Below are 144179 nucleotides of genomic sequence, written 5' to 3'. Positions count from 1 at the left end.
TCAAATTCAAAATATCTTTATTCATGTAGGTCTATTACAGACTCTTATGATATGTCAAATCTACCGTCTATATGTCAAATTTATTAACCTATAGCCAATCTAATTTTGTGCAAATAATACTAAACAATTAATTAAATCAAGCCATGCTAAATATACTCGTAATTCACTAACTGAGCCGCGCAAGTTCCTGCGCATCACACTCACTTGAAGTTTATCATTATATGTTTTTTTTTTATCTCAGGACAATTCACACAGCGCCATCTAGACCCACGTTAAGCTACCTAAAGCTTGTGTTATGGGTACTAGATAACTGATACAAGTACATAGATATTTTTTTTTTCGTTAATACATACATAATATACATAGAAAACACCCAGACCGATACAAACAATCATACTCATGAATACAAATGTGCCGTGCGAGGAATCGAACCCGCGACCATCGGACGTAAAGCGGTGTGCTAGACCGCTATACCACCGAGGTCGTCAAATGATCGAATTAACCAAATATCTATTTAAATATATATAGGTATATATAAATATTGTTGCAAACTCTTTGCACATTTTTATGTGTTTATTTTCTATCGATTTTAAATGTATTTTCTTTTAGAATTGTCATATTTTTTTATTGTCACTTTTTGCCTTACAACAATTTGCACATGTCTCATTATTATCTAGACACGCGGGAGCGTGTCAAAGCCGAGTTCAAGTAATAAAACTGGCAAGCAGCACCGTGTGTATATTTACACGAACCATTTGGAGCCACTTTTGACCCCCTCATAACTCAAAAACTCTTTCACACAAACCTGTCAAATTTGGTTCATATATTGAGACTTGCGAGATAAATATGTGTTCCAAATTTCATAAACATATCTCAAACGGTTATTTAAATATTAACGTCCAAATATCGTCATTTTTATCACTGATCAACTATAGATCAAAATTATAACCCACTTCCAGATGACCTAGGAAGTTCAAATTTGGCATGCAGATAGGTAATTAGGTGAATATAAAGGAAAAAATCTGAAACTGGTAAATTGTTATCATTTTTTTTATTGGGGGTTTGGGCAATTACCTGGTGCAGTGACCTGTATAGATCTATTGTGTGTGTAACAATAAGTATAAATATAAATAGTTACCAACCACGCAACAATTTATAATATGGTCCGTTTGGAATTCAATATTATTTTTATTAAAATATATTTAATTTCTATGTTAACAGTAGACCAAGTTATTCAATATAACATTAGGTATTAGCGCGGGAAAGTACCATCAAAGTCGGTCCAGCCGTTTCAGAGATTAGTAATAACGAACAGACAGATATTTTTTTAAGGAATTGTTTATATGTACGTACAGTATATACTTTCATGTGCATTTAGTTAAAAGATGTAAATTTGAAATTACAAATAGACACTTCAATTTTATATATTTGTAGAGATAGTCATGAAGGGTTGATAAACAAGGGATGTGTTGACATGGGGCGGGTACACCGGCTAGGACAGATGTCTCATTAATTACGTCCAAGGTTTTAGGTTTTATTCAATATCCACCTGGTGCACTAATGATTTTTTTGACAATAAAAACTATTCCCGGAAGTTAAATACCATATTGTTTGATTTAGTATATATTTATGTTTATTATATATTTATTATAAATGTAATTTTATTGTTTAGGTATTCAAAATTCAAAAATTCAAAAATCATTTATTCATGTAGGACATTTTAGCCGCTTATGAACGTCAAATTTTTACATTATAATTTTATTTTTTCCCTACCGTCCAGTTCGGTATATAGATCCAATTGAGAAGAACTGGCAAGAAACTCAATTGAATTACTTTTTTATTCAAGTACATATATATATATATATATATTTATCTTTATGTATATTGTATCAGTATCTGTATTTTGGATATTGTATTTTTATGTTTAGTTTTAATTATTTATGACATTTTTATAAAAATTATTATTTGCACTTTTTGACTCACACAACATTTCCTATGCCACGCTTTATTGTGTTGACTGGAAGAGTTCTCTTTTAGAGATAAGTCCTCCTTTGTTAACATTAGTTGTAATTAATATACTTACAAATGTATTTAAGTGCGATAAAGAATATTTAATAATAATCTCAGGACAATTCACACAGCGTCATCTAGAACCAAGTTAAGCTAGCTAAAGCTTCTGTTATGGGTACTAGATAACTGATACAAATAAGTAGATATTTTTTTTTTGTAAATACATACATATTATACATAGAAACACCCAAACTATATATTTTTTTGTCATGAATACAAATGTTTGTGCCGTGCGAGGAATCGAGCCCGCGACCATCAGTCGTAAAGCGGTGTGCTAGACCGCTAGACCACCGAGGTCGTCAATTACTTATACACTTACTATGGTATACAGGAGTACTTTAAAACTTGGTATTATACATTTTATATATGACTAGCATACCCGGCCCCGCGTTGCTGTGGCTAAGGTTCTTGAATAAAACAATATTGCGACTATAAATTGAGATGTAAGCTATCCTATCTTTCAAGTTGGATCAAATTGCACACAATGTGCAAATCAAATTTGCAATCGGTATAGTAGTTTAGGAGTCCATCGCGGACAAACAACGTGACACGTAATTTTTATATATAATTTTGTTTTATTTTATTTTTATTTTATAAGTTTTTAATAGATAATTTCATTTTCAAAAAATTTCTTATTACTAATGTTTATTCTATTCTTATTTGCTACTAGCTGTACCCGCGACTTCGTCCGCGTGGAATTTAACAAAAAGTATATTAGAGAATTTTTCTAAAAGAAGCCTTAGTCTGTCATTCTGAGACTAACTGTCTGTCTGTCTGTTTATTCCGGCTAATCTCTGAAATGGCTGGACCGATTTTGACGGGACTTTTATTGGCAGGTAGCTAATAGCAGCTACCTGCCAATAAAATTTATGTCAGAACGCAGACTCATCACAAGAAGAACGAAAAAGAAACTTGTGTGTTGCTGTTTTAAATAAATGTTATACTAAGTAAATACAATAATAAAAAGTGAATAAATAGAATAGTAATAAAACGAAGTTTATACTTCCCAAACTCGGCGTTCGTTAACCAAGTTCACGGGATATTTATCAAGTTAATATTCCGTAATAAAACACCACGGTTTATGTGTTTCCGATAATCAAATCTTATTAAAATGGTATTGTTAACAAAGCTTTTTTCAAGATACGGCCTTTAGATAATACCTGGATTTCGTTTTTTTAACGACACATAGGTAGAATATATACATTAGAGGAAGTATGAAAGTGGCACCGGTGTCAGAGAGGTTGAAGAGTAATCGTCTATCATGGTATGGACATGTAATGCGTAGCAACGAGGATAATATTTTAAGAAAGATGTTACAAATGAATGTGGATGGTTATAAGGGCAGAGGAAGGCCGAAAAAGAGATGGATGGACTGTGTGAAAGATGATATGGTAAGAAAGGAAGTAAATAACGAGATGACTGCGAACAGGGATGAATGGAAGCGAAAAACATATTACGACGACCACAAATAAATGGGAAAGTGTGTATATTTTGATATTATTTACTATTTTTGTTACTTGTTTTTTGTCTCAATTTTGTATTCTATCTATTAATATTCAGATACATTTTTTATACACCTAATAATTAAATAATAAATAAATAATTTACCGTGGACAATTAATACAGCGCCATCTAGTCCCATGGTAAACAGAGCTTGTGTTATGGATACTAGACAACTGACACAAATACACCTTTTTTTAGCTAATAAATATATAATATACATAAAAAACCCATCCTATCTTTTCTTATCTGAACATACTCTTCTTTTATTCATACCCAAAATGGGCGATAAAAGAAAATAATAATAGAAATGTACCTATTAAAAGATAGTAATAGCGAACTATCCTTTTTCTGCTGTTGAATGCTAAGTACATAATATTGACTTTATTTAATATTTTGTACTATTTTACATATAAATGTCATTTTATTTCGATACAAACAATCATGCTCATAAATAAAAATTGTTTGGAACCGAGGAATCGAACCCGCGACCATCGGAAGTAAACCGTGTGCTAAACCGCTAAACCACCGAGGCCGACAGCCTATTCGGAACCTACAGTTTGCAAAAGTAAAATAGTTCTGCAAACGGATTTTTATTAGTCTATCAGTTTTTTTTATTACAACTTCATGGAATTTATAGAGTTTAGAAGACAAAGCGGATCAAATATCTGTCGTTCAGATGAGAAACTATGGACGATTACAACAAAGCGTCATCAAAGGGATCCGTTGGAAAAGCTTATGCAACAAAGAATTCCTTTGTTTCAAAGCCTCTCCAATAGTCAGCAGACGACGAAACCTTTGGGGACATTCTATAGATTTATTAGTTCGTTTTTATGTTCAATAAAAACTTATTTGTAATGCTCATTGGCAATTAGATTTGAATTTAAGTTTAATGAATTATCAATGTTATAAATAATAACAACAAAATGAAATTAAATTAAATGAAACTTAATTAAATGAAAATAATGAAATTAAATGATATTAATTGACATTAATTGAAATTAATTGACCTTAATTGAAATTAATTTCAATTAATTGAAATTAATTGAAATTAATTTCAATTAAATTAAATTAACAAAATTAAATGAAACTAATTAAATTAAATAAACTTCAATGAATATTTATTGGTTAAAATGTGGTACATACGTGGTTATTAAGGTTTTTACAATTAGTTTTACACATATTTGTCATTTCTGACATGAAATTTTCTGTCAATTTTGGTTATTCTTAGTTAGTCAATATTAAGTACGTACATTATTTATAATATGAGTATATCAATTTCTTATTAATGAATAATGAATGAATAAAATATTTAGAAAGACGAAGGTTTAAGGTCCGGAAGACGCAGCGTGGGAAGGCCTCCAGCAAGGTAGACCGACGATCTGGTCATGATCGCTAGAAGGCATTGGATGTGAGCAGCGCACGACCGATCGTCGTGGAGATCTTTGGGGGAGGCCTTTGTTCAATAGTGGCCGTCTTCCGGACTGAGATGATGATGATGATGATGATATGTTAATGTTTTTAATTAAGTAAGTGCTCCTGAAGTAAGGTTGACTTCTAAGGCACAACAGCCACAACAATTACAATATAATAACAATACGAACTATTTACACAGCGCCATCTAGTCCCAAGGTAAGCAGAGTTTGTGATACTGAACAATACATCTTCTTCGTAAATACATACATATCTATACATCTATACATATAAATAAAATTGGAGTATCTGTTTGTAATGTTGAAATAACATTTTTTCAAATTTTGTCTGTCTGTCTGTTTGTTCCTGCTAATCTCTGAAATGGTTTGACCGATTTTTACGAGACTTTGTTTGGCAGGTAGCTGCAGTAATTAGAAGTAACTTAGGCTACTTTTATTTTAGAAAAATAAAGTTAAATTCCACGCGGACGAAGTCGCGGGGACAGCTAGTTATAGCTGTACATAAAAAACACCCAGACCAATACAAACAATCTTATAAAATTGTATCGTGCGAGATATCGAAATCGTGACCGCCAGAAGTAGGTGGTGTAACAAACCACTATACCACAGAACTTAGTCATCATTTCTAGTTTTAATGCCCAGATTGTAATCATTAGCTAAGAGAGAAATAAATGACAAATAGTACCCTATACCAAGCCCTCTGGCCATCGTATCGCCATCCTTAATCGATTAATACGAATGATCGATTAAACAAATTTCGATTTGTTTAATCGATCAATCGTATATCTCATAATCGATAATCATATGTCATACCATTTGTAGCCAGTTTAACAATCATTATTGCATTAGTGATCCGCAGCTTTTTAAGCTGAAGACATGAAAATAAATTAGCTTTTGTTAGCGAAACTACGGTAACTTACAAATACTTGTATAAAGTTTGCTGTTTCAAAACTTATACAGTTCTTCTTACCCATCGTTCACCGTCAAGTTTTATCGTAATAAACATTTTTAATAATGAAACCGAATGAACAGAGATGTATTCAGGGGCAGTTTATACATTTATATAAAGATATTTATTTCAGTAACTTATATTTAACATACTATATGTATACATGAGGCCTATGCTGGATAGCATAGCATAGTAATAAACATTTTTAATAATAAAACTGAATGAACAGAGATGTAATCAGGGACAGTTTGTACATTTATATAAAGATATTTATTTCAGTAACTTATATTTAACATACTATATGTATACATGAGGCCTATGCTGGATAGCATAGCATAGTAATAAACATTTTTAATAATGAAACGGAATGAACAGAGGTGTATTCAGGGGCAGTTTATACATTTATATAAAGATATTTATTTTAGTAACTTATATTTAACACACTATATGTATACATCGATGCCTGGATAGCAAAACAACTTTCACGTACAGGTGTCAAATAATTAAATAAGATTGTCATATATCTTTATATATATGTAAAATCACGTATCACGTTGTTTGTCCGCGATGGACTCCTAAACTACTGAACCGATTGGAAATTTGATGTGCACATTGTGTGCAATTTGATCCAACTTGAAAGATAGCATAGTGTATATCTCAATTTTAGCTGCAATATTATTTTATTGCAATTTATTTTTATATATAAAGAGACTGTTAGCCACAGCAACGCGTGGTTGGATCTAGTATTATATAAGAAACGATTGAGCGGTAGATTAAAAAAAAATGTTATGTTCAAAAGTGCTTAAATTAAGTTTATTTGAATAAATGTTTTTCTATTCTATTGTTTATTGAGGGCTATTATTTTTATTATTCTCTTTTTAGCGAAGCTGGTGATTAGTACAGAAGGCAGGACATTATTTCTTTTGACTTTCCATTGATATTTTAATTCTTTTTCTATATCTGTGTGCTTTGTTAGTTTTTTATTGATGATTATTATTATTATCACACAAAGTTGTATAGACATGGTCATATGGATGTCATATTAAGGTAGGCAGAAACAATGGAATTCGATTTATACATACCATACCTCTTTTGCTTCTACTACAATCAACAACCTATTTATAGAAGTTTGGAAGTTGTGAATGCTGATATATATATATATCAGCATTCACAACTTCCAAACTCATTTCATTATAATTTTATAGAAATTTTAAAATTAATGTTTAATCGAAAAAATGTGTAAGATTTTTGCTTATTTTGACTCTGTTTACTTTTTTTTTATACTACAATTGTGGCAAATAATGAATACAACCCATTTGAAAGGAAACTATGACCATATACATTAGCTATATATACGAGAAACATCAAGACTGTCATGTATGAATGATACTCTAGATGTTTCTCATATTGGTGAACAAATTTTTTTTAATTTATTTATTTAATTAACACATTACATATCCTGATTGTTCTGTTAGATATATATGTTACAAAATTAAGGTTTATTTCGATCCCTAATACAACCCTGTACAGTCAGCGAAGTTTCAACTAGATTAAAAAATTCCGCGGTCTATTGAAAACGAGTGCTCATGAATATTCATAGCATAATACTATTTAATAGAGCAGTTTCTTATTATATTTTTTCATTTGCATGCTACTATTCGAAAGGAAAATATATACATATTAAATATTTACATAGTATGTATGTGATAATGATATGAATTTCAATTCAAAAATCATTTATTCATGTTGGACATTTTAGCCGCTTATGAACGTCAAATTTTTACATTCTAATTTTATTTTTTATCCCTACCGTCCAGGACAGTATATAGATCCAATTGAGAAGAACTGATAAGAAACTCAATTGAATGACTTTTTTTTAAAAGCCAGTTTATTTACAATGTATACTTATATAGGTCTATGTCTAACATTAAATGAAAATCCCGTGCATGAACAACTGTTTATAATTGGCTCTGACGCCAAATGTTTTAAATAATAAAATAATCTTTTAATAATTATATATAATTAATCTTTATATATATACTAGCTACTCGCCCCGGTTTCGCCCGAGTGTACATGTATCATACCTATAATCCTTCCTCTTGAATTACTCTAAAAAAAACCGCTTCAAAATCCGTTGCGTAGTTTTAAAGATTTAAGCATACATACGGACGGACAGACAGCGACAGCGATTAATAAATAAAGATCAATCTATCTATAGATAATGTTCTTCTAAATTTAATTACATAACTTATGTGATGCTGTTATTCGCAGATGATGATCTATCCTACGACTTCAGAGCTTTGAACTATTCTACGAGTTCACTGCGGGTTTGCATTGGTTGAGATTAGTGGTCCACTACATTGCAAGTTTCCGGGTCCACCCAATAAGCTACGGTTTATATTGGCTTACAACTTGTTATCCACTGTCGACAACGTGAATAATAGCTTTATTTCACCGCAGTCTAGTGTTGTGTAGTAATTTTCTTTATGCACTCACAATCAATAATAAAGTTTGGGAGAGAGATTTTTTTTTAATAATAATCTCAGGACTCACTCACTCAGGACACAGTGACATCTAGACCCAAGTTAAGCTAGCTAAAGCTTGTGTTATGGGTACATAGATTTTTTTTGTAAATACATACATATTATACATAGAAAACACCCAGACTGATACAAACAATCATACTCATGAATTCAAATGTTTGTGCCGTGCGAGGAATCGAACCCGCGACCATTGGTCGTAAAGCGGTATGCATCCTAGAGACGGAAAGAGAAAGAGGGAAGGCAGATGATGAAATGGGAAGATGAGTGGTGATGGTAGTTTCAGATCAGGTTGACTTCCACGCGGTTCCATGTTGCCACTAAATTCTTGTGATGAGTCTGCGATGAGTAGAAATATGTATATTCAAAAGTGGTTGTATTAAGATTAATTCTATTAATTAATTAGTTTAAATAACTATATAAATGTACAATTTAAAAGTTAACAAATTTACAACAGACAATTGTTGTCAACAATTTTAAAGTAACAGATAATCTAGAATGTTAATATACACAGATCTGTATAGCCGTCCTGTTGCCGTACAAATTGTCAAAAATTAATCCGATTCAAATCTAAACTCTATTACTTTATGTCGAATTTAAACTGAATAAAGGGACTGGTTGCGATGAGATATGAAAATTTATTGAAGGCCTCCAAACTTTGTTATAGAAATTGTTTTAGTTATCTAAAGATTTACAGATGCACAAGTAAACACAATAGCTGTCTGTTCAAGACAATATGGACTTAAAATTATTATGTATATTTTTGACGTTAAATTTTTCAATCAATATTATTGCGTTCAAACTAACTTGTGAGCCTTTCGTGTTTTGTTAACCGTTGAACTTGATGGAGATATTCAGTTGATTACGCATATATGTACAGCAGTAAATATAATTTATTCTCGTTCCGATCAGTTGCACGTTACATATAAACTGTTACTTAGCAACATGATTACTTATTTTAAATGTGATGGATTAGAGTTTTTTTTCTAAAATCAATGGGTCTAATAGAAATGTAAAAAAGTGTACTCCTGTAAGATTAGTAAAATATATACAGATCAATATATTTTTAAGGTTTGAATAACTTTTCCATATAGATCCGGACTATTGGCTTTGCCTTGCGCCAAAATATAATGATTTTACGGTTCACTATATATTTTATTCATCTTTTTAAAACATCTAAGGTGTTTTATTTTTAGTGGTGAAATGCAAAATGAGGCTTTGAAGACGTTTAAACGTTTTAATGGCGTTCAATTCGAACTAAACGCGATCAGTTTCACCTAGTAACACCTTAGGGCCTAGTAAAGTCCCTATTAGGGCCTTTAGGTTTTACTAGGTGAAACTGATCGCGTTTAGTTTTAGGTACTAGGCCTAGTAAAGTCCCTATTAGGGCCTTTAGGTTTTACTAGGTGAAACTGATCGCGTTTAGTTTTAGGTACTAGGCCTAGTAAAGTCCCTATTAGGGACTTTAGGTTTTACTAGGTGAAACTGATCGCGTTTAGTTTTAGGTACTAGGCCTAGTAAAGTCCCTATTAGGGCCTTTAGGTTTTACTAGGTGAAACTGATCGCGTTTAGTTTTAGGTACTAGGCCTAGTAAAGGCCCTGATAGGGACTTTAGGTGTTTTATTTTTAGTGGTGTGCCCAAGGTTTTCAATTTTCAGATTCGTGTAAATTTTTATATGATCACTATTTTTCGGTTTATTTTGATTGGACTATAAACATATATTCATATATATAAAATTCTAGTGTAAAAATGTTAGTTACCATAATCCTCCGAAATTGCTTGATCGATGTTTATGTAATCTTATATGCGCATTCAGTAGGTCTGAGAATCGGCTACTGTCTATATTTCGTATCCCTAAGTGATAAGGGTTGTCCACCCCTAAATACTTTTAAAATTTTTGACATAATACTTTATTTTTACTTTCTTATGATTTTGCATTGAAAAAGTACATACAATCCTCATTCACCCTTCTAGCATCAACCCTAATTTTTTAATAGCGATTTTAATTTATATGACTAAACAACTGACCCCAGCTAGTTCTTTATATAAATTTGTTCTTTATATAAAGCGATTTAAAATTCAATCTTATTTGAAGTTCTCTTAAGAAAGACTGATGTAAAGATCCTACAGGAGCAGTTGGTGAAGTTTAGTCAGGATTGATGAACGCCATTCTTTATAACAATCTCGCTACTTGCCCTTTATTAATTTATCTCTCGGTACAAATTGAATGAAAACGTGGTATTTTTTTGGAACAAGATCTTATATTCTTACTTTGAGAGTAATTTGTTGTAAGCATTCAAAATTGAAACCATTCTTTAAATTTATATTATACATTATTTATATATATATATATATATATATATATATATATATATATATATATATATATATTGGTATTATATATCTTATATATCTTTACTTACCAAAAAAAAATTTATATATTAAAATATTCTTAAAGCTCGTTTAACTATATTAATAACTAACTGTACCCGCGACTTCGTCCGCGTGGATTTTAACTTTATTTATCTAAAATGAAAGATTTTTTTCTTAGATAAGAGTAGCCTATGTTACTTATTTTATCAGCTACCTGCCAAAAAAATCCCATCAAAATCGGTCCATTAGCCGGAATAAGTAGACAGACAAAAATTGTAAAAAAAAAATATTTTGGTGTATGTACCGTATTTATATTCATATGCATGTAGTAAAAAAATGTTATTTCAATATTACATTAAATATAAGTTACTGATATAAATATCTTCATATAAATGTATAAACTGTCCCTGAATACATACATATATATGTATTCAATTTCAAATTAAAATTCAAAGCCTTTATTAATTGACACAAAATTATATAATCTAACAAAAATATTTAATTAAAAGTATAAAAGATAAAAGAAATATTAGTTATATATAGGACATATATGTATATATTACTTTTAATTCTGCACATCAGTCTCCGAGTCAACGTGTCCTTTAGACACAAAGGCCTCCTCCAGCGTGTTACGTATAAAAGAGATATATATATATATACAAGTCATTTGAAACATTTATTATTTGTTTAAAAAAAAACTCATTTATTAGATACCATCTGTTTTAAGAGACTAAAGCTATGTCTATATATCCTATTCTATACTGTCATATTTTATCTATGAAATTGTAATATATTATTATTACATCAAATCAAATTGCAATTTATTTGTAGGTCTATTACAGTTGCTTATTATGTTAAATCCATTTAGTATTTTTGTTGGGTATTTTCGGGTTAAGAAGAACTAACAAGAAACTCAGCTGTTATTCGTTTTAAATGAGTTAGTACAGATTACAAAAATACAGATTTGACATTAAATTAGACAAAATAAATCAAATTGACCTTTATTTGTAGGTCTATTACAGTTACTTATGGTATGTTAAATCCATTTAGTATTTTAGGGTTAAGAAGAACTAACAAGAAACTCAGCTGTTATTCGTTTTAAATGAGTTAGTACAGATTACAAAAATACAGATTTGACATTAAATTAGACAAAATGTAGGAACTACCAACCTATGCTATTGTTTCATCATCATCTGCTTCTTCCTTATCCCATTTATTTGGGGTCGGCGTAATATGTCATTGTATTGCTTATAGTATGTCAAATCTATTTAGTATTTTTGCAGAATATTTTCGAGCTAAGAAGAACTAACAAGAAACTCAGCTCTTATTCTTTTAAATTCTGTTAAGAAGAATATAGAGACCATCAACATATGCTATTGCATTCTTATCAATCAAAAGACATTATCTAATCAGTGCCCGTTAATCAAAACAGATAGATAAATTGTTTATTTGTTTATTACAAATCATTACCGATTACATTTATATAAATAATATAAAATACTATGTATAAGATATATCTTTTAATTTATATTACACATTATTTATATTACTAACCGGGTCTTAACACGAATAATTTTATGGCAAATAAAGGTATTTACCTCTTTCGTGCTAAGGCCCGTTTAATATAAATAACTAGCAACTCGCCCCGGCTTCCCACAGGTGTACATGTATTTTATATATACATATAAATCTTCCTCTAGAATCACTCTGTCTATAAAAAAAATGTGCTTCAAAATCCGTTGCGTAGTTTTAAAGATTTAAGCATACATAGGGACGGACAGGCAGGTTATTAGTTTATTTAGAAACAGTCATGCTCGTTATAAAATTCAAACTTGTGGCGGCGTGGTGGGTCGGGTCGATGTGCTCCCTCTAATATGCTTGAGTGCAATGATGGCTGGCTCATACGTCATACTCGTGATCGGGTGCTGCTTGTGGGGACTGGTCTGTTCAGGTTGCGAACACAGATTAGATTTTTAGATTTTTTTTTATATAGCATCTGCTGGTGGTCACTCTATTCTCCCAAATTTGAATTTAAATGAAATAGTATTATTGTAAATATGTACAACATTTAAAAAAAAATACGAGCTGAGTTTCTTGTCAGTTCTTCTCATCTCGAAATCATTCCGAACTGACGGTAGATTTGACATATCATAAGAGTCTGTAATATATATATATATATATATATATATATATTTATAAATGCGTACATAATATACATAGAAATACCCATACCGGTACAAACAATCATACTAATGAATACATTTGTATTCATGAGTATGATTGTTTGTTGATTGAATCTACGACCATCGGAAGTAAAGCTGTATGTTAAACCGCTTGTCCACCGACCCCGCCGTACATCGCTTCATAAACTGATAATGTTTATATACAATTATTTATTTATCAATACATACATAATATATACAAACAAGCAATCTCTCAGGAATCACAAATATTTGGACCGTGTGAGGAATCGAACCCGTGACCATCGAAAGTAAAGCGGTATAAACTACTACACCACTGAGGCCGTCAGACGATAAATGAGGTAATGCACTCAAAATGTATAATAACATTACTGTATACGATAATGTTGTTAGAACTTTGTTATTTACAACAGGAAAAAAAAATACAACACTCGTTGTTACTAAAATATTTATTATTGGAAAATTGACATTTATTATTACTCAATAAAGGAAAATAACTTCTGCCAAAGCTGGTAAAGAAAGTTGCTCTCACTTCGAGAGCTTCGAGAACTTTCGGTAAGCTTGTCCAATATGTAATAAGTTCTTATGGTAAACTATTGGATAAGGCTTAGAGAATTATGAGATACTTAACAATATTTCCTATTATATAAGTCAGTAATTATTGTATTGTGTTCAAATAAATTCTATTCTATTCTATTAAAGTACATGAGTTCAAATCCAGATTAAACTCGCCTAACAAACTTAGCTCGGATTTCACCAAAGATTCATTTTGCATTTTACCACTACAAATTTCGCTAAACGCGTTTATAAATTTTTTAACGCTCGATTTCCTACGGTATATCTTTAAACGTATTTAAAGCTGTCAGTTTTCAAACAGTCATCAATCATTTTTTGACAATATAATATCGAGAATAAAAAAATTGTCAGTAGTGTAAAAAAATTCCTCAATAAAACAATGTTTTACCTTGTTTATAGGTAACTAGCGAATACGCCCCGGCTTTGCCCGGGTGTCGCTGTCGCCGTCTGTCCGTCCGTATGTTGCTTAAATCTTTAAAACTACGCAACGGATTTTGAAGCAGTTTTTTTAATAGATAGAGTGATTCTATAGGAAGGTTTATGTATATAATACATGTACATCCGTGCGAAGCCGGGGCGAGTAACTAGGTGTATATATAAAAGAACAATTAACCACCTCACTACTATATGAATAAACAAATTATTGGCTTTACAAAATGAAAAAAATAAAGTCGCTGTGGCTGTCTGTCCGTCCCTATATATGCTTAAATCTTTAAAACTACGCGACGGATTTTGAAGCGGTTATTTTAATAGATAGAGTGATTCTATAGGAAGGTTTATATATATAATACATGAACAATTAACCACGTCACACACGCCACGTCCTATAGTATGAATAAACAAATTATTGGTCTTACAAAATGAAAACACATTAAACTATTCAAAATATCATGTGAATACAAGTGGAAGGTAATAAATTGAAATATGCAGGACCACGGTCCATTTCACATTTACCATTCAATCCCATATTCACGGGGTGATTGCAGCCAGCTGCCGAAATGATTGAAAATATTTATAAGTACATTAGCTGTACCTGCGACGTAGTCCGCGTGATATTTAACAAAAAAAAAATAGAGAATTTTTCTAAAATAAAAGTATTTTTGTTCCGGCTAATCTTCGAAATGGCTGGACCGATTTTGACTGGACTTTTATTGGCAGATAGCTGATGTAATGAGGAGTAACTTAGGCTACTTCAGATCAGTTCCAAAGATATATAAATGATTGTTGCTTCTTACATCACAAGGTCGTCAGTTTGATTTGATATCCTAGTTATATAAAAAGATAGCTCATTAAAAAAGCTACACGAGGCAGGAGACCTTGTATAAACATCGACAAATATTAGAAGCCGCGTAGGTCTTAGCTCATTTAAATTTCTGTAATTTCCCCCGCGTCCCATCAACGTCGGAGGTCAGTTTCCCGATGTATTTTGAATATTACAAATACTATCCTAAATTAGGTTTGGGTAAAATCCAATTTTTGTAACAGATAGAAGTAATAAGTTTTGATGTCCGAAAATATGGACCTTAGTAGATGTATATTGATATTGCTTCTGTATTATCTAAATATATATAACTCAAAGGTGACTAGCGTAGTGATCTATCAACGCACAGCCCAAATCACTGCACGGATCGGGCTGAAATTTGGCATGCAGGTAGATATTATGACGTAGGCATCCGCTAAGAACGGATTCTGATAAATTCCACCTCTAAGGGGATAAATTAGGGGATTGTTAATAATGTAGACTAATAACCATTGCATGTCACATTTTAGTCATGTGGATCATTCCCTTGCTAGTATCGTACCATGTCAGGTTGCCTCCACGTGGATCCGCCTGGATATATACATAAAATAGGCCACTTATTTGTTTATAACCTATTTTATAAGCTTTATATTTCGAATACAAAAATTCTATTCTAAATTGTCACTACTATCTATTGTTCCTTTTTCCCTTCCTGGCCCTAGTTATAATAGTAATGTTTCTTTATAATATACTCTTATAATATGCAATATATATATATATATATATATCCTACACTTCCCTGGTTTCCTTTATCGTACACACATATCTGCTTATACAAGGTTTATTTAAATAAAAATTTCAATAAATATATATTTCTTTTCCATATTATAAGATTGCAACTTATGAACTTTCAGATCTATACCGTATAGTAAACCACTAAGCTACAAGTTTAAGACCTTGTGTAAATATTAGACATTATTAAACAACACAATACCAAGACAAATCAGAGTGAAGGTACAGAATAAATCAGTCGTAGTGACCAGAGAAGACCCTTCTCTACAAGGAGGATTAACGCGAGGGTGTATATAACATCTAACGAGCACAGTGTTTAGTTTAAGATGTCAACAAGTAAATAACAATAAGCAGATCATCTCTATATAGTACAAAACAAAGTTGCTGTCGCTGTCTGTCCGTCCCTCTTAAATCTTTACAACTGCGCAACGACATAATCTGTTTTACTTTAAATAGATAGAGTGATTCAAGAGGAAGGTTTATATGTATAATACATGTACCGGATGAAGCCGGGGCGAGTAACTAGTACTAGATAAATCACATAGCGCCATCTAGTCTCAAACTAAGCAATGTTGATACAAATAAATAATAAAATTTACCCAGAGCTATACACAAAATCATATCCCCTCCGATCGATCAATAATCCAATACAAACGGAGATGAAAATTACGATGGCCTGAGCCGACGGTCGAACCTTAACGGTGCCTTCAAACTAAAGTCATATCCGTCAGGCGGGAGTTGGCCTTCAGCCGCTCCATAAGTCCTTCCGCGGGTTTGGAGTGCCATCTGCACTCGCCCTCTATCGTCCGGTGAAGCTGTAAAGGCCAGCTGCGGCCAACGGCATTAGAATAGCCCGAAGAAACTAAACCATATTACATAATACAAACATTAGTACCAGAATCGTGTGTACAATTGTGAGTAGCTATGACGTGGTCTGGTGTTTTGAGTAGTCATGCTCACTAAAATGTCCAGACTTGTGGCGGCGTGGTGGGCCGGGTCATTGGGCTCCCTAAAATATGGTCGAGCGCAGTGGTGGCTGGCTCATCCGTCATACTCGTGAACGGGTGCTGCTTGTGTGGACTGGTCTGCTCTAATCACTATGACTTATTTTCTCTTATTAATTGTTTAAGCAGTTGTTGTATATTGAATGTTTTTTTTTCTATTTTATTATTTTATTGAATTAGTGCTAATCGGTGGTTTGTATTCACACACTTAAACTTAAATTGTAAGTAAGAATAAATTATTTAAAAGAGCAACACACAAGTTTCTTGCTGGTTCTTCTTGTGATGAGACAGCATTCCGAATGAGCGGTAGATTAAAAAAAAAATGTTATGACTATTCAAAAGTGCTTCAATGTAAGTTTATTTGAATAAATGATTTTCTATTCTATTCTATTCTATTCTAATCGAGAACCATAAAAGTTGACAGACAAACACTTCAGCTTTCTACATGCCAATTTAACTATGCAAAGCGACGAGTTTTAACTGCTACATATAAAATATGGAATACGCTAATTAATATAACAAGAGCCGGTTGGAAAAAAAAATTGTCTCTTATTTGAAATTCAAAACAGCGGCAGGTTACTCCGTAATATAATTAATGAATTTTAACGGTACCACAAACTTTTTATAACCACAAACGTAATAATACAAATGCGGCATAACCAACCGCAGTTAGGCTGAAACTGTATGTTTATGGCTTACTTTTTTATAGCACATTTTGTTTTTTTATTTTCGGCACGCTAAAATAAAAATCCTAATTAATCATTCCTGATACATTAAAGTCTTTTTTTAAACGCGCTAGCAAGGTCATTGCTTCCTCTAGAAAGTTACCTCGGTCAAAAGCCTTTTTAGAATCATTATCATTGCATAGTTAAAATAAAGTCGCTGTCGCTGTCCGTCCCTGTGTATGCTTAAATCTTTAAAACTACGCAACGGATTTTGAAACGTTTTTTTTTAATAGATAGAATGGTTCTAGAGGAAGGTTTCCATATATATAATACATGTACACCCGTGCGAAGCCTGGGAGAGTCGCTAGTAGAGAATATATCTACGTGGGTGCTTCAGTCTCATATATTTTAATAAGCAAGCAAGAAAAGAGCTTTTTCCTTCTTAAAAGGCCAGCGCACTTGTAATTCCCCTGGGCGGGTGCCCATGGGCGGCGGTAATCACTTACCATCAGGTGAGTCGCAAGCTCGTTTGTCCCCTATGCTAAAAATATCTTGCTTTGTAATCTATGTTTTAGTTAAAGGATGCATTGCAATTCAAGTAGCGCCAGGGGCTACTGGTGTTCATGGGCGGCGGTAATCACTTACCATCAGGTGAGTCGCCAACTCGTTTCTCCCTTATACTGTGCCCGCGATTTCATCCGCGTGGAATTTAACAAAAAAAAAGTTAATCAGAGAATTTTCCTGAAATAAAAGTAACCTAAGTTACTCCTTATTACATCAGCTACCTGCCAATAAAAGTTCCGTCAAAATTGTTACAGCCATTTCAGAGATTAGCGGGAACAAATAGGCAGAAAAAAATTTGTAAAAAATGTTCCTTTGGTAAATGTAGTAAAAAACAGTTATTTCAATATTACAAACACACTCCAATTTTATTTATATGTATAGGTAAAAAAACAGCTGGCTTTGTAATCTATGTTTTGATTATAGGATACAGATTATACAGTGAATTACTGGGTATGAGGCATGACATTTTAGTCCTCTGTAAGCAACTCATGAGTGGCACATGATAACGTGAAATCTGTGAGCAAGCAGCTTGCTTTGAAGGCTGGGTGATAACAATAACACTCACTTTCGATGTCGGTACAAGATGGGAGAAGAGAGTGAAGGGAGATATAGTAGTATAGAGGATACGAAGGTACGATGCCTTAGTCACTTGATGATATCATGTAATGTATATGATGTAAGTAGCTATGACGTGGTCTGGTTTTTTGAGTAGTCATGCTCACTAAAATGTCCAGACTTGTGGCGGCGTGGTGGGCCGGGTCATTGGGCTCCCTAAAATATGGTCGAGCGCAGTGATGGCTGGCTCATCCGTCATACTCGTGAACGGGTGCTGCTTGTAGGGACTGGTCTGCTCTAATCACTATGACTGATTTCTCTTATTAATTGTTTAACCAGTTGGTTATATATTCAATATTTTTTCTATTTGAGTATTTAATTGAATAGCTCTTTTATGACATCCTAAACTACTCGACATAGTGCCAATTGGTGGATTGTATTCACACGCTTAAACTTAAAAATGTGAAGTAATAATAAAATTATTTAAAAGAGCAACACGCAAGTTTCTTGCTCGTTCTTCTTGTAATCAGACAGCTTTACGAAAGAGCGGTGGATTAAAAAAAAATATGTATGACTATTCAAAAGTGCTTCATACATTGAAGTTTATTTGAATAAATAATTTTCTATTCTATTCTATTCTATTCTATTCATGGTTGTAACGTGATGAAGTGATGACCGTAATGCTGTTCATGCACATAGTTGACAGTTACCAAATACCATCAAGCGATCAGTTAGGTTGAAAAATATGGCTGGAAAATTGAGATAAGAAGTGCGAACTAGTCCAAAACTAAGTAGATATCGTGTTTGAAACACTAGAAAACCGATAGATATATTTTTTTAATACATACATAATATACATAGAAAACACCCAGACCCATATCAACAAATAATCACACTCATAAATACATACTTCATAAGATCATCGTATCCTGCTATTTTAAATGTATTTACTGTACAATAAACTATTACAAACAAACAAATATATATTTATCTTTTACGTGGAATGGAACCTACGACCCTCGGAAGTAAAGCTGTGTGCTAAACTGCTAGACCACCGAGACCGTCTCTATAACTATACTAGAAATCATCCAGATCGATACAAACAATCAGACTCAAGAATACAAGTTTTTATAACGTGCGAGGAACAGAACCTGTGACTATTAGACTTTTTGCTTTTGCAATAGCATGTGGTGGTCACTCTATTCTCTCAAATTAGAATTTAAATATATCTGTATTATTGTATTGCATGTACAACATTTATTTCAAAAGAATACGAGCTGAGTTTCTTGTCAGTTCTTCTCATCTCGAAATCATTCCGAACTGACGGTAGATTTGATATATCATAAGAGTCTGTAATAGTCCTACATGAATAAAGATATTTTGAATTTTGAATTAAGCGTTGTGCTAAACTGCTAGGCTACCGAGACCGTACTAGAAAACACCCAGATCGATAAAACAATCAGACTTATGAATACAATTTTTTGAATAGAACCGGTTCATATGGCGGTGGTCACTTTATCCTCCCAAATATTAATTTAAATGAATCTGTATTACTGTAAACATGTATAACTGTTGCAAACTCTTTGCACATATTTATATGTTTATTTTTCTACCAATTTTAAATGTATTTACTTTAGAGAATTGTCATATATTTTATTGTCACTCTTTTTGCCTACAACCGTTTATATACGTACCAATCTTAATTATAAGTATTTACCATTTTCTATCCACTGTTTGATTTACATCACACGTTTTTGGTCCATTTCTCTAAAAAAAACAACATTTTCATGTTACATAACATTTATTTGACAAGCTGACGAGCGAAGAGAGAAAATTTGACGAGCTGAGTTTCTTGTCAGTTCTCATCTCGAAATCATTCCGAACTGACGGTAGATTTAACACATCATAAGAGTCTGTAATAGACTTACATGAATAAAGATATTTTGAATTTTGAATTAAGCGTTACGCTAAACCGCTTGGCTACCGAGTCCGTTTATAGAAATATAAGTATACTGTAAAATGACACTTCAGTAAACGTCTCACGAACTGAAACTCGCTGTAAGTATAGTTTCATTTTTATAGCTCTTTTATGACATCCTAAACTTACTCGACTCGATATGAATAATGTGAAATTGAAGAGTATCTCTACTATAAGCGGCACGTGATTGAAATTAGAGTTTTTTTTCATATTGTTACACGTCAGAGATAAAGTGTCTTTTTGTAAATAAGGTAGCTTATGTAATTGTCATAAGTAGGTAGTTGTTTTTTTCATAACACAGGGGACAAACGATTGTTTATTGTTTGTTACCTAAGAACTTAGTTATTTATGAACCTATTTGAAACATTCTGAAATTGAGTAATTATAAGGATAATGATTGTTTTATTTTACTATGGTCTATGTCCTTTCTCAGTGTCTAGACTATTTGTGTACCAAATATCGTTTAATAGAATTAATCAAAATCCTTTCTTAGCGGATGCCTACGTCATAACATCTACCTGCATGCCAAATTTCAGCCCGATCCGTCTAGTGGTTTGTGCTGTGCGTTGGTAGATCACTATGTCAGTCAGTCACCTTTAAGTTATATATATTTAGATTTATTGCACTTAAATACATTTTCTGTATCTAGCTATTTAGTACATTTTAATAACTATACGACTGACTATATCTTAATGAATTTAAAGGATTATAAATTGTACTTTTTTTATTATCTATTATCTAAAAAAAAAACAGACGTATCTAATATACCTAAATTCGTACAAAGAGATATACTCATTAATACAAATGTTTGTATTGTAACAAACCCGCGACCATCTGAAAGTAAGACAGTATGCTAAATCACTAGACCATCGAATAGAATAGAATAGAATAAAAAATCATTTATTCAAATAAACTTAATTTAAGCACTTTTGAATAGTCAACATTTTTTTAAATCTAGCGCTTATTCGGAAAGCTGTCTCATCACACGAAGAATAAGCAAGAAACTTGTGCGTTGCTCTTTTAAACAATCCTTGTAAGTTCACATTTTACAAGTCGAAACGTGTGAATACAAACTACCAACCAGCACTAATTTATTTAGGCTCAAATATAAAAACACAATAATATTAAATCAGTCGTAGTGATAAGAGCAGACTAGGACTAGACTTGTAGGGAACAAGCAGCACTCGTTCACGAGTATGACGGATGAGCCAGCCATCACTGCGCTCGACCATATTTTAGGGAGCCCAATGACCCGGCCCACCACGCCGCCACATGTCTGGACATTTTAGTGAGCATGACTACTCATTCCACTCGACCACGTCACAGCTACAAAAATTACTATATGGTAGTTATAGTATTCGCACTTTGACTGTACTGTTGATTTACCAAATATATGTACTAGATTTTATTTAATGTTGTAACTAATCCTGAATAATGTTTAGATTATATATATTTAAGTTTGTTATTGTCAATTTTTATGTTTACTTTGTTAGTTGTAGTTTAAAACTTAATATGCTATCGTCGTCATCGATCTCACATTGTATTTTACTGATAAAGGCTATAACAGAATAGCAGAGAGGGTGGACTCACTGCCCCCACTGAGTTATAGACCGTTTTGTCTCAGTCATTCGTTATTAAAGTATATTAGTCGATGGGCAATGGTTGTATGGTGGAAAAAGTTTCTGTTCGAGACAAATAAAGATTATTATTATTATTATTATTCTTTTTTCCCTTTTTTCCTTTTTTTTCTCTTCTTTTATCGATTTAATAGAAGGTAATACTCACCTACACGGGCCTTAGCCAAGTGTGGGAGAGGTTATGCTGGGTGAAGATATTATTATTATTATTATTATTATTAATTAAACTGTGTAATTCGGTCATGTATTAAACATAATAAAATCTGTGGAAAATTACAATCTTCGACACACATTCAATAACAAATTATAATCTTTGATAACACAACAGTGGTCTCAATAAACAAAATTGTTATGTCCGACCTCAGTTCTAGTTTAATTTTTTATTATACAAATCAAATCAAAACATATTTGACGGCCTCAGTGTTCTAGCACACCGCTTTACGTTCCATAGTCGCGGGTTCGATTCCTCGCAAGGTACAAACATTCGTATTCATGGGTATGATTGTTTGTATCGGTCTGGGTATTTTCTATGTATGTATTGACGAAAAAAAAATATCTATGTATTTGTATCAGTTGTCTAGTACCCATAACACAAGCTTTAACTAGCTTAACTTGGGTCTAGATGGCGCTGTGTGAGTTGTCCTGAGATTATTATTATTAATGAAATAAACTAATCGGTGGCCGTAACACATTCTTTATTGCACTTTTAGATATAGTAGCAGATTTTCCCCCTCCGATCGATCCCCCGTCCAATTCAAACGGGAATTGAAATTACGACGGCCTGAGCCGAGGTTCGAACCCCTAGTGGTGCCCTCAGACTAAAGTCGTATCCGTCAGGCAGCCCCTCCATAAGTCCTTCCGCGGGTTTGGAGTGCCATCTGCACTCGCCCCCTAACGTCCGGTGAAGCTGTAAAGGCCAGCTGCGGCCAACAGCATTGTCCGAAAAAAAAAGCAGTGATGAATAGAGACTATGTGAGTAAAGGTTGACTTATAAAAGAGATCTCTGTCAGTCAACCTAACATAGCGTGGCATATCTAATAGATAGTGCACACTGCTGCAACTAGCAGTTGGCAGATATATCCAAATTGAACAATAATACAATAATAATGTTAAAATAATAAAGTTAAGACTCTTATGTACAACTTAATTATGTAACACAACCTTTAACTGCAATAAATATTATTATTATTATTATAATATAAACAAGGACCAGTTCTGCTTAGCTTAGGATTAGATGACGCTATGTCATCTAATCCTAAGCTAAGCAGAACTTGTGTTGTGTAAATACATACATAATATACATAGATACATCCAGATCAATAATAGTAAGTTGCAAAAGACAAGTGTTCATAATATTTAGTATTTAAATAAATTATTTATTTAAGTTTTTATATCAGTTGTCTAGTAACACAAGCTGTTGTGGTAGGGTTCTTTTTTGTTGAGATGATATGTTTATTATTAGTTTTTATTATTATTATAATGTTTATTACTCTAATATATACTCTAATAAATAATATATATTTACACTGATCATCTCAACAAATAAGAACCCCACCACAACACAAGCTTTGTTTACTTAGGTACTAGATCTTGTATTGTCTTGAGATATTAACTAATATTATGAGAATTATCAAAATTAGGAATTGAAATTGTCGGCTCAGAGACAAAGTTTATAAAAGTATAAATAGTTATTATTTGGAGTCTACAGTCTACACAAACAGACACTCCGATTTTATAAATGTATAGACATTTATATAAAATTGGAGTGTCTGTTTGTAATATTAAAATAATCGTTTTTCACTACATGCATTGGAATTTAAATACGGTACATACACCAAAATAACATATTTACAATTTCTGTCTGTCTGTCTTTTTGTTCCGGCTAATCTCTGAAATGGCCGTATCGATTTTGACGGGACTTTTATTGGCAGATAGCTGATGTAATATGGAGTAACTTAGGCTACTTTTATTTTATAAAATAAAGTTAAATTCCACGCGGACGAAATCTCGGGGCAGCTAGTTCTATATAAGCGAGAATGGTCTTTTCATTTCGCAACTTTCAAATTTCAAATAAACATCAATCATTGAAATTGAGTTGTGTCATTCCTGTTAATTTAAAACAAAGCACACCGATTTTGATTTAGCAATATTTTGACTTCATTAATCTGCTGTCTTTATAGAATAGAATACAAAATCATTTAATCTAATAAACCTAAATTGAAGCACTATTAAATACATGACATGGGCCAATTATTAATATGTACTCAATGAGAAAGTTTTATAATCTGTATAACTTCTGATCTTCATGTTCCAAAAGACTTCAGTATCCCAGTGAATGAGCTGTTGTTACAAACGTTTATGGATCGCAGATACGAATCCACATTATACTATTTGATTATGACTCATAAAAACCGATTCCATTGACGACCTCTAGCGGTCTAGCGCACCGCTTTACATCCGATGGTCGCTGTTTCGATTCCTCGGACAGTACAAACATTTGTATTCAAATACAAATAAAACAACTAAGTACTATTCAATATATTATTGTTGACAACCCCGGTGGTCTAGTGGTTTAGCACCGCTTTACTTGTAATGGTTGCGGGTTCGATTCCTCGCACAATACAAACATTTATTCATAAGTATGATTTTGGATCTTTTCTATGTATATTATGTATGTATTTATAAACAAAACTTATCTAAATATTTATACCAGTTATCTATCTTCGCCCATAACACAAGCTCTCACAATATAGGTATGTAATAAATATTATGTTATCTGTGACATAGGTGTCTATGTCTGGACATTAAATGAAAATACCGTACATGAACAACTATTGCCATGCACGCTCGTCATTCAAGTAATCGTTTAGTGAGTAATAGACTTTATTCAGTACATATGATTTTGAATTTATTTAAGTGTAATTCCAGTATATCCTTTGGTGTGTTATTGTAATTTGTTAGACCTACAATGAGAGTCACTGGCAGTTTTAATATATTCCTTTATCCATATTCAAAACATGATGTTATTTTCGACGACCTCGGTGGTCTAGCGGTCTAGCACGCTTTACGTCCGTTGGTCGCGGGTTCGATTCCTCGCACGGCACAAACATTTGTATTCATGAGTATGATTGTTTGTATCGGTCTGGGTGTTTTCTATGTACATTATGTATGTATTTACGAAAAAAAAATGATCTATGTATTTGTATCAGTTATCTAGTACCTGTAACACAAGCATTAGATAGCTTAACTCGGGTCCAGATGGCGCTGTGTGAATAGTCAAAAAAACAAAAATTATATATACTTTGTTTTATATTACTTCTGTCATTATGCTCTGCTATAATAAACGTCTATACAAGCATCTCTCTAATTTCATTCATTTTTACTTAATTCTTTATGGGTATATAAACATAAAAATAAAATACCTATTGAATTTTTACGTAAAAGTAATAATCAACGTCTATGTGACAGACTCGACCTCGGCTTTGCGGCGAGATATTGCATCTCTGTGCATTTTCTACCGCATATATCACGGGGAGTGTTCTGAGGAATTGTTCGGATTAATACCAGCTGCTGAGTTTCACCACCGTACCACCCGCCAGAAACTGAAATACTATCCTGATCATCTGGATGAATGGCTGTCTGCCACAGTACGGTTTTCTAGAAACTTTTTGCCTCGCACAACCACATTGTGGAATCACCTTCCAGCAATGGTATTGAACCGAATACGATATTGAAACCTTCAGGAAAGGGCTTATTCATTTTTAAAAGGCCGACAACGTACTTGCAATTCCCCTGGTGTTGCGGGTGCTCATGGGCGGCGGTAATCACTTACCATCAGGTGAGCCGCATGCACGTTTGTCCCCTGTATTATAAAAAAAAAATTTTATTATTAATTATGTTAATCGTAATTTAACTCGATAACACACAATAATATTTGCGTTGTACATAGATAATGTCTGCAAATACGAATAGATAATTTTGAAGTTAATTCACAATGAATCACTACATATCTTTTAAAATAGTAAATCCTCTTGAATCACTCTATGTATTAAAATAGTAAAGACTACTGGATGTACAATATATGATATGTAGATTTATTTTATGTGTATAAGAACAAACAATGGAAGCGACTTCATTTTATGTTATACTAGCTACTCGCCCCGGCTTCGCACGGATGGACATGTATTATATATATAAAATTTCCTCTTGAATCACTGTCTATTAAATAAACCGCTTCAAAATCCGTTGCATAGTTTTAAAGATTTAAGCATACATACAAGAAAAAGTTGGAGTCGTGTCGTATCAACAGCTAAAGGGACTGATAGAAGATCGTGGAAGGTGGCGGGAGCTCCAGACGACAAAGAAACACAGCTCTTAAATTATGAATGAATGAATTATAGTAATTTGACGACCTCGGTGGTCTAGCGGTCAAGCACACCGCTTTACGACCGATGGTCGCGGGTTCGATTCCTCGCACAGCACAAACATTTGTATTCATGAGTATGATTGTTTGTATCGGTCTGGGTGTTTTCTATGTATGTACTCGTATTTACAAAAAAAAATATCTATGTATATGTATCAGTTATCTAGTACCCATAACACAAGCTTTAGCTAGCTTAACTTGGGTCTAGATGGCGCTGTGTGAATTGTCCTGAGTTTATTATTATTATTATAATGAAGCATACATACGGACAGACGGTGACAGCGACTTTTTTTTACATTATGTAATGATGTTTAGTGATGATACTATTTGCTGTTACAGGTTGGTAATAATAAGAAATGGTGTCCTATAATGAATGAGATGCCGCGTCCTCCGGCTTTTGTTGTGTTAATTAAATGTGGAGGTACGCGTCAAGAAAAGCTGCAATATTTACCAGACTCTTGCTTTGATGTGGGGATCAAAGTCGTAATATTTATTTCTTAGTTTCTATTCATTTATATTATTCTTCTGTTCATTTATAATACTTTATTGTACAGAAAATATTATACAATCATAATGATATTCCTGAAAAATTCACACAACACCATCCAGTTTCTAATTTAAATTCAAAATATCTTTATCCATGTAGGTATATTACAGACTTTTATGATATGTCAAATATGAATACAAATGTATTCATTAGTATGATTGTTTGTACCGGTATGGGTATTTCTATGTATATTATGTATGCATTTATAAATATATATATATATATATATATAAATAGAAATACAAATATTCAAATTCAAATTCAAGTTCAAAATATCTTTATTCATATGGGTCTGTTACAGACTCTTATGATATGTCAAATCTACCGTCAGTTCGGAATGATTTACATGAGAAGAACTGACAAGAAACTCAGCTCGTATTCTTATCAAGCTTAGCAGAGCCTGTATTATGGGTACTAAAAACTATTTTGTATACATACATAATGTGCATAGGACACATCCAGATCAGTACAAACAATGTTTTTATTAGCACAAAAATCAAGTGTATAACAAAAACCTTACACGTTTGTCATCTAAATAATTTGTATGACATCACACTAAAATATCATGAATGAAATACAATAACAATATGAGGATAATTGAAACAAATGACAGTAATCAATATAAATAACATCCAGATAAAAATTAACAATTCATTTTAGTAATTTCAGCATTACTCCTTATCATGCAGATAATATTGATTGATAAACATTTGTTTTCCTTTTCAATGGAATGACACGGTTACATTAATACCTTTACGATGATTAATATTAGTAATAATAAGAAGAATAATCCTGGCCTACGAAATAGAAAAGAAATATTCTTTATTCAAATAAACTCATTACAAGCAAAATAAGAATAATGCTGGACTAATTCCTCATTACCAGACTTCAACCCCAATGTAGTGAAAACAAGAATAATGATAGATAGATAGATAAATAATGCTGGCCTAATTCCTCATTACCAGATTTCGACCCCAATGTAGTCAAATACAAGAATAATCCTGGCCTAAGAAATAGAAAAGAAATATTCTTTATTCAAATAAACTCATTACAAGCAAAATAAGAATAATGCTGGACTAATTCCTCATTACCAGACTTCAACCCCAATGTAGTGAAAACAAGAATAATGATAGATAGATAGATAAATAATGCTGGCCTAATTCCTCATTACCAGATTTCGACCCCAATGTAGTCAAATACAAGAATAATCCTGGCCTAAGAAATAGAAAATAAATATTCTTTATTCAAATAAACTCATTGCAAACACTTTTGAATAGTCATATTTTGATTCTACCACTCATTCGGAATGCAGATTCATCACAAGAAGAATGAGCAAGAAAATTGTGTGTTGCTCTTTTTAATAGATATTTTTTTATATAAATAATTAAAGCATAACAAGTAAGAGGCATGCGATAATCAACATAGAAATCGCTACGCACTCATTATTAGTGTAATCAGATAATATTGTCAGTGCTATAGATTTTAAATTTTTCTATAGAAAAATTATTGTCGTTAACGAATTCTTCAATATTATAATAATATATTTATAGTAAGCTTTTTTGCAAAGGAAATGTTTTAAATGACATTTAAATCTTTTTTCAGGCAGATTTATAACAGACTCTGGTGTTTTGTTGTAAAACCTTACGTAATTGCCATAAAACGAATTACTAATTCCTCATTACCAGACTTCGACCCCAATGTAGTCAAAATAAGAATAATGCTGGCCTAATTGCTCATTACCAGACTTGGACCCCAATGTTAATAAAATGCATGTGTGTAATTGTAGATAAAAAACAAATTGTTATGACTATTCAAAAGTGCTTAACTTAAGTTTATTTAAATAAATTATTTTCTATTCTATTCTATTGTAATGTAGTCAAAATAAGAATAATGCTGGCCTAATTGCTGATTACCAGACTTGGACCCCAATGTTAATAAAATGCATGTGTGTAATGGTAGATAAAAAACAAATCGTTATGACTATTCAAAAGTGCTTAACTTAAGTTTATTTGAATAAATGATTTTCTATTCTATTCTATTCTAATGTAGTCAAAATAAGAATAATGATGGTCTAATTGCTCATTACCAGACTTCAACCCCAATGTAGTCAAATAAGTATAATGCTCGTCTAATTGCTCATTACCAGACTTCGAACCCAATGTAGTCAAAACAAGAATAATCCTGGCCTAATTGCTCATTACCAGACTTGGACCACAATGTTAATAAAATGCATGTGTGTAATGGTAGATAAAAAACAAATTGTTATGACTATTCAAAAGTGCTTAACTTAAGTTTATTTGAATAAATTATTTTCTATTCTATTCTATTGTAATGTAGTCAAAATAAGAATAATACTGGTCTAATTGCTCATTACCAGACTTCAACCCCAATGTAGTCACAGTGTAGTATATATGGAAAAGATTAAATTTAAGCTATAAAATTTAGAAATATATATTTAGGTATACATTTCGATTCCAGAGTGACCTTCAGTTTTTTCATAAGTCTAGATTTGAAGTAATTTAAGACACAGAACTAAACTAATAACTAAATAAAATAGTATTACTAATTGTCCCCTCCACTTTCATCCCCTGAATTAGTAGTGGCAATGTAAAACTCTATTAGTAACATGGTTGTATTTCGCCATAAAACCTATTCACGTGTGTAAAGGTTCAAAGGTAAAACGGAACGTCAATTGACTCGAGTAGGAGCTTTCAAAGCAGGGATGCCAACCATACAAGGAAACAAATAAAAGATTTTTGTTGTTTCTGTGACATTTCGGTGCAGGTTCGAATCCTCGGTACAAACATTTTATGAATATGATTGTATTGGTCTGGTTGTTTTCTATGTATATTATGTATGTATTTAGAAGCAAATGTACATCTTAATCATTACATAGTATAAAACAAAGTCGTTGTCGCTGTCTGTGCTTCCCTATGTATGCTTAAATCTTGATCTTATGAAACTACGCAACGGATTTTGAAGCGGTTTTTCTAATAGATAGTGTGATTCAAGAGGAAGGTTTATATGTATAATACATGTACACCCGGGCGAAGCCGGGGCAAGTAGCTAGTAATATTATAAACGCGAAAGTTTGCTACGCTTCCCTTTCACGCAAAAACTACTGAACGGATTTTGATGCAACTTTACAGTAATGTAGCTTATATATCAGAATAACACATAGGCTATAAATATTATGCAAATTGGACGAAATATAATGATAAATGTCAAGTAAATGTAATGCAGACGAAGTTGCGGGAGTTAGCTAGTATGTATATATAATATATAAAGGTAGTATTTAAAAAATGTATATAATAAACAATTTTAGATATAATATTTAAAGATTTTTTTACTTTCTCCATTAGGAAAATAACAATAAAGACTTTTTGTAATTCACACAGCGCCATCTACTTCCAAGCTGAGCAGATCTTGTTATGTATTAAATAATTGACACAAACACATACATTTTTTCTGTCAATACATACATAACCATACCATGCTAGGAATCTAACCCGATACCATTGAAAATAAAGCTTGCTTCGCCACTAGAGCACCAAGATCGTTAGTAAATATATTAGACGACCTCGGTTGTCTAGCGGTTTAGCACACCACTTTACATCCGATGGTCGCGGATTCTAATCCTCGCTCGGCACAAACATTTGTATACATGTGTATGATTGTTTATATCGGCTGTTTTCTATGTATAATATGTATTTATATACAATACTAGCTGTCTCGGGAAACGTTATTTTGCCTTAAAATAAAAATAAAAAATTTAGGGGTGGACTACCCCTAACATTTAGGAGGATGAAAAATAGATGTTGGCCGATTCTCAGACCTACTCAATCTCAGACCTGCTCACAACATTTCATGAGAATCGTCAAGCCGTTTCGGAGGAGTATGGGAACGAAAACTGTGACACGAGAATTTTATATATATGATATATGTATATAATAGTATATATATATCGTTGTGCTGGTCTGGGAATTTGTAATTGTTTTGTTTTCTGTATATAATATGTATATATTTACGAAAACAAATCTATCTATATATTTATCATTTATCTAACACCCATAAAGCTATAGCTATAGCTTTATGGGTGTTAGCTTAAACTAGCTAGTTTAACTTGGGTCTGGATGGCGCTGTGTGAATTGTCCTGAGATTATTATTACATTGAAGTTGGTAGCCCTACTTTATAGACCTTACACGACTGCCCCCAAAGTCAAGTGGGGATCGTAAAAAATGTTGCAGGTTCATGCTCGTTTATCGTAAACTTTAACAGATGCGACATGTCCCTTTTTACAGGTGACTCTAAACATACGCTTGTAAATAAACTTGGAATTGCATAAAAAAATCCACTCGCAACAAGTTAGTCGTGAAATTATGTTATTATTTACATTGAGATGATTATAGCTGCAAATAAACATAGTCTTTTGACTAGGTACCAGTCCCGCCTTCGCACGGATTCAAATTCAAATTCAAAATATATTTATTCATGTAGGTCTATTATGTTTATGATCTATATTAGATGTTCTATATATGTATAATATGTAAAATGTCTAGTACTTATAACATAAGCTTTAACTAGCTTAACTTGGGTCTAGATGGCGCTGTGTGAATTGTCCTGAGATTTTTGCACTGAACATCTGTTGTCTAACAAATACTAACGTTTGCTGGAGGAATATTGCAGTGGTTGATTTGTTTTAAATTGAAATAAAAATAATATTTTGAATGTATTGTTACTTTGATTTTAATAATGACGCCACGGAATGTTCGAGAAGGAGTGCAAAATTGTATATAAAATAAGATCGATGTTCTGTGCCTGACGTTCCAAATTTGAATTTTTATAATTTTATTTTTAAATATATTAAATGGCTATTTGCGATCGCATACAACTAATGTTATGGGAATAAAATAAAAAAATATTTATTTATTTATTTATTCATAACAATAATTATTTTGTATGAATTTCAAAGTACAAAGTTAAATCTAAATCTAATAATAATAATAATCTCAGGACAATTCACACAGAGCCATCTAGACCCAAGTTAAGCTAGCTAGAGCTTGTGTTATGGGTACTAGATAACTGATACATATACATAGATATTTTTTTTTTGTAAATACATACATATTATACAGCCGGCTCCACTGAGATACAAAACCAAAGATGGAAACAAACCACCGATTGCAAACAATCAAAAGTGGCAATACCTAGAACAAATCAACGAATGACAAAACGCTTAATAAATCTGGACAGGCATAACATAAAAATAATGATAGGGACAATGACGGGCCACTGTCCCTTAAACAGACATTTGTACACAATAGGTGCTACAGACTGTCCCCTATGCCGGGGCTGCTTTGTAGCCGAGGAAACGGCTGCTCACGTAATCCTGGAGTGCGAAGCGGTGACCACACAACGAAATCAAATCCTCGGAACGGTGAGGTCGCTCCGAGAAGCCTGCGAAGACACCAGGAGATATATTTTTTTCTACACGCATAACGGCCCGAATGAGAGGCCAATTGCGGAAAATGGAGTCCAACCTACACTACACTACACTACACTACATATTATACATAGAAAACACCCAGACCGATATAAACAATCATACTCATGTATACAAATGTTTGTGCCGTGCGAGGAATCGAACCCGCGACCGTCGGTCGTAAAGCGGTGTGCTTGACCGCTAAACCACCGAGGTCGTCAATCTAAAATAACAATGTCAAAATAATAATACCAATAACAATAAAATCAGTACTAATTATTATTAATTAGCCAGCTGCCAGTAACATCCCACCCTCCTGTGACATAGTCACATCTTACTAAAAGTCTACTGGCAACTTGACCAGCATTTTCAGTGACTGACGGAGTATACGTTCACCTTACGGCCAGAGGTGGTTACCTCCTACGGTCACTGTTTGGTCCTGGTTGTGGTCAGGGGACTTCCTCAGAATTAGTGTGGGTAAAAACCCCTTAACAAAGCGAGACCAAAACACGTCGACTAAACAATGAGTCTTCCGCTAATCACTTCTTCTGGTTTATACCAATAATAATTGCCAAATTGAGCCACAGTAACGGTCATTCATCAAAAGATTCGTCTACAGAGCATTATTTTAATAAATATTTTTTAAGTTTAATTTTGAAATTGTTTTTATATATTGCATCTTTTAAATCACTAGGCAAACTATTAAATAGTTTTACAGACTTATAACGTGCACGTGTTTAACAACCTCTAATCTAGGTAGTATCTTGTTCATAATATCATTTCTTCTTGTGCATTCTCTCTGCTTTTTCTCTTCTGCGCTTTCAAATTCAGTTATGTGCTTCGCCAAGTATGTCAATAATGTTAGTATATATAAACAGGGTACAGTCAATATTCCCAACTCAGTATAATGTGCCTTGCAGGACTCCTGTTGTTTTAAACGTAGCATAATTCGTATGGCCCGTTTTTGCAGTACAAGTTAATCCTCGATATGTTTTCGTAAATGCGATTCTACTAATGTTAACTCCTAATTCGACCACGTATTCCGACCCGACAACACTATAGCCTTCTTCGACGAAGATAAGGCTGAGTGTCTAGCGTCCAACTTAGAAGCCCAATGCTCCCCCAGCACGCTCCCAGTCGAGGCAGGTCATCTCGAGAAGATAGACACCGAAGTCGAACGCATCGCGTCCACCCCGCCCACCGAATCTCTCTCACCAGTCACGCTTGATGAGGTCAAAACGCTAGTTAAACAACTACCTATCAAAAAATCACCCGGCTCAGACGGCATATCGAATAGGTTAGTCAAAAGTCTGCCATCCCAACTTTTAGTATTACTCGTCGCTATTTTTAATGCGGCGCTGTCCAATGCCATATTTCCAGACAGCTGGAAAGAAGCCGTGGTCATTGGCATCCCCAAGCCCGGCAAAAATAAATCCGATCCGTTCAGTTATCGTCCTATCAGCCTCCTCAAGGCTATAGGCAAGCTGTACGAGCGACTCCTTCTCGCCCGCCTAAAAGAGTTTATATACTCCAAAGGCCTGCTCATCAATGAGCAGTTTGGCTTCCGAGTCAAACACTCATGCGTCCATCAAGTGCACCGCATCACGGAGCACATTCACAAAAACACTCTGTACTTCGCCACCAAGTCCCCCAAAGGCGGTACAGGCGTCCTATTTTTCGATCTGTACATTGTAATTATAGCTTCTACCCCAAAATATAATGCTATAACGAAGTTTAGATTCGACAAGTGCATGATACACTTTTTTAAGATGTTTAATGCAACTTCATCTCGTAAACTTCGTAGAACATAACACGTAGAGCTTATTTTGCGTTCTAACTCTTTCATTTCATGTCTCCAGTTTATATAAGTCAATATACATTCCTAGAAATTTTACAACGCCAGTAGAAAGCATTCTTTGACCGTTTATATTACAATCGAGACTATAATTATTTTTTGCATTAGACCTAAATAACTTAACATTTGTTTTAGAGATATTGATGTATAAATTGTTAGCAGTGAACCAATTGTACAATAATTGTAGCACTTGATTAGCACTACTTTCAATAGTTAATAAATAGGCTGTTAATTTGCGAATTACTTAGTAAGGCGTGTTGTACAACTAATCCACCGTGCCTACCTCGATTTGAATGTTTATATCCCATAATTAAAGCACAGGTTATCTAACTCGTTCCCCATAAAACGTACAATAATTGTTAATCTCCCACAATAATGTGCCATTTGTTTTTCAGCACCATTTACCAACATTCAAGTGTTATTCTGCATTATATTACCAAGGCTGGAAATGCTGTCTTTACTTCCAAACACCTTCATTTATTTCGTGTATTCATTTCATTGTTATTATTACTGCAAATGGAAATATAAATAAATAACCCTGGACAATTAACAAATACAGCGCAATTTAGTCTCTAAAATACATAAATAAAAAATAAATTACCCTGCATAATGACACAGCGCCATCTAGTCCCACGGTAAGCAGAACTTGTACTTTTGGGTATTTAATTTTCTGTATTAACTTCATTGTTTTTATTACTACAAATTGCAATATAAACAAAATATAAATAAATAACTACGGGCAATTAACACAGAGCCATCTAGTCCCACGGTAAGTAGAGCTTGTGTTATGGGTACTAGACAACTGATATTAATACTTAATTTCTTTTTGGAAATACATACATAATATAACATAGAAAACACCCAGACCGTTACAAGCAATCAGACTCATGAATACAAATGTTTGTACCGTGCGAAGAATCGAACCCGCGACCATCGATAGTAAAGCGGTGCGGTGTGCTAGACCGCTAGATCGTGGTCATATAAAAAAAGAAAATATATGAATTATTACAGAATTAAATAAATTTAAGTGAAACGAGACACTTCGTTGCATGCGGGGAACTACTGCAATCTCTCGGAATAATTCGATTTGTTATCGGTGTTATTCATCAACATGTGCTTAATCATCGGGATAGTTGATGTGAAATTTTCTCTTTTTATTTTATTTTCTCTGTTTATTTTATTTAATTTTTATATAGTCAACAATTGTGTTTTTATGAAATCAATCTACTCATCTACTGAACTCACTAATCAGTAATAGTAAATAATTATTTGGTAATTCTTATGTGGACTCCCGCGATACGATTCGCCTAGTGCGGGGTCCAATGTATAATAAATTTTGTAATATTTGTACGTTTTAAAAAAAAATTAATAAAACGAAATCATAAATACTATAAAAGTTTTAAGTATCACGACACAAAAAAAACTGTAAAAAAGTAAAAAGAAGCTGATGATCATAATTCGCATGGATAGATCTTCGTAAATTGTCGCTATGAACTATTCGATTAGATTTAGGAACGATAAAGCTGCATCAAAATCGGTTCCTTCATTTAACAGCTACTATAGGTACAGAGAGATACTCAAACACATCAAATTTGTAACAAACTTCTTTTTGGTATCGGAGATTAAATATTACTACATTATCTTTTGTATCGCCCAAAAATTTTTTTTCTGCTAATGAGGAAAAAATGTTTTCTGTCAAAAATATCACTTGAAGATACATATAAATAAAATTGGAGTGTCTGTTTGTAATATTGAAATAACCGTTTTTTACTACATGCGTATGAATATAAATACGGTACATACACTAGAATAACATTATTTACAATTTTTGTCTGTCTGTTCCGGCTAATCTCTGAAATGCCGATTTTGACGGGACTTTTTTAAGCACGTGACACCCCTAGTGTTTCAGGCGTCCATAGGCTACGGTAGTCGTTTACCATCAGATGTGCCATATGCTTGCCACCTGAGTGGTATAAAAAAAAAAAGAGGCTCATCATTATCATAATTTCAGACCTGCGCTGCTCGCAACCAACACTTTCCAGCGATCTTGATCAGATCGTCGGTTCACCTTTTCGGAGGCCGGCCCACGCTGCGTTTTCCGGCCCGTGGTCACCACTCCAGGACGACAGCAACTGGTTTGTCGCTTATTAAAAAAAAAAACTCGCATAGAAGATTCAAACTTGTTTAAATATAGAAACGTCGACGGGAAGTAAATTTGAAACGGTTATTAACTTTAGTTACAATATAACCGTTTTTTATAAAAACACCTTCAAACTCCTTGAAGTGTACTAAACGGTTTATGTTGTTGTTAAAAAACGAGGTGCTATAAAAACTTAATGAGCCCTTTTAGAAGCAAATGGATGCTTATTTTAATAAAAAAAAGTCATGTCCCATAAAAGATGAAAGTCCAATCTTGATTATGAAAATATCAAATGCAACGTGGCGGATTGAATTTGTTATTATATAACAGGAATCAAGTCAAATCAAATCAAAATATTTATTCATATATGTGTACATGTATTAAACACATAAATTTAATTACACACTGAAATACCATCCTGATCATCTGGATGAATGGCGGTCTTCCACAGTACGGTTTTCTGGAAACTTTTTGCCTCCACATTGTGGAATCACCTTCCAGCAATGCTATTTCCGAACCGATACGATATTGAAACCTTCAAGAAAAGAGCTTATTCCTTTTTAAAAGGCCGACAACGTACTTGCAATTCCCCTGGTGTTGCGGGTGCTCATGGGCGGCGGTAATCACTTACCATCAGGTGAGCCGCATGCTCGTTTGTCCCCTGTGTTATAAAAAAAAAACATTTATATATAAAATTCTCGTGTCACAATGTTAGTTAACATACTCCTGCGAAACGGCTAGACCGATTTTTATGAAATTTTATCCAGTAGGTCTGAGATTCGGCTACTATCTATTTCTCATACCCTTAAGGAACACGAGCCATCCACTCCTAACATTTATTTATTGGTCATTTTTTTTATTATGTTGCATCATAATAATTATAACGCAACAAAATAAACAAAATTAATAAAAAAAAATCCTCAATTTTCACCCTTCTATCACCAACCCCTATTTTTAATAACAATTTTACTTTAATGACAAAACAACATTTATGGGGTCTGCCTAGTATATACATAATATAAGAAACACTCTAGAAGCACTCATTATATAGTTAAAGTTATATAGTTAGTAGTACATGTAAAACTTCCCCATGCATCGTTCTATCTGTTGCTAAAAACTGCAAAAGCATAAATTTAGCTGTTGCTTAATTTAAAAGATTTAAGCGAATTTACCGCGTCTTTATTTTATACTATATAAAGATTACAGACTCTTATAATATGTGAAATCTACCATCAGTGAGTGCTTTCAAGCTAAGATTATCAAAATCTGTTAAGCCGTTTCGTTAAGTATGTCAACTAACACTGTGACAAGAGAATTTTACATTAATATAGATAATAACGAGTTGAAATTATTAACGACGGGCGCGATGGCCTAGCGGTTAGCGGCGCCTTCCTTCCGATGGTCGTAGGTTCGATTCCTCACTTAGCACAAAAATTTGTATTCATAAGTATAATTGTTTGTATGTATAGCAGTTGTTCAATATCGTCTTTTTACTAGTAAAAGTACTGTATTATCTGAATTCATGCAAATAGAAATTAAAACCAATTCACTTGATTTCGGATTTGATGTAAATTTTTACGCGTTGCTCGAACTGATTCAAAGGGGTTTTTTTTATTCCCTAATGTTCGAATAATAGCTTCTCTTTTCACAATTATCATATATTCTTGACGGCCTCGGTAGTCTAGTGGTTTAGAACACCGCTTTTATTCAACGGTCGCGGGTTTTTTTACTTAATTGTCAAAAAAACTCACGACACACAGCGCTATCTAGTTTCACGAGAAGCAGAGCTTATGTTATGGATACTGGACAACTGTTTTTTTTAATACATACATCATTACATAGTATAAAACAAAGTCGCTGTCGCTGTATGTCCGTCCCTATGTATGCTTAAATCTTTAAAACTAATACAATATATAACCCTGGATTCTTCTACTTTCTCCGAAGTCTATGGTGAATAGATATCTTCTGGGTAAGCGCGCTAGGTACATCCTAGGTCTTGCCATCATTTACCATCAGATGAGGTAAGACCAAGCGCAAGCGATTTTGAAGCGATTTTTTAACAGATAGAGTAATTTAAGAGGAAGGTTTATAAATATATGACGAATCATATTAAAAAACACATCACTGCATAGTATAAAATAAAGTCGCTGTCACTGTCTGTCTCTATGTGTGCTTAAATCTTTAAAACTACGCAACGGATTTTGAAGCGGTTTTTTTAACAGATAGAGTAATTTAAGAGGAAGGTTTATAAATATATGACGAATCATATTAAAAAACACATCACTGCATAGTATAAAATAAAGTCGCTGTCACTGTCTGTCTCTATGTGTGCTTAAATCTTTAAAACTACGCACGGATTTTGAAGCGATTTTTTAACAGATAGAGTAATTTAAGAGGAAGGTTTATAAATATATGACGAATCATATTAAAAAACACATCACTGCATAGTATAAAATAAAGTCGCTGTCACTGTCTGTCTCTATGTGTGCTTAAATCTTTAAAACTACGCGATTTTTTAACAGATAGAGTAATTTAAGAAAGGTTTATAAATATATGACGAATCATATTAAAAAACACATCATTGTTTTATAAAATAAAGACGCTGTCACTGTCTGTCTCTATGTGTGCTTAAATCTTTAAAACTACGCAACGGATTTTGAAGCGGTTTTTTTAACAGATAGAGTAATTTAAGAGGAAGGTTTATAAATATACGACGAATCATATTAAAAAACACATCATTACATACGAGTAGTATAAAAGAAAGTCGCTGTCACTGTCTGTCTCTATGTGTGCTTAAATCTTTAAAACTACGCAACGGATTTTGAAGCGATTTTTATTAACAGATAGAGTGATTCAAGAGGAAGGTTTATATATACAATACATGTACACCCGTGCGAACCCGGGGCGAGTAGTTAGTTATTAGTATATTATTTTAGTGAGTTAGTTTCATTGTTTCCAACGATAAGTTTAGTAGTTACGAAATTTCGCATGTAATGCTGATGTCATGATCAGACAGATTTTATCTGTTAGTATTAAAATTATGCGTATCAGATTATACATATACATATATATTATGTATTGTATGTATGTATTGACGACCTCGATGTTCTAGCGGTCTAGCACACCGCTTTACTATCCGATGGTCGTGGGTTTGATTCCTAGCACTGCACAAACATTTGTATTTGTAAGTATGATTGTTTGTATCGGTCTGGGTATTTTCTAAATATAATATGTATGTATTTACGAAAAAATTATCTATATGTATTTGTATCAGTTGTCTAGTACCCATAACACAAGCTTTAGCTAGCTTAACTTGGGTCTAGATGGCGCTGTGTGAATTGTCCTGAGATTATTATTATTATTATTAAGTTGTGTGTATGTAATATATATGTATATTCTATTCTTGTTTAGTTTTAGTTTAGGCTAATATTTGTATATATGTTATTTATATAATTAATGTTAAGCCACCATCAAGTATTTCTGCACTTCCTGAAGGTTGACTGGTAGAGAATGCCTGTAGCATTAAGTCCTTCTTTTGTACCATAATTTATTGGTCAATAAAGAAATAATATACTATGTAATAAGTATATACGATGATATATTCTATCTCAATACATAGATATATATATATATTTTATAAATTCATAAATATTAAAAATATAAACACCCAGACCGATGTAGACAATTATACTCATGAATATAAATGTTTGTACCGTGCGAGGAATCGAACCCGCGACCATCGGAAGTAAAGCGGTGTGCTAAACCGCTAGACCAGCGAGGTCGTCATCTATACATATAAATAAAATTGGAGTGTCTGTTTGTAATATTGAAAAACCGTTTTTTACTACATGCATATGAATATAAATACAGTAAAATATCATTTTTTACTGTCTGTCTGTTTGTTCAGGCTAATCTCTGAAATGGCTAGACCGATTTTGACGGGACTTTTATTGGCAGGTAGCTAATGCAATAGAGAGTAACTTAGGCTACATTTATTTTAGAAAATTAAAGTTAAATTCCATGCGGACGAAGTGCGGGTACAGGTAGTACCAAATATAATAAAATGAGGTTCAATAATACATGTATGTCGTAAAATATAGTTAAAGTTGCCCTCAATTGCCACGCTTCATTTGTTTTACTGCGAACCAGAAGCGTATCGTGTATTGGCGGGGCCCCGTATAAAAATTTGTTTGGGGGCCCTTACGAAGGTATACATTTCTCACAAAAGAAAAAAAAAATGCATAATATTAAAAGAAATACTATATTTATTCATCATAATTATCCGTCACTTTTAGCAAATTTGTTACAAAAAATTCAAATGAAATATACACTCTGGGGCTGTTCAAGTATTACGTAAGCAGATTTATTATAATTATTTACCCCCATCCCCCTTGTCAGCAAAAGTAAGCAAAGTTCTTACCCCCTCCCCCCATGCTTACGTAAACATTTTTCAATTAATGTATTCTTTTTTTAGCAAAGACAATGTGAGGGTAGCCATTCGTGTAAAAAAGTAAATAACAATGACGTAATCATCATTTTTTTCTGATGATAGTGGAATGTTGCACCCGCCTGCGCTAACGGTTTACGCTGGCGGTGCACCAGTGGAGGATGATAAGATGAATATGAGGTCAGGTCAGTTAGCCCATCGTGGTAAATTCACCAGGAATTTATCACGATGGTTTCCAGGGGGAACCGCGTGGAGGTCAACCTGACATGGTACATTCAAATTCAAATTCAAATTAAAAAATCATTTATTCATGTAGGACATTTTAGCTGCTTATGAACGTCAAGTTTTTACATATAATTTTTTTTTTCCCTACCGTCCAGTTCGGTATATAGATCCAATTGAGAAGAACTGGCAAGAAACTCAATTGAATTACTTTTTTTTTTAAAATCCAGTTTATTTACAATGTATTTATATAGGTGTCTATGTCTAACATTAAATGAAAATCCCGAACATGGAAACTATTGCCATGCACGCTCGTCATTCAAGTAATCGTTTAGTGAGTAATAGGCCTTGCTCAGTAAAAATGACTTAACAGATGTTTTGAATTTATCTAAGGGTAATTCCAATATATCCTTTGGTATCTTATTGTAAATTTTTATACCTATTCCCATAAAAGATCTATTGACTTTTTCTAAACGATACTTGGGGACTGCAAGTTTTTCTTTAAATATAGTATTAATATTATGAATATTGCTGTTTTTTGCTAGTGATGGTAGTGGGGTCATGAATCCACATTACTAACAATCCCCTACGGGGGGGACCGTAATCATCATTTAAACTCCCCAACCCCCCATGTCGTCCAAAATAAGCAAAGCAAAGAACCCCCGCCCCATATAGTGTTTTCATAATACTTGAACGGCCCCTGCCCTTGCCTTTTTTGCCAGATTTATTAAATCATTCATAACTGGTGCGGGAAAATATCTTATTTTAACTTTTATCATTTGTGAAATAAAAAAAATGGGAAGTTTTTGCTTACGCACGTTGGGGCCCGGGGCCCCGTATTCTACGACGGTAGCTGCGCCCCTGCTGCGAACTATTAAGGAAACTCACATTAGTCAAAACAATAGTTAGCACACGCCAGTTGCATTCCCCTAACGAGATAGCTGGCGCAATTACTGCACAGGGACCAAAGTTCGGATCCCACAGGTGACAACTGTAATACTTTGTTGCGATTGGCTTTCCTTGGATTTGCTCAAACCTAAAGTGAGTAACTTTAGATTCTGGTGATTGTAATTATTAAAATATTTTTCCGTTCCTATAAATTAGCGTAGGTAGGAACGGTAGACTATTGGCTAAAAAAAAATTAAAATTAAGAATTAAAGATAATTTACTTCTCTTGCCATAAAGACTAAATATAAATAAATAAATGCTAATAATACCGGAATTAGACAAAATAATACAAATTCATTTTAGAAATATAAATAGAAATAATCTTTATTCAAATAAACTTAATATAAGCACTTTTGAATTGTCAAAGTTTTGTGATTCTACCGATTATTAGCATTAAGTAATTTAATGATGATTCAAATAGATGTACATGCACACTTTATTACTAGTATTTACATAACCTAATTGTACAACTAAGAACCTAAAATTAAAAAGCTTAAAAAAAATAATAATATGATGACTAAAATATATTATTAAAAGGGGTCCCTAAACGTTCCGAAGATACTGGTAGCGTTCTCTTTGAATAGCTAGATTTCTTTGTCCAAGGTAAGTTTCGGTCTTCCGTGATGTCGACTAACCTTTTCGTTATTTCTTTGAAAAGTCTTATAGCGCTAGGACCCCACGGACCAAAGGTCTGGACACCGAAAGGGACAAATTCATATTCGGAGCCTAGATCCCTGTATTTACATATTTTGGCTTTTTCAGCCGCTTCACATGCACACTTTTGCATTCATAATATTAGTATCGGTGTTGTCTTAAGCCTGTATTAATAAAGTGACTTAGAACACCATAAGTCTATGGTGTTAGCAAAGAGGCTATACCATGAATGGAGGTTGGTTGCGCACGATGCGATTTGCGCAATGCCCTTGATTATAGCTACGGTATCTCATTGGATTTTAAATGAATTTATTACTTGCCAGCTGTTTCTCCATGAAATTTATAGTCTACTAGCTGTTCCCGCGACTTCGTCCGCGTGGAATTTAACTTCCATTTCCTAAAATAAAAGTAGCCTAAGTTACTCCTTATGACATCAGCTACCTGCCAATAAAAATCCTATCAAAATAAGTCCAGCCATTTCAGAGATTAGCTGGAACAAACGAACAGACAGATAGACAGTCAAAATTACTAGCTGTGCCCACGGTTTCAGTTGCATGAAATTTATAACCATTTATATTCAAAAATTCAAAATTCAAAATATATTAGTATTTTTGAATTTTGTAATGTTAAAATTTTACATCTACATGTTATTGTGATAGCTATATTACTGTAAAGTTTCATCAAAATCCGTTGAGTAGTTTTTGCGTGAAAGAGTAACAAACATCCATCCATACTCACAAACTAACGCGTTTATAATATTACTAAGATTGCACTTAGTCGTCGTTTAAATGTAAATTGTGTAACATCGTAATATTTTATTTCCAAATCCTGAATACAGCGAAAATAAAGATAGCGAAGTGCAGTATTAAAGCTGCACGAGAGCATGCAGCAGTCCCCGAAGTGCCTAAAGAGTCTTTGGTGCGGAAATGTTGGAACCGAGAGCTGTTAACTTTAAAGTAATTTTAGAATTTCTAAACTGCGTACTGTTTTCAAGAACATACGTACTTTAAATGCACATTCAAAATCATAAAGATAAAACATTCGATGTATATTTTTTAATACAATGAAGTGAAGTAAAACAATGTTGTTTTATTTGGTTCCTTTTATCTTTGGAATGAAATATTTATCCATAGCATTTCTACTACGGCCTTCTCAGTCTATAGAATTAAATAGACATATAGGTATATCTGTTTAGTTTTGACAATTGTTATGAGATATGATTGATTTATAACTAACTTTTTTTTTTACACAGCGCCATCTAGTCCCTAGTTAAGCAGAGCTCGTATTATGGGTACTGGATAACTGATATAAATACATGGATGCATTTTTTTTGTTACTAAATACATATTATACATAGAAAACACTCAGACCGATACAAACAATCATACTCATGAATACAAATGTTTGTACCGTGCGAGGAATCGAACCCGCGACCATCGGATAGTAAAGCGGTATGCTAAACCACTAGACCACCGAGGCTGTCAAAAATACGTATATGAATGAATATTTTTTTATTAGATGATAATGGAATGGTACACCCACCTGCGCTAACAGTTTACGCTAAAGGGGGAAGGGAACTGTTAGTAATGGGAACTAGTAACTCCCATTGCTAGCAATATACCATGTCAGGTCGACCTCCACGCGGTTCCCCCTGGAAACCATCGTGATAAATTCCAGGTGAATTTATCACGATGGGCGAACTGACCTGACCTCATGCTCATATTATCATCCGCCACTGGTGCCCCGCCAGCGTAATCCGTTAGCGCAGGCGGGTGCACCTTGCCATTATCATACGTAAAAAAAAAAAACAGTTTACGCTAGTGGAGCGGCAGTGGAGGATGATAAAATGAGCAAAAAGTCAAGTCAATTACCTCATCTTAACAATTCTTTAAGAATTTGTCATGATTATTTCCACCCGGTTCCACGTGGAGTTTAACCTGACATGGAACATTGCTAGCAATGGAATTAACAGTCCAAATTACTAAAAATTCTCGTTCCCCCTAATAGATGATGTTATAGTGGTGAACTGTCTACGCTTACATCTAACGGCTTAAGCTGGCGAAGAAGCAGCCTAGGATGATAAGATGAATTTTGTTCATCTTGGAGTGGTGAACTGTCTACGCTTACATCTAACGGTTTAAGCTGGCGAAGAAGCATCCTAGGATGATAAGATGAATTTTGTTCATCTTGGAGTGGTGAACTGTCTACGCTTACATCTAACGGTTTAAGCTGGCGGAGAAGCAGCCTAGGATGATAAGATGAATTTTGTTCATCTTGGAGTGGTGAACTGTCTACGCTTACATCTAAAGTAGCAGCCTAGGATGATAAGATGAATTTTGTTCATCTTGGAGTGGTGAACTGTCTACGCTTACATATGTCTAACGGTTTAAGCTGGCGGAGTAGCAGCCTAGGATGATAAGATGAATTTTGTTCATCTTGGAATGGTGAACTGTCTACGCTTACGTCTAACGGTTTAAGCTGGCGGAGAAGCAGCCTAGGATGATAAGATGAATTTTGTTCATCTTGGAATGGTGAACTGTCTACGCTTACATCTAACGGTTTAAGCTGGCGGAGAAGCAGCCTAGGATGATAAGATGAATTTTGTTCATCTTGGAATGGTGAACTGTCTACGCTTACATCTAACGGCTTAAGCTGGCGGAGAAGCAGCCTAGGATGATAAGATGAATTTTGTTTATCTTGGAGTGGTGAACTGTCTACGCTTACATCTAACGGTTTAAGCTGGCGGAGTAGCAGCCTAGGATGATAAGATGAATTTTGTTCATCTTGGAGTGGTGAACTGTCTACGCTTACATCTAACGGTTTAAGCTGGCGGAGAAACAGCCTAGGAAGATAAGATGAATTTTGTTCATCTTGGAGTGGTGAACTGTCTACGCTTACGTCTAACGGTTTAAGCTGGCGGAGAAGCAGCCTAGGATGATAAGATGAAATTTGTTCATCTTGAAGTGGTGAACTGTCTACGCTTACATCTAACGGTTTAAGCTGGCGGAGAACTGTCTACGCTTACATCTAACGGTTTAAGCTGGCGGAGAAGCAGCCTAGGATGATAAGATGAATTTGGTTCATCTTGGAGTGGTGAACTGTCTACGCTTACGTCTAACGGTTTAAGCTGGCAGAGTAGCAGCCTAGGATGATCAGATGAAATTTGTTCATCTTGGAGTGGTGAACTGTCTACGCTTACATCTAACGGTTTAAGCTGGCGGATCAGATGAAATTTGTTCATCTTGGAGTGGTGAACTGTCTACGCTTACATCTAACGGTTTAAGCTGGCGGTGAAGCAGCCTAGGATGATAAGATGAATTTTGTTCATCTTGGAGTGGTGAACTGTCTACGCTTACATCTAACGGCTTAAGCTGGCGGAGAAGCAGCCTAGGGTGATAAGATGAATTTTGTTCATCTTGGAGTGGTGAACTGTCTACGCTTACATCTAACGGTTTAAGCTGGCGGAGAAGCAGCCTAGGATGATAAGATGAATTTTGTTCATCTTGGAGTGGTGAACTCTCTACGCTTACATCTAACGGTTTAAGCTGGCGGAGAAGCAGCCTAGGATGATAAGATGAATTTTGTTCATCTTGGAGTGGTGAACTGTCTACGCTTACATCTAACGGTTTAAGGTGGCGGAGTAGCAGCCTAGGATGATAAGATGAATTTTGTTCATCTTGGAGTGGTGAACTGTCTACGCTTACATCTAACGGTTTAAGCTGGCGGAGAAGCAGCCTAGGATGATAAGATGAAATTTGTTCATCTTGGAGTGGTGAACTGTCTACGCTTACATCTAACGGTTTAAGCTGAGAAGTAGCCTAATGATAAGATGAATTTTGTTCATCTTGGAGTGGTGAACTGTCTACGCTTACATCTAACGGTTTAAGATGGCGGAGTAGCAGCCTAGGATGATAAGATGAATTTTGTTCATCTTGGAGTGGTGAACTGTCTACGCTTACGTCTAACGGTTTAAGCTGGCGGAGAAGCAGCCTAGGATGATAAGATGAACAAAAGGCCAGGTCAGTATTCCCCACATGGCAAATTCACTAGTAATTTATCACGATGGTTTCCAGAAAAACTGCGTGTCAAATTCAAATTCAAAAATCATTTATTCATGTAGGACAATTTAGCCGCTTATAAACGTCAAATTTTTACATTATAATTTTATTTTTTTTCCCTACCGTCCAGTTCGGTATACAGATCCAATTGAGAAGAACTGGCAAGAAACTCAATGGAATTACTTTTTTTTAAAGCCAGTTTATTTACAATGTATATTTATATAGGTGTCTATGTCTAACATTAAATGAAAATTCAGTGCATGAACAACTATTGCCATGCACACTCGTCATTCAAGTAATCGTTTAGTGAGTAATAGGCTTTGCTCAGTAAATGTTTTGAATTTATTTAAGGGTAATTCCAACATATCCTTTAGTATCTTATTGTAAATTTTTATACCTATTCCCATAAAAGACCTATTAACTTTTTCAACATGACAAGGTACTAGTTACTACTAGCACAGATAACATAATATTACATATATATTGCTACCAATGGGGCTATTAGTCCACATTATTAATGATCCCCTTTCCTGAATGAATGTTAACTGTTTTTTACATCGATATAACGAAATAGTTATCAAGTTGTCAGCTTGCCTCCACCGTCTTCGAACTTTGAAACGAATTGAGATTGAAAAACATAAAATCGAACGCCTCCTCGCACGTAATTTGCCAACGGAAAAATTGTCGAGGAAAATTGGAGCGAGGAACACTTGAACCTCCATTGCGGGGGCGACCCTTGAATATTAATAGCCGGTTTTTGGGAAAAAAACTCGGATTTTATCAACAAAATATACTATTACATGATTTGCTTTTGTGAATATTTTACGAGAACCAAAAAGACGGATACGTCTTGTCTTTGGAATAAGTTGATAACGTTCTTACGGCCTCGATGGTTCAGAGGTTTGGCACATTGCCGTGCTCTTGAGAGTCGCGGCTTAAATTCCGAACAACGCAAACATTTGTATTCATTAGTAGATACAATTGTTTGTATCGGTCTGTATTTTATGTATATGAATGAAGGAATGTTTTTTTTACTGCATGATATTTTTTTATTCAATTGATAATAATGTAATAGTGCACTCACCTGTGCTAACGGTATACGCTGGAGGGGCACCAGATACTCAGCACAGAGATTACTCATCTTATACATAAAAACATCCAGACCGATACAAATAAATGTACACAGGTCAGAAGATCAGGTAGTCCATTGTGGCAAATTATCCATGAGTTTAACAAGATTATTTCCAGGCGGGACCATGTGACTTGGTACATCACTAGTTAATACAGACAACCAACAATCATCTTCCCCTCAGGGAAGACGATAGGCGGGATTTGGTCTTCAGCCGCTCCATAAGTCCTTCCGCAGGTTTGGAGTGCCATCTGCACTCGCCCCCTATCGTCCGGTGAAGCTGTAAAGGCCAGCTGCGGCCAACAGCATTAGAGTAGTCCGAAAAAATTGAAGACGATCGCAATGGCCGAATTTTTGAAATAAAATCCATAATTATAATTATTAAATACAATTTAATTTCTATTAAACAATCTATGTACATAATTTAAAAATTAATTACAAAATAAATAAGGCACTTTCGATTTATTATTACAAATATCACACATCTTTGGTTTGGTCGACTGTGTGTAGACACCAAACTATTTGTTTCTATCCTACTTTCATACAAAAAACAATCATATGTGTTATGTAATAGTGTACAATTTCGTTTGTAAAGTTAAAACAGAGTATCTTTGCGGATTAAACGGTCTACACACGGTACTAAAGTAAGGGACAATATCGGAGCACTCGTGAACGCTCTAGACCGACTCGTGTGTAGTGAAATTGGAACTCATTTTACATAATTGAATGTACTTTTGGTGGTCTAGCGGTCTAGCACATCGCTTTACGACTGATGGTCGCGGGTTCGATTCCTCGCACGACACAAACATTTGTATTCATGAGTACGATTGTATCGGTCTGGGTGTTTTCTATGTATAATATGTATGTATTTACAGAAAAAATATTTATGTATATGTATCAGTTATCTAGTACCCATAACACAAGCTTTATCTAGCTTAACTTGGGTCTAGATGGCGCTGTGTGAATTGTCCTGAGATGATTATTATTATTACTTTAAAGAATGCAACTACCAACTACACTTCCAGCTTGCGCTAAACTACAATATCCTTTATTCTAGAACAAAAACGCGGTACATCTTAGGTCTTCGCATCATTTTCCATCACAAGACCAAACGCTAAACTCATTTATAATAAAAAACTTGGATTTACTTTACATTAAGTTAACTCAACGATGTAGTTAGTCGATTTGCAGACCTACACATATTTACATGTAATTTGATGTGGTATAGCATTAATTTTTCAAAAAAGCTTACTATAAAATTGAAGAATTGGTTATCAATAATAATGTTTTTATAGAAAAACTTAAAATCCATAGCACTAACAATATTATCTGATTACACTAATAATGAGTGCGTAGCGATTTCTATGTTGATTATCGCATGCCTCTTACTTGTGATACTGTAATTATTATATAAAAAAACATCTATTCAAAAAAGCAACACACAAGTTTCTTGTGATGATTCTGCATTCCGAATAAGTGGTAGAATCAAATGACTATTCTAAAGTGCTTGTAATGAGTTTATTTGAATAAAGATTATTTCTATTTCAATCAATAATTTAGATAGTATGTAAGTTTAACTTTGTTTTTTTTTTAATTAATGTCTATACATATGTATGTAATACGTCAATGGGCATATTGGAAAACTGTAAAGCATTGTATAGAACGGTATGTTATTGTGTATACATGTATTTAATATAAAAGTGGCCATATTGGAAAACTGTAAATCTCGCATTGTATTGGATGTTGGGATCTGTTATCAGCACTTAACCTCTTATTTTGCCGATCATGTTGAGCCCAGACTATAGTAGCCAGTTCCTCCCAGAACTGTAGAGGCCTCCTGTTGCCTTCACAGGCTTCACGGAGCGACCTCGCCGTTCCGAGGATTTGTGTGCGTTGTGTGGCCACTGCCAGAACTCCAGGACCACGTGAGCGGCCATTTCTTCGGTTTCAAAGCAGTCTCGACAAAGGAGACTGTCTGTAGCACTTATTGCGGTGGCCACTGCAAGCACTACAGGATTACGCGAGCGGCTGTTTCATCGACTTCAAAACAGTTCCGACCAAGGGGACTGTCTGTAGCTCCTATTGTGGTGGCCACTTCAAGCACTCCAGGATTACGTGAGCGGCCGTTTCTTCAGTTTCAAAGCAGTTCCGATAAAGGAGAGTATCTGCAGCACCTATTGTGGTGGCCACTTCAAGCACTCCAAGATTACGTGAGCGGCCGTTTCTTCAGTTTCAAAGCAGTTCCGACAAAGGAGACTATCTGCAGCACCTATTGTGGCGGCCACTGCAAACACTCCAAGATTGTGAGCGGCCGTTTCTTCGGCTTCAAAGTAGCCCCGGCAAAGATGACTATCTGTACCACCTACTGTGTATAAGGTTTTGTTTGAAAGACAGTGGCCCGTGTGTAAATCTCACGTAATATGATGTAAATAAATAAACAAATAATGCACCCTTCGTGCCAATTTTACCACCAACCCCTGTTACGATATTGTCCCCGATTTTGTTGTCGTGTGTAAACTAAGATATCATACCGAACTGGTAGATTACACTTATCATAAATGTCTGCTATAGATATGAATGAAGATGTTTTGATTTGATTTGATATTGATTTGACTAATATTAATCTAACAATATTAGATTGATTCTTACTCAATCATGCTTAAATGTTGACAGACAGATATGAGTCAAGTTTAGTACAGACATATCTAGATTAACATATACGTATTTTATCTTAATTAAAGTAATCAAAGCTGCGGAATATAGCTAGTTTTTAAGTAAATTTTGTAATTTTTAACAGGTACTAGTAATTTAGGAATCTTTACTGAAGAAGTTGTTCAAAGTCGTCAGCGTGGGTACGAGTATCTCTATCTCCTTTATTCATAGAGGTGTTATTTTATCACTGTTATCCTTAATTTTTCAGCTTTTGCTGTACCATTACGCTTTTTGGCGTGTTTTTTTATATACTAGCTACCCACCCCGTTGCGTAGTTTTAAAGATTTAAGCGTATATAGGGACAGACAGCGATAGTGACTTTGTTTTATACTACGTAATGATACAAATAAATAAAATGAACTTTTTGCTTGTTAATTTCAAATTATCATCTTTTCACTGACATACATATAAAAGTAACGTATATATGTATATATATGATACAAAAATCTGTCTGTCTGTTTGTTCTTGCTAATCTATGAAACAGCTGGACTGATTTTGTCAGGACTTTCACTCGCAGATAACTAATATTATAGGGAGAAATTTATATATATTGGACAATGGACAAATGTACTGGTAATTGCTAATGATATATATGTAGGCTAATGTACATATATATAGACAATAGTTACTGTAATGATGTACAATACAAATTGAAAAACAATTTTTAAAAATATTCTTGTAGTTTTCAATTAAATACCTACCTAATATGTCTTTTTTAATTTATCACAAATTGCAATTACAAGTTGAAAATATTTGTAAGGTTTTCTATTTACTTTCGTCAAAAGTAAAGATAATTTAATTTATCTTGACGGATGCTATTTCAGAATTTGGAAACTTTTTCTTCCTCGTTCTTCTTTGCAATCTCTGTGAACAAAACAACTGTATAAGTAATGCGTAGTAAACTATTAAGAAAGCGGGTAGACAACGAAAATCAGTTGTCTGCTTGTATCGTGTCCAATTCAAACGGGAAATTACGACGGCCTGAGCCGAGGTTCGAACCCAAGTGGTGTCTCAGACTAAAGTCTACTTAGGCTACTTTTATTTTAGAAAAATAAAGTTATATTTCACACGGGCGAAGTCGCTGGTGCAGCTAGTAGTGTATTATATAAAATTCTCGTGTCACAGATTTCGTGTCTATACTTCTCCAAAAAGTAGGTTTGAGAATAGGTTTATAACTAATTTTTATAAACTACCCTTGACTAAGTGTTAAGGGTAGCTCACCCCATAAATTTTGTTTTTAATTTTTCTACCATTTTTTTTTTTATTATTTCACATTGAAAAATATATACAACCCTAAATTTTCACTCTTCTATCACTAACCAGTTATTTTTAATACCAATTTCAATTTATAAAACATACAACCTGCCGGTTCAGCTAGGATATCTATAGGTTAACCATTCAGATCTGGGGGGAAAGGGGATCGTTAGTAATGTGAACTGATGATCTCATTGCATTGTCAGGTTGACCTCCACGCGGTTCCCCCTGTAAACCATCGTGATAAATTCCTGGTGAATTTCTCACGATGGGCTAACTGACCTGACCTCATATTCATCTTATCATCCTCCAAAGGTGCCCCGCCAGCATAAACCGTTAGCGCAGGCGGGTGCACCATTCCATTATCAACCGTGAAAAAAAACCGTTCAGATCTTTCATAGAATACTAAGTACTTAGGTTTGTAGCGGTTTTTGTTTACTTTAATTTGAAAATTAAACTCAATTCGTAACAAGTATCGTTACGTCGAAGGCTCTGTAACAAAGTATTGATATAAACCTTGATTGTATTGCAAATATTACCACTGATTAGAGACTTGTTTTGAAAACAACAGATATTTAGATTGGGGATTTGTAAAGTCTATGTTTTATTCCATAATCACTTCTTCATTATCATTATTATATTTATTATTCTTTACTTTTTTTTTTTATTGGGTTGTTTGGGCTATTGTCAGATGTGTAGCACCTGTAGCACTGCGACCTGCATAGATCTATTGTGCTCGCCCTTTTCAGAGTTCGCTACCTAGACCCTTTACCTTTCTAGACCTTCTTTACTTCATTATATTTATTCATCAATTTTATTATTTATTAATAATATCTCATTATAGTCGACTAGCTACTCGCCCTGGCTTCGCATAGGTGTACATGTATAATATATATACCCTTTAAATATTATTATATAAACCTTCCACTTGAATCACTCTATCTATTATTCTTTGATTCATTAACGTTATGCATCAGTTTTCTTATTTATTAATAATATCTCATTATAGATAACTAGCTATTCGCCCAGGCTTTGCATGGGTGTACATATATATTATATATAAACCTTCCTCTTGAATCACTCTATCTATTAAAAAAAACCGCTTCAGAATCCGTTGCGTAGTTTTAAAGATTTAAGCATACATAGAGACGGACAGACAGCGACAGCGACTTTGTATTTATACTATGTAATGATAAGAGAGAATTATAATAAATATGTATAATTTTGAGAATAAAAACAACGGATATTTAAACTGGGGATTTGTAAAGACTAGGTTTTATTTCATATTCACTACTACGTTATCATTTTTTTTTTTTACATTATTCCACCGTTATATTCGCCCGTGCCTTTTTTAATTTACTTTAATATTATAATATTTATTTAATTTCCACTTTTGTACAACTCCAGCCGAGATGTTACAATTTGCCTAACAGTGACACCGAGGCAGACCTTATCCGTCTGGCCCAGAACCACCGCTGGCCGGCCGGGTGAGTTGACAACATGCAGTGTCACCCATCTTTATTTGGAGGATTAGATTTACCAATATGCATATACAATTATATAAATCTTACACTACTACTAATTTCACAGTTTTCATTACATTGTGCAATGTAAGAATTCATAATGTAACAATACACATTATGAATTCTTACACTGCATATACAATTATATGAAATCTTATTTTAACACTATTTTTCTTTGTTATCATTATCATTGTTACTGGAGCGAGAACACAACTACTATTTTAATAAAAACCAAATACTAGTAAAAATGTGTATTCTTCCCAAAAGGGCTCACAGCGAAGGAAAGTAACTAAACAATTAAGTAGTCAAAAGTGACATATAAAAAATAGATATCCAAAATATACGATATATTTTGGATATCTATTTTTTTATAAATATAGAGAAGACGGCCTCGGTGGTCTATCGGTCTAGCATACCGCTTTACGTCCGATGGTCGCGGGTTCGATTCCTCGCACGGCACAAACATTTGTATTCATGAGTATGATTGTTTGTATCGGTCTGGGTATTTTCTATGTATAATATGTATGTATTTACGTCAAAAAAAATATATCTATGTATTTGTATCAGTTGTCTAGTACCCATAACACAAGCTTTAGTTAGCTTAACTTGGGTCTAGATGGCGCTGTGTGAATTGTCCTGAGATTATAAAAAAAAAAAAGTTTATTAAAAGGAATGGTAGACGAACTGCTAGTAACAATCATTGTTATATTTATTATTCTTTGCTTCATTACCGTTGTGCTTCAGTTTTCTTATTTATTAATAATATCGTATTATAGATGACTAGAAAGTGGTCTATATAGTATTACCATAGACTTAAAAATAAAGGGGGTCTATGACAAACTCCAACTTGTTGTTTTTACTTTATATTTTTAACCCTAAACTTTACTACACTTAGAAATTTACAAAAAATCAATACAAGGTAAGAATGGGGGGTCTATCCAAACCCGAAAAATATGGCAAGGCGTCTATGACACAAAAAAGTTTGGGAACTTTCTTTTTGGTCTAGAGGTATTAATTAATACCATAAAATTATTCATGCCAAAGCCTATTTAAATGTAATATTAACGTGTACAAAACGCGAAAGTTTAAATATAACTATTGATCACAATACGGAGAAACAAAAAAAAAATAAACGCAACTACGCTATAATTCCTTCCCTTTTGAAATAGGTTGACAGTTCATTTATTCAGTTACTGATTACGTTACCGTAAATACCACGATTAGCTACCAAAACATTACTCTTGGAGCAAATAAGATGTTTGTATCCTTGGGGACGGACTCGAACTCAGCATCCCCTATCATTAAGGCCATCATTAGTGGTCAGTGGCGGTTACAAATGAGATTCATTAATTGGATAAAATGTCGTTCGCTCTTTGTGGAAAATTCGTTCAGGCAAGTACACAGTTGTGTGAAATATTGATGAGTAACTACTCGCCCCGTCTTCGCACGGGTGTACATGTATTATATATGAAAAAGGGCGAGCACAATAGATCTATGCAGGTCGCAGTGCTACAGGTGCTACAAACATCTGACAGTAGCCCAAACAAACCAATAAAAATATGTATGAAACCCGACGCAAAAAAGAGTATATGTGTGTGTTAAAATTTACAGATTTCGACATTTTTGTTAAATACCTGTGAGAAGCCTCGGCAAGCTGCTATAAAGTAAAAAAGAATTTCGCTTTCCGTTGTATATCCGACATACGCAACAACGTCGCCCGAGGCACGTTCTCATTGACCCCGACGACCCTATAACGGCAGGTAACCTCCCCACGGGCCCACCCGTTCCACCCCGACCACACTTTTACATACACACACGACACCGTCCTCGCCGGCGAAGACGACGACCTCAAACACAATATCGCGCATTCAACAGGGCGCCTGCGCGCGCTCGGACTCCCCACACCGCGCGCCCCTCCGATCGATCCCCCGTCCAATTCAAACGGGGATCGAAATTACGACGGCCTGAGCCGAGGCTCGAACCCCTAGTGGTGCACTCAGACTAAAGTCGTATCCGTCAGGTGGGCGCTGGGCTGCAGCCTCTCCATATGTCCATCTGCCGGTTTAGAGTGCCATCTGCACTCGCCCCCTAACGTCCGGTTAAGCTGTAAAGGCCAGCTGCGGCCAACAGCATTAGAGTAGTCCGAAAAAAAAAACAAAGCTTTCCGTTGTCTGTCTGTACCTATGTATGTTTTGATCTTAAAAAACTACGCGGATTTTAATACGTTTTTTTAAATAGAGAGAATAGACACAGTGTCTCAAGAAGCAGATTTAATATGTATAACATCTTACTACTGAGCACGTATCTTTAATCGCGCGATAACCTATAGTCCACGCAGGTGAAGCCGCGAGCGGAAAGCTAGTGTATTATATATATAAACCTTCCTCTTGAATCACTCTATCTATTAAATAAAGCGATTCAAAATCCGTTGCGTAGCATTAAAGATTTAAGCATACATAGGGACGGACAGACAGCGACAGCGACTTTGTTTTATACTATGTAATCATAATGATGCATGTGCAATTATAAATAAATAATTAAAAAATATATTGGTTCATTTACACATTGTAAACAGTTCCGTGTAATCAAGTCTGTACAAAGGATTGATTCAAAAATATCGGCCACGGTGGTGTAGTAGTTAAGCACAGCGCTTTACTTCCGATGGTCGTGGGTTCCATTGCTTGCACGGTACAAATATTTATGAAACTTATGAATACAAATGTTTGTACAGTGCGAGGAATCGAACCCACGACCATCGGATGTAAAGCGGTGAGCTAAACCGCTATACCACCGAGGTCGTTCAGATTATTTGTTAAGTTGTAACTCCATGTAGGTAGTGAGCTCACCTTCATCATTGTCCTGCACTGGCTCATTCCATTCCTGCGTCTCACCAGCAATGAACAGTATGTAGAATAGGTTACCGAGGAAGTACATCGCTATTGAAATGAAGAAGACCTTCCGCCATTCCGAGGCTTCTGTCTGTGAATAAACAACAACATGAAACGCGTTAAAAATCTAAATACACATAACTCATAATTCAAAAACTGACTGACATAGTGATCTAACAACGCACAGCCCAAACCACTGGACGGATCGGGCTGAAATTTGGTATGCAGGTAGATGTTATGACGTAGGCATCCCCTATTAAAGGATTTTGATTAATTCTATACCCAAAGGAATAAAATAGGGGATGAAAGTTTGTATGAAACTTTGACAATTTTAAACTGATCGGAATGAGACTTTGCATGTATAAAGCTACTATGACGTAGGCATCCCCTAAGAAAGGATTTTGGTAAATTCCACCCCTAAGGAGATAATTTAAAGCGAGTGAAGCCGCGGGCAAAAGCTAATATACGAATACATATATCGACGTGCTAACAACAAAATATTTTTGTTATGTTTAACAAAATTACAGGATATCATGATATTCCGGGAACTGCTCGGAGTTTCCTTTTCTGCCATCCATGGAATGCTAAGAAGTTTGTTTTTTTAATTATTATTATTACCTGAATTGTTTTCGGGATTTTTGTTACCTAAATTTTTTTGAAAATTCTTTTTTATCTATACATATAAATAAAGTTGTTTGTAATATTGAAATAACCGTTCTTTACTACATGCATATGAATATAAATACAGTATATACACCAAAATAACATTTTCTACAATTTTTGTATATCTGTCTGTCTTTCTGTTTATTCCGGCTAATCTTTGAAATGGCTGAACAGATTTTGACGGAACTTTTATGACAGGTAGCTGACGTAATAAGGAGTAACTTAGGCTACTTTTATTTTAGGAAAATCACTAATTATGTTTTTCAAATGCCACGCGTACAAAGTCACGTGTACAGCTAGTTAATAATAATTTGATGAAATAAAATTATTATTATTATTATTTTGAAAACTAGTAAGAATTTACAAAAATTTAAGAAGATTTTTAGATGTAGGTAGTTGAAACAACTGTCACGAAAGACGAAAAATAGTAAGTTCATTAAATTCCTGTTCATATTCCCTTGTACCTATGAATGATTGTTTTTTTTATACCACATAGGTGGCAAACATGCATACGGCCCATCTGATGGTAAACGGTTACCGTAGCCTATGGACGCCTGAAACACCAGGGGCTGAAACATCACGTGCTCATTGCCCACCCTTAAGAAACCTTAATATACCCTTCTTGAAAAACCCCATGCTATAGTCTCTCGAGAAAACCTTGGCAGGTAATTCCTTCCACAATTTAAGTGTACGCAGGAGGAAGCTCCTCTGAAACAGTACTGTCTGAGGCTACTTAGGTTCCAGCCTGTGGGGATGAATTTGATGGCGAGCGGTGCGATGGTAAAAGGTAAGTTTTTTATTATAACATTTTCATACCTGATCTTGTACTACGACTGATACGCTCAGAGGAGCCATGATTGAGAATATACCAGCCACAGCATTCGTTATACCCATCAGGGTACTGGCGAAGTTAGGTGATAAATCCAAATGGGATAGCTGAAACGAAAACAAATATATTAAACACTCATGTCGTAAGAAACTTTTGAATTGAACTAAGTTCAGTTCGAATTCATCAAATAAAATATTATATATGACGACCTCGGTGGTCTAGAATGGTCATCAAAAAAAAAATAAAATATTATATATGACTAGCTTAACTCTAGATGACGCTGTGTGAATTGTCTGAGATTATTATTATTATTATATAACTTGTATTTTTGTAAAATAAGTTGATATTTTATCAAAATATTACATTTCTATTATCCTTACTCTTATAATACTGAAAACAGCGGTCTAGCAGACCGCTTTACGTCCGATGGTAGCGGGTTCGATTCCTCGCACGGCATAATCTATTATTATATATTCATGAGTAGGATTGTATGTATCGGTCTGGGTGTTTTCTATATATACTGTGTATGTATTTACGAAAAATAAAATGTATTAGTATCAGTTGTCTAGTACCCATAACACAAGCTTTAGCTAGCTTAACCTGGGGCTGGATGGCGCTGTGTGAATTGTCCTGAGATTATTATTGTAAATGCGAAAGTTACTCTGTCTGTCTGTCTGTTTCGCTTTCACGCTAAAACTACTGAACTGATTTAACTGAAATTTGGTACACAGATAGCCTAAACCTCGAGAAAGGATATATGCTACTTTTTAATGCAAATAAGGGGTTGAAATGGATGATGAAAGGATGTATGGAATTATCTTATTTTTTAAAGCTAGGAACCTGTATTTCAGTATAAACATAAATTAATATGTCATCCAAAGTTTGTAAAAATGTTACTTAATTATAAAACCTACTAATGAATCAATATTGTAGAAAAAATCCGATATTTTAAAATATATTAAAAGATGGTAGTTTGTGTTTAGTACTAATGAGGTACCCAATGTAAGGATTATTACAAATATTGTAAATAGCGCCATCTAGTATTTATAGACCGATCAACTACACTGATTTCGGTCTATAAATACGGAGGTCGGTAGTTGAATAATCTTCTTTCGTTGGGTGAGCCGCGGCATTCTGTCGACGAGCGCAGAGCGTGCCGGTTGTGTTTTGGATACTAAAGTGAATTGTATTGGGAATGGATTTATCCCGGTCTTAGTTGGGCCTGGGGGGAAGCTGCAAGTAGTGAAGGTGAGTGTTAATGCATTCTAAAAGGGTAATTCACGGGCGCTGCTTACCCTCAAAAACCTAAGTTCAAATTCAAAATATCTTTATTCATGTAGGTCTATTACAGACTCTTATGATATGTCAAATCTACCGTCAATTCGGAATGATATCGAGATGAGAAGAACTGACAAGAAACTCAGCTCGTATTTTTTTCAAATAATAGTGGAACATGTTTATAATAATATACAGTCATTAAAATTCAAATTTGGGAGAATAGAGTGACCACCAGCATATGCTATCGTAAAGAACAAAAAATTTTATCAGTGTTCACAACCTGAACAGACCAGTCCCCACAAGCAGCACCCGTTCACGATTGATATTTAATCATTGTACTCAATTATTTGAGAGAGCTTCAACTTTGAATATAAATAAAATGACTGTTAACATACGTCAATTATATTATTTACATAGGCTACGTAGTTATATATCAATATTAAATTTACATTATTTAATTTACAATATTCATTATTATATAACCTTTATCTTATTACTATCTATCCATGTCGTATATTATATGCGTCTATATAATTTAATTAAGTCCATACATTGTAGTCATACATAGTGTTTATTATAATCCAGTTCTGTACCGAACTACTTAAATTTGCCTTCCTTAATTATATTATTATATTATAAAAACTGTATACAATGTTTTGAAAGATATTTTTTGAATGATAAATAAATAAATTTATTTTTATTGTATTAAAATGGATATTTTTTAGAAATAAATTTAAGTTTTTCATACATATATTGAGGGGAACAGTAAGTTTTTTCTTTAGATTATTAACTATTATTTCTTTATTTGGATCAATAAAAAAGGAGAAAAAATTTGTAAGTTTTTGGGTTAGATTATTAACTATTATTTCTTTATTGGGAAGTCGCGAGCACAGCTAATTATAAATACTTAACATATTTATAGAACGGACATCCGTAATCTTTTTACTTGCATTCAGATTGTACAACTTTTTAGATTTATCAATTAGTTCACGGGATTGTTTCCGTAAACAATAATAGCTGATTAGGAAGTTTGACAAGTTTAATAAATAGATCTGTTCGTATCTATTTTCGTATAAATATTTCTAATTTAATTTACCGCCATGTGACTTCGTTTATTACTCAATCTATACATATAAATAATTGGAGTGTCTGTTTGTAATATTGAAATAACCGTTTTACTACATGCACATGAATATAAATAGGGTACATGCACCAACATAACATTTTTTCAAATTTTATCTGTGTGTCTGTCTGTTTGTTCTGGCTAAATCTGAGATCTCTGAAATGTCTGGGCCGATTTTGACGGGACATTTTTTGACAGGTAGCTGATGTAATATGGAGTAACTTAGGGTACTTTTATTTTAGAAAAATAAAGTTAAATTCCTTAAAGTTAAATAAGTACTGTGTATTTCACACCATATTTGATTCAAGAATAAACATATTTTCTTTTTATAACTACATGGCAATGGAATAACCATATACAGCCTAAACAAGTTATATATAAGATTTTTTATATGATTGTGAATGATTTTTTTAATAAATTATAACATCGCAGGATAGTTCCCATAGTGCCATCTAACCAAAGCTTGTATTATGGGTAAGAAACAATTTTATTGAGTTCCCGATATTTCGGCAGTGTTTCAACCGCCATCATCACGGGTAAACTAAAGAGCAGCGGGTAGATGGTAAATAGTCTTTCACGGGCAGTATTCTACTAAGTTTAATAAATAGATCTGTTTGCATCTATTTTCGTATGAATATTTCCAATTTAATTCACCTCCCTATGTTTTTAAATACAATTCGTTTATTACTCAATAGAATGGAATAGAAGAGAATAAAAAATCATTTATTCTAATAAACTTAATTTAAGCACTTTTGAATAGTCATAACAATTTGTTTTTTATCTACCACTCGTTCGGTAAGCTGTCTCATCACAAGAAGAACGAGCAAAAACTTGTGTGTTGCTCTTTTAAATAATTTTATTCTTACTTTACATTTTTTATTTCGGCAGTGTTTCAACCACCATCATCACGGGTAAACTAAAGAGCAGAGGGCAGTATTCTACCTTCACACGTCTTCGTTTGTTGCTCCTATTGAAATATCCCGTGACTTTTGTTAATTGTACATGTAAATAATAATAATAATCTCAGGACAATTCCCACAGCGCCATCTAGTCCCAAGTTAAGCTATCTAAAGCTTGTGTTATGGGTACTAGACAACTGATACATATATATATTTTTTTAATAATATTTTTTTCGTAAATAAATACATGTTATACATAGAAAACACCCAGACAGATACAAACAATCATACTCATGAATACAAATTTCGTGCCGTGCGAGGAATCGAATCCGCGACCATTGGACGTAAAGCGGTGTGCTGAACCACTAGACCACTGCGTCAAATTTTTGTTGTAGAAAATTTTCATAGTGACACGTTTTGTACAGAGAGGGGCGAGAATGCGTAGCCTGAAATATATATTTTTTCGGACTACTCTAATGCTGTTGGCCGCAGCTGGCCTTTACAGCTTCACCGGACGATAGGGGACGAGTGCAGATGGCACTCCAAACCCGCGGAAGGACATATGGAGCGGCTGAAGGCCAACTCTCGCCTGACGGATACGATTTTAGTCTGAGGTCAATATATATATATATATATATATATATATTCTTGGACACAGCGCCATCTAGTCTCAAGTTAAGTAAAGTTTCGGTTATGGGCACAAAAACAGCCATACCACTACAAACAATCATACTCATGAATACAAATGTTTATACTGTGTGAGGAATCGAACCCGCGACCATCAGATGTAAAGCGGTGTGCTAAACCACTAGACCACCGAGTCCGTCTATTATTATAATGGTTAGTTTAAAAATAGAATTATATTTTATAAGTACCGAGTACAGTAATTAATTTATTATTATTATAATGGTTAGTTTAAAAATGATTTTACAAGTAATTATAATTTATAAGTGCCGATACATATGTACAGTAATTAATTTAGTAATTGAGGACATTGTATTTAACTGATGTTTGCACATGCAAGTCATAAATATTTATGTATGCATATAAATATTTATGTCTTGTTTGTCCATACATTCTAAATTTCATCATAATTAACTGAATGACTATAGCGGGAAAAGGTAACAAACAAACAAATTATTGTTCATATTTAATATACGAGTTCTAGTTGACACGGTACGTTGTTTTGTCATATAAATTGCTTCTAGTTTAGAAAATTTCAAACACTATATATACATGTATACATATAAATATAGAGGTAAACTTTTGTTTGTTTATCTATCAGAAACATCAGCTAATTTTGGCAACAGTTTTTCACTAACCTGTAGTACGATTGATATGAAATTTAAAGTTCGCTTAATTTCAAACAGTTTACTAACAAAAAAGTTACTATAGGAGTCATATGGATTCGATGCTTAGCTAAGTAATTAACATAATTTGTGGTTACTGTGTAAACATACGTTTATTCCATTAAAAATTAATATTCAAGTAATATCAGTTGAAGGGTTATCGCCAAAATAGAAAAAAAAAACAGAACGCATTTCTATTTAGCATTATCGTATCGCACTATAACAATTAATCTGGATTCACACATTAGGTTCAATCGGATGACTGTATTCTGTTCCGATTGGTGTATTTCCAGAGAGGGCGTGCCGTTCGACTAAATGCACCAATCGTATGCCAGTCGCATATGACAATCGTTCGACTGAAGCTGAATAATATGAGGCATCGTTTATATGTCAACGTCCCTCCAATGGATCCATTCAAACGGAGATCGAAATTAGGACGGTCTGAGCCGAGGTTCGAAGATCTAGTGGTGCCCTCGGACTAAAGTCATATCGTCAGGTGGGAGTTGGTCCTTAGCCACTCCATAAGTCCTTCCGCGGGTTTGGAGTGCCATCTGCACTCGCCCCCTATCGTCTGGAGACGTACCAGCAGTAGAGTAGTCCGAAAAACAAATGTCTACTCACCATGAATCCAACATAATGTGCTCCATTCAGACCCACGGTGAATGTTAGAATGACCACAGCCAGCGCCAGATGTCCAGGTGGTAGGTACGATAGTATTAATAACGCTACCGCTGGACCCCAGAACGCTGGAAAAGTTAGTTAATTTTGTACTAAAATAGGACAAGAGCTGTAGAACATATGTATGAAAAAAAATAACTCTAGGACAACTTATACAGAGGTCACCTAAATTAGGGAGGTCTAATAAATATAAAGAATATGTAATTAGAAGAAGATCCAAACCCATATCAATATATAAATTCAAATATTTCTACGCAACGATTGAGAGAAACTCGCAACCGTCAGTATGTTAAAACTCTAGATAGTGTTTCCTAACCTTTTTTGAGGTTACCCTCTTAGCCTTCCTAAAATTATTATGCCCCTCTGTATAACATATAAATATTATATGATTAAAAAATTTAATTATTCACTTAAGACACTGATTGATGTTAGGAAGAAATCACTAGGAAATTGTTAACGAAACACAGAAAGTAAATTTTCAAAAAGTTATTAAAAATAAAATTAAAATACGAAATAATTTTAATAAAGATTTTTTCTATAATAATAGATTGTTTTTATTTAATGATAAAGTACATATTTCAGTATTTGGTTTTTTCGTTAAATTTAGCACCGCAATTTAAATGTTCCGGAGCGAATGAATGATCATGTCGAGTTAATTTTCTTATTACCGTTCTTAACAATCAAATTTCATATATTTAACATTCACGCCTTTTGGGACATGGGGCTCACGTTGGAAAACATCATCATCTGCTTCTTCCTTATCCCATTTATTTGGGGTCGGCGTAATATGTTTTTCTCTTCCATTCATCTCTGTTCGCAGTCATTCCGTTATTTACTCCCTTTCTCACCATATTATCTTTCACACAGTCCATCCATCTCTTTTTCGGTCTTCCTCTACCCTTATAACCATCCACATTCATATGTAACACCGTCCTTAGGATATGATCTTCATTCCTACGCATTACATGCCCATACCACGATAGACGATTACTCTTTAACCTCTCTGACATCGGTGCCACTTTCATACTTCCTCTGATGTATTCATTCTTTATCTTGTCTATCCTCGTCACACCACACATCCATCTCAACATTCGCATTTCAGTTGCATGCAGCCGTCTCTCATCCGTCGCCTTTATGGACCAGCACTCTGATCCATACAAAATAGCAGGCCGGATCATGGTCTTGTAAATTTTGCCCTTAAGTTTAAGGGGAACTCGTGAGTCGCACGTCGTCGCCGTAACCTGCCGCCACTTCATCCAACCTGAGCTAATCCTGAGCTTTATGGTTCGGTCTAATTCGCCACGTTGGAAAACATTGGTCTAAAATAATTTACAATATAAAATAACAATTCTTACCAATTGTGTTGAATATCTTCCTTGAAGTAACTTTTCTTATAAGATTTCTGTTGACAAGAAAATCAGCGAGCCAACTGAATACAAAACTTAGAAGGTACATGGCTAAATATGGCAGCGCTGACAATAGTCCATTCTGTAACAATACATACAAACAACAATCATTACGTGAAACTAAATTACCCGCTCGTACAAAGATATAGCGACAATTTAACGACCTCGCTGGTCTAGCACACCGCTTTATGACCAATGGTCGCGAGTTCGATTCCTCGCACGGCACAAACATTTTTATTCATGAGTATGATTGTTTGTATCGGTCTGTATTTTCTATGTATAATATGTATGTATTTACAATAAAAAATGTCTATGTATTTGTATCAGTTATCTAGTACCCAGAACACAAGCTTTAGCTAGCTTAACTTGGGTCTAGATGGCGCTGTGTGAATTGTCCTGAGATTATTGTTATTATTTCTTTATATATATATATATATATATATATATTATATCTCCCTTTGATGGGGTAATAGACTTATTATTGCGGGTAAAAATCATCAAACAATGACAGTATAAATGATGAATAATGAGGACGGTGAATTATTATTATTATTATTATTATTATTATTCTACATGTTAATCTGGGTTCATATTATCGGGTACAGTCCTGACGGATCGTGCTGATTACGTATCTGAAGTCACTGAGTCATTTGCAAAAAGGATGGGTGTATTGTATTGCATGTTAGACTCTATTTTCTGCATTTAACCTCTCATTTGGGCCGTTATGTATGTAGATATGTAGAGCCTAGACTACTGAAGCCATCCAAGCGCTCCACCCAGAAGTTCAGAACCGTTCTGAGGATATGTTTACGTTGAGTGGCTATTTCAAACACTCCTGGATTTCATTTATTTCATTTATTTACATTTATTGTATCATTGTAACTTTTATCGTATCATTTCTAGCTGAGTAGGACAGAATCGTTGGTCGTATAATCGTCTGCACGGGCCGTCCGACTTTTATCGGAACTATATCTTAAGGCATTATATGCGTTTGATACAGTTTTCGTTTTGTATTAATTCTAACGAAATGAAAATTAAAACGAGTTATGTTTCATGTAATTGCAATAATAAATACGTAGATAGTGACACTTTCAATCATGTGAACCAACAGAATGGTTTATAATCAAATATAGAAAGATCCCAAAATCCAAAGAGTCGTAGCATATTGTTAAGTGAGTTATCATTACATAGTATAAAATAAAGTCGCTGTCGCTGTCTGTCCGTCCTTATGTATGCTTAAATCTTTAAATCTACGCAACGGATTTTGAAGCAGATTTTTTTAATAGACAGAGTAATTCAAGAGGAAAGTTTATATGTACAATACATGTACACCCGTGCGAAGCCGGGGCGTATAGCTAGTATACTTACTAATACTATAAAGCTGACGAGTTTGTTTGAACGCGCTAATCTTAGGAACTACTGGTTCGAATTGAAAAATTTTTTTTGTGTTGGATAGTCCATTTGTCGAGGAAGGCTTCAAGCTATATAACATTACGCTACGACCAATAGGAGCGGAGCTGCAATGAAAAATATTGCAAAAGGCGGGGAAATGAAAATGTTACGCGGGTCAGTATAGTATATACGTATATTTACTATACATTAGAATAGAATAGAAAATCATTTATTCAAATAACCTTACATTGAAGCACTTTTGAATAGTGACTTGTCTCATCACAAGAAGAACGAGCAAGAACTTTGTGTGTAGCTCTTTTAAATAATTTTATTATTAAGCATTGAGATAAATAAATTATAACATTGTATGCTAATAAACTAATTATTTACTTGACATGTTGACATCTATGAATTCGTCTATCCTGTAATAGGCTTTCTTACACAAAAATTGTTTAATATAAGATTTGAATTGCCTCTCTGAGAGATTTAGTGCACATTCTGGCAGTTAATTATAAAATCTTACGCAATTACCATAGAATGAATTACTGACTTTTTTTTTCTTGTTTCGTGCCAACGACCGGTATAATATCGTAAAGTAACTGTTATAAAATACTCAGGATATGATAGAATAGAATAGAATAGAAAATCATTTATTCAAATAAACTTACACTGAAGCACTTTTGAATAGTCATCACATTTTTTTTAATCTATCGCTCATTTGGAAAGCTGTCTCATCACAAGAAGAACGAGCAAGAAACTTGCGTGTTGCTCTTTTAAATAATTTTATTATTACTTTACATTTTTAAGTTTAAGTGTGTGAATACAAACCACCAATTAGCACTAATTCAATTAAATAATCACATAAAAAAAATATTGAATACACAACAACTGGTTAAACAATTAATAAGAGGAAATCAGTCATAGTGATTAGATCAGACCAGTCCCTACAAGCAGCACCCGTTCACGAGTATGACGGATGATCCAGCCATCACTGCGCTCGACCATATTTTAGGAAGCCCAATGACCCGGCCGACCACGCCGCCACAAGTCTGGACATTTTAGTAAGCATGACTACTCAAAACACTAGACCACGTCAAAGCTACTTACAATTGCCATCTGATAGTTATAGTATTCACATTTTACATAAGAATGCATGCGGCAATCAATACAAAAACCGCTACGTTTTCATATTTCTAAAATAATTAAATCAAGAAAGCAATGAAATAAATAAATTATAACGTTGTATGCTAATAAACTAATTATTTACTTGATATGTTGTCATCTATGAATGCGTCTATCCTGTAATAGGCTTTCTTACATAAAAATTGTTTAATATAAGATTTGAATTGCCTCTCTCGCAGTTTATTATAAAATCTTACGCAATTACCATAGAATTAATTAATGACTTTTTTTTCTTGTTTCGTGCCAACGACCGGTATAATATCTTAAGTAACTATTATAAAATACTCATATAGGATACTTACATCTTTGATATTAACTTTTAGGACGTTACTCATATACGACGGCAGTTCTGTGAGGAGAGTCCAAAAGCCTAAACTCTGGCCGCAGTGAGCGATCAGAATGGCCCAGAACGGTAAAGATGACAAGATTCTCGTCCATGGAGTAGATAATTTCTGGAAATACATGGAAAAAAACATATCACAGTTTCCTTCCGTAAAATAGTTATGAGTTAGTTGTGTTTATATTGGTCTTCGTTAAATAAACAGTACTTGCATATATATATGTAGATATATATAAGTAACCTCGATGACCTAGTTGTTAAGCACACTACTTTACTTACAACGTCGCGAGTTCGATTCCTCGCACGGTACAAACATTTGTATTCCTGAGTATAATTGTTTGTTTAGATCTGTGTCTGTGCTGTTTTTGTATGTATGTATTTATGAAAAAAAACCCGAGTTTTTTTATGTATATTTATAACACAAGCAGGGGATTATATCTTGGGACTAGATGGCGTTGTGTGAATTTTATAACGATACTAGCTGTCCCGGCAAACTAAAATTCTCGTGCCACAATGTTAGCTACCATACTCTCTGAAACGGCTTGACCGATTCTTATGAAATTTTATATGCATATTCAGTAAGTCTGAGAATCGACTACTATCTATTTTTCATTCCCCTAAGTGATCATTTTTATTTATATTTTTTTATTATGTGTCATTAAAAATACATACAACCCTAAATTTTCACTCTTCTATCACCAACCCCTATTTTTTTATCGCATTATTAATTTATATGGCAAAACAACGGTTGCCTGAACAGCTAGTTATATATACGACTAGCTTTTGCCCGCTCGCGTTAATTTATCCCCTTAAGGGTGGAATTTATCAAAATCCTTTCTTAGGGGATGTCAAAGTTGTAGAACCTTTATGCATGCATAAGTCTAAGCCTGATCGGTTTAAAATTGACAAAGTTTCGTACAAACTTTCATCCCCCATTTTATCCCTTTGGAGGTAGAATTAATCAAAATCCATTCTTGGCGGATGCCTACGTCATAACAACTACCTGCATGACAAATTTCAGCCCGATCCGTCCAGTGGTTTGGGCTGTGCGTTGATAGATCACTACGTCAGTCACCTTTGAGTTATATATATTTAGATAGATAGATTGTATCCGTAAGTATTTTTTATACAATATTTTGAACTCAAGACCTACTTAGTTATACACTAGTATATACACCGCATATGACTAATATATTTATGAAAAACTATATAAAGTGTTGTTTTAATAAATTTGTGATGTTCAATTTAGTATCACCTCACCTATATATCATAAAAAAATTACTGCTGTACAATCGAACGAGATTACATGTTTGTTTTAGTTCCCAAGTGTGCCACTAGATGGCGTTGTTTAGTTTTTATACTTTTTTCTACATCACGCTATTTAGATTTTTTTTGGAACATATATAGTCTTTTAATAATTATTAATTATATAATATAACAACCACTGTGGAAAGGTTTCCGTAGTTTAATTTATTTAACTACCCTAATCAAAGTACACCCTTGGGGATCCGTGGATAAGATTATTCATTGTGGTCCTTCGAGTGCCGGATTCGGCAGGCATCCTAGTGGTGGTGCATTTTTTGGCACATGAGAACTACGGACAGTGGATTGCTGTTGCAAACGTAGTTACGAAGCAGAAGCGAAGCAGCAGGGCGGAGCTTCAGACAGCGTGTAGGTGCTGTCAGGACAACAGGACTGGAGAGGAGTAAAGCAGAGCTGAAGGCGAGAAGTGAGGCAACACTGTGTCTCATTGTGTAAAGCGAGCAGTGGCGGCAAGTACATCAATTTGTGTTGTGTTGAAATAGTGGGAAAACAACTGTGAGTACATTTTATAGTTATTTCGTTTTGCCAAGTGATTTTGAGTCTTAAATACTAGAAGATTTTAACTTAGAATTTCAATAAAATTTAGAAGATATTAAACTATTCATAGAAGAGTGAAAATTACAAGCAATATTGAACTTTATATATAGGAAAATAATAACTTAGAAATTTTAAAATTAATTGTATGTAGTTAATAGTAATTTTAGGACTTAGAATAGTTTTACAAATATTGAAGAGACGGGGAATCCATGCCCGATTTTTATTTGAGGTGCAATCTTTTCTAAACACTTAGAATAATTTTAAAAATTTTTATACATAGCAGTTTTAGTCACTACAATAAATATTAATTTACTTTTAAATTATAAGGAAATAAATTTTGTGTGTTTACTAAAGATAGAACTTTGTTTAAAATATTCTATTAAAAATTTGTTTATAATATTATTACTGTGTAAACATGGAATCTTTAGTTATGTTTCAAGAGGATCTTAATTCGCGTATTAAAAAGGCACAAGTTAATTTTAAAAAATGTCCGAAAGAAAGACTAACAAAGGAGTATGTAGACGGAAGGTTGGAAAGTTTAGATCAGTATTGGTTTGATTTTTTAAATGGTCATAAGGATATAATGCGCACTGTAGAGCCAAAATTATTGAGATCTTCTAGTTATGTAGCGAATGATTATTATGATGAAACTGAACAAATGTATCTGAATTTTAAAGGTGATTTAAAAAGAATTTTGTCAACTTTTAATAGCACTCAGTCAAATATTAATACGGAACAGTCGCGTGGTTCTACTAGTGGTTCTACGCATGTAAAATTGCCGAAAATAAATATAAAAGGCTTTTCAGGCCAATATTCGGAGTGGAGTGCCTTCCACGATTTATTTAAATCCTTAATTCACCAAAATCAAACTTTGGATGATGTCGAAAAACTACATTATCTGAAGGGCTATTTAACAGGCGAAGCCGAACAAATTTTAAAGCATATACCTATTATGGGCAGTAATTATGAAAGGTGTTGGTCTTTATTAGAGGAACGATATAATAATAAAAAATACATCTGTCATCATATATTGAAAAGGTTTTTAAGTCAGAGAAATTTAACATGTGAATCCGCTACGGGTATCAAGGAATTGATAGATACAACTAATGATTGTTTGGCGACTTTATGTAATATTGGTGTTGATGTCAAGGGATGGGATATTTTAGTTATACATATTTTAACTTTAAAATTAGATTATGAAACTAGGCGACAATGGGAATTTAATTTTACAAATAATAGTAAGTCGTCTGATGAGTTACCGTCTTACGAACAATTTAAAGAGTTTTTGACTAGTCGCTATCGTGCTATTGAATTTTTAGATAATAAACCTAATGTAATAAATAAGTCTCAGAATAGTAACAAAGGGTTTCAAATTAGTAAGCCTAAATCATTTCATGTCACCAATGCTAAATGTCAGTTTTGTATGGAAGGTCACAAACTCTGTTATTGTAAAAAGTTTGCTAAAGAAAATGTTAATAATCGCCGTCAATTTGTACAAACAAATAATCTTTGTTTTAATTGCTTGGGTAGCAACCACTCTGCCAAAGCATGCTTTATTCCAATAAAATGTCGTGTGTGCAAAAGAAAACACCACTCTCTTTTACACCCCACGGGTAAAAGTGATGTTGTTAATAGTGATGAAAGGTCATCGTCCAATGAGTGTGTTGTCCCGTCTACTAGCTCAGGTGTGGAAATAGATAAACCAACTCAGTCTATAAGTTGTTTCTCGACAGGTCGAATTAGTAATCAGGTTTTACTAGCTACGGCGCTAGTCGAAGCCAAGTCGAGAAATGGTCTGGGTTACACTATACGAGCTTTGATAGATCAAGGATCACAATCTTCATTTGTCACGGAGTCTATAGTTCAATATTTGGGTTTAAAAAAGATCCCGATCAGAGGGCAAATATCTGGATTGGGTGGAGATAAGGATATCATCTCCAAAGCTATGGTGAACATAGAACTGAAGTCTCTAGTTGACACTAATTTTACTATTATTATAAAGGCATATGTTTTGAAATGTATTACCAGTATTCTACCAACAAAAAGAGTGGAATCATTAGAATGGGAGGATCTCAAGAATGTTACTCTTGCGGACCCAAGTTATAATACTCCCAATCGCATAGATTTATTATTGGGAGCGGAGGTATATTGTCGTATATTACAAGATGGAATAAAAAGGAGTCCATCGGAGACATTGGTAGCACAATCTACTAGATTAGGCTGGATATTATCTGGAGTACTTCAAGTGTCTGCCAACCCGCATCCTGAAATAAAGGTTATGCACTGTAGAATAGAAGAAAATGAAATATTAAAGAAATTCTGGGAATTGGAATCAGATACAGAATTGACAAGGGAAAAATTACTTACCGATGAAGAAAAAACGTATGAAAAATATTACACTGATACTACTTATCGAGATATTGATGGTAAATATGTTGTTCGTCTTCCATTCAAGGAGAGTCCGTTGGTGAGTAGATCCCTGCAGATATCTGAAAAAAGATTAAAATTATTAATGATAAGATTAAATAAAAATGAAGATTTAAAAAAAAGTTATGAAGAAGTAATAAATGAATACTTATCTCTTGGTCACATGGAGGAGGTACCTGTAAATGAAATTGAGAGTGTTGATGCTATTTACTTACCTCACCATGCTGTAGTAAAAAATGATAAAGATACAACGAAAGTACGGGTGGTCTTCGACGCCTCCTGTAAGGGAACAAATGGACGTTCACTGAACGATTATATGTTAGTTGGACCTGCTTTACAGTCTGAATTAAGACATATTATGATACGGTGGAGAACTTGGCCTATTTGTTTAGCTGCTGATGTAGTCAAAATGTACCGTCAAATTCGTGTTAATAAACAAGATATTAATTTTCAGCGTATATTATGGCAAATTGAAGATCAAATTAAACATTATAGATTACTTCGTGTTACTTTTGGGACAGCATCTGCACCCTATCTGGCAATAAAAACGCTGCAACAAATAGCTGAGGATAAAGAAAATAGATACCCAGTAGCTGCTGGAAGGGTAAGGACTGACTTTTACATGGACGATCTATTAACGGGCTGTCAAGATAAAGCTGAAGGTATAAAAATATATAAAGAAATGAATGATTTACTAATAAAAGGAGGATTTGAGTTACAAAAATGGACTACGAATGATAATGAGTTGTTAATAGAAATGAAGGAATCTAGAAAGACAGATGATCTGAAAGAAGAATTAAAAATAAAGACAGATGATATTATTAAAATTGTAGGACTTACCTGGAACCGTAGACGCGATGCCTTCCACTATACTGTAAAGCTGCCAGACCTGAAAGAACCAATTACTAAAAGAAAAATTATTTCTGATATATCACGTTTTTATGATCCTCTGGGATGGGTAGCGCCATGCACAATTCTTTTCAAAATTATTATACAGAAACTATGGTTAACAGGAATTGATTGGGATGAAATAGTACCTGAAAAAATACTTCAAGAATGGATTAAATATCGAAATGAACTAACTATTTTAACTGAAATTGAAATACCGAGATGGATAGGTACCAAGGCAAGTGATGTTAAAGTTGAGTTGCATGGGTTTTGTGACGCATCACAATCGGCTTATGGGGCGGTTGTGTATGCTCGCGTAGTTGATTTGGAGGGAAATGTTCGAGTCACATTGATCTCTGCAAAAACAAAAGTGGCGCCGGTCAAACAAGTGTCGGTTCCCAGATTGGAATTGTGTGGAGCAGTATTACTGACTAAACTTTTAATTGAAACTGCAAAGGTATTGAACATCCAAAAGACTTACCTGCATGCGTGGACTGACTCTACAGTAGTGCTCGCATGGATTAATAGTCATCCAAATCGTTGGAAGGTATTTGTTGCAAATCGTGTGTCTGAAATTCTGACCAATTTAGATAGTCATTATTGGTCGCATGTTGGTACTAAATGCAATCCCGCTGACCATGCGTCCAGAGGGTTGTATCCATCAGAACTGAAAAATAATGTAATGTGGTTTGAAGGTCCACGATTCTTGCATGATAAGGAAATACTGTACGTAAAACCAAAAGATATCGAAACAGAACTAGAAACAGCCAAAGTTCATATTACAGTTACAACTTGTTTTATATGGGATAAATATTCTTCGCTTAACAGATTGGTAAGGATAATTGCATACTGCAGACGTTTTCTGAATATCAGAAAAGGACGGAATGATACGTCTCGTAGTAAGTACCTCTCTGCGAAAGAATTGAGTGATGCTCTGGAAACGTGCGTAAGGCAGTGTCAGAGAGAACATTTTCTAGAGGTTTTTAGTAACACTAATAGTACAATGAAGACAAATAGACTGAAGGGTCCACTGAAACCATTGAACCCGTTCATAGACCAAAAGGGCTTGTTGAGAGTAGGTGGAAGATTAGAACATTCCCAATTATCCTATAATCAGAAACACCCTCTATTGATCCCTAAACAGTCTTCGTTAACCACACTTTTGATAGCGGATGCACACATGCAAACTTTACATGGTGGACTGCAATTGACTCTAAGCTATCTTCAGTCAAAATTTTGGATATTGGGCGGGAAACAGCTAGTAAAATCATACTGCCGTAAATGTGTAACATGCATAAAAAACGCAGGTACAACTCAAAGTCAATTGATGGGACAGTTGCCATCAAGTAGAGTTACTCCTACACGTCCATTCAAGCACAGTGGAGTAGATTATGCTGGTCCCATTCAGATCAGAACAACTAAAGGCAGAGGTTTCAGATCCTATAAGGGATATATATGCCTATTCGTTTGTATGGTCACTCGTGCGGTGCATATAGAGGTTGTGAGCGACCTTACATCGGAAGGATTTCTAAGTGCTTATAAACGATTTGTGGCTAGGCGTGGTTCCTGCACAGAACTCTGGAGTGACAATGGCACGAATTTCGTTGGTGCAGCCGTTGAACTTAAAAAACTGTTCCATGCAGAAAATAAAGCTGTAATGGACGAAGTAGCAGAATCACTGGCAATACTTGGTTGCACATGGCGTTTCATTCCTCCGCACGCCCCTAATTTTGGAGGACTTTGGGAAAGAGGTATCCGATCAGTGAAATACCACCTGAAACGAATAATAGGCAATTCAACGTTAACGTACGAAGAAATGGCTACAGTACTCATTCAAATCGAGGCTTGTTTAAACTCAAGGCCTCAATCAGTACTCAACGATGATCCTGATAGCTTAAATGTATTGACGCCAGGACATTTCTTGATAGGAGAACCGTTGAGAACAGCCCCTGATTATGATTTTACGTCATCCAATGTGAGCTCTTTAAGGCGGTGGCAATATACACAGAGGATAGTGCAAGATTTTTGGCATCAGTGGTCTAAAGAATACCTAATTAAATTTTTCCATCGTTATAGATGGGCATCACAAACTCCGCAACCAAATTTAGGGGATGTAGTAGTTATAAAGGAAGAGGGTTTACCTCCATCTCGTTGGCTTTATGGCAGGATAGTTGCTATTCATCCAGGACAAGATAATATAATTAGAGTAGTAACATTAAAAACTAAAAATGGATGTCTTAAAAGGCCCACTTCAAAATTGTGTATTTTACCAATAGCCAAATAATGGCAGGTTTTTGTTTAGTTTATATTATTTTCTTTGAATAAGGTACTCCTTTCAATGTAATATTTTATTTTTGTTAATAATAAGTAGATACAGTATATTTATTTGATTAAAATACATCACGGTGGGCAGGTTGATAATTGTAAAGGACAAGATGCAATTTGTCCTTGGTGGGCAGAATGTACAATCGAACGAGATTACATGTTTGTTTTAGTTCCCAAGTGTGCCACTAGATGGCGTTGTTTAGTTTTTATACTTTTTTCTACATCACGCTATTTAGATTTTTTTTGGAACATATATAGTCTTTTAATAATTATTAATTATATAATATAACAACCACTGTGGAAAGGTTTCCGTAGTTTAATTTATTTAACTACCCTAATCAAAGTACACCCTTGGGGATCCGTGGATAAGATTATTCACTGCAAATAGCCAACACTATAACATTGCTGTAAAATTACAGCTAGGCGTAGTCTTAAGTACCTTTCACGTACATCTATATATATAAATAAAATTGGAGTGTCTGCTTGTAATATTGAAATAACCGTTTTTTACTACATTCATATGAATATAAATACGGTGCATATATAAAATAACATATTTTTACAATTTTTGTCTGTCTGTCTGTTTATTGCGGCTAATCTCTGAAATGGCTATACCGATTTTGATGGGACTTTTTTGACAGGTAGCTGATGTAATAACGAGTAACTTTGGCTACTTTTATTTTAGAAAAATAAAGTTAAATTCCACGCGGACGTAGTCGCGTGTACAGGTAGTCAATAATATAATACATACAAATAATATTTTCTTTTTATACTACTTCGGTGGCATACGGCTCATCTGATGGTAAATGGTTACCGTAGTAGTACTATAGTGATCTATCAACGCACAGCCCAAACCACTAGACGGATCGGGCTGAAATTTGGCATGCAGGTAGATGTTATGACGTAGGCATCCGCTAAGAATAGATTTTGATTAATTCTACCCCCAAGGGGATAAAACAGGGGATGAAAGTTTATAATGAAACTTCGTCAATTTTAAACCGATCGGACTGAGACTTTGCTTGCATAAAGCTATTATGACATAACCATCCCCTAAGAAAGGATTTTAATAAATTCCACCCCTAAAGGGATAAATTAACGTGAGCGAAGCCGCCAGCAAAACCTAGTTTAATAATAAACTTTTACAATAATTTTAATAAATCAAAACACAAACCTTATTCGATTCAATATCACTCGAAGCAGCATTCGTCTCAATATACTTTCTCTCTTCCTTCGATATCCACCTGCTGGTACCAGGTGTGGACGCTCCCAGCACTAGCCACGCTGCTGACCAGATTATACAGCAGATGCCAGCGACGTAGAACACCGAGGGCCAGCCCCACCGACTGGCCGAGAGAAGACTTGAAGTCATCATTTCAATTATTGTTCCTAATTGTGCGCCTGAAATAAAATTGATTTTTTATAATTGGAATGACAGACAAGTTGAATGGCTAGCTTACGGCTAACCTGATGGTAACGGATGGTAAGTGATAACCGTCGCATATATACCAGTAAGTACATGAATATAAATGTAAAAATATAATAGTGAAACAAATCATCTTCTTTTATGTAGGTTTATTACAGACTCTTGTGATATGTCAAATCTACCATCAGTTCGGAATGATTTCCAGCTAAGAAGAATTGACAAGAGACTCAGCTCTTATTCTCTTCAAATGAACTTGTACATGTTTACAAAAATGCAGTGTATACCATACAAAAACAAAGTTCATTAAAAAAAAATAGACTAATACAAACAACGGAAAGTTAATCATACAGAACAATTTACATATATTTTACAAATGGCGCCGTCACCTGATAGGTTTATTTATTGTTGAAAATGGTTCAGTTAAAATAAAATCTGTCTGGCTTTTATACGGTTAGGAGTATAGGTACGTTTAAGAGGAATGATGACCCATTGCTAGCAACGTACAATGTCAGATCACCACTCGTAACTTTTGGAAGCCATTATGGTTATTTTCTATTAATTGACTAAACTTTATCTAGTCATATCATCTACACGGCGGAAATACAATTCCATTATCATCCATTTAAAAGCAGTTCACTTAGTTTAATTTTCGTTTACATAAAAAAAACAACATAAGTTGGTGACCTTGGCATCGAACCTGCGATCGACATGTGAAACAGAGTAACACAACCGCTGACCTCCTAATTTAAAAACTAACAAATAATGCTTCCATTTGTCTCAGTTATTATCAGGTAAGAATAAAAATAACTTACGACGAAACGAAATAATAAAATCTGCTAAGTTATATCATCTCGAAAGTAAGGAAGTGAAAATAACTTTCGGTAAATCATAAAACTCCCGCCAAGACAGTTGAAACATTAACTGAACTTTGATTTTATTATATTAAAACTTTAGCAAGAATTGCGAAATCTATTCACTGAAATAGAGGTAAGTACAGAGATATTTTAAAAGTTCTATAAAAGCATTTACACATGGTTCTTAAAATTGAAGGCTATACTGAAACTGTACGGAGCGTTCTGGAATATCTCCTGTGCTCATTCACTCAAAATTGACTCGTATGCTGAGTTTCTCGAACACTACACAAAACTTAGCATATTTTGATTTATATGCTGAGTTTTTGTACCAGTTTCGACATTTCGAGACATTACCGTGTACTAGTTGAGTTTCTGACCAGTTTGATGAAAATATCTAATAAAGGCCATACCGAAACTGTACGGAGAATCAATTTCGAGAGACTCAACTCTCGATATTAATTCATATGCTGAGTTTCTCGAACATTGTACAAAAAACTCAACATATAATTAATTATATGCTGAGTTTTTGTACCAGTTTCGATATTTCGAGACGTTACCATGTACTAGTTGAGTTTCTTGCCACTTCTTCTCAACTAATGAAAATATCCAAACAGATCTGTAGGGATATATGGAGTAGATGAATGACGTGCATAACAGACAGCAATATTCTACAATTATTTAGGCTTTGATTTTTAACTTGTAGACAAATACTAATCATAATTATTCTCCCCGATGACTTGCCTACACTGAAAATGATGATGATCTAGGAAACTACCTCCTCTTATCTATCCGAATTCAAAAAGTCAAACGGATATAGAAATTACGTCGGATTGAGCAGAGATTCGAACTCCTAGTAGTGGCATCAGACTAAAGTTGTATCCGTAAGACAGGACTTGGCCTTCAGCCACTCCATAAGTCCTGAGGGTTTGCAAGCTGTTTGAAGCTGTAAATTCCAGCTGTGGCCAACAGCATTAGGATAGTTCGACAAAAAATGGGAAACTATCAAGGAAGCGTCTGTCTTCTTTGCTCTCTGATTTGCCACAGATTTTGCCATGTGACTATTTAGGGGGACGGGAAAAGACGTTTTTGCTGCAGCTGCAAAGCCTAACTACGGTCAACAGCATTAGAATAGTTCGGAAAAAAATGAAACTATCCAGGACCAAAGCGAGTTTTCTCTGCTCCGATCTGGCACTAATTTTTCTCTGCTCCGATTGGCCGTGTGTAGATGCTACAACTAAAACTGCTGATATAAGTCTGTGGCAATAAATCGAAGTCCCCGTAAACATACTGACGACGACTTGCAATAATATTTTTAATAGTCGCTATATTTTGGGTTCAAATTTCATTGCTTCGTTCAATGATTCAAAACACCAGAGGTTAGTATTTGTACAATGTTTCCGTGAGTTACTAAGTCGATCCATGTCATCCGTTTTAGCTGCAAAATACCTTTTTATTAAGAGATATAAATAATCTTTATATATATAAATATTTAATATATTCAAATAAACTTAATATAAGCACTTTTGATTAATACATTTTTTTATTGTACCACTCATTCTGAGTGAGTGGTACACCGATGGTCGCGGGTTCGATTCCTCGCACGGCACAAACATTTGTATTCATGAATATGATTGTTTGTATCGGTCTGAGTATTTTCTATGTATAATATGTAGAAAAATTATCTATGTATTTGTATCAGTTGTCTAGTACCCATAATACAGGCTTTAGTTAGCTTAACTTGGTGTGTGAATTGTCCTGAGATTATTATTATTCTATTCTATTTTTATTCTCAAAAATACCTATTAATTAGGAAAAGTTGTAAGCTTCTGTAATTCACATTCATTTCTATCTTCCCTAAATGATATGGGTCCCATATGAAATCATTGGCTAGTAAAATAATTAATTTAACAAAAGGACCTTCCAGCTGAAGAGTTCTTTTGTTGGATTTAATAATATCTACATTTCGTAATTATAACAAAATTTAATTCTCAACTGTCGGCCGTGCTTGTGTTACTAATGTAACTAAGTAATCTTTGTTCTAATTAACAAGTTAGTGAGTAACTTGACTAATTAAAATTAACAAACTCCTTATTTTAAATAATTTTATTTCAGTAATGAATAGTGTATTTCAGTCGCGTAGAATAATAAGTATAAATAAAAAAAAAAATTTTTTTCTATATCTGATATATTTATATATATACTATCAGATAATGAAAAATTTAAATATTTTTTTTTAATTTGAATTTGATCTCAGTACTCATAAAACATCCTCTACTGAGTTTAAGCCCATATTTTTCTGGTATTAATCATACAAGGTAAAGAAACATATTGTTTATTTTTCTAGAAACTTTCTAAATTCTGAGAATTTTTGAGAATTTTACTTAAGTTCATCATTATATAGGTATCCTTACCAGCATAAACAAATGTCCCCAGTCGACTCCTTTCAGCTTCAGGAGCCCAGTGTCCCAGGAAACCATGTACACAAGGATATAGTAGACCTTGAGTCAGTCCCATTACTATCCGACATGCACATACTGCCATCCAGTTACCCTGTAGCAAATAATCCAGTATCAAAATAATCCATCAAAAATATCTTTATTTAAAAAAAAAACTCGTTTAACGATATTATCAACTACTACACGCGATTTCGTCCCCGTGGATTTTAACTTTATTTTTCAAATATAAAAGTAGCCTAAATTACTCCTTATTACATCAGCTATCTACCAATAAAAGTCTCGTCAAAATCGGTCCAGCCATTTCAGAGATTAGCCGGAACAAACAGACAGACAAAAATTGTAAATAATGTTATTTTGATGTGTGTACCGTATTTACATTCATATGTATGTAATAAAAAACGGTTATTTCAATATTACAAACAGACTCTCCAATTTTATTTATATGTATAGATATACTAGCTGACCTCTCAAACATTTTGCCGTGTAAATTAAAATCGCATTTAAAATAGTGGATGGTAGAAGGGTGAAAATGAGATGGTTATATGTATTTTTAATGCCACATTATAAAAAAAAATTGTCCATGAAATATCAATGCTCATATACACATTTATACATATGAAATATCAATTTTATTTATATGTATTATGTATTATTTGTATATTGATGGTTTGTATTCACACACTTAAACTTAAAAATGTAAAGTAATAATAAAATTATTTAAAAGAGCAACACGCAAGTTTCTTGCTCGTTCTTCTTGTGATGAGACAGCTTTCCGAATGAGCGGTAGATTAAAAAAATGTAATGACTATTCAAGTGCTTCAATGTAAGTTTATTTGAATAAATTACTTTCTATTTTATTCTATGTATAGATGAGTACAAAAATTATTCATAACCTCAAATAAACTGGATGAAGTCACGGAAAACGGCTAGTAAAGTTGTTAGATAATGTTATCTAAATTGCGACTTAAAAATATAATCTGAGTAGTAAAATCCACAAATTGCAATGGCCTATCTATAAACGATGCTGCCTGAGAAATGGGGCCAGTAATAAAGATTCCGAATGTGGGATTCGTGTAATTCGTCTTCAAGATTTCGCCTGAAGGGACTGAGGAGCTGATATTCCATTTCGGATGCCATTTTTTTTTGTGTACACATTTTTTTTTAATTATTCTTTTTACTAGCACATTCCTAGAAATATTCGCAAGCATTAATATTGGAGAACATTGTGATCTATGCTTATTCTAAAAGACGAATATGTCGCTAGATAAAGTGAAAAAACACGTAAGTTAATTTCCATGACGACCTCAGTGGTCTAGCGGTTTGGCACACCGCTTTACGTCCGATGGTCGCGGGTTCGATTCCTCGCACGGAACAAACATTTGTATTCGTGAGTATGATTGTTTGTATCGGTCTGGGTATTTTCTACGTATAATATGTATGTATTTACGAAAAAAATATCTACGTATTTGTATCAGTTGTCTAGTACCCGTAACACAAGCTTTAGCTATCTTAACTTGGGTCTAGATGGCGCTGTGTGAATTGTCCTGAGATTATTATTATATAAATACAGTTTGCATGGTTGCTATGATTAATACAATTTTAATCGAATTAGTTGTTATTTTGCGGAAGTTCACTACGTGATGGTTTTATATTAGAAATAGAAATAATCTTTATTCAAATAAACTCATTACGAGCACTTTTGAATAGCCATATTTTGATTCTACCACTCATTCGGAATGCAGATTCATCACAAGAAGAATGAGCAAGAAACTTGTGTGTTGCTCTTTTTAATAGATGTTTTTTTTATATAAATAATTACACTAATAATGAGTGCGTAGCGATTTCTATGTTGATTATCGCATGCCTCTTACTACGCTACGCACTCATTATTAGTGTAATTAGATAATATTGTGAGTGCTATGGATTTAAAGTTTTTCTATAAAAAGATTATTATCGTTAATTATTGTTTTGTATTATTAAACAACACTAGGCTTCCGAGCTGAACCCGAACTCCATTCAACGCCTGATGATGCCTCGTTCAGAGGCGAAACACGTGTCGCGATATGGGTGTAGACTCAATGACGGTCGGAATTTGATCACTATTACAGAAGGTCGTAACGGTAGTCAAGTTTCCACACTGAATATTTGTGGTCTCACACGTGCTAATTGTAGAGGAAATAAACAAAATAAAAGCCATTAAGTAATATTAATAAAATTGTTGAAACATTATTTGTTGTTTGTTTGTTACATTTGCAACAAAGTGGCGACGAGCCAGAGAGTAAGTTATATTTATATACTGTAAATTAAACAAGCGTATGGCTAAACTAGGCCTATGCACGACAAATATCTGCAGATTCTGCCAAACTGAAGAGGAAACGCCACTACACATCTTGGTTATAGCCCACTGATGCATAAACGAAATATCTCCTTTGGAAAGTTTACACTCTTTCCCGAGGAGATAAAAACCATCGCTCCTAAGAATATCCTTCAATTCTTGTACCTGACGGGTCTAGGTAGCGAACTCTGAAAAAGGGCGAGCACAATAGATCTATGTAGGTCGCAGTGCTACAGGTGCTACAAACATCTGACAATATCCCAAACAACCCAATAAAAAAAGTTATATTTGTATTCCAATTCGAAATATCTTTATTCATGTAGGTCTATTACAGACTCTTATGTTACTAATATATATTCTACCGTTAGTTCGAAATGATTTCGACATGAGAAGAACTGACAAGAAACTCAGTTCGTATTCTTTTCAAATAAATGTTGTACACGTTTACAATAACACAGATACATTTTTAAATTCTAATTTAAATTGTATTGTATTATATATACATTTTGTTTTTCTATTGGACATCATTTATAAATGCAAATTTTGAATTGGATTGTATTATAAATATATTTTATTTTATTATTTCATTGAATTAGTGCTAAACGGCAGTTTGTATTCACACACTTAAACTTAAATTGTAAGTAAGAATAAATTATTTAAAAGAGCAACACACAAGTTTCTTGCTTATTCTTCTTGTGATGAGACGGCATTCCGAAGGAGCGGTAGATTAAAAAAAAATGTGATGACTATTCAAAGTGCTTCAATGTAAGTTTATTTGAATAAATGATTTTCTATCCCTATCACCATCCCTATCCCTATCCCTATCCCTATCCATATCACTATCCCTATCCCTATCCCTATCCCTATCCCTATCCCTATCCCTATCCCTATCCCTATCCCTATCCCTATCCCTATCCCTATCCCTATCCCTATCCCTATCCCTATCCCTATCCCTATCCCTATCCCTATCTATTTCGATTTCTATTTCTATTGGACACAAGCTAACGCCGATGATAAAATATTCAGTACACTTCAAACTATTTTATTTATCCAACATAAAAAAAGAATGTTTGTCTTTTCCATGTCATCTTCCTTAACGAGCCGTTTAAACAAATTACAGTACTTTGTTTCAATCGCCGGCGGCGGCGCTGGGACGTATTTCCCATGATAATACCAAATAGAATGTTTTTATTATTCACTACCTCAATATCTTTTAGTGATTTACTATATTTTCGAAACGTTTGCGCTATATCTATTCGTTTTCATGAGGCGGAAGTACTTGTTTCTATGAATGAGAATGAGCAATCTTTATTTGCTTGAAATGCTGCTTGTTGGGACTGCTCTGATCTGATAACTTTTTATTTGTTTCGTTACGCAAGTATTTACATATGTCAATTTTGCTATTTGGCTGTTTGTATTCACATAACAATAAAAATGTATTTTTTCGGGCTACTCTAATGCTGTTGGCCGCAGCTGGCCTTTACAGCTTCACCGGACGATAGGGGGCGAGTGCAGATGGCACTCCAAACCCGCGGAAGGACTTATGGAGCGGCTGAAGGCCAACTCCCGCCTGACGGATATTTACTATGACTTTAGTCTGAATTAATTCTGAACAACAATTATTTAAAAGAGCAACGCGCAAACTCGCTCATTCTCCTTCTGATGAGTCTGAAGGAAAATGAGTAAATAAAATAAAATAAATAATAAATGAGAGGTATAATCGAAAAAATGTGACTATTGAAAAGTGCTTCCATTAAGTTTATTTATCTATGTATTAATACATGTTTCAAATCTATAATATACTAGCTTTTGCCCGCGGCTTCGCTCGCGTTAGTTTATCCCCTTAGGGGTGGTTTTTATCAAAATCCTTTCTTAGAAGATGCCTACATCATAGTAGCTTTATGCATGCAAAGTCTCAGCCCGATCGGTTTAAAATTGACAAAGTTTCATACAAACTTTCATCCCCTATTTTATCCACTTGGGGGTAGAATTAATCACAATCCTTTCTTAGCGGATGCCTACGTCATAACATCTATTTGCATGCCAAATTTCAGCCCGATCCGTCCAGTGGTTTGGGCTGTGCGTTGATAGATCACTATGCCAGTCACCTTTGAGTTATATATATAAACATAGTATTACTGTTTGATATGAAACATGTTTTCAAATTCTGCCGTCATCAATTCGTCTGTCACATTCTTTTGTCCACGTGGCCTACCATTATACATTTTAGGATATCCTATATTACATCTATATATAATATAGTATTATAAGAAACTAGCTGTCCAGGCAAACGTTGTTTTGCCTTAAAATAAAAAAAAAATAGGGGTGGACTACCCCTAACATTTAGGGAAATGAAAAATAGATGTTGGCCGATTTTCAGACCTACTCAATACGCTCACAAAATTTCATGAGAATCGGTCAAGCCGTTTCGGAGGAGTATGGGAACGAAAACTGTGACACGAGAATTTTATATATAAGATTATGAGATCTTAGTAATAATTGTAATAATGAGATCTTAGGCATACTCACATGCACTGCAGCGATAGGTACCAGCAAATTCACAATTCCTGTGCACACCATACCACCGAGGATCAGGAAGTTGCCACCAAATCGACCCGCCAGCATACCAGCAGGGATCTGCAGCACCACGTAACCCCAGAAGAAGGATGAGAGGATCGTGTCCTGTATGCTTTTCTCCCAATCGAAAACCTGAAATCGTTACATAGTATAAAACAAAGTCACTGTCGCTGTCTGTCCCTATGTATGCTTAAATCTTTAAAATTACGCAACGGATTTTGAAGCCGTTTTTTTTTAATAGATAGAGTGATTCAAGAGGAAGGTTTATATCCTTATCATTACTAATATTATAAATGCGAAAGTAACTCTGTCTATCTGTCTGTCTGTCTCGCTTCCACATAAAAACTACTGAACCGATTTAAATGAAATTTGGAATACAGATAGACTACATCCTGAGAAAGGATGTAGGTTACTTTTTAATGTGAAAAAGGGTTGTAAGGGGGTTGAAAATGTAGGTACAAAGTTGTATGGATGTATCATCATTTTTAAAACTAGAAGCTTGAAATTTATTTTTTAGGCTTGTGATTGAATTCAGGTACTGAATTTTGTATCGTCATTTTTGAAGCTACAACGATGAAGCTTTTTTATTTAGCTTTTATTTGGTTAGGTAATTAAATATTTTTTCATTATTTACGCCGACGAAGTCGCGGGTACATCTAGTATATAATACATTGACATCCGTGCGAAGCCGGGGCGAGTAGTTAGTTAAACATATAATCATTTTGCCGTCCATTTTCCGTAATATTTGTCTTCAATGTAATACATTTTCAACCATATTAATATTGGTTTTGGTTTTAAAATCAAACATAATTATAAACCAGCTTTCACAATACGCTCAATAACAAACTGCATTAACTCTAAAACCATACTTTTTGGAAATCGACTTTAAAGTTTCAATATTAGAGTTTATTTTACAAAAAAATGTTTTTGAGTAATCAACTTTAATGTCAGTATGTTAGTATTTACATTATTTATAATGTACCAGTTGACCCCGTAACTGCTGTCCTGTCTTGGTCTTATTTAGTCTTATTAAAATACATAATCGATAAGTTTTCTCAAAATTTTTCTAATTACGTTCTTATCGTACCTTAATTAAAAAAAAAACAATTCGAATGAAAACACTCGTTCTCGAGTTATGACGCAAGAAATAAAGAGGTAGATAAATAATCTCGTTTTAGAGATAATCTCGCATTTGTACGTTACATTTATTGTATCACTGTTTTTTTTTTCCTATGTATGTACAATAATTTTTCTTTTTATAACACAGCGCACAATCTAGCATGCGGCTCATCTGATGGTAAGTGATTACCTCCGCCCATGAGCACCCGCAACACCAGGGCACTGCAAGTACGTTGTCGGCTTTTTAAAAAGGAATAAGCTCTTTTCTTGAAGGTTTCAATATCGTATCGGTTAATAAAAATAAGAATGAAAAATTCCTACGGTGATATCTAGTCCCAAGCTGAGCACGATCAATACAAATACTTAACTACATTTTTTGTAAAAACATACATAATATATATAGAAAACATCCAGACCAAAACGAACAATCATGCCTTGAGGACTAAGATTATTATACCTCTGTACTCTGTAATACCACTCCTTAGCCAGGTATAATAGTGGTGACGAGATCTATCATCATAGATGATGATGAAACTACTATCGAAAATTAGACAGTGTCAAAGAAACAATGTACATGTTGAACTCAAACATGTGTAGGTACATTTAAAATCTCAAGTACAAAGCGTTAATAAAATTTAACCTGATCTGGCTACCCCCTATGAGGTTATAGTCGTAAAAATTAATGAGCTTGTGTTATAGGGACTAAACAACGGATATAAATACTTAACAACATTTTTTGTAAATACATACATAATATACATAGATCACCTTTTGTGGTGGGGTAGGACCGCCCCCGCGGTCATCACCCCGGCCCGGTAGCGATCGAGGAGCGACTACATAGAAAACACCCAGACCAACACGAACAATCATACTCAAGTATACAAATGTTTGCACCATGTGAGGAATCGAACCCGGAACTATTCTAAATAAGGGAGCGAGAGTACTGAACCACTAGAAGGCAGCTACAAAAGAGACAACGTCTATGTTGAATTCAAACATGTGTACAATTAAATTTTCAGATCGACAGTTAACAATATTTAACCTGATCTGGCTACCCTATAAGAGGTTATAGTCGTAAGACAGCAAAAAGTTAAATCTAAGGGTTCTCCATTAAACCATTTCAAATGCGAAACCAATTACAGTATATTGACAGAACGCTCCAGGGCTGCTTGCTTAGAAAATATCGTTGACGCAATATTGAGTTGTCAAATACGCTAAAAAACGATAAAATGTTAGTCTCACATCACACTTAGGGTTCTAAATTAATTAACGTAAGAATTTATATTGTTATTGGATTATATCAACAAGACCCAGAAGATAGACAATAATCATAAATAGGATGTCGATAATATACTGAACTGTATAATGTATAATGTACTGGACGGTAGGGTTATTGATAAAAGATTACATGCAAAAGTGGCGAAATCATCAGTTGATTTGATGACGATTTTCGTCTACATGCAAAGGTCATCATAAAATGTTTCATTTTGGCATTCGACTGTACCTACGGCTATAATTCTGACAGATTGACTGTTCGTTTTGTGGATAGTTATTGATTATTTATTTTGTTTAATAGGTATTATTTTTTCTGATAAATTTTCCTTAAAAAAGATTTAAATGTCATATAGAACACTTCCTTTGCAAACAAGCTTACTGCAAATTTTAAGAATTCGTTAACGACAATAATGTTTTTATAGAAAAACTTAAAATCCATAGCACTGACAATATTATATGATTACACTAATAATGAGTGCGTAGCGATTTCTATGTTGATTATCGCATGCCTCTTACTTGTTATACCTACTGTAATTATTTATATAAAAAACATCTATTCAAAAGAGCAACACACAAGTTTCTTGCTCATTCTTCTTGTAATGAATCTGCGTTCCGAATGAGTGGTAGAATCAAAATATGACTATTCAAAAGTGCTTGTAATGAGTTTATTTGAATAAAGATTATTTCTATTTCTCAATTGTTATAATTTTAATTTTTTCGATGTAGAAATAACGTGATGAGAGACGATCACGCTTTACGAAATCTATTTATCTACAACAATTGCATACGATATTTACTAAAATTAATTTAAAAAAAAATTAAGGGTTGCTCCCTTAATTTTCAACAACAAACTCAAACTATTATCATTTTGGGACCCTCAAAGTCAACGCTTAAAAGAATCGCTTCGAATTATTGCGCACTTCAAATTTACACGACCGTCAAAGATCTCCGAAACTCCTGAACACGCTGACTGTAATTCCTCAGGTGGAAATGGTTTGCTGCTAGCAGGATTTCGTCAGGACATTTAGGAGTCGTTAACAGCGTTCCAACACGGTGCACGTATCTAACTACCGCATTTAGGTTTCCCCTGACATTTACACGTGATGTTAGCACCGGTCGTCGTTTCAAAGGAAATCTTGAGATATTTGCTATAGGTAGTATAACACTGTTTGTTAGGAAACACAACTTTGTACGTTTTAAAAGATTTTAAAATTTCTATATTTTTGCTTAGATGGTTGTAGAACTCACAAATCGTGAGACATCTGTTAAGGTAGTAGTACTGTTTGTTAGAAAACACAACTTTGTATGCTTTAAAAGATTCTATATTTTTGCTTAGATGGTTATATGACTCTTTGTTAATAAAAATACATTTGTGTGTTCTACAATAATTTAAAAATCCGTAATTTATATTTTCCTTTGTGAAAAAAATTTTAATTCGTAACTGCTTATATTAAGTTTATTTGAATGAAGATTATTTCCATACCTATTTCTATTTCCTTTGCTTTATTCTTATTTAATAAGTTGATCAGTATTTACATATCTCTGAAATGTGTTTGAACATATTTTCAAGATAATTTAGGTTTCCCCTAACATTTACACGTGTAGTTAGTACCGGTCGTCGTTTTAAAGCAAATCTTAAGACATTTGCATCTGTACGCTTTAAAAGATTTCAAAGATTCTATATTTTTATTTAGGTGGTTATATCTGTTTATTAGCAGAAATAAAAATAATATTATTAATAATGAATAAATTTATTATTTCGGAAAACTTAATTTAAGTAATATTTTATCAATGACTCCACACTATGCTATGCCTGTATTGTAGAAGTCAAAGAATAATGCAACATGAAAATGATCTAGAAGAACGCCTATATCCAGCAGAGGACTACAGTGGGCTGTTGTTATTGTCGATGACAATGATGATGATGATGTTGATGATGATGATGGTGATGATGGTGATAATTATAATCGATTAGGTTTGCAACTTACCGGATATCCGTAATCATTCGGGCTTGTCATCGCGACGATTGCGACGCTCATGCTGACCCGGGTCGCGTAAGACACCGTGATAGCCAGGAACAGGAGGAATGTTATCACGTGCCGTATGCCGAATGTACTTTCTAGAAAGAAAAATGTATATCTATACTAATATTATAAAGAGGTAAAGTTTGTTAGTTTGGATGATAGGAATAATATATATAGAAGGGAAGAGATTGTTAATAATGTGAACTAGCATAAATACTCCATCACTAGCAATCAAGTGACCTCCACTCAGTTCCTGATTGGTAGTTTGTATTCACACGTTTCGACTTGTCAAATGTGAACTTACAAGGATTGTTTAAAAGAGCAACACACAAGTTTCTTACTTATTCTTCTTGTGATGAGACAGCTTTCCGAATAAGCGGTAAATTTAAAAAAATGTTGACTATTCAAAAGTGCTTAAATTAAATTTATTTGAATAAATGATTTTCTATTCTATTCTATTCTATTCCACCATCATCTTGATAAATTCCTAGTGAATTTATTCACAATGGTTTCCAGGTGCGCCAACTGACCTCACCTCCATTAGTGCCCTGCCAGCGTAAACCGTTAGCGCAGGCGGGTGTACCAATTCAAAAACATCCATTAAATAAATAAATAATATACATAGAAAACACTCAGATCACCTTGTGAGGAATCGAATCCACCGTCGGTTGTAAAGCGGTGTTCCCAATGGCTAAACCACCGCGACCGTCGAGAGTGTGCGCATTTTTTTTTGTCCTAAGAACAATAACTAAGATGATAAATCTTTTAAAAGATTTATAATTAAAAGATTACAAAGATTAGTTTAAAGGTCTTGTATACAACTCATTCGCAGTTTGGTCGCTGGACAGTCAACGGTAGGCTAACAAGCTATATCCAAACTCTATTCAATGCCTAATGATGCCTAGTTTAGAGGCGAAACGCATGTCGCAATATCTATAACTCAATTATAGTTGGAATTTGATCAACAATTGAGAAGGTCGTGATGTTTCCCGTAGTTAAGTTTCCGTACAGAATATTTGTGGTCTTCCATATGCTAATAATAACAATAATTTTATTATAACTCACACAGCGCCATCTAGACCCAAGTTAAGCTAGTTAAAGCTTGTGTTATGGTTTACAGACAACTGATACAAATACAATAAAAAATAATATACAATAAAAAATACCCAGACCGATATAAACAATCATACTCATGAATACAAATATTTGTACCGTGCGAGGAATCGAATCCGCAACCATCGGAAGTAAGGAGTTATGCTAATCCACTAGATCACCGAAGCCGTTAATATGTAATATATGTACGAGGATTTTAATATTAGCAGAATTAAATAAAGTAATATAAATCAGTAATGAACTTATACCTAATACAATAAAAAAGATGTACTTGAATAAAATTGAAATGGACAGAAATGACTGTAGATTTGACCAAGCGTCTGTAACAGATGTATATGAGTAATGACGTCTTGATTTAATTTCACTTGAAATTCGTATTTCAGTATCGCTCAAAGTTAATGCTTGAAAGAAACGCTTCGAATTATTACCTACTTCAAATTTACACGACCAATCAAAGATCTCCGAAACTTCCGATTACGCTGTCTGTAATTCCTCGGGTAGAAATAGTATGTAATAATGACGTATTGATCTAATTTTACTTGAAATTCGTATTTCGGGTGTACAAACAAACGTATATACATCTTGTTATATTTATATACATATTGCTATAAGCCAATTGACAGACAGATTATTGGTAAAGCCCGAAACAATTGGCAACACAATCAATAACACGAGTTGTTTCAATAACTCACTTTATTGGTGTTGACGCGGCAATACAACAAGATAAACATGTTTATCTTTTTCTATATATATGTATGTTTATATATTGTGTATATATATTTATACTAGCTGACTCTGCAAACGTAGTTTTGCGTTATAAATTAAATCTTTTCGATTTTTAATGCCACATAAAAATAAAAGATTTAAATAAAGGTGGATAACTCTTGTCACTTAGGGGTATGAAAAATAAGTAGTAGCCGATTCTCAGACCTATTGAATTTGTATATAAAATTTCCTAAAAAGCTGTCAAGCCGTTTCGGAGGAGTATGGTGTTTTGTTTTCAGATTAATGACATGTATGACGGTGGTGTCGCAAAAGAAAACACATTGCATTTTGGTTCCAATGTTTTCATTCTAGAAATTTCGACCCGCAAAACAAGCCCAGTGGGCGGCCGGAGTCCAAGGTTGATAATGAAGAATTGAAGGCTATTATGGAAGCGGATTAATCGCAAACTAAGTCCGAGTTAGCTGCAGGCTGCGGTGTTAGTCAGAAAACTGTTTAAATCCACTTTAAGCTGTTTTAATTGGGAATGTGAAAAAACTTAAAAGGTGAGTTCCTCATGAATTGTGTAGAGCAAATCGAGAAACGCGCGTAGACCGCTGCGTTACATTAGTCAACCGGCATATGTAATATTAAAGGGATTTTAAATTTAATCATTACCGGTGATGAAAAGTTGATCTTGTACGATAATCGGAAACATTCATCGCATTGGCTGAACCCTGGTCAACCAACCAAATCCTGCCCCGAGCGAAAATTGACTCAAAAGTTACTTGTGAGCATTTGGTGGACTAGTGCCGGTGTTGTTCACTTCAGCTTTCTTAAATCTAGTCAGACGATTACGGCAGATGTGTATTATCAGCAAATGCAAACCATGATGGAAAAGCTAATTGCTAAACAACCGAGGCTGTTCAATCGCCGTAGGCCACTGCTGCTTCAGGACAACGCTAGGCCACACACTGCACAAAAGACAGTTATCACATTAGAGGAACTTCAATTGGAATGTCTAAGACATCCACCGTACTCCCAGGGCCATGCTCCAACAGACTACCATTTTTTTCGATATATGGATAACTTCTTGCAAGGGAAAAAATTCAACTCCGATGGGACAGTCCAAAGCGTCTTCAAAGAAATTTTATTAATTCCCGTCCGAATAGTTTATTTTAGTAAATGGATTAATGAACTACCTATGAATGGCAAAAGTGCATAAATAGCAATGGTACATACTTTGATTCAATAAATATATTATATTTTGACAAAATCGATTTGAGGTTACAAAACCCTTACAAAACGCCAATTTCGTATGTTACCTAATATTTAAAACCTATGGTATCTATCTATATTTTCGTATGGTATGGACCTAATATTTAAAAGAGCAACGCAAGTTTCTTGTTCTTCAACGTGATAAGACAGTTTTCCGAATAGAAATAGAAATAGAAATAATCTTTATTCAAATAAACTCATTAGAAGCACTTTTGAATAGTCACATTTTGATTCTACCACTCATTCGGAATGCAGATTCATCACAAGAAGAATGAGCAAGAAACTTGTGTGTTGCTCTTTTGAATAGATTTTATTTATATAAATTATTACAGTATAACAAGTAAGAGGTATGCGATAATCAACATAGAAACCGCTACACACTCATTATTAGCGTGATCAGATAATATTGTCAGCGCTATGAATTTTAAGTTTTTCTATAAAACCATTATTATCTTTAACAAATTCATTAATTTTATAGTAAGCTTTTTTCCAAAGGAAGTGTTTTATACCAGAGTCTGTTATAAATCTGCCAGAAAAAAGATTTAAATGTCAAATAAAACGAATTACTAACTTTAGCCAAACGACATTTAGGTAAAATCAGTTTGTTATTGTTACGTAAGCTTTTATTAGTGTAATCACTAACTCTTTTGAAATTGTCTGTATAAGCGAATGAGCGGTAGATAAAAAAATAAGTGTGTCTAATTCAATAGTGTTTAAATTTAAGTTTTTTTTAATAAAGTTTTTTTTATTCTATTCAATTTGTATAGGAGCGTCACTTACATAGATTATGAAATGAACTACCTGCCTACGTTTTCTCGAGAGACTACAGCATAGGGTTTTCAAGAAGGTTTCTTAAGGGTTTCAGCCGTCCATAGGCTACGGTTTTCCATCAAATGGGCCGTATGCATGGTGGCCACCTACGTGGTATAAAAAAAATGTTCTAAGATAATAACAAAGAGTTTTTATACTGCATCTTATTTGTATTAGATAACAACATTGTTAGTGTCGATTTTATATTGTTTTTCGTAAGCATGAAGAACAATATCATGTATACAAGAGGAAAGATTTAGTGTATCGAAACACGCAAATCTGCTTCTCAAATGCCACGCAATAATGGCATTACTATTTATATATCCAGTCGATACGACTAAGGATACGATTTGTGTATACATCGAAAAAGATATAAATATGTTACATATAATACTAGCTGTAACCGCGACTGCGTCTGCGTGGAATTTAACTTTATTCTTCTAAAATAAAAGTAGCCTAATTTTTTTTTTCGGACTACTCTAATGCCGTTGGCCGCAGCTGGCCTTTACAGCTTCACCGGACGATAGGGGGCGAATGCAGATGGCGCTCCAAACCCGCGGAAGGACTTATGGAGCGTTTGAAAGCCAACTCTCGCCTGGCGGATACGACTTTAGTCTGAGGGCACCACTAGGGATTCGAACCTCGGCTTAGGTCGTCGTAACATCGATCTCTGTTGAATTTGACGGGGGATCGGAGAAGAAGTAGCTTAAGTTACTCCTTATTCTTACATCTCTGGATATACATTACACAGGTATGTTCCTACCACATGCCATCATTGCTCGAGAACGGTTTTTATTTCATTGGTGTGTCGTTATTTTTACATCAGCTATCTGCCAGACAAAGTCCCGTCAAAATCGGTCCAGCCATTTCAAAGATTAGCCGGAACTATCTAACTGACAGAAATTTTATAAAATGTTATTTTGGTGTATGTACCGTATTTATATTCATATGCATGTAGTAAAAAACTATTATTTCAATATTACATACAGACACTCCAATATTATTTGTGTATAGATAATTGTATAAAAATATTCTATATATTAAAAAAATTGAATACTTATATTTCTACAGATTTTGTCTGGAAAAAACGTTAACGTTAACCCATTTTCTAACCATCAGTTAGTTTGCGATCCATTCGTATAAAAAAAACTTGACGCATGTTGGCCGAATTATATAAACAATAGACAATAAAAACTCTCATTACAAAGACAAAAGATATCGAGTGACACGTGACAGGAAATTATACGTATTTTTAACTTGACTTTAAAACATAGAAAGACAGTGATCAAGTGGTTTAGCACACCGCTTTACTATCCGATGGTCGTGGGTTCGATTTCTCGTACGGCACAAACATTTGTATTCATGAGTATGATTGTTTGTATCTGTCTGGGTGTTTTCTATGTATAATATGTATTTATTTACAAAAAAAGAATCTATGTATATGTATCAGTTATCTAGTACCCATAACACAAGCTTTAGATAGCTTAACTTGAGACTAGATGGCGCTGTGTGAATTGTCCTGAGATTATTATTATTATTATTAGCTATCCATCCATGCTCACAAAAACTAATCCAAATTGCAATTTAAAATTATTTTTGTTAATGTTATGTGTATCAAATAAATGTATTTTCTTTTCTTTCAAATGTATTCATACACTTTAATATATTCCATCCATCTATCCATCCATGCTCTAAAAACTAATCCAAATTTCAATTAAAAATTATTTTTGTTATTGTTATGTGTATCAAATAAATGTATTTGCTTTTCTTTCAAATGTATTCATACATTTTAATATATTCCATCCATCTAGTTATCCATGCTCACAAAAACTAATCCAAATTGCAATTAAAAGTTATTTTTGTTATTATTATGTATATCAAATAAATGTATTTTCTTTTCTTTCAAATGTATTCATACATTTTAATATATTCCATCCATCTATCCATCCATGCTCTAAAAACTAATCCAAATTGCAATTAAAAATTATTTTTGTTATTGTTATGTGTATCAAATAAATGTATTTTCTTTTCTTTCAAATGTATTCATACATTTTAATATATTCCATCCATCTAGTTATCCATGCTCACAAAAACTAATCCAAATTGTAATTAAAATTTATATTTGTTATTGTTATGTGTATCAAATAAATGTATTTTCTTTTCTTTCAAATGTTTTCATCCATTTTAATATATTCCATCCATTTATCCATTCATGCTCACAAAAACGAATCCAAATTTAAATAAATTTTTTTTTTATTGTTATATGTATCAAATAAATGTATTTTCTTTTCTTTCAAATGTGTTCATCCATTTTAATATATTCCATCCATCCAAAGTTTCGCGTTTATAATATAAGTAAGATATCTCTGGCTATACATTACACGGGTATGATCCTACCACACGCCATCATTGCTCGAGAACGGTTTTTGTTTCATGGCTGTGTCGTTATTTTTAACGATACAGGCTTTCGGAGCGTATATTTGTAGACTTTGTTGCCAGATAAGTACGGGGTTTAGATTTTATTACGGATTATAAAGGTTCTCTCGTCGATGGAATAGGTATGAAACTATCCTACTTTGATTGGAGATTAGCAAGGTTTTTATATTTAAGATACAATTTTATATAATCTTATTATTAACTAGACTTCGTCTACGTGGAACTTAACTTTATTTTTCTAAAATAAAAGTAACCTACGCTACTCCTTATTACAGCAGCTGCCTGACAATAAAAGTCCCGTTAAAATCGGTCCAGCCATTTCATGACAGAGAGCCGAAACAAACAGGCAGACAGACAAAAATTGTAAAAAATGTTATTGTGGTGTACGTATGAGTATGTACCGTATTTATATTCATTTGCATGTAGTAATAACGATTATTTCAATATTACAGACAGACACTCCAATTATATTTATATGTATAGATATAGATATATTACATAATGTGCCTATAAATAAACATGTATTATTCAACAATACAATGTATATTTTCATATTCCGAACCAAAACACATCACGTTCTGATGGACATAAAGACAAATCACTCGGTGGGGACTTTTTCAGTTTCCATTGTAAAATTCGGGCTCAATTCTGTAAACCTCACTTATAAATTCGAAAGCAGAATCCGCGGTGAGTACTCATTGATATACTGTAAAACACGATAGCGACTGCAGTACCACACGCTCGAGAGCGGGATGGAGATATAACATGCAATAGTGTTTTTTTTTTAATATAGGCAATCTCGATATCTTACTTATCAGTACGAACTTTATATTTGACAAGTGATACAAGTGTCTTGAGTGAAGCGATGAGTAAAATAAGTTGATAAAACGCTTACTGATACTAATATCAGTAAGCGTATATTGTGGCTATATTTCTAAAAAAAACTAGTGCCAGTTTTACGTCCATCCCGCTCTCGAGCATGTAGCACTGCAGTTGCTATCGTGTTTTACATAAAACCAATGTACATGTGGTTTGGTCGGCGTGTTGATAACAGGAGTGAATAGTAATGAAAGATCGAATATATGACGGTGTATATAATATCAGAATTAAAAAATAACAAATAATAATTAATGTAACAACTTATTTAAATCAGTAATTAGCAAGGGAAACTATTTGATATTTTGACAGTATACATTTTATTAAATGTACCTATCTGTATGTATGTATAGGTAGTTAATGCAAGGAGGTTAGTAGCCTACATACAATCTCACCGCGGATTCCGCTTTCAAATTCATAAGTGATGCCATTAGAATAGCTCTACAGCAGCTATTTTGCGACGCTCGAGAGATATAAGTAAAACATGCAATAGTGTTTTTTTTTAATATAGGCAATATCGATATCTCAGTAGGAATTTTATATTTGACAAGTGTAAAATAGGCACTAGTGATTTTTTTTATGAATATAGGAAAAAACCATAGCTCAGTATGAACTTTACATTTGACAAGTGATATGATTGCCTTGAGTGAAGCGATGAGTGAAATGAGTTGGAAAAAGGTTACCAAATTCTGGCTATATTTCTAAAAAAATCACTAGTGCCTGTTTTACTTCCATCGCGCTCTCGGGTGTGGTGCTGCAGTCGCCATCGTGTTTTACAGAAAACCAATGTACAATCTCACTGCGGATTCTGCTTTCGAATTCATAAGTGATGCCATTAGAATAACATTACAGCAGTTATTTTGCAGTACCACACGCTCAAGGGATATAGGTAAAACATGCAATAGTGTTTTTTTTTAATATAGGCAATATCGATATCTCAGTAGGAATTTTATATTTGACAAGTGTAAAACAGGCACTAGTGAATTCTATTATGAATATAGGCAAACTCGATAGTTCAGTAAGAACTTTATATTTGACAAGTGATACGAGTCCGTTAGTGAAGCGGTGAGTGAAATGAGTTGTTAAAACCTTACAGAATACCAATAGTTCACGGCTCCGTGAGCACAGATTCGGATTTCAGCGGTATAATTCAGTAGGCATCCAGTCTAAACTGGCTCATGCCGGCTTTTTATATTTCTTTTTACTAGCCTTACCCGTGACTACGCGTGGTATTCAGAATATTAATAGGTTTATAACTTTTTAAATAAATTTATGTTGTTTTAAATTTTTTATTTTGTAACCTAATTAGATACTCAGGATTCGCACGGGTGTACTATGTTGTTTCGTATTGGATTAATTTAAAAACTTCAATTAACTTCAGAAACAACATACAATCTATATTAATTCTTCTATGGATCTGATGTCCCCATAGACTTGTAGTTTATTTAAAGTAATTTTTCACTAACATTAACATATTATATTATATTACACATGTAAATATATTATACATACATATAAAACTTCCTCTTGAAACTCTCTATCTATGGCTAAAAGTACATTAAAATGTGTTGCGTAATTTAAATAATCTAAGCGAATAGGCAATGGACGTGATTTTGTTTTACACTACAACTAGCTAATCGCCCCGGCTTCGCACGGGTGTACATGTATTATACATAGAAACCTTCCTCTAGAATCACTCTATCTATTTAAAAAAAAACCTCTTCAAATTCCGTTGCGTAGTTTTAAAGATTTAAGCATATATTGTGACGGACAGACAGCGACAGCGACTTTGTTTTATACTATGTAATGATATGTAAAGATTAGTGGATAAAGCAAATTCTAATTTTTTAGACTCTACCACTCATTCGGAATGCTGTCTCATCACAAGATGAACGAGGAAACTTGCGTGTTGCTCTTTTAAATAATTGTTGTAACTACATTTTTAAATCAAAATGTGTGAATACAACCTACTAATAGCACTAATTTTTTTTTAGTAAATTTAGATAGCTAAATATTTTTGTTTGTTTCTTAGTACACACATATAGTAGACAAGTACCTAGACATAACTAGACTAGGTAAACCTGAATGTGTGTGCTACAGCAATACAAAACTGGTACATAGCTAGTGCTTAGATTTAATTATTTTTTAAATTATATGTAGGGTTAATTAATTTATTTATTTACTTAATTTAGTACAAAAATTTAATTTAATACAAAAATTTGTAAAGTACATTTTTTGAACTTAACACGATGCGGCATATATATATATATATATATATATATACCTATATATACTTTTAATATTTAACCACGCATCATATATTCAATTTTTTATATATTTAATATACAGACACAACTAGTTACGACCTTATCATATATATATATATGATTATCCTAAAATAGAACTGTGGGCTTTTGTCGCATTCGAATACGCTACTTTATTCCAATTGATTACCCCATACGTATGGGAGAGGAAGCGTGGAGGCAAGGTTAATGTTGTAGAACTAATATTTTTTGGAAAATATAACTACTATATATGTTTACGACAAGTTTTAGACCCTATAGTCACTATGGGGCGTCCTTTACAAACTCTTTTCAAGCTACTGTATATATTTACGACAAGTTTGGACCATATAGTCACTATGGGGCGTCCATTACAAACTCTTTTCAAGCTACTGTATATATTTACGGCAAGTTTTAGACCATATAGTCACTATGGGGCGTCCATTACAAACTCTTTTCAAGCTACTGTATATATTTACGGCAAGTTTTAGACCATATAGTCACTATGGGGCGTCCATTACAAACTCTTTTCAAGCTACTGTATATATTTACGACAAGTTTTAGACCATACAGTCACTATGGGGCGTCCATTACAAACTCTTTTCAAGCTACTGTATATATTTACGACAAGTTTTAGATCATATAGTCACTATGGGGCGTCCATTACAAACTCTTTTCAAGCTGCTGTATATATTTACGACAAGTTTTAGACCATATAGTCACTATGGGGCGTCCATTACAACCTCTTTTCAAGCTACTGTATATATTTACGACAAGTTTTAGACCATATAGTCACTATGGGGCGTCCATTACAACCTCTTTTCAAGCTACTGTATATATTTACGACAAGTTTTAGACCATATAGTCACTATGGGGCGTCCATTACAAACTCTTTTCAAGCTACTGTATATATTTACGACAAGTTTTAGATCATATAGTCACTATGGGGCGTCCATTACAACCTCTTTTCAAGCTACTGTATATATTTACTACCAGTTTTAGATCATATAGTCACTATGGGGCGTCCATTACAACCTCTTTTCAAGCTACTGTATATATTTACGACAAGTTTTAGACCACATAGTCACTATGGGGCGTCCATTACAACTTCTTGATATATTGATGAATCTTCTACAAGATGGAACCTAACCACTGATTGCAAACAATCTAAAGTGGCAATTCCAAAAACGAACCATCGATTAACAACACGTCTACTTAATCTAGATAGACATAACCTCAAAATAATGATAGGGACAATAACGGGCCATTGTTCCTTAAACAAACACTTATACTAAATTGATGCTACAGACAGCCCCCTTTGTCGGGGCTGCTTTGAAGCTGAAGAAACGGCGGCTCACGTGAACCTGGAGTGCACGGCAGTGGCCCAACAATGAAAACAAATCCTCGGAACGGTGAGGTCGCTCCGTGAAGCCTGTGAAGACACCAGGAGTCTTCTGCGCTTTTGGGAGGTCTCTAGAAAGCTCTAGAAAGACCTACTACCATACCCGTCATAAAAAAGTACTAAGAACTGTAGCCCGTAGATATGTCGTGCTCGCCACGTTTCAAAGTACGCTACATAGTCCCATCAGGGACAAGTATTGAAGGATATTACACTTAACACTGATAGTAAACCAAAATTAAACCAATTCGTGGCAGAATCCTGACTTTCTGTCACGTCAAATTCTAAAAACATACTTCGCGAAATTCGTTTACGTTTTTTTTTCTTCGATATTTATGTTTAACTAGCCTTTGCCCGCGGCTTCGCTCGCGTTTATTTATCCCCTTAGGGGTAGAATTTGTCAAGGTTACAATTGTAAATTATAAAAGGCAATTCAAGGGCAAATGCCTTAATTAATAAAGATAGTCATGAATTCCAGGCCGAGTGATCTCGAGACCTCTCCGTGTTGATTTAAGTACTCTTTGACCAATTAATAATTGATCACAATACTATTTTCTTTAACTAGTTGTTCCCGGGACTTCGTCCGCGTGGAATTTAACTTTATTTTTCTAAAATAAAAGTAGCCTAAGTTACTCCCTATTACATCAGCTACCTGCCAAAATGGTCCCGTCAAAATCGGTCCAGCCATTGCTGAGATTAGTCGGAACATACAGACAGACAGACAAAAATTGTAAAAAATCTTATTTTGGTGTATGTAAGAAACGGTTATTTCAATATTACAAACAGACACTCCAATTTTATTTACATCTATATTTCATTCACTTACTTATTGTAGGAAGCTTAACTTTAGTATATTATATACGAGTTTATAAACAAAACAGTACGAAAACGGTGCAACTTGTAAATTATAAAAGGCAATTCAAGGCCAAATGCCTTAATTAATAAAGATAGTCATGAATTCCAGGCCGAGTGGTCTCGAGAGCTCTCGTGTTGATTTAAGTACTCTTTAACCAATTAACAAATAACTTGATTACAATACAGTTTTCTATATAAGTGCTACTTATTTATATATTTAACTAGCTGTTCTCGCGACTTCGTCCGCGTGAATTTACCTTTATTTTTTTAAAATGAAAGTAGCCTAAGTTACTCCCTATTACATCAGCTACCTGTTAAAAAAAGTCCCGTCAAAATCGGTCTAGCCATTACAAAGATTAACCGGAACAAACAGATAGACAAAAATTGTAAAAAATGTTATTTTGGTGTATGTACCATATTTATATTCATATGCATGTATCAAAAGACGGTTATTTCAATATTACAAACAGACACTCCAATTTCATTTATATGTAATGAAGATAATAATTTTTATAATAATAATAAAGTCCTATAGGCCATAAAGCGTGAAAAATATTATTTATTTCAGGTTGATATGTCCATTTTGTTTGTATTAACAATTTTATTAGTGCTTAAATGGAAGTTAATTTGAATAAATGATTTTCTATTCTATTCTATTATATTCTTAAAGTTACTTTTAGTTAGTCGAGACACGTACGTTCCATTTTGCACGAAATCGAAAGTGTTCTCTTAATGTCAATTGAATTAAACAAGTTACAGTGACCTCAGTCGAATATGTAGGAACAAACGATCGGTTATAACTTGGGCTCGGAATAGGTAGTGATTTTTTATGTACTTGCAGCAAGAAAGTCAACGTAAGTATGACATGGATAAGACCTAACATCAGTTTGATTTCCGGGAACTTAAAACATGCAATGCAAGTTATATAATTAGAAAATCTAGAAAATTACACTTATTGTTTATTTATAGGTTTATAGAAGTGAGTAGAAGGAAAAAAAATATGTTCAGATATTTATTGCAATTTAAAAGATATATCAGCGCAGTAGAGTGTTCCAAAGGTGACAATTATTCGTCTTCGTATTCAAGATCGCCAACAAATTCATTATCGTTGGGTTTATTATAATATAAAACTATTATTTTCTCGGCATTACTGGGTGTCAATTAATTTCTTTTCATATTCATTATCCATTTATACAGCGAAATAGATCTTTCAACATTTTTATTCAAAAATATTTTGTTTACAATTTTATAAGCTGAAAGATGAAAATATACTATTTTGTAATTTCAATATAAAATTTACAATCTCTGAAAATAGTATGTATGTATATGTATGTAGGCATTTGGGAAACTTCGTCAAGTCTTCTCGTCGTCGCTACCACAAAGCCTTAAGACCAAGGTTTATAACCAGTGCGTCCTACCCGTTATGACTTACGGTGCCGAAACGTGGACACTGACGATACGACTGGTCCACCAACTCAAAGTCGCTCAACGAGCTATGGAAAGAGCTATGCTTGGAGTTACTCTGAGGGATAAAATCCGAAACGAAGTGATTCGCCAGAGAACTAAGGTCACCGACATAGCTCTTCGCATCTGTAAGTTGAAGTGGCAGTGGGCTGGTCATATCTGTCGCAGAACCGATGCTTGCTGGAGTAGGCGTGTTCTAGAGTGGAGACCGCGAATTGGCAAATTAGTAGGACGTGTAGGACGCCCCGCAGCTAGGTGGAGCGACGACATACGTAGGGTTGCGGGTAGTAACTGGATGAGAAGGGCTGAAGATCGTGCCCAGTGACGTGCCTTGGGAGAGGCTTATGTCCAGCAGTGGACTGCAGTGGGCTGATGATGTATATGTATGTATGTATATAGGCATATCCATATTATTGATGTCACAAAATCGCAAGTAAAAAAATTGCACTACCTATTCCGAGCCCTAGTGATACCACTTACTACTATGAAAACATCTTACTATTAATTGTGATAACAAATAATATAACAGTTAGGAATAACCTGGACAATTCACGCAGAGATATCTATTTAAATAGATAAGCAGAGCTTGGGTACTATTTTTTTTTTTGGGCTATTGTCAGATGTTTGTAGCACCTGTAGCACTGAGACCTACATAGATCTATTGTGCTCGCCCTTTTCAAAGTTCGCTACCTAGACCCGTCAGGGACAAGAATTGAAGGATATTCTTAGGAGCGATGGTTTTTATCTCCTCGGGAAAGAGTGTAAACTTTCCAAAGGAGATATTTCGTTTATGCATGAGTGGGTTACAACCACATAGGATGTGAAGCGGCGTTTCCTCTTCAGTTTGGCAGAATCTGCAGATACTTGTCGTGCATAGGCCTAGTTTAGCCATATGCTTGTTTAATTTGCAGTGTCCTGTGAGGCCCTAGTCGTCATGCATATGTTGTTTTTACTCAATAGCAGTAGTCTATTGGAGTATTTGTTCGAGAAGCCCGATATTGGGTCCTAGACTGATATAAATTGTTATATAACTTACATTGTAAACTAGCTATCCACCCTGGCTTCGCACGGATATGCATGTATTATACATATAAACCTTCCTATAGAATCACTCTTCTATTAAAAAAATCGCTTCAAAATCCGTATTTAATTCATATACATGTAATTTACATGCGGTATGTATTTAAATACGGTAAATACACCAAAATAACATATTTTATCATTTTTGTCTACCTGTCGGTTTGTTCCGGCTTATATCTGAAATGGCTGGACCGATTTTGACTGGACTTTTATTGGTAGGTAGCTGATGTAATGAGGACTAACTTAGGCTACTTTTATTTTAGAAAAAATCTTTTATTTTAGAAATATAACATAAAATTCCACGCGGATGAAGTCTCGTATACAGTTAGTTATTAACTATGTATATCTGTCAAGGGGTTAAAAGGAGAGTTGAAAGGTTGTATGGAAGTATCGTAATTTTTAAAGCTAGAAGCTTATTTTTTTGACCGTTGATTAAATAAAAACACCAAAAGTTTATTTAAAAATTACCCTTAAGGTGGTAAAATAAACAGGGTATGAAAGTCTGTATGAGATTCGTAATTTTTGGAGCTAGAACAATGAAACTTTGATTTCGAGATTTTTTGGATTAGATTACTGATTTTTTTTTTAATTTAGTCAAGGTCATTATTCTACGTGGACGAAGTTGCGGGCACAGCTAGTAATAACAGAATACCACATTCCGTACGCTTGTACTTTATATTTAGTAATACTGTGATAAAAAAATATTAATTAAAAAATGTTGTTACTCTATTTTTAGGAAACATTATATACATATAATAGCTGTTTATGAAAAACAATTAGGTATTATTATAAATATAAATTAGTATACATACAGTATACAGAGTATAGTGCAGGGTAGGGGAACCAATGGCACGTGACACAATATTTTTGGCACGTCGTCGATCATAAAACTGTTTGAAGAAGCTGGCTCATGCTATTTTAACAATATTTTCACCTACCTATGCCTGCGAGTCATTATTTTTCACACAGCGCCATCTAGACCCAAGTTAAGCTAACTAAAGCTTGTGTTATGGGTAGGTACTAGATAACTGTTACAAATACATAGATAATTATTTTTCGTAAATACACACATATTATACATAGAAAACACCCAGACCGATACAAACAATCATACTCATGAATACAAATGTGCTATGCGAGGATCGAACCCGCGACCATCGGTCGTAAAGCGGCGTGCCAGACCGCTAGACCATCGAGGTCGTCGACTTGATTGTGCATTAGACGAATTTAATCTAGTTTGTCAGCGGCTAGGCCAACTGGTATATAAAAAAGAAATTGTTATATCGCTGTCGACCCTACGCAGTTACTTATTGGGGTTTAGTGATAGATCAATTATAATATGCTAATGAAGAACAGACTGAGGGCAGAGATGATGATGATGATGATGAATGAAGAACAGTAACATTAATTTGTATATCTATACATATAAATAAAATTGTAGTGTCCGTTTGTAATATTGAAATAACCGTTTTTTACTACATGCATACAACATTTTTTACAATTTTTGTCTATCTGTCTGTCTGTTTGTTTGTTCTGGCTAATCTCTGAAATGGCTGGACCGATTTTGACGAGACTTTTATTGGCAGGTAGCTGGTGTAATAAGGAGTAACTTAGGCTACATTTATTTTAGGAAAATTTTTTATTTTATATAAATAAAGTTAAATTCCAGAGTTTAATAATAATATCTCAGGACAATTCATACAGCGCCATCTAGACCCAAGTTAAGCTAGTTAAAGTTTGTGTTATGGGTACTAGACAACTGATATAAATACATAGATTTTTTTTCGTAAACACATACATATTATGCATACAAAACAGACAAACCAACAAAAACAATTATACTCATGAATACAAATATTGCAGTGTGAGGAATCGAACCCGCGACCGAGTTGTAAATTTACAGTTTATATGATCTTATTAATATTATAAACACGAAAGTTTGTGAGTATGGATAACCATATCGTATCGGCGACCATCGGAAGTAAAGCGGTGCGCTAAACCTCTACACTTTCGAGGTCGTCATATAACCTATATTATCAAGTGTTTACGTTCTTATCAGTAGGTACTAGATAATTGTGCATGGCATTGGCCTGCAGTTAATGAGCCACTTTACTGATACCTTATCTCTGACAATCAATACTAATTTACGTAGATTTGATAATGAAAATCAGTATATTTTCATGAGATCTCTGAAAGAAGGGCGAGCACAATAGATCTCAGATCGCTCGCTTGTACTTGACTCGACTCCAGCTGCGTCACCCTTAATGTCACGTTACTTAGTCCATATATAGTTTTTTTTATATGATAATGGAATGGTGCACTCTCCTGCGCTAATGGTTTACGCTGGCGGGGCACCAGTGGAGGATGATAAGATGAATATGAGGTCAGATCAGTTAGCCCATCGTGATAAATTCACCAGGAATTAATCACCATGGTTAAACATCCATCCATCCACCTGTATTTCCATACTCAGAAACTCACGCGTTTATAATACTAGTAAATCAATCGTCTTTACATCATTTTACGTCGTCTTTCTATACTTTAGTTTAATTGATTATTTTAAATAGAAAATATAGTAATAATAAAACGCATAAATCCTCTTTCCACATACATATTATATAGTTTTAAAATAAATTAATAAAAAATGTTATTCATTAATTAATTATTTTTTTTGTTTATTTAACTTTAATGCACACAATACAATATATAGTACAGTACATATGGCACTTAATACCATGCGGCCTTTTCTACCAAGCAACCATAAGAGGTGCAGAGAATAATAAAAAAAAAAAAATACACGCTGGAACCTAAGTGGTCTCGGACAGTGCGGTTTCAGAGGAGCTTCCTCCCGCGTACACTTACATTGTCGAATGAACTTCCTGCCGAGGTTTTTCAAGAAGGGTATATTAAGGTTTCTTAAGGGTAGACCACGCGCACGTGACATCCCTGGTGCTTCGGGCGTCCATAGGCTACGGTAACCATTTACCATCAGATGGGCCATATGCTTGTTGGCCACCATATAGTAGTATAGAAAAAAAAAAAAATATATATATATATATAAACAGATCGAAAAAATACAATATAGATATAAAAGGCTGATATATATTTATGTAATATATTATTGTATCTCTTATATATACATAATTTACATAAATATATACAAATATTATACAGAATGAATGAAATAATAACCATTATTAAAGTGGCTTCGTTTCATATAGTTTTAATATATATTAATAGAAATTGTCCTCTCATTCATGCCCAACATCCTACACAGACGGAAGATCTAAAAAATGCGACAGAATGCGGCAAAATTCGTCGCAACAATCTGGAGAAACTACATTTAGTTGCCATTGCAATGAATGCAACCTACAATATAAAACTCTTATCTATAATACTATATATTTTCTATTTAATCATCATTCATCATCATTGCCTTGCCTTTATCCCATTATTTGTGGTCGGCGCAGTATGTCATTCTCTTCCACTGCTCTCTATCGGTCGTCATATCTGAACATACTCTTCTTTTATTCATATCATCTTTCACACAATCCATCCATCTTTTCTTACGGCGTCCCCTCCCTTTACATCCATCCACATTCATATTATACACTTTCCATAAGACATGGTCCTCATTCCTTTTTAATGTCTATTTAATTTCTATTTAATGTTGTATAAAATTAATAAAGTGACTTCGTTTTATACTATACTAGCAACTCGGTCTGGCTTCGCGCGGATGTCCATGTATTATACATACAAACCTTATTCTTGAATCATTCTATCTATTAAAAAAACCGCTTCAAAATCAGTTGCATAGTTTTAAAGATTTAAGCATACATAGAGACAGATAGCGACTTTGTTATATACTATGTAATGATAACTCGACCACGAACTTGAACGATACTGAGCGGCAGCTGCGCGCGCGCATTAAGGCCACCCGCAAGGTTATAATATCATTTTTAACGAATACTGTTATAGTTTTACCAAGTTAGCAAAACGGCAAACAAATCTGACCACCTGATGGTATGTGGTAGCCTATATTCGTGAACGGACAGGACGTTTAAAATAACCCTTTATATATGGTTACCATCGTGATAAATTCTTGGTGAATTTCTCACGATGGGCTAACTGACCTGACCTCATGTTCATCTTATCATCCTCCACTGATGCCCCACCAGCGTAAATCGTTAGCGCAGGGGTGTAACATTCCACTATAATACACAAAAAAAACCCTTTATATACTAGTACTATGATAGTATGACTTCCTAATGTAATTTAACTCATTTATTTATTTAAAACTGCAATCCACAAATACACAAATAACATACATGTGGACTTAACATCTTGAGGCATTTTATGCCAGTCAACCATACGGCAGAGATTCATGAGGGCGGTGGATTATCAAAATTTAAACTTCACGCTTCAATACCTACACGTCTTACAAAGCAAGCTGCTTCGCATCTTAAATAAGTAAAACAGACTATTTATGTTATAATTCACTTCATTATTGTAGAAAAAATCCGATATTTTAAAAATATATTAAAAGAAGGTAGTTTGTTTTTAATACTAATGAAGTACCCGATGTAAGGATTATTACGAATATTGTAAATAGCGCCACCTACTATTTATAGACCAACCTACTACACTGACTTTGGTCTATAAATACGGAGGTCGGTAGTTGAATAATTCTCTTACATTGCGTGAGCCGCGGCATTCAGTCGACAAGCGCAGAGCGTGACAGTTGTGTTTTGGATACAAAAGTGAATTGTATTAGAAATGGGTTTATTCCGGTCTTAGTTGAGCCTGGGGGAAACCTGCAAGTAGTGAAGGTGAGTGTTAATGCATTCTAAAAGGGCCTTTTAAACCTACACCCGCGTCACAAGTCACGGGCGTTACTTGGGGTTTCCCTTGCGGTAGCCGGCTTCAAAGCCTCAGTCGTCCATCTTAATTAGTGCTTCTTACACTTTGAATATAATACTTATAATAACAATAATTATACACTATAATATTATTATAAGAATGCCCATTCGCACCAAGGGCAGAGTATATAAAGCGGCAGTGCGTGCGGCCATGATCCCCTCCGATCGATCCCCCGTCCAATTCAAACGGGGATCGAAATTACGACGGCCTGAGCCGAGGTTCGAACCCCTAGTGGTGCCCTCAGACTAAAGTCGTATCCGTCAGGCAGGAGTTGGCCTTCAGCCGCTCCATAAGTCCTTCCGCGGGTTTGGAGTGCCATCTGCACTCAGCACTAACGTCCGGTGAAGCTGTAAAGGCCAGTTGCAGCCAAAAGCATTAGAATAGTCCGAAAAAAAAAGCGGCCATGACGTACGGCTCTGAATGCTGGGCGCTGAAAAAGCACCAAGAGCAGAAACTGAATGTCGCAGAAATGAGAATGCTAAGATGGACTGATGGTAAGTGATTACCGCCGCCCATGAGCACCCGCAACACCAGGGGAATTGCAAGTACGTTGTCGGCCTTTTAAAAAGGAATAAGCTCTTTTCTTGAAGGTTTCAATATCGTATCGGTTCGGAAATACCATTGCTGGAAGGTGATTCCATAATGTGGTTGTGCGAGGCAAAAAGTTTCTAGAAAACCGCACTGTGGAAGACCGCCATTCATCCAGATGATCAGGATGGATCAGGACGTTCGAGGTAGTTTTAAGGTGACTCCCATATGGTACGGTCATGTCATGCGGCGACCATCAGACCACATGACAAGAACAGTGCGTGACATAAGTACCCAGCCCAGAAGACGCGGCAGACCCCGACTCACATGGATGTCCGTTATTGAGAGGGATGTAAAAACCGCCAAAATAACATCTCAGACGACCCATGACAGAACGTCCTGGCGAAGACTGACCAGATCGTCCGACCCCAAATAAATGGGACCAAGGCCAGGTAAAAGAAAAAATAACAATAATTGCACACCAGAACATGTACAGAGCGCCATCTAGTGCCATACTAAACGGAGCTTGGGTTATGAGTACCACATTCTGTAGACAACTGATAGAAACAACTCAAAAAATCCCTAAATAAATATAAGAATAAAAAAACAGATGGAAACGATCGAATACATTTTTCTCGTGTGTAACAACGACTGTGTATAATTCATACAGCGCCATGTAATACCAAGCTAAGCAGAGCTTGCGTTGTGGGTACTAGACAACTGATATAAATACACTAGCTTTTGCCTGCGGCTTCGTTCGCGTTAATTTATCTTATCCCCTTAGACGTGGAATTTATAAAATTCTTTCTTAGGAGATGCCTACGTCATAGTAGCTTTATGTATGCAAAGTCTCAGCCCGATCGGTTTAAAATTGACAAAGTTTCATATAAACTTTCATCCCCTATTTTATCCCCTTGGGGGTAGAATTTATCAAAATCCTTTCTTAGCGGATGCCTACGTCATAACATCTACCTGCATGCCAAATTTCAGCCCGATCCATCACGTGGTTTGGGCTGTGCGTTGATAGATCACTATGTCAGTCACTTTTGAGTTATATATATTTAGATGGATACATTGTTTTTGTAAATACTTAATATATGCAGTAAACACACAGAATGATATAAATAATCACTCATGAATATTATATGTATGTGCCGTGCGAGGAATCGAACCCGCGACCATCGGAAGTAAGGCGGTTTGCTAATCAAATCATTAATTCAAAATTTGGTATCGTGCAAAGGATCGAACCAGCGATGATCCGTAGTAAAAAGATATTCTAAAGAACTGGACTACCAAGGTCGTCCAATACTACACTATATAGACGAAAATATCACTGAAAGAATAGTAAGTAGTACAAAAACACCGTCAGTATCAAATATAATAATAATAATAATCTCAGGACAACTCACACAGCGCCATCTAGTCCTAAGTTAAGCTAGCTAAAGCTTGTGTTACGGGTACTAGACAACGGATACAAGTACATAGATATTTTTTTTACGTAAATACATACATATTATACATAGAAAACACCCAGACCGATACAAACAATCATACTCATGAATACAAATGTTTGTGCCGTGCGAGGAATCGAACCCGCGACCATCGGACGTAAAACGGTGTGCTAGACCGCTAGACCACCGAGGTCGTCGAAATATAATAATAATAATAATAACTTTATTGTGCAAAAAAAAAACAAATACAAAAAGGACTTAACTAAGGTTAGATATATATATATATATATATTAATTCATATCATCCAGTGCAGTAGTGTCTAAACTAGGCCTAGCCTGTGCCTCAGACACCATTGCCCACCTAAAGATGCTATACGATTCTTAAGAGTTGAACGAAAAAATAAGACTAATGTAGGGTATGGGACACAGTCACCTACATACATCAAAATAATAATTGCATTTAATAATGTCTAGTAAGACAAATTCAATATAGTCTACTAAGCACTGCCGTGTCTAAACTGTGTCACCCCACCTTACATTTTCCTATTATCATTTAGTATATAAGATCATTATTTCTATGTACATATTGTCAGTTTATTATCATCTGTAATATACATCGTCTCGACCAACAACATCGTATCATTCACCCGCAACATAGGGTATACTTATAAATAAAATAAATCATATCGTTGAGGCAATGAATGCGAAAATATAAATAATTCTGCGACCATCGGATGGTGAGGCAGTGTACAAACTGCTCCACCAAGGTCATCAATCATGATCACTTTATGACATAATAATGGCAGTAAACGTCCATTTGTGTGACTAAAACATTATTATTATAATACATAGATATTAAAATCGTTGAAGCATTTTTAAATCCGCGTGGAATTTAACTTTATTTTTCTAAAATAAAAGTAGCCTAAGTTACTCCTTATTACATCAGCTACCTGCCAATAAAGTTCCCGTGAAAATCGGTCCAGCCATTTCAGAGATTAGCCTGAACAAACATACTTACAGACAGACAGACAAAAATTGCAAAAAATGTTATTTTGGTGTCTGTACCGTATTTATATTCACATGCATTTAGTAAAAAACGGTTATTTCAATATTACAAACAGACAGTCCAATTTTATTTATATGTATAGATTACTTTTATTGAATATTAATTAATTGTGTCAATATATAAAGCATCCATAAGGATAGATGGGTACAGGAAATGCAATAAGTTAACCAACCAATATTGTATCCATTAATCTTCGTCAACCTAACAGATGGTAACCTTGACTTTCTAAATCAATGTCGAAAGGTGCTCGGCCAAGTAAAATTAATTTTACTAGTTGTTTCACGACGTTTTGCCCTCTTCAATTTCGGTTAAAAATCCTCACTGCTTACAAGCCAAAACTACTGAACCTATTTAAATAAAATTTGTACATAGATAGTCTGAACCCTGAGAAAGGATATAGGCTAATTTTTGTTGTAACTGGCTAATCAGAAATGTATTTTTTATTCTTATTTTTTATCTATACATATAAATAAAATTGGAGTGTCTATGTACCAAACATGTAGTAAAAAATGGTTATTTCAATATTACAAACAGACGCTCCAATTTTAGTTATATGTACAATAACATTTTTTTATAATTTTTGTCTGTCTGTCGGTTTGTTTTGTTCGGGCTAATCTCTGAAATGGCTGGACTGCTTTTGATGGGAATTTTTTGGTAAGTTGATGTAATAAGGAGTAACGTAGGCTACATTTATTTTAGAAAAATAAAGTAAAATTCCACGCGGATGAACTCGCGGAAACAGCTAGTTCTAAATAAAATAAAACTACAACAATTTTTAATGCGAAAAAAGAGTTAGTGGTTAAAAAGGAAGATGAAATCGTATCGAAGATCGTATGGAAGTATCTTCATTTCTAAAGCTAAAATTCTGAAATAAATCCTTTATTAAATTTATAATAAAGAAATAATATTAAATACTGTTTCACTATTTGGTCAAGGTCCGTGAACGAATTGAGGTCACAGTATGAGTATTCTATTTCTATATCTAGATTTACATCTAAGACATGCGAGTGGAGGACACTGGGAGTTTTGACCGCTAGAATTCCGAATTTGGTAGAGAACCAAGCTCTGGAATGGGCAGATTTCCATAACAGATTTTTTATAACACAGGCGTTAAACGAGCATGCGACTCACTTGATGGTGAATGATTACTGCCGCTCCGCAACACCAGGGAATTGTCTCCATCTTTACATAGTATAAAACAAAATTTCCGCCATCTGTTCGCTTATATCTCTTAAATTATGTAACGGATTTTAATGAGATATTTCAGCATGTAATGTAATGTGGACTCTATTCTTCGCAATTAGCCTTACATTTGGCCCATTGTGCGTGTAGAGTCGAGACTACTAAAATAGCCAGCCAAGCTCCTCCCAGAAGCGCAGAAGCCTCCTGGCATCTTCACAGGCTTCGCAGAGCAACCTCACCGTTCCGAGGATTTGTGTTCACTTATGTGGCCACTGTGGTACTGTTCACTCCAAGATTACGTGAGCGGCCGTTTCTTCGGCTTCAAAGCAGCCACGACAAAGGAGACTGTGTATGTCGAGGAGTGTATCTATCTCGGCTTCTGTTGCTGAAATATCACAATTGGTGATAATAGAGAAGAAGCCGAGATATTTAACGATATTATGCATCCGTGGGAAGGCCAGGTCAGGTTGCTAGTATAAAACAAATATAAGATCCTTTTTTGTACGAAATTTTATTGAACTTCGTCCAGTATTTTTACTTTGCATTCTAACATTCAAGTTCATAATATTATTAGGATTTGACCTTGTGAAGAACTGATAATCCGGTCTTCCGGATCAAATACTTATAAAGTTTGGTCATTAAAAAACTTTATCCGATAAACTAGTAGCGACTTCTTTACTTTCCCATTAATGCCAAGTTCCAGTAATTGATAGGATATTTAAAAATTCCAATATAACATTAAAATCCTTGAAGTCCTATATGTGTATCATCAAAAACCTCGAGGTCCTAAGGGTACTAATAAACCAAAACACTTTTTTGGTGCATATAGTTTATTCATTGATACCAATTATACCGTTTCCATTCCGATCGATTCTCATCCAATTCAAACGGGGATCAAAATTACGATTGTCTGAGCCGAAGTTCGTAACCCTAGCATTGCTCTCAGACTATCGCATTCATCAGAACGAATGTACCTTCAGCCGCTCCATAAGTCCTTCCGCGAGTTTAGATTGCCATCTGCACTCACCTGCTATTGTTCGGTGAAGCTATAAGGGCCTGCTGCGGCCTAGAATAGTTCGAGAAAAATCTACTACTCATTCGGAAGGGATACTCAATACAAGAAGACCAAGAAACTTGCGCGTTGCTCTTCTAAATATATGTCCTTCATTACATTTTTAAGAATTTATTACGAATTGTAACTACCAAATAGCAAAGTTCATACTAGTAAATAAATATCTACTTGGATGTCAGCTGGTCTTTACACCAGCTGCGTCTAAAAATATTAGAAGAAAACAAAAAGGTACCAATAGTAAATAAAATAATATAAAATTTTAGATTAAATAGTAATTTTTTTATGACTATTCTAATGCGGCCGCTGCTGGTTTTTACAGCTTCACCGGACGATAGGGGGCGAGTGCAGATGATACTCCAAACCAAAGGAAGGACTTATGGAGCGGCTGAAAGCCAACTCCCGCCTGACGGATACGACTTTAGTCTGAGGGTACCCGCTAGGAGTTCGAACCTCGGCTCAGGCCGTCGTAACATCGGTCCCCATTTGAATTGGACGGGAGATCGATCGGAGGGGATTAAATAGAGATATGAATAAAAACCTTATAGACTTTAGCCAAAATGAAATAATAGCGCGTTTTACTTTTAAAGCAATGCCATCTAGTATCAATTTTGAAAATTACAATTACCTTACGTTTTCGAGAAACTATTAGTTGTTTCTTAGATTAACGCTATCCAAACGCTTGTAAAGTATTACAGGTTCCATCGGTTCTGCTTCAGTTTATTCTAAATAAACTGTATCTCCCAATATATTTAAGTTCATAACTCTGATGGAAGCACAAGCCGTTATTGCATCATCATCTTGTATTGACAATTTGGAATAACAAATTGACGGCCGAACTTAAATAAGGTCAAGATGTCAACTGTTACATTTAGAGCATATACCATGACACAAATAACGGTTTTTTTTCTGTTAAAATATCGGGTCATAAATATTTTGAGTACAGCATACTGTACGTCAATATTCTATAACATCATGTTACAAGACAATGCTACTAGAATAGAAAAGAAAATCATTTATTCAAATAAACTTACATTGAAGCACTTTTGAATAGTCATCACATTTTTTTTTCAGTCTACCGCTCATTCGGAAAGTTGTCTCATTTAAAATAATTTTGTTGTTACTTGTAAATTTTTAAATTGAAGTGTGTGAAAACAAACTATCAACTAACACCAATTCAATTAAATTCACAAATAGAGGTAATAGTAAATATACAACCAACTGGTTGAGTAACTAAATACGTGTAAATCAGTCGTAGAGATTAGAGCAGACCAGTCCCCGCTCACTCGTTCACGAGTATATCGGACGGTTACTTTTTTATCTTTTTATAAATATTGTATTATTTTGACACCTTTTCTTTATATGTCGCCATTGACTTGTTTGTAAACTCTCTTGGGAATTATATATACATTACTATCATTACATTTTTTGATAAATAGCAGTAGAATTCCTGCTTCAGTAATTTGTATTAAGTTTCATTGAAGACATTATTAAATTAGGTGCGTATATGTATTTTATGGTAATACGGTAATTTGGTTTTATATGGCGTAACAGCTAATATAAAAATATGTTATGTTGTGCAAAAAACACAAAGTAAAAAAACCAAATACTTATTGCACGACCACCGAATTCAGTACCATTGAAGTTGGTTTACTGCCAAAAATAAATTGTGTATATATCAAGATTGTATTAGCAAAGCGAAGTGATGAAAAAACGGGCTATAAACGTTCCATATCATTTGTCATTTCTCGTCCACAACACATCAGATTTGTGGTTGATCCAGACTTTACTGCTTGTTCGCTCGTAAAATCCGGTTAAACCAATGAATATCTACCATTCATGAGGCATTGTATTTTATTATCTATGACAGCTGAATTAAAAGGGTATTCGCAGAAAATATCTGTGAAAGTATTGAATTAATGCGAGAGCGCGTTCTGCTAGTGTCATTGTACTGATTTTTGATCCCAATGGACGTTAGTTCGAATCTTGCAGGCAGCAAAAAAACAAGTGTCGAATTATATTTGATATAAAAAACGACTACATAGCAATCAATCAATTCAATATACAATAGTACAATGTTCTCGTACAGCCAAAAACCGCACCAGATGGAGACGAAGAAATACCATCATTAGGACTACGACCACTCTGTCAAGAGTTTAAGACTAAAATAACAAATTTAATTAGAGAGATGGCGGTAGATTCGCCTCTAGTACAGAAAGTAAAAAAAAAATCGCAATCGTAAAATTTAAATTAATAGTACATGTAGTTAGCATTCTAAGGCGAAATCACTTGTAAGTCTAGACTGTTAATAAAATATTGAACGTATTGAAAGATTCAAAATAACCATACATATAATAATTTTATCTAAATTAACATTACGAAGAGGACACATTCCACTAAAACCCAAAACATCAGCAAATAACAAGAGAATAGTAACATAGCTTTTTTTTAATGAATTTGGGGTCCCTACAATAATTGACGACACCGTACGGATCACTTGTATAGCGTTATGTCATAATACAATTTCACTTAAATTTAATGCCCTACATTGTCATAATTTTTATAGGAAATAAATGTGCTATAAATCTTTCCTTCTAACTTTACGACATCGAAGATACAGAACAATTCACAGATTGCTCCTAAACTCATTATATCCTTTCAATTTGCAACGTAAGTTAGTGTTATTATTAAAATCAGTAATTATAAATCAAATCAATTCAAAATAACTTTAAAATCATATCAATATATCTTTCTTTAGGTAGCTCTATTAATTAATCTATACGATAAGTCAAATCTACCGTCAATTCGGAGTGGCTTCTAGCTGAAGTACTGACAAGAAACTCAACTCTTGTTATTTTCAAATGAGCTTGTACATGATTAGAAAAATGCAGATTAATATTAAAATTCAATTAAGGAGAATGTAGTGACTGCATATGCTATTGCATTTTTCATCATCATCATCATCATCGCAGCCCGGAAGACGTCCATTGCTGGACATAGGCCTCCCCCAAAGATCTCCACGATGACGACTATTGCATTTTTGTCAAAAGGAAATAATTCCTTTTTGGATGTTAATCAGAGATTTGCGTTTTTAGATAATATATAGTCACTTGTCACGAAGATATAATAAATTGCATAACAAGAATAGCTATAGGCAATTTTTATCATCAAAGACTAATATAGGATCAGGTGTAATAGGGAATGAAGTTTGTGCAGGAGACGTCGAGGGTATTATCCTTGGCATTTTTATAATTAAAAACTTTGTATGGTAATGGACTTTCAAGAGTTTACTAACAGTTACTCAGGTTAAAGCTAGTACAGATTAGGGATGCCACCTTTACTAAAGACCACAAAATTTTACCCTCATATGTACGTATTTTGACCGATTTTCGAAGTGTTGATAATGTCGATGAAAGACATTTCATACTCGTCATAGTGTTTTGAACACTATGACGAGGATGAAATGTCTTTGTATCGAAAGTGAAATCTCGTATTTGTAGGGGGAAAAGGGGATTGCTAGTAATGGATTGATGATCTTATTGCTAGCATGTACCATGTCAGGTTGATCTTCACGCGGTTCTCCTTGCAAATATTCGTGATAAATTCTTGGTGAATTTGTCACGATGGGCTAACTAACCTGACTACATGCTCATCTTATCACCAGCGTAGACCGTTAGCGGGTGTACAATTCCATTGTCATCCACTAAAAAAAACTCATATTCTGCTAGGATACTCGTACAGTTGGCATGCCAGATTTGTATATATTTTATGACTATTATTTTTTTGTCAAGATCTTGGTCATTAGCCACCCGTGTTGTCTCTTATGGCCTACACAGATTATCAAACCTGTGATAGTAAGCTGCCACAGCATATATATTTGGGTCATGTTGCTAACTATAAATGTAGAAGTATAATTGTGTGTAGTATTTTGTTTTAATTTTATGAACGTATGTTATTAGTTGATTTTATCTATCTTTTATTATGCTATTAATGGGCAATTTCTCTCTTCCTTTATTCTTTCATTCTTTATCCCTTCTTTCTTTCTTCGGTCCTTTATTTCCTGCTTACTCTTTTTCTTACGTTCTATTTTCATTTCTTTGTATGTGGCTCACATTTTTCTTTTAAATTTTGTAATTGTACGAGGATTCTCGTATTTACAACCCTGGTGTAGATAATTCCAGTACACCGGACTAACTCTCCGTAGTGCTAGACGCCGTTTAGTAATCTAATTAAACTGAGAGACCTCGGTGAACACGACATGGCAACTTGAAATGGAATTATAGTTAATGAAATTGATACCATCTGGTGTTATATTTATTTATTTAAAAGAGCAACACGCAAGTTTCTTGCTCGTTCTTCTTGTGATGAGACAGCTTTCCGAACGAGCGGTAGATTAAAAAATGTAATGACTATTCAAAAGTGCTTCAATGTAAGTTTATTTGAATAAATGATTTTCTATTCTATTCTTTACTAGCTACTCGCCCCGGCTTCGCACGGGTGTAAATGTATTATATATACAAACCTTCCTCTTGAATCACTCTATCTATTAAAAAGAACCGATTTAAAATCCGTTTTGTAGTTTTAAAGATTTAAGCTTAAATAGGGACGGACATACAGCGACTGCGACTTTGTTTTATACTATGTAATGATGATAATGTAATGTATAACATATGATGGCCTCGGTGATCTAGCGGTTTAGCTATATTTCCGATGATCATGGGTTTTTTAAAAATTTAAAAAAATTGTATTCATGAGTATGTTTTTTTGTTTGTCTGGTTTATATTTGGTGTTTTGTATATATATTATGTATGTATTTACAAAAAAAATATCTATGTCTTTATCTCAATTGTCTAGTAACTATAACACAAGCTTGACTTACCATGGAACTAGATGGCGCTGTGTTAATTGTCCAGGGAATATTTATGTATTATTTATTTAATGTAACAATATGCGCTACTTTACCACTACTAGCAATTATCCGTGACTCCGTCTGTACATATCTCTCTAATTTCGGAGAATTAGAGAGAGGTATGTGCAGAAGAGAAGCAGATGTCATAAGTTTGATATTAGTTTATTTTTAAGACAAAATATGACCTAATTCCATACTCATAATACAATATACAATTTGTGCCGTGCAAGAAATCGAACCAGCGACCATCGGAAGTCAGGCGGTGCTAAACAGCTGAACCACCGAGGTCGTCAAGGATGCCTCCATAATTTCTGGCGGGTAGTTCCATGGTAATTCAGTAGATGGTATTAACTATTATTATATATTTCGAACAGTCACCATTATATATGCACTGGAACCATCCCCACCTCTCCTTCAGTGTAATTGTAATTGGAGTTTAATTTGTAAATAATTAAGAACTTGACAATGGACTACCTAATTAAGGTATTTACATGACACAGTTGATATTATTATCACTTCTACAGTTAAACGTTGCGTGCACGTAGTGAAGAGTTAACTCTGGTTAAAGTATCGTAACCTTCAGTTGACCTTCGCATTTAACTGAACAGCATGACTATGCGATGCTTTCAATTTAAGGGGTCTACATAGACCCCTTAAATATATATATAGAGAGAGAGAGAGAGAAAGATATCCTTATGCTCGATCGAGGTGTTTGTTTTGACAATTGTATTGTATTGTTAAAAATCAATAATTGTTTTCAATAGTACAATCCTTTTTTACTCAGTCATTACGTAGATCTTCCGAAACAGCTGTACCGATTTTTATGATAATTTATATGCGTATCAGGTTGGTCTGAGAATCGTCCATCTATTTTTAATATTCCTTAATGATAAGGGTAATCTTAAATATGAATCTCTAAATGTTTTATAAAAAAATTATTACCAAAATTTTTTGATGTAATTTTTTTCATTTTATTAAGATTTATCATTGAAAAATATATTTTAAAAATATTACCCTTTTATGATCAACCCCTGTTTCTTATAGTTCTTCAATGTTATGGCAAAACAACGTTTATTGGGCCAGCTAGTATTATATATTATTACTACCTACTCGCCCCGGCTTCACTCGGGTGTACATGTATTATATATATGAACCTTCCTCTATCTATAACAAAAAACACCGCTTCAAAATCCGTTGGCAAGTTTTAAAGATTTAAGCATACATAGGGACGGACAGACAGCGACAGCGACTTTGTTTTATACTATGTAATTATATCATATCCAATTATTCTAGTAAAGATTCATTTTACTTTATGATGATAGAATTGTAATCTCACCACCGATAAACATAATTGTTTGTTTTGACAATTGTATTGTATTGTATTGTTAATAATCAATAATCGTTTTCGGTAGTACAATCCTTTTTTACGCAGTCATTACGTAGATTACCAAAGTATTGAAACAGTTTTTGTTTCCTGCAACAAATCAGAGAGCGATCGTGTCACGCGTGGACTGTCTTTTATGGATGATAATGGAATGGTGCACCCGCCTGCGCTAACGGTGTACGCTGGCGGGGCACCAGTGGAGGATGATAAGATGAGCATGAGGTCAGGTCAGTTAGCCCATCGTGACAAATTCATCAAGAATTTATCACGATGGTTTCCAGGGGGAACCGCATGGAGGTCGACCGGACATGGTATATTGCTAGCAATGAGATCATCAGTCCACATTACTAAGAATCCCCTTTCCCGCGTGGATGGTCAGTGGATCCATTTGACTGTATTTGACGTTACCGATTTATTTATTAGTTCTTCAATTTATATACCATACAACGTTTGCTGGGTCAGCTAGAGTTATATATTATTATATTAGATGCAGTTTTTGTAGTAAAGATTCATTTTACTATATGTATGATGATAGACTTATAATCCCACTACCGATAAACATAATTGTTTGTTTTGACAATTGTACCGTATTGTATTGTATTGTATTGTATTGCATTGTATTGTATTGTATTGTTAATAATCAATAATCGTTTTCGGTAGTACAATCCTTTTTTACGCAATCAATACGTAGATTACCAAAACAGTTTTTGTTTCCTGCAACAAATCAGAGAGCGGCCGTGTCACGCGTGGACGGTCAGTGGATCAATTGGACTGTATTTGACGTTACCGATTTATTTATTATTTTACCGGTTTCCGAATCGGATACACTTTGATTTTGTATTTCATTGCTGCTACTGTGGTTTTGTTAATAAAACTTAACCTAAGACAATTCACACAGCGCCATATATATCGTTACTGAACTGTATTTGGCGTTACCGATTCATTTATTAGTAGATGTACCCGCGATTCCATCCGCGTGGAATTTAACTTTATTTTTCTAATATTAATGTACCCTAAGTAACTTCTTACTACATCAGCTACCTGCCAAAAAAAGTTCCGTCAAAATCAGTCCAGCCATTTCAAAGATTAGCCATAACAAACAATCAGACAGACAGACAGACAAAAATTGTAAAAAATGTTATTTTGGTGTTTATATTCATATGCATGTAGTAAAAAATGGTTATTTCAATATAACAAACAGACATTCCAATTTTATTTATATGTATGTATGTACGGTTTCTGAATCGTATCCACATGTATTTGATTTTGTATATATATAATCCCAGGACGATTCACACACCGCAATCTAGACCCACTTTAAGCTAGCCCAAGCTTGTGTTATGGGTACTAGACAACTGATACAAATACATAGACATTTTTTTCCTTTCGTAAATACATATTATACATAGAAAATACACAGACCGATACAAACAATGGCACTCATGAGTATGATTGTTAATATTTGCATCGCGCGAGCAATCGAACCCGCGACCATCGGAAATAAAGTGGCGTACTAAACCGCTTGACCATAAAGGCCGTCACGTTCCAGTTGAGGAAACAATAGATGTAGAATTAGTACAAAAAATAGAGCATTTCGAGAGCAATAATTAAAAATAGCCGACTGTATAAAAAGCTAATTGCTCAAGAAACGATATCGTTGAAGTTTTTTCATTCCCATTGTCAACACCATGAGAGTCAGATCCTGAATTTAATTTGTTTTATATTACTGCGAACAGTTAAAAGTCTATGAAAATAATTGGTTACAAACATCATAACGTTTTTGTAGAAAATCATCATCATCACCATCATCATCTCAGCCTGGAAGACGTCCACTGCTGAACGAAGGCCTCCCCCAAAGATCTCCATGACGATCGGTCCTGCGCTGCTCGCATCCAATGCCTTCCAGCGATCTTGCCCAGATCGTCGGTCCACCTTGCTGGAGGCCTTCCCACGCTGCATCTTCCGGTCCGCGGTCGCCTCGAGGACTTTACCGCCCCAACGGCCATCTGTCCTACGAGCTATGTGCCCTGCCCATTGCCATGCTGCATTCAGTTTTGCAATTCTTCGGGCTATATAAAATAAAATATTAAAATATCTAACTCAAAATTCATGGCGCTGACAATGTTATATGACTGAACAGAGATAATTATTATTTGACAGTAGAATAGCCTACAGTCTCTGCATAACCTGTGGTTGACTGGTAAAAAATACTGTAAGGCGTTAAGTCCGCCATATGTACTTTTACCTTGGTATTTTGTGCATTGAAGGTATATCTTCTTCTAAATATATATAACTCAAAGGTGACTGACATAGTGATCTATCAACGCACAGTCCAAACCACTGGACGGATCGGGCTGAAATTTGGAATATAGATAGATGTTATGACGTAGGCATCCGCTAAGAAAGAATTTTGATTAATTCTACGCCCAAGGAGATAAACTAGGGGATGAAAATTTGTATGAAACTTTGTCAATTTTAAACCGATCTGGCTGAGACTTTGCATGCATAAAGCTACTATGACTTAGGCATCCCCATCGAAAGGATTTTGATAAATTCCACCCCTAAGGGGATAAATTAACGCGAGCGAAATAAATAAATAAACAATACAAATCTGAACAATTCACTGTTAGTGATACAAGTTCGATATGGAATTTCATTATAGATACAGATATCATTATGATATTATAAAATCACTGATTACCATTTTTATTTGCTTTTTAACGTCCTGTTTGAATGCATATAAGAATCGTATAGACATATTAGAAACCGGACCTTCTTATTAATTGTACCTAACAAAAATTAATAAAAAAAAACGAGTGAGCTAACAGGATTTTCTTGAATCGCATTCCAAAAACATAAATATTATTAATGAATTTATCTCTCTGTCCGTCCATTTATTAACTCTACACGAAGAAAGGGCTGAACGGGTGTTAAAGAAATTTTACTTCAATATACTCAGTTTGTGGCACGAGAACGGTGGTAGGCTGTCTTTTACCTAAAAACAATGCAAATACAATAGTATGAAAGAAAGAAAATATATCTATAATCGAATAAACATATTTTCTTTCTTTCATACTATCGACACGCAACAGTAATCATTACATAGTATAAAACAAAGTCGCTGTCGCTGTCTGTCCGTCCCTATGTATGCTTAAATTTTTAAAACTACGCAACGAATTACGAATCGACGAAATACGATTTTTTTTAATAGATGGAATGATTCAAGAAGAATGGAATTCATTTCATTATCATCCATAAAAAAAATGTGCAATATCGAACAGGTTAGGATATAGCTCACATTATCCTAATTGTATGCATATTTTTTTTTACAGCATATGCCGAGGTGTATGCCGTAACAAGGTGCAACGACGCTGCTCTTCTGCACAGTACATACAGCAAATAGAAAATAACATAACGACGACCTCGGTGGTATAGCGGTCTAGCACACCGCTTTACGTCCGATGGTCGCGGGTTCGATTCCTCGCACGGCACAAACATTTATATCCATGAGTATGATTGTTTGTATCGGTCTGGATGTTTTCTATGTATAATATGTATGTATTTACGAAAAAAAAATATCTATTATCGCGCACACACGTAATTTGTGTACTTTTTTTTGTAATTGTTGCACTGTTTGTTATTTTTTTTGTCTTTGTTTGTTTAATGTGTGTTTTAGTTTTTTCTTCTACTGAATATATCATTTCATTTATCTATGTATATGTATTAGTTGTCTAGTACCCATAACACAAACATTAGCTAGCTTAACTTGGGTCTAGATGGCGCTGCGTGAATTGTCCTGAGATTATTTTATTATAATCATGGACATACTCGTACTGTAGATTCAGAGATAGAATACTTTTCATCTATACTCTAGTATCGTAAATACATAGACTTCTTTTTTAAGAAGCTTCTAGATTTCCATTTTTTTTTTAATTTAATAGTATTATCTGCCGCTTCTTTTGTGGCGACATCCGTTTGGCCTTATTCTTTTTTTTTATCTGTGTTCTGTTTATTTATATGTGTCTCGGGAAAACTGAACAATTCCATTGTTTAGTGTGTGAAAACTAAACAATAGAATTGTTTAGTTTTCCCTATTACGTTCCGAGAAAAGTGATCTTGAATGTAAACCAATAACGTAATCTAATTACAATAGTTCATCATGTTTGAAAATTGAATGGTTAAACATAGAGCAAGTATTGGAAATAGATATTTACGTAATCTATACGTATAAATAAAATTGGAGTGTCTGTTTGTAATATTTAAATAACCGTTTTTTACTACATGCATACTATAAATACGGTACATACACCAAAAAAACATTTTTTCTATTTTTGTCTGTCTATCTATCTATCTATCTATTTGTTCCGGATAATCTCTGAAATTGCTGGACTTATTTTGACGGGACTTTTTTTGGCAGGTAGCTGATGTAATAAGCAGTAACTTAGGCTACTTTTTTGTTAAATTTTTTTTTTATAAATAAAGTTAAATTCCACGTGAACGAAGTCGCGGGAACAGCTAGTAGATAATATATTAAAAATACTAGTAGAGCTCACTGTACTATTTCTTTAATAACACAGAGGACAAACAAGTATGTGGCTCACCTGATGGTAAGTAGTTACCACCGCCCAAGAGCACCCGCAACACCATTGGAATTGCAAGTACGTTGTCGGACTTTCAAATAAGCTCTTTTCTTGAAGGTTTCAATATCGTATCGGTTAGGAAATACCATTGCTGGAAAGTGACTCCACAATGTGGTTGTGCGTGGCAAAAAATTTCTAGAAAACCGCACTGTAGAGAACCGCCATTCACCCAGATGATCAGGATGGTATTTTAGTTTCAGGCTGTTGTAAATGTAACAAATATACCTAAAAATTATGTAATGAAAACAAACAAATATTATTTATTTATTTGATACAACCGCTCATTCGGCAAGCAGACTCATAGAAACTCAAGAAACTTGCGTGTTGCTCTTTTAAACCAATGTTTATCATTACATATTTACGATTTTGTGTGTTCAATCAACATGGTTTTAGTTTTTGTAACCTAAGCCAACGCGTGAAATAGAAATAGAAATAATCTTTATACAAATAAACTCATTACAAGCACTTTTGAATAGTCATATTTTGATTCTACCACTCATTAGGAGTGCAGATTCATCACAAGAACGATCGAAAAACTTGCGTGGTGCTCTTTTAAATAAATGTTTAACATTACATATATACAATTTTATTAAATTCTATATGGCTTTAGTTTTTTGTAACCAGTTCCAACGTGTGATGTCGCAAGTGATTACATTTCTCTTAATTTTTCTTTCGCGCATAATTTCATTACATTTTACTTTTAAAATTCTCATAACAAGAAGAACGTACAGAAACTTGCGTGGTGCTCTTTTAAATAAATGTTTAGTATTACATATTCACAATTTTGTTTATTCATTCTTCCTAGTTTTTGGCTTTTGTATCATTAGCTAGCTTTACACGCTAATCTTTTACGTGGAAGAGCCAACGCGTGAAATCGCGAGTAATCTTTCTCTAAAGCATTTTTCTTTATTTATGTTCACTCTTTCACGAAATAGAAATGGAAATAATCTTTATTCAAATAAACTCATTACAAGCACTTTTGAATAGTTATAATTTGATTCTACCACTCATTCGGAATGCAGATTCATCACAAGAAGAAGAGCAAGAAACTTGTGAAAAGAAACTTGCGAAAGATTGTGTATCAGTTTAATTTCTTTTAAAACTCTGTTTTTTACTTTCTAATAACACTTTTAATATTAATATTATAAATTATCAATAACTCTATAATTATATCATCATCATCATCATCATCGCAGCCCGGAAGACGTCCACTGCTGGACATAGGCCTCCCCTGAAGATCTCCACGACGATCGGTCCTGCGCTGCTCGCATATGATTATATCATTGCTTCATAATCAAATATACGCCATTTTGCAATGATAATGAATTCTTAACAAAAAGGGGCGTGTTTTATCACGTATGATTGCCCCCTGTCGCCCCTCCGATCGTTCAACTTCCAATTCATACGGGGATAAAAATTAGGACGGTCTGAGACGAGGTTCGAACTCCTAGCGGTGCCCTCAGACTAAAGCCGAATCCGTCAGGCGGGAGTTAGCCCTCAGCCGCTGCATAAGTCCTTCCTTGGTTTGGAGTGCCATCTGCACTCGCCCCCTATCGTCCGGTGAAGCTGTAAAGGCCAGTTGCGGCCAACAGCATTAGAATAGTCCTAAAGAAAAAGATTTAAGGCCACAGGTATGCGGTCACTGGCGACGCGCGCGGTCTGTCTCGTTCTTTATGTCTACATTTACATGAATAGAATAGAATAGAATAGAAAATAATTTATTCAAATAAACTTACATTGAAGCACTTTTGAATAGTCATTACATTTTTTTTTAATCTACCGCTCATTCGGAAAGCTGTCTCATCACAAGAAGAACGAGCAAGAAACTTGCGTGTTGCTCTTTTAAATAATTTTATTATTACTTTACATTTTTAAGTTTAAGTGTGTGAATACAAACCACCAATTAGCACTAATTCAATTAAATACTCAAAAAGAAAAAAAATTGAATACATAACCAACTGGTTAAACAATTAATACGAGGAAATCAGTCATAGTGATTAGAGCAGACCAGTCCCTACAAGCAGCACCCGTTCACGAGTATGACGGATGAGCCAGCCATCACTGCGCTCGACCATATTTTAGGGAGCCCAATGACCCGGCCCACCACGCCGCCACAAGTCTGGACATTTTAGTGAGCATGACTACTCAAAACACTAAACCACGTCAAAGCTACTCACAATTGCCATCTGATAGTTATAGTATTCACATTTTACATAAGAATGCATGCGGCAATTAATACAAAAACCGCTACGCTTTCATATTTCTAAAATCAATCAATTAAATCAAGAAAGCAATGAGAAAATAAAATTATAACGTTGTATGCTAATAAACTAATTATTTACTTGATATGTTGTCTATGAATTCGTCTATCCTGTAATAGACTTTCTTACATAAAAATTGTTTAATATAAGATTTGAATTGCCTCTCTGTCAGATTTAATGCAGATTCTGGCAGTTTATTATAAAATCTTATGCAATTACCATAGAATGAATTACTGATTTTGTGCAGACGGCATTTAGGTAAAATAAGCTTATTTATATTGCGTGCATGCACATTCTTTCCTGTATGAAAGCCTATTTACGCATGAAAGGCGTGTAAAGGCATTTACTATTAACCCCATTCATGGAGATCCGAATGAGCGGTAGATTAAAAAAAAAAATGTTATGACTATTCAAAAGTACTTCAATGTAAGTTTATTTGAATAAATGATTTTCTATTCTATTCTATTCTATTACGATGGTCACATCGCTGATAATAATAATAATAATCTCAGGACAATTCACACAACGCCATCTAGACCCAAGTTAAGCCAGCTAAAGCTTATGTTATGGGTACTAGATAACTGATACATATACATATATTTTTTAAATACATACATATATTATACATAGAAAACACTCAGACCGATATAAACAATCATACTTATGAATACAAATGTTTGTGCCGTGCGAGGAATCGAACCCGCGACCATCGGTCGTAAAGCGGTGTACTAGACCGCTAGACCACCGAGGTCGTCAAAGGCTAGATATTAATTAAGTTATAACTACATGTTTTCTTCCTATATTAGAAAAGAAACATAATAAGTACTTAATTATTATAACGGCCTCGGTGGTATAGTGGATTAGCACCGTTTTACTTCCGACGGTCGCGGGTTCGATTCCTCGCACGGTGCATAAATTTGTATTCATGAGTAAGGTTGTTTGTATCTTTCTGGGTATATTATGTATATATTTACAAACAAATATGTAAGTATTTAGATCGGTAGTTTTTTTGGAATACTCTAATACTGTTGGCAGCAGCTGTTCTGTACAGCTTCACCGGAGAATAGGGGCGAGTGCAGATGGTACTCCAAACCAAAGGAAGGACTTATGGGAGCGGCTAAAGGCCAACTCCCGCTTGACGGATATGACTTTAGTCTGAGAGCACCGCTAGGGGTTCGAACCTCGACTCAGGCCATCGCAATTTCCATCGTTTGAATTGGACGGGGGATCGATCGGAGAAGTTGTCTAGTACCCATAACACATACTCCGCTTACCGAGGGACAAGATGGCGCTTTGTTAATTATCCAGGGTTAATTACCAGCGCTTTGTTAATTATTATTAAAGTTATTTATATAATTACAATATTTTCACTGCAAATTAGTGTATCAATAAAAACTATATATAAATGTAATATTATACATATATAAATACATGTGATTATTTTAATAGATATCTTACGCATTGTATACGAATATATTATTCTAATTTATACAGTATAATTAGAATATAATTATATATGATTACATGTGTGTAGAGTATGTTTTGATACCGGAAAATGTAGTAGTAGTTACTTTCAAGCTAAAAATTACAATCTATACCGGAAGTGTATCTTCCGGTATAGATTGTAATTTTTATTATACTTCGGTGATGAAAATATCGTTAACAAACCAAGTTAATCCAAGAGGCGAACTTGAAGACGACCTCGGTGGTCTAGCGGTCTAGTACACCGCTTTACGACCGATGGTCACGGGTTCGATTCCTCGTACGGCACAAACATTTGTATTCATGAGTATGATTGTTTGTATCGGTCTGGGTGTTTTCTATGTATAATATGTATGTATTTACGAAAAATAATATATATCTTACATAGATAAAAAATCTATGTATATGTATCAGTTGTCTAGTACCCATAACACAAGCTTTAGATAGCTTAACTTGGGTCTAGATGGCGCTGTGTGAATTGTCCTGAGATTATTATTATTATTATTATTAAAACTTGGTGATGAGGTTGAAAATCATTACATAGTATAAAATAAAGTCGGTATCGCTGTCTATCCGTCTCTATGTATGCTTAAATCTTTAAGACTACGCAACGGATTCTGAAGCGGTTTTTTTAATAGTAGAGTGATTCAAGAGGATGGTTTATATATATCCGCCAACAATCTTTCTCTGCACCACTCATGGTTGCCTGGTAGATAACGCCGCAAGGTGTTAAGTCCGCAATATGTACACATTGTTATTGTGCATTAAAGTTAAATAAATAAAAATAAACATATATGAAATACATGTACAGCCGGGGCGAGTAGCTAGTATTAAATAATTAATATATATTATAATTACAATAAAATAAATAATAAATTAATGTAATTTGTAAGAGGCCTAAAACACTGATTTTACATAGTTTAGTTTAGTTTATAGTTACCAGGGAACCAATTTTCACATGCTATATAGCATGTGAAAATTGAATGAAATAAAATTAATAATATTACAAAAAAATAAATAAAATAAAATTGAAAGTGTCTATTTCTAAACTCAAATTGATAGATCAATAAGATAGTACATACGGTCCTTATATCAGAATATTAATTTTATAATATTACGTCTGTTTGTTATTGCTAATCTTTGAAACGGCTGTACCGATTTTAGCGGGACTCTCACTCGCAGAAAGCTAATGTTAAGTATATGTAGTGGCTACTTTCATATTAGAAATATAATTATTTCTATATAAAGAAACGCTGTTAATTGGTAGTAAAATAATAAAAACTCTGAATTTCAATTCGTATGGGGTATATTTGGAGCACTAATATTTGTAAACAGCAAAGTATATGTTTTTTTGTAAAGAAATGATAGTCTCTCGCAATAGTTGCACCCGTGGAATGCCAGGTGAGTCGCTAGTTTTGTATATATTAGTATCTATATATAAATATATTAGTATATATCACAAATATCTTACAACTTACCCGATTTAGAAGGTATTTCATTTAAAACGTCCGCCATTTTAAACTTAATAACACACTATTCACTTAACACAATCACACACACTTATAATTCAAAATAATTTTTCAAGTACAATGTCAATTTATATTTTGTTAACATTTAAAACTGGTACTTGAAATATAATGTTCAATAATTAATTTAATTATGGTTTATTTAATTAATGTTCAATTTAATAATAATCGTAACACGCACACACAATTGTAATTCGAATTTATTTTTAAATTAAATATTAATTTCTATTTACTTGTATTTAACATTTAAAATTGGTACTTGAAATATAATTTACAATTATTAATTAAATCGTTTTTTATTTTGTTCAATTTTGAAAGTAGTTCACTTTAATGTTAATTATATATATATATAATTGTATTTATAATAAAAATGTTTTATTTCCACCAAGGTGAGTGGCGAGGAAGTGGCGGCGCGTGCGCTCGCCATAATAATAAGATACCGTTGTTTGTAAACTGTTTTATATAAGCGGTACTACATTTAAACTTGACTGTCGACATTGTGGATACAATTTCGTATAATTTGCGGATAAAATTAAAAAAAAAGTTTATTAAAAATTATCAAGTTGAGGATTCAGGATTAGTCTACATTTCCACTTGACTGTCGACATTGTAGACACAATTTCAGAGATATCGCAGATATAATAAAAAAAAAAGTTGATTACAAGTCGCCAAATTGAGGATTCAAAATTGTCTGATTGGTATCTGTGTCTTTGAAATTTAGCGAGCACTACTGCGATTTGTGATATATAGAAATAGGTATAAACTTTAAAGTTTATTGTAAAATGGAAGAGATTGTAAATGTTAATAATGTTTTTGTAAAAATAACTTAAAATACGTATCGCTGCCATTTAAATTCAAATTCAAATTCAAAAATCATTTATTCATGTAGGACATTTTAGCCGCTTATGAACGTCAAATTTTTACATTATAATTTTATTTTTTTCCCTACCGTCCATTATCATCTGATTGCACAAGAAATGAGTGCAGAGAACAAGAAAGAGTGAGAGAAGAACGGTTTTTCTGTTAATTATCGCAGGCATCCTACTTGTTACTGTGTGTTTTTTAAATAACAGTTTTTCAAAGTTGCAACTCGCAAGTTTCTTTTCTATTCTTCTTGTAATGAATCTGCATTCCGAATGAACGGTTGAACCATAACAATATGACTATATAAAAGTGCTTATATTTAGTTTAATAGATCAATCAAATAAACATAGTATAACCATTTTTAAATAGTTACATTTTTTTTATTTTACCGCTCATTCGGAACGCAGACTCATCACAAGAAGAATGAACATGAAACTTGGGTGATACTATAAAAATTTAATTCTGAACAATATTTATTTTCAAGTTATTTAGTATTACTCGGATGGGTAGCGTTCGGGAAGCTCCGATATATGTTTTCGTCCAAATTTCCGCAGTGTCTCAAGACGAAGGTTTACGACCAATGTGTGTTGCCAGTGATGACTTTCGGAACTGAGACGTGGTCGCTAAGTATGGGCCCCATCAATAAGCTCAGAGTCACTCAGAGGGCAATGGAGAGTTACTCTGCGTGATCGAATCAGAAATGAGGAGATCCGCAGAAGAACCAGAGTGACCGACATAGCCCGAAGAATTGCGACTCTGAAGTGGCAATGGGCAGGGCACATAGCTCGTAGGACAGATGGCCGTTGGGGCAGTAAAGTCCTCGAGTGGCGACCACGGGCCGGAAGACGCAGCGTGGGAAGGCCTCCAGCAAGGTGGACCGACGATCTGGTCAAGATCGCTGGAAGGCATTGGATGCGAGCAGTGCAGGACCGATCGTCGTGGAGATTTTTGGGGGAGGCCTATGTCCAGCAGTGGACGTCTTCCGGGCTGCGATGATGATGATGATGATGATTTATTTTCAAGAACAAGTTTCTTGATTATTCTTCTTGAGCTGCGTGTTTCTTTGTCTTAGAGGTATATATATATATATATATATCCTATTAAATGAATCGTTGGCTTATTTATCATTACAGATATAATAAAAATATATATAATAATAAAAAATTATAGATAAGTATAGATTAGTAAAACCAGTATCTATATACAATAACAGTGTTATAATCTAAAGGATTTTCTCGATAATAACACCGGACTCGTATAAGTATCGACTAGAGAGATTCTATTGTTCTAATTTCTTATGATTATTTGTATACAATTAAACAAAATAATAAATTGCCATTACTATGGCAAAACTTATGATCTTATCCTTTAATTGTAAACTTTTTTATTAAAATAATATTATTATTAATATTAATAATTATTATTATAATATAACTTTTATTAGGTGCGATTAATAAAAAGAAATTGAACTATTCTAAAAAGGTTTACTTGTGAATTGTATTTTTTTTTAATTAAATTCACTTATTTTATTTTTTATATTATATTCTTTGTCCGGGATTTATTGTGTAGATTATGGTCACTATATTACAATTGCAGTTATCAGTTTTGTTTTAATATTAATTTATAATACTTTTTGTTAATGGATTGAATGATTTGGAAGAAAATGCATTGACGATAATACCTTCTTTTGTACTTGGTTTTATTTTTAATGTCATATTTTTTTCATCTCCCATCAATGTTGGTGCAGTATGGTGTTACAAGTAAATTAATAATAATAATAATAATAATAAAGCCTTTTATTTCCATAACCATCCAGAAGTTTGTACAAATAGTAAAAAAAATATAAAAAATAAATTGTTAGTAATTTTTTTTTTTTTTTACAAGTAAACTAAATACAAATGACAAATAATAAATAGCATATTGCCTACTTTCGTTTTTAATGTTCATTCAAATTCAAATACAAATTCAAAAATTATTTATTCATGTAGAACATTTTAGCCGCTTATGAACGTCAAGTTTTAACATTATAATTTTATTTTTTTTCCCTACTGTCCAGTTTGTTTATCCGTTTAATGTGTGTGCAACAAAGTTGTAAATAAGTTAAACGTTTTTTCTTCGGACTACTCTAATGCTGTTGGCCGCAGCTGACCTTTACAGCTTCACCGGACGATAGGGGCGAGTGCAGATGGCACTCCAAACCCGCGGAAGGACTTATGGAGCGGCTGAAGGCCAACTCCTGTCTAACTAATAAGACTTTAGTCTGAGGGCACCGCTAGAGATTCGAACCTCGATACAGACGATCGTAATTTTGATACCCATTTGTTTTTTTTCAGGCTACTCCAATCCTTTACTATTTTATTCCTGACGGATACGAGTTTAATCTGAGGGCACCGCCAGGGGTTCGGACCTCGGCTCAGGCCGTCGTAACATCGGTCCCCGTTTGAATTGGAGTGGGGATCGATCATTAAACGTAAATGACAAATAATAAATTGCAAATCATATTTTAAACTCACGTATTGGTACTCTTTTTGTTAGATTAATAATACTTATTAGAAACACTTCAAGATTTACGAACATAAATAAAAATCCTGTAAATTAACTGTATTGAATACTAGCTTTTGCACACGGCATCGCTCGCGATAATTTATCCCCTTAGGGGTGAAATTTATCAAAATCCTTTTTTAGAGGATGCCTACGTCATAGTAGCTTTATGCATGCAAAGTCTCAGTCCGATCGGTTTAAAATTGACAAAGTTTCACATAAACTTTCATCCTCTATTTTATCCCCTTGGGGGTAGAATTAATCAGAATCCTTTCTTAGCGGATACCTATGTTATAACATCTACCTGCATGCCAAATTTCAGTCCGATCCGTCCAGTGGTTTGGGCTGTGCGTTGATAGATCACGATGTCATTCAGTCAGTCATCTTTGAGTTATATATATTTAGTTATAATAAGATATCAGTACTAAGTACTAAAATATCTTGTTTCCATACACTGTTATTCCACGTACCATACAATAAATAACTTCTTTTAGGATTATTTATCAGCAGATACATAGAGATAAACTAGTATATGTATGAAGTAGTGGTGCCATAATAAATTTAACATTCAATAAGACTATAGACAATTTTTTTATGGATGGTAATGGTATGGACTATTCACCTGCACGGACGGTTTACGCTGGCGGGGCATTAGTGGTGGATGGTAAGATTAACATGAGGTCAAGTTAGCCCATAGTGGCAAATTTACCAGGAATTTGCCACGATGGTTTCCAGGGGGAACCGCGTAGAGTTCAAGCTGACATGGTACAGTGTTACTTATGGATTAATTATGGTATACGCTGGCGGGGCACCAGTGGAGGATGATAAGTGAACATGAGGTCAAGTTCAGTTCAGGCAAATTCACCAGGAATTTGCCACGATGGTTTCCAGGGGCAACCGCGTGGAGGTCAACCTGCCATGGTACATTGCTTGGATAATAATAGTAGATAGTGATGGATTAATTACACCACATTAACAACAGTGCCGTTCCTCCGATAAATAATATTAAAGACAAGCAATATTAATCTATTCCCAATTTGACCATAGATTTTAACAATAAACAAAAGATTATAGATGTAATTTATCGTCACAGTAACATCGCTATTGTATATATAGATATTATTATTTTATTTATTTATTAGCTGTACACGCGACTATGTTCGCGTGGGATTTAACTTTATTTTTCTATAATAAAAGTAGCCTAAGTTACTCCTTATTACATCAGCTACCTGCCAAAAAAATTTCCGTCAAAATCGGTCCAGCCATTTCATAGATTAGTCGGAACAAACAGACACACAGACAGACAAAAATTATAAAAATGTTATTTTGATGTATGTCCCGTATTTATATTCATATGCATGTAGTAAAAAACAGTTATTTCAATATTACAAACAGACACTCCAATTTTATTTATAGATTAAAAAATCTCTCTGCCCTCTTTCTCTATATAAACTATATGTGTGCAAAATTACATACCATATAAAAATGGGCACAAAGTTTTAACTTCACGTGTTAATTATAAATTTTTTAACAAGCAATTAATGAATAAAATTTAAGAAAGAAAGAAAGAAAAATATTTTATTCAGTGCAATGTAAAAAATACAATATAAACAACAAACGAAAAAAATAGCAAATAAAAAAATTAATAAAAAATTACGACTTTACCAAATCTCTCTATCTCGGCATGTTTCCTAGGCTCCTCACTCATATTTTCCACCATATTTATCACAAATCACAACACTGCTCACAAATTTTTTGATGATTCTTTTCCGATGTCCCGATCACAGTTGTGAAGGTGGCACGAGGAAGTGTCCACGCGGACACCGGCTCTTGACAGCGCGATTGCAGAATACAAACGATATATATATGTGCTAATGCACTTGAGCTCTTACACTGATTACTGTGTCCATAATCTGCTTATTATCGCGGATAAATAAACGACCAATAGAAAAGAATAGAATAGACGACCTCGGTGGTCTAGCGGTCTAGTCTACCGCTTTACGACCGATGGTCACGGGTTCGATTCCTCGCACGGCACAAACATTTGTATTCATGAGTATGATTGTTTGTATCGGTCTGGGTATTTTCTATGTATAATATGTATGTATTTACGAAAAAAAAATATATCTATGTATTTGTATCAGTTGTCTAGTACCCATAACACAAGCTTTAGCTAGCTTAACTTGGGTCTAGATGGCGCTGTGTGAATTGTCCTGAGATTATTATTATTATTATTAAAATCATTTATTCAAATAAACTTACATTGAAGCACTTTTGAATCGTCATTACATTTTTTTTAATCTACCGCTCGTTCGGAAAGCTGTCTCAAACAGAACAAACTTATTTGATAAGAATACGAGCTGAGTTTCTTGTCAGTTCTTCTCATCTCGATATCATTCCGAACTGACGGTAGACTTGACATATCATAAGAGTCTGTAATAGATCTATATGAATAAAGATATTTTTATTTGAATAATTTTCATGGTAGAAATAGTAACTAAATGGTAGAAACACATAAAAAATTACACACAAAAATACATATTTTTGTGTGTAACAAAATACAAAAATAAAAATATACATCCATTTTTTCTGTCAACAAATGATTCCAGATAAAGTGTATCACTCGCCGCGGAATATTTTCTCAGATAAGAGCCCATGTTTCGATGGCGTTTTTATGGGACTATCCTGCAAACGCTTAAATGAGACATACCCTACTTATGACGTATCAGTTGTAGACTGAATTATATTATTGATTATATAGTTAGATAAAGCCGTGTATAATAATTAAATAGCTCCTCATATGCCTACGAATAAGATTTTTTTATATAAATATTGCTTTATATATATACTAGTTACTTGCCTCGGCTTCGCATGGGTGTACATGTATTATATATATAAACCTTCATTTTGAATCACTCTATCTATTAAAAAAAACCGCTTTAAATCCGTTGCGTAGTTTTAAAGATTTAAGTATACATAAGAACGGACAGACAGCGACAGCAACTTTGTTTTATACTATATAATGATATATATACGACAACTGTTAGTACGAATCATCATGTTTTGGACTTTGTTGATGAGACTTCGTTTCTTGGTATTGTAATAGATAATAAATTGCAGTGGGGTCCACATATATTCACACTAGCCAAAAGACTAAGCTCGGCTGCTTTTGCTATCAGAAAAATTAGACAGTTGACTGATACTGCAACAGCGAAACTAGTGTATTTTAGTTACTTCCACAGTATAATGTCGTATGGTATTATATTGTGGGGCAGGGCGGCTGATGTAGAATCAATTTTTATATTACAAAAAAGAGCAGTTCGTTCAATATATAATTTACCGTGTCGCGAATCTCTTAGAGAACGCTTTAAAGAAACAGGTATTCTTACTGATCCCTCTCAATACATATATGAAAATATTATGTATGTACGCAAAAACTTAAATTTATTTCCACGATAGATTTGACATATCTATAAGAGTCTGTAATAGACCTACATGAATAAAGATATATTGAATTTGATTTTGAATATATATACTAGCTAAACCCGCGGATCACCCTTGTGAAATTTATAGCCTACATATTATTCTTATGTATAAGCTATATTACTATAAAATTTCATCAAAATCCGTTTAGTAGTTTTATAAACCTTCCTCTTGAATCACTCTATCTATTAAAAAATACCGCTTAAAAATCCGTTGCGTAGTTTTAAAGATTCAAGCATACATAGGGACGGACAGACAGCGACAGCGACTTTATTTTATACTATATAATAACTGCGATTCCTCGTACGGTACAAACATTTGTATTCATGAATATTATTGTTTGTATTACTCTTGCTACTTTCTATGTATGTATTTATTTAATAGTGTTCATATATTTATATAAGTAGTTTAGTATTTTAGTACACATAATACAAGCTCCACTTAGCCTGGGACTATATGGTGTAGTATAAATTGTCCAGGGTCATTATTATTATATTTTCTATCTATAATAATATAGGTTCAATACTGCGTAGAGTAAAAAAATAGTCATAAATTAAAAAAATTATTGTACGAAATATATGTGGACATTTTTATATATAATAGTATTAAACTACAAATTTATGTTCTAAAAGTTAAAGCAATAATTTTGGGATTTCTTGTAAAAAAAAACCTATTCTTACAATCATTTAAGACCTCTTGCAAAAAACGGAAATAATTCTTATCTCAAAATGATTATAAATTTATTTAATACTTGTTAAATTGCACCGCCACACTATCCCTGATAATCGCGATGGTTGACTGGTAGAGAATGCTATCAGGCATTAAGTCCGCTATATATACAAGCCATCAGGCATTAAGTCCGTCATATAAGCCTATTACAGGATAGACGAATTCATAGACGACAACATATCAAGTAAATAATTAGTTTATTAGCATACAACGTTATAATTTGTTTATCTCATTGCTTTCTTGATTCAATTATTTTAGAAATATGAAAGCGTAGCGGTTTTTGTATTGATTGCCGCACGCATTCTTATGTGAAATGTGAATAATATAACCATCAGATGGCAATTGTAGCTATGGCGTGGTCTGGTGTTTTGAGTAGTCATGCTCACTAGAATGTCCAGACTTGTAGCGGCGTGGTGGGCCGGGTCATTAGGCTCCCTAAAATATGGTCGAGCGCAGTGGTGGCTGGCTCATCCGTCATACTCGTGAACGGGTGCTGCTTGTGTGTGGTCTGCTCTAATCACTATGACTTATTTTCTCTTATTAATTGTTTAACCAGTTGTTGTATATTGAATTTTTTTTCTATTTTATTATTTCATTGAATTAGTGCTAATCGGTGGTTTGTATTCACACACTTAAACTTAAATTGTAAGTAAGAATAAATTATTTAAAAGAGCAACACACAAGTTTCTTGCTCGTTCTTCTTGTGATGAGACAGCATTCCGAATGAGCGGTAGATTAAAAAAAAATGTTATGACTATTCAAAAGTGCTTCAATGTAAGTTTATTTGAATAAATGATTTTCTATTCTATTCTAAATCAATTTTATACTTGTTAAATTGCACCGCCACATTATCCCTGATCAACGCGATGGTTGACTGGTAGAGAATGCCATCAGGCATTAAGTCCGCTATATATATAAGCCATCAGGCATTAAGTCCGCCATGTATACAAAACAAGAAATAAATAAATATCTCGAAGCAATACGACGCGGTTATTTTGTTATGTAAGAAAAACCTTTCTATAACAATTTATTTATTATCAAACGACCTTACATGTACAAATTTAACTTTCAAATTAATAGAAACATTATCAGTATATTAATTAATTAACTTTGCATACATTTAAATGTTATCCATATATGTTTTGTACGCAGAATTACGCCAATTGTTTTAATTTTTTTTTAACTACGCTCTAAGCGTAGTTAAAAAAAAATTAAAACAATTGGCGCGGAAGACAAAAACATCGTGAGTTTATTCAATTCCCGTACATAGTTATATAAATACCAACTACCAACCTCGCGGGTGTACATGTATTATACATATAAACCTTCCTCTTGAATCACTCTATCTAATAAAAAAAACCACTTCAAAATCCGTTGTAGGTTAAAGATTTAAGCTTACATAGGGACGGACAGACAGCGACAGCGACTTTGTTTTATAATATGTACTGATTAGTGTAAAGTGAACAATATTAAAAAAAAATCGTATTAAATATAATTTCCAAACGAGCGGAATAAAATGCCCAAATTAACAATTCTTACGTATTATATATGACTATTCTCGGCTGCGCACAGATGTGTTTTTTAATTTAATTGGTTCTGAGGTTTTTGGTTGCAAAAGTACCTCACGCAGTACCTCTGCGTGGATATAATAGGTTTGATAGGTTTTGTAATTCAATCATATTTAATGAATGAATGACGACGTCGTCGTCGTCGCGAAACCATGTATTATGAAGGTTAAAACTACTCAAAGTAAGGTTTAAAAATAAAAATAAGCGATCAGCGTGTGAAGCATTAAACCGTATCCGATGCGCTTCACTAGTCTACATAGTTTTAAGGTTCAAATTTGATTATACAAATAACATGAAAAAAAACATCAACAAAATTAGTTCGTAGTAACGTGGTAGTAAAGTTTGTTCATTTAAATCAAATCATAATACCTTTATTCATGTAGGTCTATTACAGACTCTTATGATATGTCAAATCTACCGTCAGTCCGGAGTGCTTCCCAGTTAAGAAGAACTGACAAGAAACTCAGATTAAAATATCTTTATTCATGTAGGTCTATTACAGACTCTTATGATATGTCAAATCTACCGTCAGTCCGAAGTGTTTCCCAGTTAAGAAGAACTGACAAGAAACTCAGATCAAAATATCTTTATTCATGTAGGTCTATTACAGACTCTTACGATATGTCAAATCTACCGTCAGTCCGGAGTGCTTCCGAGTTAAGAACTGACAAGAAACTCAGATCAAAATATCTTTATTCATGTAGGTCTATTACAGACTCTTATGATATGTCAAATCTACCGTCAGTCCGGAGTGCTTCCGAGTTAAGAAGAACTGACAAGAAACTCAGATTAAAATATCTTTATTCATGTAGGTCTATTACAGACTCTTATGATATGTCAAATCTACCGTCAGTTGGAATAATTTCGAGATGAGAACTGACAAGGAATTCAGCTTTTTTTTTAAATTAACTTGTCATTGATTACAATATTATGTATTTCCATCTAAATTTAATTAGAGACATTGTAATCAACCGTAACCCAAACAGACCGGTTCCCACGATTGATAAAAAATCGCAAAATTCAAAATGTAAAAATACGACTGAACTTAAAGGTATAAAAATTTACAATAAGATACCAAAGGATATATTGGAATTACCCTTAAATAAATTCAAAACATCTGTTAAATCATATTTACTGAGCAAAGCCTATTACTCACTAAACGATTACTTGAATGACGAGCGTGCATGGCAATAGTTGTTCATGCACGGGATTTTCATTTAATGTTAGACATAGACACCTATATAAATACCTATACATTGTAAATAAACTGTGTTTTAAAAAAAAAGTAATTCAATTGAGTGTCTTGCCAGTTCTTCTCAATTGGATCTATATACCGAACTGGACGGTAGGAAAAAAAATATAATGTAAAAACTTGACTTTGATAAGCGTTTAAAATGTCCTACATGAATAAAATATGTTTGAATTTGAAAGAATTATTATCAATTTTAACAAAATTAGCATGCCTAAAATAGACTGACTGAACTTAAAAAAATTTTATTGATTCTAATAAACTTAGCATGCGTAAAACAAAAGAAATTTTCATAAAATAAATTTCGCATATTTTTATATTATTTAATTCCAAACAAAAGATTAATCTTTCCAGTTTACGATATTAATTTTGATAAGGTGGGCGTAGCGGCCCGATCGTAGGATTAAGGTTAAATCTACCCACATATTTAACAAAGTCACTTGAGAATAATTTACATTAGGTGGTTAACTAAAATAAATTAAATTGCAAAATAAATAAGAAACACTTTCGATTAAAAAAAAAAACATTTCAAATGTAATATATTTATTACATTATCATAATTGTATTAGATTTATGCATCCCATTTGGTCAAGCCAGCGGTGACCAACACAACCAACACAAGTGACCAACCTTTTTATCAACAGGCCAATACAATTTTTAGGCGGGTCGCACGTAAAGTAATACCTATTAATAATATAAAAAACTTTATGTTTGAATAAAATATTATGCGCCGAGTGAATTCCAATTGAGAAGAACTGGCATGAAACTCAATTGAATTACTTTTTTTTAAATACCAATTTATATACAATGTATATTTATATAGGTGTCTATGTCTAACATTAAATGAAAATCCCGTACATGAACAACTATTGCCATGCACGCTCGTCATTCAAGTAATCGTTTAGTGAGTAATTTGCTCAGTAAATATGATTTAACAGATATAGGACTGCAGACTGAAATAGAAGTACTGTTCTACCATCGACTACTGGCTGTTAATGGAATAGTGTACACACCTGCACTTACGGTAACGGTATATGGTGGATCACGAGTGAAGATTAAGGATTAAGGCAAGTTAACCCATCTTAATGAATTCTCAAGGATGGTTGCCTAGGACGTCCACGTGGAGGTCAATATAATTAGGTACACTACACTGGCAATGATGTCTCTAATTCCTCTTATTAATACTCTCATATCCGTAATAGTCCATCAAAAAATAGCAAAACCTAGATCACTATGTATATATGGACTAAACGTGTAATATACTGGATACCAATGAAATACAACCGGTAACAAGGACGGCCCAAATAACGATGGAGGAATTATACTAGATGGCGATTCACACAGCGGCATCTAGTGCCAAGCTAAGCCGAACTTCTGTATTATTTTAAATACAAAGTTTCAAATATAGTACAAATTTTGTTTTCAGAGCAGGACCTATCTCTAAAAGAGATCTCTCCCAGTCAACCCAAAACAGCGTGACACAAGAAGTGGTGTGTGGGTCACAGGATTGCAAATAATAAAAGTAAGAAAAGATTCTATATTATTAATTATGTATCTACATAGTAGACAACTGATACAAAAAATTAAATTAAATACATTTCTCTTTATAAATACATACATAATATAGGTAAACACTCAGACCGACACAAACAACTCATGAATACAAATGTATGCACTGTGCGAGGAATCGAAACCATAACCAAGTAAGGCTACCGCTAGACCACCGAGGCCGTCAAACTGTGCAAGAACCAAAGTCAAGCAGTTGAAGTAATTAATATTTTATAATATAAGGAATAATATACTATACTTAATTAAAATACAATTTAATTATAATATATTATATTAATAGCTCTTCGCACATAAATACTCACATGATTTCTATATTAGATTCTAATTATTATAATTTATCATAGAAATTCTATTTAAAGATTTCAGTCTTCAGTTCCTGATCTCAATAAATATATAATGAAAGCTGTTTTTAAAGTAAGCTGTGTTTCAGTTGGAAGGTGAGATCCTCATTCTCATCATTTCAGCCCGGATGACGTCCACGACGATCGGTCTCGCGATGCTCGCGTCCAATGCTTTCCAGTGATCTGTACCAGATCGTCAGTCTATCTTGTCTGAGGCATTCCCACGATGCGTTTTCCGGTCCGATATCGCCACTCGAGGACTTAATGCCTCAACGGCCATCTGTCCTACGAGCTATATGGCCTGCCCATTACCATTTCATTTTCGCAATTTTTCGACCTGTATCGGTCAACTGGTTCTTCTGTGAACTTCTCATTTCTGATACGACTAAGCAAAGAAACTCCAAGCATCGCTCTCTTCATTGCCCTCTGAGCTAATTAATGAGGCCAGTGTTAAAATTTTTCGAGCTATGTCCGTTACTTTGGTTCTTCTGCGGACCTCCTCATTTCTGATACGATCAAGCAGAGAAACTCCAAGCATAGCCCTCTCTATTGCCTTTTCAGAGTTATACTCTGAGCTGATTTATAAGACCCATAGTTAGAGACCACGTCTCTGTGCCGTAAGTCATCACTGGCAACATACATTGGTCGTAAACCTTCGTCTTGAGATACTGCGGTATATTGGACGAAAAATATATCCGAGTTGAATTCGACGATTGACCTCTTTCTCAAAATTGCATCTACCCAGCTGGACAGTTTGTCCTAAGTATATGTAGTAATCGACAATATCGAGATTTTTACCGGAGCAGGTACGACACGGGACGCGACGCGACGCACGCGACCTTTGACATGATTTTCATCTTAAGACTTACTCCTTGTGAGACTCTACTGAGGTCTTCAAGCATTTTGCTAAAGCCTATGACCACGATATCGTCGGCAAATCGAAGATGACTGGTGTACTCGTCGTTAATGTTGATGGAAGGTGAGATAAGGCAGTGAAATTACCATGACATAGTCCCTCCGACTAGCAACGCATGAAGGATAGTACTCGTCGTTAATGTTGTTGGAAGGTGCGATAAGGCAGCAAAGTTACCATGACAAATTTCTTCCGACTAGCAGAAGGGTAAGTGTATCACAAGATAGCAAGTTGTCATAATTTTGGGCCTGCAACAATTTTATCATGTTAGTTTGGAATTTAGATTTATTTTCTGACTGCATTACCTATTATAATACGGAATATTACACTATCGCATATATAGTTCATGGATTAGACTTATCATAAGTGTCTGTTGATGGACCTACATGAATGAAGATATTTTGAATTGAATCTGTATTACCAACGAAAGTATACTTAACATAGAAGTGTATTATTGAGATATCATTATTGAATAATAAGTGATTGTCACTCTTAATATATATTGACGTAAATTCATACTCGTCCATACAAACACTCATTATGGGTACATGCACTCACTTATTTGGATATGTTCATTAATCATTGCGAGTTATTGCATCGTAATTATGTTGGTTAACTGTCAGTCATAGACCACTATTTTTTCCTCAAAAAAATCATTTAGGTACCTACTACACTTCTATTTATTTCATTACATTGTATAAAACGAAGTCGCTGTCTCTGTCTGTCCGTCTCTATGTATGATTAAATATTTATAACTACGCAACTGATTTTGAAGTGTTTTTTTTTTAATAGATAGAGTGATTCAAGAGGAAGGTTATATGTATAATACATGTACACCTGGGCGAAGCCGCCTTTGATTTATACTATGTAATGAGTGTACAAAATGACTGCCAATGAAATGGTAAATGGTAACCACCGTTTATATACTTGAAGGGTTAAAGTATTAGGGAAATCACGTTATAACCTGACACCTGATATACTACTCATGTGTTGCCATTCCATTCCTCCATATCCTGTAGTTTCACTGGTTTAACTCTATTTCCATGAGACTGAGCTTCTTAAGCAGATGACCATGAAGTCTATTTTGCCATATATCCGTTTAGACCCGTCTTCTACCACCACTTTTAATCATTCCCATAAATAAAA

General features: G+C 34.1%; 1 protein-coding gene across 1 annotated transcript; it reads right to left on the bottom strand.

Annotated features, from left to right (window-relative positions):
- Positions 1–51153: 51153 nt before the first annotated feature.
- On the bottom strand, positions 51154–129804 carry LOC131851899 (putative inorganic phosphate cotransporter). Its single transcript, XM_059202454.1, has 11 exons — positions 129729–129804; positions 89028–89158; positions 84598–84777; positions 79689–79827; positions 76172–76398; positions 67463–67612; positions 64536–64668; positions 63124–63248; positions 57841–57960; positions 56320–56452; positions 51154–51560 (listed from the first exon to the last, which is right to left on the bottom strand). Exons 1-11 carry the CDS (start codon positions 129763–129765, stop codon positions 51517–51519), a joined length of 1419 nt encoding a protein of 472 aa, XP_059058437.1. The 5' UTR covers positions 129766–129804; the 3' UTR covers positions 51154–51516.
- Positions 129805–144179: the final 14375 nt, after the last annotated feature.

Source organism: Achroia grisella, unplaced genomic scaffold, assembly GCF_030625045.1.
Source record: "Achroia grisella isolate CSIRO2021 unplaced genomic scaffold, CSIRO_AGI_Agris_v1 utg809, whole genome shotgun sequence".
NCBI classification, from domain to species: Eukaryota; Metazoa; Arthropoda; class Insecta; order Lepidoptera; family Pyralidae; genus Achroia; species Achroia grisella.
This window is presented reverse-complemented; position numbering and strand designations above follow the sequence as displayed.

Excerpts from the sequence above, each read along its gene's own strand:
- LOC131851899 (XM_059202454.1), bottom strand. The coding sequence starts at position 129,765 with ATGGCGGACGTTTTAAATGAAATACCTTCTAAATCGG. Across the intron at positions 67,613-76,171 it reads GTGATATTGAATCGAATAAG|AAATTATCTACTCCATGGAC; the intron begins GTTTGTGTTTTG and ends ATGTATTTCCAG. Across the intron at positions 51,561-56,319 it reads AGTGCAGGACAATGATGAAG|AGATTGCAAAGAAGAACGAG; the intron begins GTGAGCTCACTA and ends TTTTGTTCACAG.